At 45.0% G+C, this 144179-nt stretch overlaps 2 protein-coding genes, 2 long non-coding RNA genes and 1 other non-coding gene across 16 annotated transcripts; 3 read left to right on the plus strand and 2 right to left on the minus strand.

Annotated features, from left to right (window-relative positions):
* Positions 1-2310: 2310 nt before the first annotated feature.
* Cdc14b (cell division cycle 14B) lies at positions 2311-79052 on the minus strand. 7 transcript variants are annotated; one of them, XM_063227370.1, is made up of 15 exons: positions 78903-79052; positions 44767-44857; positions 43794-43869; positions 41420-41512; positions 34591-34667; positions 30762-30828; positions 28182-28244; positions 24180-24267; positions 23659-23889; positions 20197-20335; positions 19888-20050; positions 19043-19140; positions 9379-9495; positions 5884-5929; positions 2311-5520 (listed from the first exon to the last, which is right to left on the minus strand). In XM_063227370.1, the coding sequence occupies exons 1-15, from the start codon at positions 79033-79035 to the stop codon at positions 5470-5472; spliced, it is 1533 nt and encodes a 510-aa protein (XP_063083440.1). In that variant the 5' UTR covers positions 79036-79052; the 3' UTR covers positions 2311-5469. The 7 variants fall into 7 exon arrangements, 6 of the variants coding, with proteins under 6 accessions (XP_063083440.1, XP_063083439.1, XP_013006133.1 ...); XM_063227369.1 differs by having other exon boundaries at positions 5864-5929; XM_013150679.3 differs by lacking the exon at positions 78903-79052 and adding an exon at positions 45730-47081 and having other exon boundaries at positions 5864-5929.
* On the plus strand, positions 57988-58094 carry LOC111756323 (U6 spliceosomal RNA). The gene has a single exon (XR_002790815.1). It is a non-coding gene; the product is annotated as a U6 spliceosomal RNA (small nuclear RNA).
* Positions 79053-79244: 192 nt separating the features above from the next.
* Positions 79245-84383, plus strand: LOC134470870 (uncharacterized). The gene is made up of 2 exons (XR_010040066.1): positions 79245-79680; positions 82835-84383. It is a non-coding gene; the product is annotated as an uncharacterized LOC134470870 (long non-coding RNA).
* A 1353-nt stretch (positions 84384-85736) lies between these two features.
* Positions 85737-117421, minus strand: Prxl2c (peroxiredoxin like 2C). Of its 6 annotated transcripts, XM_063227376.1 has the most exons (5): positions 117081-117408; positions 114868-114921; positions 114607-114712; positions 102068-102199; positions 97471-99628 (listed from the first exon to the last, which is right to left on the minus strand). In XM_063227376.1, the coding sequence occupies exons 1-5, from the start codon at positions 117330-117332 to the stop codon at positions 99501-99503; spliced, it is 672 nt and encodes a 223-aa protein (XP_063083446.1). In that variant the 5' UTR covers positions 117333-117408; the 3' UTR covers positions 97471-99500. The 6 variants fall into 6 exon arrangements, with proteins under 6 accessions (XP_063083447.1, XP_063083446.1, XP_063083449.1 ...); XM_063227377.1 differs by lacking the exons at positions 97471-99628; positions 102068-102199 and adding an exon at positions 85737-88148 and having other exon boundaries at positions 117081-117420; XM_063227379.1 differs by lacking the exon at positions 102068-102199 and having other exon boundaries at positions 117081-117413.
* On the plus strand, positions 89668-103049 carry LOC134470869 (uncharacterized). Its single transcript, XR_010040065.1, has 3 exons — positions 89668-89780; positions 91529-91632; positions 102843-103049. It is a non-coding gene; the product is annotated as an uncharacterized LOC134470869 (long non-coding RNA).
* Positions 117422-144179: the final 26758 nt, after the last annotated feature.

Consider the following 144179-nt stretch of genomic DNA (forward strand, 5'->3'; position numbering starts at 1 on the left):
GGGAGGAGCAGTACCAGTCCTCTGAAGGAGGAAACAGAGGCACAGAGGGGCCAAGTCAAGGCCCAGATCACACAGAGTCGTGGGAAGAGCCAGGGTCTGGACCCTGTCTGAGCCCAGGTACATGCCAGGGCTGCCCAGGAGAAATGTGTGAAGGATTCCCACGTGGCCGGCCGGGCAGAAGATTCCAGGTCCTGGGAGGCTATGAGGGGGGCCGAGGACGTTTACAGAGAATTCCTCCCAATGCAGAGGGGCCACAGCACATGGGGGCCGCCGGGGATCCGGTGCTCCCAGCACGGCTCGCTCAGGAGTCCTCTGCCTCAAGTGACCCAGGGAGCTCGGGGGCAGACAAAGGACAGGGCTCGTGGGCATATTCCTGGGACATGTTCTTTTCAATCAGCTCAATCGCCAGCCAAGAAATCCAGAAGGGGCCTCGGACGCCCACGAACCCGCCCTGCCCCCCTCAGCTCTCAAGTCACCCTCAGGCTTCTCTTCCGGGGATTGGCGCCCCTGCCGGTCAGTCATGTATTGCTTGTCTTTTTAAAGCTGTTGGGTATTCCAGGCGCACGGGATTAGGTACCCAAAAATATCAGATTCCGAGGGGCCCCACAGGCTATGAAAGCAAGTCTCTGCCTCATGTGCAGAGATAATTTCCTAAAACCTAAGTGCACCGATGGCTATGCGGCCGACAGCAGTGGGGTTTAAGGACTCTGCTCATTAATTTTCAAACTAAGGCTGGGAGTCTTTTTGTCTCCATTTTCCTTCAGCTGACGCAGAGGGGATTAGGAGACTGCCCACGGGGAAGATGGGAAGGAGACAGCGTGGCTCCAGATGGGAGGATGGCAGGAGCCCGCAGGGCCACACACTCACTGCCTGGCTGCGAATCCCAGCCGCCAGGTTGGCCCCCTAGAGGACTCAGACTTTCCTGTGTCTGAGCCCCAGACACCCTGTACGGGACAGTGGACAGCGGACAGGATAGGGGACAGGAGACTGGCTGCTCCTTACAGCCACAGGGAACCAGGACAGGAGTCTGCAGGGGTAGGAGACAGACCTTGCAACGTATACCCTTGTGGAACTGCTGCTTGTCGAACTGGAGTACTCAGAATGTCTACATGTCAGACCAAGCTCCTTGAGGTCCTCGGAGCCTCCTGAGCCACAGACCAGGAGGCCAAGGATCAGCATGGAGGAGAGCGCTAGTCCCGGCCCTGCACACCAGGCAGCTGAGCACCCAGTCCAGGGCTGCAGCGCCCTGGGCAACGCTCCAGAGCCTCGCAGTGGTCCTAGCAGTCATGCTCTCACCCCTGTGCTGCTGCTGGGGGTACACAGCTGCAGTTCAGCTTGGTGCTCTAAAGCCACAGTAGGAGCTGCCTACAGATGAATGTAATTCACGCAACTAAGCCACACTTAGGGATGCGAAGTAAAATGTGAGCAGGATACACAGGGAGGGTAGGTACATTAATTTAGTTAACAGTCCCGCCTTCACCTCTGACCTGGATTTGTAAATTTACAAATGCAGAGGGCAACCAGTTTTCTGAACTCGTTTCCTGTGAACCAGCTAAATAACCAATTTCCTGTAAACCTCAGTCACCTGCTTAAAACAAGGCCTATATCTAAGGCCAAAAATAAAGGAGTCCAGGAGGCTGAGGCAGGATTGTGAACAAAAACAAAAACAAGAAACCCCCAAAAAACACCAAAGAAGGTACATTAGACTTTGTTCCTTTTGGGCAACTACAAAGTTTTTTTGGGGGGAGGGTTGAGATAAGATTTCATTATATAGCCCAGGCTGGCCTCCAGTTTGTGGGGATCCTCCTGCCTCAGCCTCCCAAGAGCAGGGGTTATAGGCATAGGACATTGTACCTGGCTTTATTATTTCCAATAAGCATTTTCTCTAAATTTTTCCTTTTGTCTTCGTTTATTCTTCAGTTCTGGGAGACAATAAACTTGGGTTGATATAAATTAACAGCTTCAGAGCAACATACAGGAGACCCTCGCTTCCTCACTCCTGTGCGCTCCACCAATTCCAAGGCCCAAACTCCAAGCCCTGTGCCTCAGACAGGTCTGGAACCGGAGTCAGGGCTGCAAAGAGGCGGTCGGGGGAAATGTGGCCCCGAGGGTAGGTGCTGACCCAAGCCTAATGCCCTTAGGAGATGAGGACACAGACACCAGGACAGGGGGCTGAGGCCATGCAGGGGCTCAGGGGACGGTGATCTCCTGCAGACCCCCCCGCCCCCAGTGTTGGTCTGTTAGAACTGAGAGGAAACCAACTGGTCCTGTGTCATGGTGTGCAGGTGTGTTAATAAAACCAGCCACAAGTCTGCTTAGTTAATACTTTTAATTATGATTGTAATTACAATTGCCACTATTCAGAATTTTATATAAAACCAGTTACAATACACAACATCTTCAAATGCAACAGTATGTATCAAACTACATATATATGCAAAGTTTACAGGCCATTATGAAGCTTTATCTTTAAAATACCTTCACGAAAATAAACATTCAACCAGTTCTCTCAGCTTTAAAAAAATGATTAGAAATATACACTTTAATAAAAAATCAAGACAATGATTGATCAAATACTGATTACTCAGTTATTGTAAAACTTTCAATAATCTGTACATGAATGCACATTAGATAAAAGTCTGCAAAGTATTAATATAAAACTGCAGTACTCTAACCCATGAACGAGTCTGCCATCGTTCCACCGGGTGATGGAGGAGGTAATGTCCTACACAGTATAGGCGAATCGTCCAGTCTATTCTAATCCGTCTGCAGTATTTCCACTCATCGACACGGGAAATACTCAGACTTAGGAGACAAGAGCAGCAACTAACCTCATCAGGGCATGTCAGTGGAATAGAACTAATTAAAAACAAAAGATGGCTTAAGGTGGTTGTTGATGAGTGCTCCTTTCTGGAGTACAGTAAAATTTTAAAAAAATATTATGAAGGGGAGGCAAACACCTAACAGGGCATCGGTCATTTGGCAGGGTTGGGGACTTCAAGCAAAGGGCAGCAGGATGGCGGCGCAGGACAGCCTCAGACCCAGACTAGGTTGAGCTCACCAGCCTCCAGGGGACACTTGGGGACATCGCTAAGACTCTCTTGGGCCAGAGCCAAGAGCAGACACCATTTCCAGGACGGGCAGGGAGCATGTGGGGCTGGGCTACGGGCCTCAAGTTTAGACCTAAAAACTGGGGAGGCAGCCATGTGGCACGGGCTAGCTCCCTCTGCAGGGACTCTGCCCCTTGCCGTGTCCTCGGTGTGACAGAGGCCCTCCACTCCCAGGGGTCCTGTTTGGCAGGCAGACCCGCCTCCCTTGGGCTCTGTGACTCTTGATGACCTGAACCCCCAGAAAGCCTCAAGGGCACCTATAAATATTCACTGCTAATTTTAATTCCACTGGAAGTGGTTTGGGTGGATTTTCAATGCTATTTAAGGCTCTTAAATCAAAGGAAGCTTGCCATTTGATGGGCACAGGATTCTATGGCAACAGGGTCGTGTGTATCCGGACGGAGCCAGACTCCAGCACGTGGGGTGCTCTGTGACTTTGGCCAACACTGAGGACTTCCCATCAGCCACCGAGGCCCCAGTAAGTCTAACCTTGTGCAACCCACCCGAAAAGCTGTCCTGCTCCGCCTGCTCCAGGGCACAGAGCTCCTCCTCAAACTCCGAGCTTTGCTAACTCCAGCAAGCTTGTCGGACACAAGGATCACTAACGAGAGCCCAGCAGTCACAATTCAGCTGGCAACTTGGGCAGCCAACCCAAGAAGGCAATTTATAAAACAACAACAAAAAAAATTACTGCAAGTAGCAGTGGCCAAAACCCCACATTGCCCACGTGCTGGGCAGCAGCAGACCCAGCAGGGGCTACATGTCCTTTCTCTGACTTGTGACAGAACCACGCCAGCAGCTGTGTGGTCCCTGTACCTACCTGGAGGAGGGGAGGGGCCGCAGGCTCTGAAGGGTGCCCTGAGATCCGGATTCTGTGCCCGGGCCCAGTATGAACACTTCCTTTCCTGGCATGGTGGCAAGTTATTCCCCAACCCACTCACTCCCGGGGACAGAAAACCCCTGTGTCCTGTGACTCAGCCCCATTATAAATGCTGGGCAAAGAGCTGACCTCACAAAACCACTCAGTGTCCTACTTCACCCCTGGGGCACAACACCGAGATGAGGAAACACTGTCTTCTGATTCCTTACTGGGTAAACAGACTTTAGTTTTGTTCCAACTGTAAAAGGGGTGGGGGAGCCTGGTCAGCAGGACCCGGGCCCTCCCATACATTCATCTGGTCTCGGGATGGCCCTTGTCCTCCACCACGCTCTGGTGCCCAGACAAGTACGTGGCAGACTTGGCTCCCGAGGGCACTGGACAGCAGGACCAAGGGACTTGCAGAGAACAGTCTTTAGTTATGGGCCCTGGTTTTTGTTTGGTGATTGCTTACGTCACAGCCCTGCTGTGCTTGGGGGGGGGGGAGAAGGCACGCTGCAGAGTTACGAGTTGGATTCCCTAACCAAAGGCAACGGTGATTCTTTAAGACAAACCGAAATCCAGAAGCGAGTCATCGTTACTGAAATCAGAGTGTATGAGTGGCCCTAGACGGATCATAAAAGAAAAAAAAATCCACAGTGTTACAAAGAACGATTCTAAAACAAGCATCAGCACTTCTGTTTTCAAAGCCTCCATTATTTGGATTGTGGTTTTGCAGGGTAAAAACTAACCGAGGGCACCTCCCCTTGGGAAGACAGATGGCCCAGTGACACGCAGCCTGGCTACCCTGTGAAGAGGAGAGGAGGATGTGGCAAGAATCTCCAACTCTGAAACCAGCGTCTCCCCTGGAGTCCTCTAAAGCTTCTTGTGGGCGGGCGCACCCAAGGGGTGCTGTCCAGCATGCGGCAGGGTCCCCAGCATCTCCGCAGGCTCGGTCCCTAAAGCACTCTTTGGTAGGAGACAAGCAGCTTGGGTACTTCACGGAGTAAACATGACAACAGTGTCACAGACTGCAGCACAGAGAGAGAAGGAAGCCAAGACCGCATCCGAGAACAGGCAGTGCCACGTCGGGGAGGCTGGTCTGTCTTTACAGATTTCCACGCAGGGACACAGGGCGAACAGGAAAATAAATACGCACAAGGACGCCTCCGTCAGATCCTCGGCTCTTCCGAAGGCCAGCAGCAGGCACAGCAGCCACCAGGGGGACACACGCGGGCCACCAAACTCTGGGCTCTCCGGATGGCAAGAGGGCCATGGTGTTTACACCTGAGACTAAGTTACAACGCAGTCTCCTGGAAGCTGGGGAGGAGCCCGCACCTGGCAGGCTGGGCTTCAGAGTCACCCCGCAGCCCCGGAGGGGCCATGACTCCACTAGATGCATTCTTGGGTGAAGCCGTTTCTTAGGCGGAAACATCTAAGGCTTTTGCAATTTCTTTTTTGTTCTTTAACTGCTAGGTCCTGTCCATCTGTCTTCGGTGTAGCTCACAGGTTTCTACTTAACGCAAAACTGTTTTGGTCCTTGAAATGGAGGGACTGAGGAGGAAAAATAAAACAAACAAAAAAAAGGGTTTTACCAGAAAGGCTTGACAGCGTCCCCGAGACAGTTATCACAGACAAGGAAGGCAACATAATACAGATACTGACATGCTGAGAAGTACATGTTTCGTGTAATTTTTTTGATGACAAAATTTTTGGAAGAAACAGTACAATATCAACCTTACGTAAAGTAAAGACGAACAGGAGAGGAAGGCAGAGCAGAAAAAGGTTCAATTCTGAAAAAATAAATAAATAAAAAGGAAGAAAAAAGAAATAGAAAAAGAAAGAAATAAAAATGAACCAAAGCAGGCGGGTAAGGGCAGCAGACCAAGCCAAGTACCATAACGCCCCCAAGGGCACCTGCTGCAAGGCTCGCCTTTTTCTTCTTCCCCGCTGCGGAGCCAGGCTGTGGGGAAGTGGAAAGGAGAAGGTAAGGAGGGTTACAGGGTTACCAGCATGCCTCAAAAGCCAGGATTCAGTCACAGAGAAAGCTCCTCCAGGCCCGCCCTTCCGCAGCAGGCCGAGCAGTCTGTGAGAGGCCGTCTCTGGGGGACCCCACTCTCACCCTCCCTTCCTTCTCCAGGGTGTCCTTGCAACTCAAAAGTAACTTTCAGAGAAAAACAGAAGCGGAGTCAAGAGTCAGGAAAACCACTTCCGCTGAGGAGGTGAGACGGAGGCGGCTGGCATGCACTGATCCTCCGAGCCCCAGAAGAAGACTGAGTATAAATCACTCAGGTCCGTCAGCAGAGACAAGTGGGAAAAGACCTGAAATTTCAAAGGGCCGTGAATTAGTATTTTAAAAGATCAGAGGGAATCAGCATTCAGGTAAAGAGAATACCTAGAGAAAACACGGGAGGACCCCTATGCTGACTAGAGACAACGCCAGCGACAAACAGGAGAGCCCGAGCGGTAGAGCATGCACCCAGACCTGCCCCTCAGAGGCTGGGACACAGGGACAGCTGTGACTACCGCGCTCTTTGCAGAACGGATGTTGGAAGTCAGAAGTGAGTGGAGCTCCTCCTGGCCTGGGAGGCAAAAAGAAGAGCCTGAGCCTCTCTCCCTCTGCAGTGTGAAATACTGGATGGGTGCTTAACACCCCAAAGCCACAGATAGGAGGTTGGTTTGACAACTGAGGAGAGCAATGGTCCCCAAACACGAAACTTGAAGTATGTGTCACTTGTACACAACAGATTTCTTAGGAAATGGGTTGAAATGATTTAAAAAGAAAAGACAAGACTGCCCCAAGTAAACAGCAGAGCCGCTGTGTGACATGGTCAGGACTGGTCCTAGAGAGCCCTTCACATGCCCCAATCCAAGAACAATGACCACTTGCCCCCTGGCTTAAGTCAACAGATTTGTTAATCCTTAAAAGAGAAAGTGCTGGTGGGTCTCAGGGGTGCCTCCTGCAACTGCAGAGGGAGGAAGAAGAGGGAGGTGCTGGAGCCAGGAATCTCCCCTGTGGACCTGAGAGGGAAGAGGCTGCACTGCCCCACATCAGCACTCAGGGCCTGGCCTCTGGCCACCTGTCACCCAGCCACAGTTTGGATGTAGCTTATGTCCAGGGGACACCGCTGGGAGAAACAGGCTGGAAGTTCTTTCCTGGCAGCAAATGTTTAGGGCACAATACTCCCCCCTTTTAGTACGTATGTGTGTGTAGGTATGTATGTGTGTGCGTATGTGCACCCACATGCAAGTCTCCAAAAGTTAAGAGTCTCCCAGTGAGCTGTCAAGATCAAAGGAGCCAATTCAGTGCCAACTCCAGGGGCAGGGAGGGGTGCCTGGTCTTCATCCCTGAAGCCTTGAAGGACAGAAGAAGACGGAGAGGACAGCCAACCTCCTGCACACTGGGTGTCAGCGAGACCGTGACTGGACCTGCAACAGAGGCCTCCCCTCCCTGGTGACTCACAGCCATGGCCTGGCTCCCGAGGGTCCTCACCCAGCAAGCGAGGCGGGAGCCCCGGGGTGGGCTTCGTCACCTTCCACCTTCCAGCCCAGACAGACCCGGTGCTAACGGGTGGGAAAATTCTTAAAGTTACAAGAAAATTTAGGAACCTCTCTCCCCAGAGGCACAATGGAGATCACTTAAAGACACAGCAAGCAAAGCTGGGTGGAAAGACCCAGGCGCGGCCAGCCTCCTCCCAGGACCAAGGTGAGGCCTGACTGGTTCAGTCTGGGCTCCTGGACTCTCACTTTGGAACTTAAAACGGTCCAGTCTCAAAGAGCAAATGGCTGGTGATACATGTGAGACCTAAATGTGATGAAGGCCTGAGTCCTTACACCTAGAGAGAGCGAGTCCCCTGGGAGCATAACGACACACACAAGAACCAGCGGAAGAGGTGACCTTCACAGTTTGAGCACTTGAAAGTATCAGTTAAAATACTCTATTTTCTGCCCTTTATGGTAGAAAAACTGGAAAACAGAGTGACCAGAAAAAAAAAAAAAATTCCCCAACTGTCCTAGAACCAGAAGAATGTTAGTATTATGTGGTACTTTTCGTTCATTTTATTTCTCTATGTATATAAAAATTTCTATGTCTGTAAACATTTATACTGCTCTACATTTCTCCCTACGTAGTGTAACTTGCATTTACAAAATCAGGCTAAGACCTCAGAACTTCGATGTGAAGATAGTTCTTTTTGCATATTTTCCAGGAACCTTGATGTAGGTCATGAAGTTTTTTTTAAAGCCTGACTCAGGCTGGAGGCGGCTCTGTGGTGTGTGTTTTCTTCCTGCATGCAAGATCCCAGGGGCCACCAAAAATAAAAAGTAAATAGAATCTCGGCTCCTTGAACACCCCTGGTCCACTCTCTATTTCTTGCAGTTATAAAATAACACTGATAACACATCTCAGTGCACCTGTAAATCTTTGGCCTCCTGTTAGTGTCACTCTTAATTTTCTTGTCAAGTGGAATCAGATAGTAAACTAGTTTGGATTTTGGATTTATTCCTAATGAAAAATTTAGGATCCTATAACCATGAGTCCAGCAATTTTCAAATACCCAGGCTGGGCACATCCCCTCCTCATCCGGGTCTAGTGATGCAGTAAAATTCCACGAGGACTTGGCAGTGAGGAAGGATGGAGGAGACTCCCCAGAACACTGAGAGGTGGCAGCTGTGGCCACGGCAGGGACTAATGCAGCACTGGGACACAGCACGCAGGGGAGTAGAGCAGTGAGGGTGACGGTCTCAGCCTGGCTCTGATCACCAGCAGGCACACCCTCCACTGCCTCGAGGGCAGGAACCCAGCGACCCATCCTGGCCTAAGTTGAGATAGATGCCTACAGACAACAGCAAGCCGCTGGCCTGGCCTCAGGCCCACTTTCCTGTTAGAGCCCATGCTTGGCAGAGGGTGTGGCGCGTGCTGGGACAGAGTAGGAGGCACACGAGACCTCCAGGTGAGATGCAGACAAGATAGATAGCAAGGGCCATGAGGTCAACAGGGACCCCAAAAGGGACCTGAGTCAGTGCATTTCCACACCATACTTAAGAGTGCAGCTGACCACACAACGACAAAGTATTCCGTACACAGACAGAAGCCATCCTCTAAGCCCGGACAGAAAGCCCTGGAAATTCTTAAAGTTACAAAAACAACATTCTCAATTTTTCCATGTCATGACCCAGAGACTACTGTGTTAAGAATTTCCTCTGAATAACAAAAGAAAACAAAAGCCTACATTCAAGTGGTCTGGATTTTCATAGATAATAAACACATAAAACACATCTGATTCATCATTTCCCACTGCGGGAATGCGCCTTTCTCCTATGTCCTTTTGAGTCTCCAGAAGTAGAGTCTGAAAGCCTAAGCTAGAAATTCGATTGCTGGAATTTTTCAGGAGAACAGGATTCTTTTCTCACCTTTTAAAACTGCTTTTCCTCGAAGCAGATCTGGTGGTTCTTTTAGTAATGCCTGCACTGCCAGAAAGCTTAGGTTCAGATGGTTTACAGCTCTGAACACTGGACTGAAGAATTACTCTGAAAACAGTTGGGAAAAAATAAGGTTAAAAGCACTGAAACAACTTTCAAATACTTGACAGAGAAAGGCATTTTTGCACCTCAGTGCAAATCGTTTTACTGTGAACTGACAGGATTTTCAATAAACACATTTGCAAAAAAAAAAAAAATTCAAAAACCGGAAACACACTGTTTTAAAATGAAGCATCTCATTTATCTTTGAAGGTACCAGGAAGCTTTACTTTTGGAAACAAGTGATCTGACATTATTAGCAAAATGCACTGAAGAAATCCATCAGGCAACCAAATCTGAAAAAGGACATTCAGATTTCTAGCCACACGAACAAGTCATCAGTAGAAAATTCTAGAAGCAACCAATAAACACAAATGTAGGAGCTAGCCACACAACATTCTCTGGTCAGAGCTGAATGTAATAACGCTAGGTCAACAATAACTATATACTGTATTTTAAATTTTTAAAGCACGTTCAAGCCAAAATTGTGTTTTTCCTGGATTGTGACGACTTGTTAAATGTTCAAGTGGCATTAAAATAGAAGTGAGATCACTTCAATGTTGTGAAACTTTCCTTAATTAAACTCTAAAAGTCCTCCTAGTGAGGTCAATCCAGGAGTCAGAAACGCCAGAGAGGACCAACACCCTCCTCTTTAAGTGGAGCGTGTTTGCTTTTGCCTCATTAAACTGTCACAGGAGAACAGTGGAACTCATCAAAAGGTAACTTATGGGTATCGACATTTGCTTATCTGAAGAGAAAATACAAACTAAAAAGGTGCTCTGCTCCCAGATTCCAACCCAAGGGCGACACAGCAGAAAGAGCCTGTGCAACCCTGGCTGGTCACCAGCAAAACCCAAGTTGTCAAACTAACCAGGGTCCTGACTAACCCTTCAGTGATTTCCCAAAGTCCTGCCATCGGAGCATTGCTCAAACTTCAGCAGTCAGTCTGTGGCTTCGGACCGGCTGTGGACTGGCTGGGGACACGAGGGTGGCCTCCAGCTCCTGCAGGGTTTTGAAGGCCTGAGAAACTAGTCTCGTGCTCATCTAATCCTGGATGCATCATCGGTTGATGCCGAGCCACTGCTGCAGGGGTCCATGGACCAATGCTCAGATTTAGGAACCCTGCTCCTGAGAGCAAGGATTTATTACTGAAAAGTTCTTCTGAAAAAACCATTTAAAAATTTAATAGACACAAAACTGCACATAGTTATGGGGTACAGGGAGACATTTCCATATACACACACAGCAGGGAACAATCAAGATTAGGGTGACTGAAATATTTATCATAATTACCATACTGGAAATTTCAAAATCCTCTCCTAGCTATTCTGAAATATGCAGCTATAAACCAATTATACTGCACTGGGCCAAAAGGCATTCAAAGCTGTTCTTCCTATGTAACTGCTAAAAATTCTTAATGGTTATATAAAGGGGGGGGGAAATATCTCTTCATATCTATCAAGGAGATGAATCTAGAATTCTGCATGAAGAAAAACTATTTAAAAAAAAAAATTTGCTGATACTTCCCCAGTGCCTTCTGAGGCACAGTGTTGCTTGAGATGTCTTTACAAACAGAGAAGATAAGGCTTTGCTGGCTTTTCAAACATAGGACACTTACTTTTCAAGTAACAAGGCCCTTAATGGCCTGAAGCATAGATTAATATTCACACCATAAAACCATTAATTAATACGAGGGAACAACAAAATCAATACACTGCTTGCTCAGGAAATCCAAGTCCAAATTCCTCGAGTTATTACTGCAAAGTTCACACCCCATTCAAAACAAAAAACCACTGCTCCATTTTTTTTTTTTTTTTGTCTTTTTCGTTTTTATTGGTACCAGGGATCGAACTCACGACTGCCTGCTTGCAAGGCAGGCGCTTATGCCGCTGAGCTAAATCCCCAGCCCCAACACCTCTGTTCTTCTCCACCTATTTATCCTGGCAACTTTCCTCAGGTGGAGCATCTTCACTCAATGCCTTGCTGATGTATTCCAGCTGGTGTTAAGTTGACCACCAGTTCTCCTTTTTTTTTTTTTTTTTTTTTTTGTCTTTTTCGTTTTTATCAGTACCAGGGATCGAACTCCAAGGCAGGCACTTATGCTGCTGAGCTAAATCCCCAGCCCCTGCTCCATTTTTTTTTTAACTTCTCTGTAAAATTAGTAGAAATGGAGGTGAAGCAATGTAATGAAACAGCAGCTAATTTCTGAGAAACTTTGACACTGAAGGAATGACATTAACTCAGGCTTATTGGCTGCCCTGAGAAGTCTCAGGTGTTCCTGGGTTTGTTCTGGTCACAGAGCGGGTGCCACGTCTGTTACTCATCAGTGACCCAAGTAGGGAGACCTGCAGCAGCTACACTGGATGTCTGCAGCAGTGACCTGAAAGTAATTGCAGCCAAGGCGAGTTTGCTGGCGGAGCAGAGGGGTCGTGGTCCCCCACTGCTTTCTCCCAGCAAATGTTCAGCATGTGTGTTTTTTTGCCGACATACCAGAGAAGTGAGAGGCCTGGAGTCTCACCTAGCAAGCTGCAAAATGCTCGGATGTCCAGTTCCAAAAGAAGACAGAGTGACTGTGCACCAGCGATATGGGCAGCACCAACCCAGAGCCCCCGGATGGACAGCCCGAGGTCCTGCATCCTCCAGAGGTCAACCTTCCTGAGGCTGATCAGGGCCAGGAGGAGTTGACAGCACCATCCAACCAGGCCTTGGTCCCTCCCCTGGCCCTAGAGATCAACAACACATGGGAGCCTAAGCGGCCTGCCCAATGACATATCAAGAGAGGTGGAGACTACAAAGATCACCCTGGGCACCAGCAGCGTAACTGCTGGAAGCCACCTGGTTGCAAAGGCAAAGGCAAGGGCCGATGTGGTGGCTGCACCTGTAATCCCGGCACTCGGGAGGCTGAAGTAGGAGTTTGAGGCCAGCCTGAGCTACACAGCGGGTTCAAGGCCAGCCTGAGCTACACAGCGGGTTCAAGGCCAGCCTGAGCTACACAGCAAGACCCTGTCTCAAAAAAAAAAAAAACCAGAACAAAGTCATAGAGAAGCTAAGCCTGATGTGGTGGCATGGACCAGACCACTAATCTCAGCATGCTAGGTGGGGTAAGGCGATAGGATGGAAATTTCAAGTCTTTCATGGGCAAATTAGTGTGACCTTGTCTGCAGAAAATACAACAGGGCTGGGGCTGTGGCTCAATGGCTTGGGCTCAATCCCAAGCACTGCAAAAAAAAAAAAAAAAAAAAAAAAAAAAGCAAACAATATTGTTCTTAAGTCTCAAAAAGTTACAGCAAACATTAGTAATAATAAAACACCAAGGTTATCAATCTTTAGAGAATACTGAAAAGAACAGCCTGACACAGACCACTACTAAACTTACTTTGGGATCCTACACAGATAAAGCCATTACCTCATTCAGATGGGGGCACACTCACCCACCAAGACTAAAACTACTACAACTAAAAGCAAGACTAGGGCTATAGATTATTGAGCAAGGTTAGTGATGTCACCCACATACCCTTGCTAACACCACCGGATCAATATTACTTTAAGTGGCTGCGTTTGTAACCGTGCTGGATGATCACAGTTTTGTCCCATGCTGTCCCACCTCGTGATTTTGCTCTGGAAACTTCCTCTGAGCAGTGAACTCACAGGAGGGTCACTCAGGATCCCTCCTGTCGCTCCCTTTCCTCAACAGATTTCCTACCATTAAAGAAAAATTAAAGCAAAAAATTCACTATGGGAATGCAGTGCATTTGTATAATTAGCAGTGACTCTACCCACTCAGAACACCTTTGCCATTTGGACAATAAGAGGAAACATAAATCTTTGCTGTGAATTATCTCAAGTCAGGATGGGAGAACCTGAAGGTTACTGAGGAAGCAAAGGAGAAAGAACTCAGAGATTAACTATATCATAATAAGCAAACGTGAATACGTAAGTTTGCTTAAAAATATTCATGAAAATATCACAAATAAGGATGCGATAAATGGTTCTGTTTAATTCTGAAGCGTGGAAACGGTTTCCTAAATCTGCGTTAGTCATCTGAAAACACCCACGGAGACAACAAATTACCAGAGTTGGTTGCAATGGAATTTTACTTGGAGAGATCCTAGAAGGAATTTCTGCATTCTTTTATAAATTCCGAGCCCAAGCTCGGACAAGAAAAGACAATTTTTTGGAAAGATCAGTGAGAGAAAAAGTTTCAGAAACTAAAGAATGCAGCAGCGCAGACCTGAGCCAAGTGGGCAGTGGGAAGGCACAGGGTCCCAGGGCGTCTGCCCCGCCATGGTTCTGGCCATGGCGCTCTGTGGAAGCTGCCAGCCACATCCTTTTGCAGGAGCCCCAAGGTCTCCGTTTCAAGGCAGAATGACGGGACAGAACACAAAGTGTCTACGCTGCCACATAAAGACATGCTGGCTATTTCTGGCAAAGGAGAAAAGTGGAGCCCAGAGACATCACCACAGGAGCAAGCAGGCCCTGTCTGGACCTTCTGCTCTGAGACTGCATGCCCTTCCCTGCCCTGGAGGAAGTGAAGCCAGGAGACAGCTCCACACACAGCACATGAAGACTCAGGAGAGAGCCACTGGGACACCAGAAACCAGGACACAAGTTTCACTGGACCTCCAGGCTACAGAACCGAACCTTTACTGAATATACCAGGTCCCTGGGAGAAAGCACACATTCAGGGTACAGAAAGCTGGAGGGAGGCTGAATAAACAGCTGGCAGACTGGAAGGAAGTCACCCCAGACGTCCCAAGCGAATTATACCCATTCCATAGGAAGAGAAACTGCTTCGAGGTCTTCATTTATAAATGGCTATTTCTAAATATGTTACAAGGCAGCACACGTACAAGCCAGGTGGTGTTATTTTTAATATCTCTGCTACGTACAAGGAAAAGAGAAGCCTCCCGCCTGCCACCATCCCATTTGCTGAAAAAAGAGGCAGAAAGAGGACCTGGGAAAATGGGCAAACCAACGAAGCCAGGAGAGCCAGCAAAGACAGGACATGCACGAGGACTTGTGGGGACACCGAGGCGAGATCGGGGGTGGGAGAGAAGGGAGCGGGACACTTACACAGCAGCTATCTGCCCAAGGGTCCTGATGGCTACTGTGCTCTGAACGCATCGAGACAGAAGAGCAGGGTGGGGAAGATGTAGTCACACACAATCCACCACATGGCCACGCTGCCCAGCGCAGAGGCCAGCACAGCGAGGGGGCATCTGGAGGGGTGAGGGGAAAGAAGAGATGTTCAGGTCGGGGAGCCGAGGTACATAACAACAAATAAATACATATGTCGAGCTGCCTGGGAGTTTCGGGTGCCGTAAAGGCCCCAGAAGGCAACCAGGGCGCAAGGCGGAGTGGGGAAAGGATGATGTTTTGCCATTTTTATATGTTGACCAAAACTGTTGTCTTCCGCTGCACTGGGCTTGACACTCAGGAACAAAAGTTTAGACTCAATCTTTTGTGAGATACCTGTACCGAATGAACTGTGTAATACTGAAACCAGTCACAGTTAAAATGTATAAATATGTACACATACACACACACACACACACACACTAAACTAAATTAAACTACAGGAGGGGAAAAAACCTAGACCATCTAAGGCAATCACAGGAGGCAGAATTATCAATGAACACAGAACCCTAACTCAAGCTCCCGTGTCAGCCGGTTTAGGGGAATTACACACTTGACCAACATGGTTAAAGATGCTCATGCAAGCTGGATGACAAGTGTCCCTCCGGGGGCACAATTTCTCCTTGGCCACCTCTGTCCTGTGATCCAGGTTGGCTCTGAGTTGCTTGCTTCTCCTTCCTGAGGGTTGGGTCCACCGGGAGGAAGGAATCCTCCTGGCAACCGGCAGGGCAGCAGCTCCTAGTCATATTGGTGACCAGACACACACGGTCCTAACGGGCATCTCCTGTGAGACGTGGGCTGTGCATGTCTGCTCTGGCTCTCTGGACTGAGCTATATGCAAGGTACCACAGCGAAGGCTGGATGATCCGCCCCAAATAACAGATTTACTAATGCATATTAAGCTACATAATTTTATATGAACATTGAACCAGGAAAGTCTAGGAATGCTAGCAAGTCTTTACTCACCCCAACCTGCACCTGCCGTCTCTGATTCAAGTTTTCTTAGAATGGAGTAAATGCCTGGCTGTCTGCACAGAAAGTTCCTGTTCCAGCACAGCACACAGGGTAGTACCCTTTAGTTTACACAGCTGCAGCGGAACCTTGTCTCCAGGGCAGGCTAAGCGGGACTCCCGGGGACCCAGGGTACGCATTACCCCCATCCCTCCCTCAGTACCATGAAGGCGAGGCTCCATGCTTCATGCATTAACGTCATTTAGTTCTAGCAAACCTGGAAAGCCGGGCAGCTCTGCTCCAATTCTAAATAGGCCCCATCAGTGTCAGCACAGACAGCAGGCCTGCCAGCAAGGCTGGAAGGTCAGGCCCAGGCCATGTGGCTGCACAGTGTACTGCCTCTAATAACTTCACTTCTCCTCCCCCAGTACAGGAAGGAGAGACCTGTCACTGGAATAGCGAAAGCAGCGAAACTTCCTCCTTAAAATCACTGAGACTGCCAGGCAGGTGTGGCGACACCCGTGACCCTGGTGCTCTGGGAGGCTGATGCAGGATGATCCCGGTCAGAGGCAGCTAAGCAACTTACTGAGATGCTGTCCTTGACAAGAAAAAGTCTGGGGCTGTAGCTCAGGGTGAAGGCGCTGGATTCCAACTCCAGTATCACCAAAGCTTGCTAATTTCTCATTAACGGTCTTTCTTGCAAGCGTTACCCTAAGACATAATACCAAAGCAAAACAATATCCCCGCAGTAATAAATGAATTAAAATGGGGAGAAGGATTCAAACCCTAGTCTTCTTGACCCCAGCTGCTGGGGCCTGTTATTTCTAAAACACCGACAAAAGGTATGGCAGAGAGAGAAAGGAAGCCTCCAGCTGGCTTCCTCTCCTAGGGCCAAAAGAGCCACACATTAGAGCCTTAAAAGAAAAAACACAGCAAACAGGGTTTGGGAGAGCAGAGGAGCTGTAACCAAGATGCTCTGAGGCCCAGAATGGCCTGGCTGTGCCTCTTTTTAAGACTCAGGCTCCTTATACCAACACATTAAATTACAATATTAGAAAAATTTAGCTGGGCGTGGTGGCATATGACTACATCCCAGCGCTCAGGAGGCCGAGGCAAGAAGATCTCTCCAAACTCAAGGCCAGCCTGAGCTACATGGCAAGATTCTGTCTCAAAATAACCAAGACAAAAAAAAAAAAAAAAAAAGTGATTTAAGATTACATTAAATTGGGACTGGGGATTTAGCTCAGTGGCATAAGGGCCTGCCTTGCAAGCGCAGGGTCAGGGTCATGAGTTCATTCCCTGGTACGGGTAAAAAAAAAAAAAAGATTACATTAAATAGGAACGGACAGCGGCCTCTTTTCTGTCCTTCCTTTTCTCTTTCTCGTTTTTTTTTTGTTTGCTTGTTATTGTTACTATCTTGTTTGGTTCTGAACTACAGTCAAGAACACACCTTTGTTACTTGTTTAAGGGTAACATGGGGCATAACTAGAAACTCAGTGACATGCAGGCCTGGTTCCTCCTCCTACACCATGGAATGAGGCCCTGCTGGGGCCTCCACCCCAGGAAACCTGCAGGGCAGGGGAGGGAAGGATCTGGGGCCATCAGCACAGAAATCCTACTCTTCATTTGCCTCCTTCTGCATTTTCACGAACCTCTCAGCAGAGACCTGAACTCTAGAAAACGCTCCTGAGGGCAGAGAAGACACTAAGGACCTTGGCTGGAAGGAAGAGTTTCGGACCCAGCGCGCTTCCCCTGCACCCTGCTTCTTAGCCTGAGCTCTGAACAGAGGGCAAAGACCTGGAAAGAAACAAACTGACTGTGCAGATTCCTATAATGAAAAATTGGGGCATGGTTCAAAGCAACCCACAAAACCGCTCATTTTGTAGGGACTGCAATTCAAGGGGTGGGTGGCCGCAGAGCCAGCAGTCTACTGGAAATCTACCAACTCTAAGTACAGCCCTCCACTTACAGAAGCTCCCCAAGGCCTCTAATGCAAGTCTAAGACAGGTGTGGCTGCAGGGCCTCCCCTGTCTTAGTGTCAGGAAGATTATTTTCTGAACCAAAAGAACCATTAATAAAAATGTTCATGAAAGTTTTAAATGGCCCTCAATGTTAAAATACACAATATTGTGAATCCAGACTTATACACAATATATTATACTAATGTGCCATTTGTAAAGGGGTCTTGTAAGTAGGATTCTTAAGGGCGCAGCAGACGCCTGCAGTCATAGAGTTCAGAGGAGGATACTGGGTTCTTTGCTCTGGTCCCTGGAGACACTTGAACCTCCCAGGCAGCCCCCAAGCCTGCGTGTAATTTTAACTCAGATCTCTGGTTCATGAGGACACTAATGAAGAATCTCTCCTAATTAAAAAGAAAGTCTGATTTCTGTCAACATAAATGTTTTGGATTGTCTCATCAGTTCCCCATCCCATACAATACTGTTTTTGTTTTTTTGTTTTTTGGTCAGAACTGGGAATCGAACCCTTGGCCTTCACACTAAGCTACTTCCCTGGCCCTTTTTAACCTGAGACAGGACGTCACTAAATTGCCTAGCTCGGACTTGAACTTGCAATAATGCTGCCTCTGAGATTAATGCTGCCAACTACCACCTGTGACTACAGAGTTTTCTCAATGAAAATGACCCATCTCCACCAGTGCCTTCCCCAGAAATACGCAGGGAGGGCTCCAAATGGCATGGGGAAGACCACGTGCCTACTCAGGAGAGCCCAGGACAAAGGTCCATGGTGTGTTTTGGTGATTCCGCACACCTCCCGCCACCCTGCACACCCCGTGTCTGTCTTTCTCTCTCACACACACACACATACACACACAAAACAAAGTGCATGTGGGGGTTTGCAGCTCTCAAGTTCCCCATCACTCCATGCTAGCTGTCTATCTGCTTTCTCTTCCATCTTTTCTCCCCAAATAAAACATTGTTTGTTATGAATGAACACACAGGAAAGTACACGTGGGCATGAGCCTGCTCGGTAACTACAGAATTCTTGTTCTGATGTTAATCCTTCCTTCAGAACTCGAGAATTACTCAAGGATATGCTTCTGAACACTGCATTCCTGCAGTCCCCAAACAGTGTCAGGACACGAAGCCACCAGGTCACAAGTGACGAAGGTCCACCTTATCAACAGATGACCTGTGAGGTGGCGGTGAGTCTGAAGGGCAACTCGGAACAAACCAGGGACCCTGAGACCTACGTCTGCGGTCACCCTCCTGGGGATGTCACAGCTGACTGTCCTAGCACTGCTCCTCCTGCCTATCCAGCTCCCGAGGTCCCACTAGAGGACCCGAGTAGACGCACAGCCCTGAGCTTCCTGGGCGAGCACCCCCTAGACCATAAGGGACACAATCGCCACGGGATGGTGTGACAGGCGGGCGGCCCTGGAAAAAAATGCACGGGAAGACAGGCTCGTGTATTAAACCAGACCAAGGAGCACAAGGGAAACCAGACTCACGCGAGGGGGATACCGTGCGCTTTGGATTGTCTTCTGCTTTTCAGGACTCGCAGTCTATCACCTTGCGTGATGCCAGTGACTTCGTCGTCATCACTGAACTGCGTAAGTAAAAAGACACGGAGCCAGTGACCCGGGCTCTGCTTCCCAGGGCGGGAGGCACAGCAGCTCCCGGGGCGCCATATCCGTAGGGCTGGGGCTTCCACCCCCTGGGAATCTGCCTCCCCCCTCCAAGTCACACGTCAGAGCCACCAGAGCGACCTGACCACCCTCTCCTTACCAAACGTAAGGCAATAAAGAAGAACAGTGGAATCTCAGCTTTGGAAATAGTCTTTTAAAAAAAAATCTCCCAGGCACCTTCCAGCCCCACTTCTCTTGATAGTGCTTCTCCCCACAGACTCGATCTGTGACAAGTTCTCTCTGTGAGAACTGCCAGATCCCAACTCAGCTGCCAGGGAATGACTACCTCCATCTACTGAGTCTGCTTCCAATTTTTGTTTGCCACTTGTGTTTAAGGAGTGGAACATTTAGTTTCCTGTACCTACAGCTTTGTTTTAACCCTTCTAAGTAAGCTTCGTAGAGAGTCGTGTTATTATTATTAACTTTTAAAGACAGGCTCTCACTATGCAGTTCAGGCTGACCTTGAGATCAATTTGTAGCCCAGGCTGGTCTTGAACTCTCAAGGATCCTCTTGACTCAGCCTCCCCAATGCTGGGATTACAGGCATGCATCACAACACCCAGCAAATGCTTTAGTATTTTGACCTAGTGTTTTCTCCATGCCCAACAAGGTTCTCAACAGCCTAAAGCAAGCACAGACCAGTGCGCCTGGTTGGGTGGTGCGATTACCGGTTCAGGCTCCTGCTTGTCCTCGTTTTCAACCCCGTTTATTGAAATGTCATCCACGCGTGAGAGGAGTTTGCAGAAGGCGGTGGCTCGGTGGGGCCCGTTCTCCCGGCCCCTTAGTTTTCGCCGAAAATAGTCGCCTTCCAGCCAGAGGCTTGCTTGTTTCCTAGAGCATTTAAGTGACAGCAAAACAGAGCTTTCTAGAGACAAAGTTACAAAACTTTTAGGTTTTTCCCAACTCGTGATCTGTCATTACCAGAAAATTCTGCTCCCTGTTCTTGGAGAGCGGTGCACGCCTCCCAGTCTACTCACATTACCAGGAACTGCTGCTGAGGCCCGATCACCGAGCCGGGCCGGCAGATTCGCACCCAGGCGATGCTCTCGGCAGCCGTCATCCGGTAGTGCTTCATGATGTAGCAGGCGATCAGGGTGCCGGTCCGACCAAGGCCAGCTAGGATGACAAACCAATTGGTGACACCTGGCCTCAAGGCTCTCCAGAGCTTTCTGGGCAACAGCTCCTGACTAGCAAGGATTACAGGCATGCACCACAGTGCCTGGCAAAGTTTTCCAATTTCTGACCACAGTGGCATGTCTCCAAAAGTAATTCAGAGAACCACAGGACAGCCACTGCCACCAAACCAGAGTCCAGCACTCAGGAGGCTGAGGCAGGAGGGTTGTTGCAAGTGCGAGGCTGGACTGGGCTACATAGTGAACTCAGGGCCAGCCTAAACTACATAGAGAGCTTGTCTCAAAAAAAAAAAAAAAAAAAAAAAAAAAAAAAAAAAAAAAAAAAAAAAAAAAAGGGGGAAAGAGAGGAGAAGGGCGTGGGCAAGTTAAGGAAGACAGAAGCCACCCCAGGAACCAGTCCTGCAGGCATCCTGACCTTTGACCGCCAACCTCCAGAGCTAAGAAAACTTGCTCAGTTACACAGGCCGTCATCCCATTAAGGCAATGTGAGTAAAACACTGACTTCCTAATGACCTCAATGGCCAGTGCACAGTCCCGTTCTCAGTCAGTCATGACTTTTCTTTTGAAAACCAGGGAAAGTGCTGTATCATAGAGAATTCTATTTCCAATTTTTTGAGCACCTTGCACAGCAGCTATACCGTTTTATATTCCCATCGGCAGTACACAGGTGTTCCAGTATCTCAGCATCCTCCGGCACTGCTTGGTTCTCTGTTTTATTTTGCTCAGTAAAAGCTACCACCCTACGGGGTGTGAAATGTTAGCTGTGAGTAGCTTTTCACTAAGACTGCTGATGCCACGTAACTGCAGTTGTCCATTTTATGCCAGCTCTGGAGTCTGGAGTTCTGCTTTTCAGGGTATATTTCCGGACTGATTTAACTTCCTTAGCTCTTACAGCCTATGCCAGTGGTGGTAAATCTGTGCCACATGCCATCACCGGTCCATGTAGACGCTCCAATTCATTATGACTCTGCTAGCAGATGTTATATTTGTAGAAATCTGTCCATTTTACTTGGCTGAAACAATATGTTGTCCTATGATAAATCATGATGATCTCTAATTGTCCTTTTGTTTGTGTAAACTGATTAATAAAGTCCCTTCATTTGTGATTTTAGTAATGTAAGGCTTTTCTTTTATCTTTCATGTAGTTCAAGGTTCAATCTTTTTTGAAGAAGTAACCCTGGGGTATTTTAATTCTCATACTGTTATCTCTATAACGTAACATTTGTAATAATGACAATATTTTACAAATTATCATATGTTACATAACACAGTACCAGCTTTATAACTTCCCATGCGTTTTCCTTTGCCAGAAATACTTCTTTCTTCACATGTTAAGTTACTTTTCTCTTGTTACTGAGATAAAATACCAAACACCCCAAGTTAAAGGGGGAGAGGTTTATTTATTTAGCTCAGTCTGTGGAGGTTTCAGGCCACAATCAGCTGGTTCCAAGGCAGGGTGGTGTGGCACAGAGGCAACAGCTCATGGCAACAAAGACAGCAAAAGCGGCAAGAGACAAAGAGAGAAGCCATTCTCTTTCTCTCCCTTAGATTGCACTTCAGCTGCTTGCCCTGGGACACCAGGTGTCCCATTCATACCCCTAATCCTAACGCTAGACGCATCAGAAACTCTAGATTCAGATGCCCCTGAAAACCTCCCCGTCCTCCATGAGGGCCTGACACAACTATAACATCTGGCTTGGGGGTCACCTGGACACAAACCATAACATCTGGCTTCCATGCCCTTTCATTTCTACCTAGGGCCTTTCAGCATTTCCTGTACTACAGGTCTACTAATAAAAACTGCCTTAGCATTTTGATTGTTTGTAAATGCCTTAATCTCCTCTATCGTACTGGGCTCTATCGTACTGGGCTATGCTCCAGCCCTTTTTATTTTTTATTTTGGGACAGGGTCCTGCTACGTCACTAAGATACCAGCTGGGCTTGAACTTGTGATTCTCCTGCTTCAGCTTCCCAGGGTCATGGATCACAAGTGAATGGTGCCACACCTAGTGCAGTTTTCCCTTACTTTTGACGGGGTTTTGCAGGCTAACTTCTTCCCCACCCATAGCATGTCGCCTGTATCAGCTCAGCGCGCAGGTCTCAGCCGCTTCTGAGGAGCAATGTGCCAACAATCCTCATGCATCTCTGTAAGCTGTTTCTCCCCTTGTCACTGGGTTTAAACAGTGTGCATAATCGGCATCTTCATGTGAGTTTCTGAGTTTGCCGTGTTTAGAGGTTGTTCAACTTCTTGGACATTTATATTCATGTCTTTCATTAAATTTCAGAAGCGTCCAAATAATCTCTGCTCTTTTCTTTCACTTGTGCAATTCCCTAAATCCACAGTTTGCTTAACTGTATCCCGAAGGTCTCTTAAGTTCTATTCACATTTCTGCATTCTTTTTTGTTTCTGTTCCTCAGACTTAAGTTTTTAATAGTTCTGTCTTTATAACCACTGATTTGTCTGTCTACATCTACCTCTAAATTGTTCAGTAAATTTTATTGTATATTTGCTTTGCAGAATTCCTTTTTAGTTTCCTTTTATTTTTGTATCATTTAAAATTCATATTTCCATTTTGTTCACACATTATTTTCTTGACTTCTTCCACATTTTTACTCTGAACTTCAATAATGCTTTGCAAATAAATCTACCATCTGGTTTTTCTCAAGGATGGTTTCTACTGATGATTTTTCCCTTTGAGTAGGCTACTTTCACATTTCTTTGCTTCCTTATAAGTTTTCAGTGAAGACCAGTCATTTGCTTTAATTCTGGAGGTCAGAGTTGGCTGAGTTTTTTTCCCCTTGCTATCATACTGTTCTTCATAATAACTATACTCCTTATTAACTTATTATCTAACAGGATAAATGTTAAATCCTAGGACATTGTACAGTGTATTACTGCAAAATGATTTATTCATTTGAAAACTGTTTACCAAGTGCCAGGCTTATAAGTTATAACAGTAGAAAACATGGCAGCTTGTGAGGACACAGTTTCCATGGAGACAAGCTCTACTGGATCTACTCTACATCCTGATGATGCCAGAACTCATTGCACAACACCCAGACACAACAGGCACACAGAAGATACAGTACTTAGTGAACACATGACTGTATTTTCAACCTAATAAACCTTTCTAAAGTCCTTTATAAAATAATTCACTATACACTTCCTCTGGATTTGGGATTTTTAAAGCATCTTTAAAAAAACTAAAGGCAGCACTGTGTGTCCTGGTGCACAATCTCAATGAGCAGGAGAGTCCTGCTATTCACTCACACACGGACCCCCTCTGGCTGGCCCCAGAAACCTACCTTTACAATGCACAGCGACGGCACCCTCAGCACTCTCGCAGATATTCAGGAACTCTCTGACAATGGCGTCCGTCGGGGTGCTACCATCCGCAAAGAAAAGATCATGATGCTCGAAACCAGCATCCGTAAAGCGTTTAGCATCATACATCCTTTTATTCAGGCGAATAACAGTAGTAATGTTGTGACTCTTAAAATACGGGATGTAAGTCTCCGGAGAATGCTGGTGATAACCTACGTGAAAAATGCACCAGATCTTTAAAATGCAGAAATAAAAACAGTGGGGCTTCACCTGTTACAGGGCAGACATGGTATCTGGACTGAGTGTTTCAATACCAATTTTACTATGACTGTAAAAAGCAAAAAGTTAAAATCCAGGCAGAAGTGTATATAAGTGTGTATAAGTGAATGCATATGCTTAAAAAATAAGAATTTAAGTCAAACTTACTTTAACCTTTTTGAAAGAAAATACAGAATGAGTCCTCTCAATAACAAAACTGCATTGGTCCCACAGTTTTACATACCACTTTCAAGTCTGGATCTTGAATGGGGTCCACAGAAGGCAAGAAATTGGTCTGGTATTATCCAATTTAAATCTCCATTTTCTGCTTTCTGAAGAGGAAGACCAGCAAAATTCATTTTTGGACTGAATTTCCTCTCTAACACCCTCATTAATACTAAAGTCTCTGATGAACTTCCAATTTATTTGTTTTTGCATATTAACAGTATATTAATGACCATAACACAAAAATCAGTTAGTTCTCCTTGCTCTGAATACACCCCTGGAAGTGTTGGCTTCTCCTAGGCCTAGTTACCTTGTTCTCATGGTGTTTCTTGCCAGGGTAATCACAGTCCTTGAAAAACAGAGCTGCTGGTGCCGTGAAAATAAACTGTGTACTTAGTGGTTATTGCATCTGAAGTACTTTGGTTATTTTGCCTTGAATAAATTCTTTCCATAGAAAATTAATTCCTACAGAAAGCAAAGTTTTCCAGTATAAGGAGTCTAGAAACTCCTGTTTTCTTGAATAACTAAGTCTTTTCTTACGTGGAATTTTGACTCTGGATAAATGGGAGGGGGGGTACAGACACCTAGCTTCCTAGATTCTCAGTGTCTTGCTATTCATAGAGGGACATCTTTCCATCATTTCCCTGTTTAATAAGGCTAGTCAAATGCATCAGAAAATTCAAAATGATAAGATCAGAGGGTATTTGCACATGCATATGCACACACATGCGCGTGCACATGAACACACACACACAACCCACCTAAATACAACCGACACTAAAACATTACTTCTTAAGACAAAGTTCCTTGGAATGAGTCACTGTTTTAATTTTTATCACTTAACTATAATGCATACTTAATAGTAATTGAGAGACAGCGTTTTCTGAGGTAGATAAGACTTTTAAGAAAGAATTACAGGAAGATACTTGAGAGTGAAGGAAGATAGAACTAGTGACGATTAAACCAAAAAGAGCTGGGCACAGTAGTACAGGCCTGTAATCCCAGCACTCCAGGTGGCTAAAGGCAGGAGGGTTACAAGTTCAAACTCAACCTGCGCAACTTAACAAAATTCCATCTCAAAATGTTTTTAGGGAGTGGGGGTAAAACTCAGTGCAAGCACCCTGGTTTAATCTCTAGTCCCACCAAAAAAAGGGGACAAATTACCCTGGCAATTGGTGTGTGCTTATATGTGAACCTAAAAAATAAGAAAGAGTGTCTTGAATATCTATCTACAAAGAGCCAAGCAGGTGATTTAGAACCTATTTGTTAAATTATTCACAACACGAGGAGCTGTGAGCTGGGTTCTACAACAAGTGGTCTAGGCAGGAGCGGGCAGAAATGCTGCCAGGTGATCTGATTTTTAAGTGAAACCAGGACTTCGGAGTTCTTAAGCCACCTGTAATTAGATGTGGAAACAACTAGCTTTCATTCAGATACTGGCACTGTAGGCTGCTGAGATGCATCCTATTCAGAGGTGCTGAAACAGGAAAAATAAAAGGCAGATGGAATCACTGTAAGATATGAACCTCTAAAATTCGGAAACACACTAGACAGATTTAACAGAACCACAGATCCCTGGAGTCTGTAACCGTGTCTGTGGGGGTGACATCCAGACACTGCAGCCCCAGTTCCTGGCAGCAAGAAGAAAGCCCATTTAGTGCCTGCACAGCTCCTCAGTACATGTAAGCCATCACCGTGCTTTAAAGGCAGCTGATGTTCTTAGCATTTTGCTTACAAAACAGAGAAAATCCATTATAATCCTTTTATATGCATAATGTTCCATTTTTATAACGGCATATAACAATGGAACACATGAAAAATTTTTCTCTTCAGACTCTTTTTTTTGTCTTTTTCCTTTTTATCGGTACCAGGGATCGAACTCACGACTGCCTGCTTGCAAGGCAGGCACTTATGCCGCTGAGCTAAATCCCCAGCCCCTCTCTTCAGACTCTTGATGCTTGAATTTTTCTAGGGAGCATCTAGGAATTCCATGTAAAAATTCGCAAAACTGCAACCTTTGGCATAAATAGGTAAAATACTTAATTTTACAGAAACATGCTCAAGAAAGGGTGTCAATGACTGAGTTAAAGCCAACAGTGTAAGGTGGCAGTTAAATGTACTTTAGAATAGACTGCTACTACAGAAAGGACAGCGTGGGTATGTCCTAGCAAAGCCTAGCTGTGTGTTAACAGCTGTCATACATCCTTAAACTACAGTATTCACCCAAGGAATTGGTAAAACAGCTTGAGAAGTTTTCAATAATCGCTACTTTGGGGACTGTGAAAAGGTTCCTGAGTTCTCAGGATGCAGCCATGCGGACGGCTGTCTGGGAAACTCCCTTCCACTACTGGGAGAAACACGCTCGAAGTCAGCAGAACACAAAGCCAAGCACCTGGAGGTTTCTTGCCTGCAAGAGGCTTACCATCGCTCAGCATCCATTTGGAGGATGGGCCTTGGACTTAGAGTGTCTCCTTCTGACAAATGCATGTCAGCCTGGTGAGGCTGAGTAAAGAGGATGGCAATTCAAGCCCAGCCTGGGCCACTTAGACCCGGTCTCCAAATAAAAGGCTTTAAAGGAGCTTATATGGAGCTCAGTGCCACGGTCGGAGTTTGATTCCCAGCACCACCACCACCGCCATCAGAATTAGTTAAAATGCACGTGACCTCTAAGATGCTTGCCTTATTTTGTTCCGAAAGTCTCACGGGACCCTCAGCCCAGGACTCCAGCCCTAAATTAGGCACTGCCGGAGGATCCCACACCCTTCCTGCAGAAGACAGGCTGTCCAGGCATCAGCACACGGTTTGGGTCCGGGAAGTGAGGGGCATTCACAGGTCTTCTGCTGGAGTGAGATTCCCTTTCCTGTGGTGGTTTCTTTCCACTGTGGTAGATGAAAGCTGTGGAAGTCACCTCTACCACGGGTGGACAGGGAATAGCCTGAGGGCAAAACTAGCCTCACTGGGATGGCGACACACTGACAGCCCACCTGCTCCTGGATTTTATAGTCTGGAACATGGTATGATTTTCCCTCTTTACAATATATTTGAACATATGGCCCAGAAGTGAGCATCTGTGTAACGATCACTCATGTTATTGTACCCTTCTATAAACTTCATTTCAATGTGCAAAATTCATCAATACTAAACAAAACAAAAGCAAAACATACACTAGGCCTGAGGAATGGGGCCAAAGGTAAAAAGACTGCGAGTATTTTACTCCAGGCACATTAAACTGCTTTTGAGAACAAGATTATCACTTCAGTTAGCAAAAGTTACAGAGTAAAAAAATGTGGTGTGACAGTTTGGATCTTAACTGTTCGCTCAAAGCTCCTGGGCTGTAGTGTTCACAGGTTGGGCCCTCAGGAGGTGACCAGGGCCTCTGACCCCATCGATGGGTCACCCCACTTAGGAATGGATTCTTCCCAGGTCAGTACAAAGGGCTGGGAAGCTCAGGAGCTGGTGCTTGGCCCTCAGCGAAAGAAAGCAGGTGAGTGTGGGAATGCCCTTCCAGAGTGTTCCTCTGTCTTTGCTCCCTCCTCCTTTCTCTCTGCTTCCTCACCAAGAAGAGGGGGGCAGCAGTGTTGCCCCACCATTCAGACGGGGCTCACCATGGTGGGCCGAGCTGAGCACTGACCAAAGCTTTTGAAATTGTGAACCGAAAGAAAAGAAATCTTGCCATCTTGTAAGCTGTTTGTCAAGTATTTGGTCACAGTGAGGAAGGCTACATAACACATAGGGAAATTTCGATCGAATTATACTTTCAGTTACACAATGAGTAAGTTTTGGAGATTCAACGTATAGCCTGTCCACCTGAAATCTGCTGCAGAGACCTAAATATTCTCAGCAAATACACAGGAAACTAGGTGAGGTCACGGACGTGTGCGTCACCTTGGCTGTGGCGAACATTTTAGGAGGCAGCTGTCCATTGAACATGACTCTGTGTACCTTAGATGTAGACAACACTTGTCAACAGTTTTACCCCAACTGTGCCGGACAGATAGAATCATTATCCTTGAAAACTTACTTCGTAGTGTTCATATTCATCAAGGTTAAAGGTGTTGAAGTTAAAGAAGCCGTACTGCATTGCCTGAAATCCAAAAGAAAGCTTGTGAGGAGAAAGACACGAGTAAGGACACGATTCCCTCATGATAAGCACCAGACGGTACCTGGCAAAGCACCACTACATTTAGGTGACTTTCCAGTTAGCGGTTTCAAAGGAAGTCAGGCTGCATGCTTCCCATGCTTCTGTTATCTCATTATAGAACATTATCTAGTGAAATGTCACTTTAAATTTTCAGTTACCAGTATCTTACTCATGCAGACTATAATAATCATGACATCACAGGAATCCTACTAACTTATTAGATCAACACTGCCCACAGCACAAGACAGAGAGACTAGGGTTCGAATATAACGCAGCCTCCAATGCTCTCTAAATATAAGTAATACTGAGGAAAGAAACCATGGGCTGCTAATTTAGCTCAGCTCAAGCCCACAACACCTTAACCCACAAATTCTTCTGAACAGTCATACGGATAAGAGATCAATGTGACACAATGCTAAAATTGAAATTTCTGAGAAAAAAAACAAAACCACTACTCTTTCCCATAAGAAAATAAATTTTTAGGGGCTGGGGATTTAGCTCAGCGACATAAGCAACTACTTTGCAAGTGCATGGTTGTGAGTTCGATCCCTAGTACTGGTTTAAAAAAAAAAAAGAAAATAAATTTTCTGTCCTATCCTGTGGCCTCATCACTAAGCAAAATAAGCAGAGCGTCTGGTTTGGTTTTCAGACAAGGATGAATTAAGAGCGGGCGGCCTTCGGGCTGAGTCCCTGGGCCATCCAGGACAGAAGCCCAGATTCTCCATCAATGAGGGACTGCCGGTGCCAAGGTCTCCTAAAGCCTTTTTTTTTTTTTTTTGTCTTTTTTCTTTTTATCGGTACCGGGGATTGAACTCACGACTGCCTGCTTGCAAGGCAGGCGCTTATGCCGCTGCGCTAAATCCCCAGCCCAAGCCTGTTTTAACATTTATACCCCAAAACATGCATGTAACCTGGGATGGCTGAATACCATCTACACTGCCCTCGTTTTATAAATACATTTATTGTCGTTTCCACTTCTCTGTGGGGAACACAGTCCGAGATCACTCAGGGATGCTCACAATCACAGACAGCATGGAGTATGTACCTGGGTTTTTCCTGTACACTTAGGCACAGAGAGAGTAACGACAACCAGCACAAAAATAGAATGTTTACAACAGTCGAGTGTACTAAAAGTTATTTAAAATTTATGAGTTTTATTTTTAGAATTTTCCATTTAACATTTCTGTACTGAAGCCGATGGCAGAAAATGAAATCAGGATGGAGGACTATATATATTTAAGTAACAATTTCACGACCAGATCTACAATCAATTTCCTTTCCTTAGTGTCATCTTCCATGACGTTTGCACCAGCAACGTCCCCAACAGAGTGAGACTTCTAACACAGTTCAGGGCCGCACATAGCTGGGCAGAGGAGTCCCAGCCTTCACAAGGCCCTGGCTTCCATCCCCAACCTCAGAATAAACAAGTTTACAAGGAATTCCCATTTCTCTCTGAATTTCATAAGCTGATCCTACTAGAAACCATCCTAAAATTAAGATACAATCACACTGATAAATGCAGTAACATCTGAAATCTGCCATAAATGAAAAAATGTTCCCACTGAAACGCAGAAGCCATTAACCCTTGACTAAAACTAAACAGAGTATAAAAATACGGTCCTGACCTATCACACTAGAGACACATGGGGGAGCGGCTTCTGTGCTGTTGGCGCTGGAAGGAAATCCAGGGCCTCTACCGCCAAACTGCACCCCTGGCCCTGAGTGTGGCTTTGACAAAGCAGCGATCCACTCAGCTCTGTGCAGAAGCTATCCAGCTCCCTAAATTCTTCTGTCAAACTAGAAATTAAAGGCTTCAAGCCAGGCATAGTGGCTCACACCTGTAATCCCAGCACTCAAGAGGCTGAGGCAGGAGGATCGTTGCGAGTTCGAGACCAGCCTGGGCTACAAAATGAGCTCCAGGCCAGCCTGAACTGCATAGAGAGACCATCTCAAAAAAGACAATAAATAGATAAATGAAATTGAAGGCTTCAGCAAACTAAATCTGTGTTTCACTGGAAACCAGTAACGCATTTATTACTTTTTAAAAAAATTACGATATTCTCAAAACTCATTCTAAATCATTAAAATCATCAATCCAGTTACCTAACTGATTCTGACTGTCCCCTCACTCTTTCAGATCTTCTTGGTTGGGGTTTTCTGGGCAGTGCTGAAGAGGGGACCCAGGCCAGGCACATGCTCTACCAGTGAGCTATATCCCTGCCCCGGCCCCTGCTGTTCCCTGGCTGTCCCCCAACTCAGGCTGAGCCACCTGGAAACTCAGAATACACTGCGTCCCACTCTGGTACCCCAAGCTAACGTCAATTAGAAAACGGGACACCCCTAAATTGCGCGCATTGTGGGAGCAGTTCTAACAGGCAGCTCCCTGGGGAGTCAGCCTGGACACCCCAATTCTTCCTCAGCTCTCTAGCACCACAACGAGTGCACCCCAGAGTTACTTACCTTCTTCACCGCGTGAAAACAGTCGAGCAGTGTAAGATAGAAACTGCAACTCCCGTAGGCGGCATCTCTGAAATTCCAAGAGCATTGAAACATAGGTAACACAGTGAATTTTCCGTAGCACACTACCCTCCAAACAGAGCTGATCAGAATGAAAACCACACTTGCACCTGATTGCTCAGATGATTTCTCTGGGTCTCATCTGGCTCTGAAAACTCAGCCTCCATTTCTATTTAGCTGACCAATAGAATCTACTCCTGCCCCAAGAGCAGGGTGTTTGAATTTGTTCTTTAAACTGGAAAACGCTGTACCACACTGTGGCCAGGAAAGTGTGCTTGTTGATGATGTATAAATCTGTAATGTGTCTAGGCGTGCACATGTATGTACCTATCACCATCTAAGGAGAGGAAAAATTTGGAAATGAAGGTAGCATGTGAGCTACCAGATGCATGGTCACCAAGCATTCTGCTCCTTTCATTATGCTGGGACCTTTAACGATTTTTTTTTTTTTGGTACCAGGGACTGAACTCATGACCTTATACTTGCCAGGCAAGTGCTTATGCCACTGAGCTAAATCCCTGGCCCAGGACCTTTTACAATTTAATTGTTAACTTTTCTCTGCTTAAGGGACAGGAAGGCCACAGGATAAAGCCATCTACTACCACTGTGCCCCTGAGAAAGTGGCTTAACTGGTTGGCAGGCAGTTCCACCCGAACACTGCATCTATACCCACAGTCACCTCACTGCAAATCTCTATCAGGGAAAGTTCTATCGAGAAAAATAAGATTTCCCGGCAGCTCTGAACCCGTACTTCAGCCTTGGTGAGGGGAAACACTTTGCTATTAACACTACTTAGAAGACTTGGAAAAATAGATGAGACTACTACTTAGAAACTATAGAATAAGGCCCAACACTGGTTTAAAAAACAGCGGCTTCCAAATCTTGGAAATAACCAAGATTCCCATCAGTCGCAGAGTAGATGAAAAAGATGTGGTATTTTTATACTCAGCTATAAAAAGGATGATCTTGAGGCCTTTTTCATAGGTAAGACAACTTGAGGCTATCCTCATTAGTGAAATAAACAAGAATCGTATTTATAAATATCGCATTGTGTCTCTAGTGTAAAAAGTAGTATGAAATGTAGGAGTAATAAAACCCAAAATGTGTAATTGCTATTGTAAAAAAGAGAGGAAAAGTACTCTATAGACAACTACTTCTAAGAGGACAATATGTAACTATCAACTAGTGATTTCTACTGTGTATGTTTTTTTGAAATTATGTATTATTTCTATCCTTTTTTTGTTTTGTTTTTTTCTTAAAAAAAAAAAAAAATAGCACTTCCATAGCTTGGACCCAAGCTGCAGTGAAATGGAGCTGGGGATTTAGCTCCACAGCATAAGTGCCTGCCTTGCAAGCACAAGGTTGTGAGTTCAATCCTTGGTACAAAAAAAAAAAAAAAAAAACCAAAAAGAACCACCCTGATACATGCCGTGAACAGTATACTGTTGAATCAAAAAAACAGGTTGAAACCCGGATGCCTGTCACATATGGCCAAGCCTCACAGGCACTGAAGTCTTTAAAACAGGCAGCTCCCGGCTCTCCAAGATGCATGCCGAAACGAAAAAGTGGGGTCTCTCGGGGTGATGGGGTGCTCTGCATACCTGCATGTGGAGCTGCTGATTCACAGCAAGACCTTACACTATGCTATACTGTTACATAAACCTCAAGGCATGTATAAATAACAAATGTCAGCGAGGGCTACAAACTGTTTCAAGTGTGCTGATGTGCAGGGTGTAATCCACTTCTCAGAGAGATTTTCATTCCCATTTGTACTCAAACAGACCAAAGTCCCACTACCAGGTTCAAATTTATAGAGGATAACAGAACTGAAGCAGAGCTTAGACTTACACCCTGTCGGTCTGATGTGAACAAGGAAGCTATCAGCAATCACACTATGTCCCAAGAAAATACACAACCCACAATAATGCAGTAATCTTACTTTTTGTAAATAAAACTGAAATGCTAGAAAAAAATGGAAGGGGGGGGAAACATAAGCTATGAGCCCCAAGTTTTTCATTATTTGATTACATAGAGCAAAAATTACTGTATTACTATGAACACCTCTAAAAGCTAATTTTCAATCTCTGTATTTCATTACAAAATGGTGACAAAAAGCTCACAGACCACTCTCTAAGAAACACTGCTTTAGATAAATCCGATATCTGACAGAGGGAATTTCACGAAGCTGGAACACCTTTGAACTGAGCTTCTGGCTGGTGCTCCTGGGAGCAGAAGTAACCAGCTTCTTGTGCCAGATGTCACTAACTTTTAAACACAAGACATTTACCCTGTTCCTTAGCACTTGTATTTAAATGAACACAAAACATTTTCCATGCCAACAGTGGCTCACAGGCCCTTAGTCTGGGAGAAATGTGTGACCGTGCTCCCATTCCAGACCCTGCAGAGGAGACACCAGGGGGACGGTGACTAGGAAAGGTTACATTATAGGGAGCAAACAAAATGGTCACTGTATATCAAGAGGTGACCAACGGCTGGGGCTCAGACCCTTCAAGTGTCTCTCCCAGTGGAAATACAGATACTACTCTATCTCCATCTCTCCACTTAGCTCAGGTAACAGAATTCCTAAGAGCACAGAAAGAACCAGAAAGACAGAGATGGCCATGCTACTGGGCTCAAATCAATTCTAATTCGCTCCATCTCTGTCATGCAGACTTATTTAGAGTATGTGACTGACTTCTTGCAGGCGTTCCCAACACGTCTCTTCTGTGGAATGAGTACAGTTATTTCAGAAGAAGATTCTCCTGATCATTAGGGAAACTTTTTCAAAGGGCGGGGACTCGTAATGCTATGTTTTTAAAGGTAAGGCTGGATCTTCCAAATCTGACACTCAGGGTATATGCAGCAATTCTAAAATAACTTCTCTGGCAGTGGAAGAACAGTGAAGTAATTAAGTAGCATGAAATAATTACAAAACTATGCAGAGTAAAATTACTTCACACATTTATTGCCCATTCATCACCACAGGAGCTCTGATTCTAGGACTACATATTTCTTTTCTTTTCTTTTTTACAAGGCAACAACTGTTTATTACACTAGCAGGCTGATGGAAATCTCAGTTCCCAATTGGCAGCACTGAGGCAGTTTCGGGTTCAATTTAAACACAGTTTGCAAGCAGGAAGTACAAGGCATTACATGGGTTACACAGACTGAATTAATTATGACTACATATTTCAATGAACACATAGAGAAACTGTTAGAATCTGATTTAAAGGGAAAAACCCACATTATCTTTTTTTCAAAATTCCTTCAGGATAACCACCCCGTAAGTGTAGGATGAGGAAGCCCCACACCTATGGACAGGTACCAACTCCCACCTCGTGACTCTACTGCTCCAAGGGCTTGCCGGGAAGGGCTTCCTTATTAGCAGCTCTCCAACTACCTCTGCATGTTGAGCTCTGATTACTGGGAAAATTTACAGCTTAACTTTTTAGGAGCCAAATTCCTCAGAGGCAGCTCCAGGATTCTCTTACCTGCCTGCAAAACTCACTTTTCATCAGCAACAGTGGTTCTCGGCCAGCGGGGAGGGGTCTGTGCATTTGGGGCCCTGGAGTAGGGGTGGGGGTGGTACTGGGATCCATAAGCAGAGGGCACAGCTGCTGCTGAACACCCTCTAGACCAGCCGCAGCAGTGCCTCTGTCGAGAACCCTGGGTCTGCACATCACACACCAACCACAGGGCGTCTTCCAGAAATAGCCATAAAGAGATTCTGGCAAGGGTCTGTCTCATCCATCCCAGCGTCCTCAATATTTACCTGAAAGGAATATAGGATGTATCTCCAAAGATTAATATTCCATACGCTTCTTCCGGAGTTCTCCCCAAATATATAACCTGCATTTACAAAGAGAAGAGAAAAATGCAATTTACCCCTAAATGCAGAATGCAGTTACTGTAAAACCAGCCTCGTACGATCAGTGTAACTGAGTTCTCCGCTTTCCACTGGTGTAAGATAAGTCAAATATTAAATAACTATGGGTTAGACTTGGAACACAATTCAATTCGGAGAATGTAATTTTTTCCTGGGAGGGAAACCTAAAGTCCTAGTGATGAACTTTTTAAAAGCTGTAATTTTAAAAACTCATTATGGGGGGCTGGGGATTTAGCTCAGCGGCATAAGCGCCTGCCTTGCAAGCAGGCAGTCATGAGTTCAATCCCTGGTACCAATAAAAATGAAAAAGACCAAAAAAAAAAAAAAATGCACTATGAAATGACTGTACCTAAATATAAGGCATAATGGGAGGAAATTTATAGATTGAGGCTAAATCTATTTATATAACCATCCAAGAAATATTTGGCTAGCAATCTATAATTTTCTTTTAAGTCTACTCATCTTCCTGATTCAAAAGTCCATCCCAAGTGAAATTATTCTAAGTGTGTCACTTAGGAAAAACTGCCTTAAGTCATTTCTAGGTCAACATAAATTCTCCGATTAATAATCGCCAAACCAAAATACTTTCCTAATTTATCACTATGCTCCTAGCAATTCATCATCTAAACTGTTCCCAAATTCTTTTGGTATATTTTCAGGGGAAGCCACCTACACAGAATGCCCACTTGAATTCCACAGAACTACCTGGAACCAGGAGACAACACATGACAACTGAGATTTTACAGCCCTGAGAGTCAGCTTCAGGACAGCTCCGAAGAATCCAACCTCCTGCTATCTTCACCCTTGCCAAGCTGTTCCCACAGTGGACGCCAGAGTGCGGAAAAGAGTGTTGCGGTGCTGGTGAGGACAGAGTGTGGCTGCCAAGGCCAGCACCCAAGGACACCTCGTCCCTCAGTGAGGATCCCTCCACAAGCTCCCTGCGGTGTGGGGTGCTCGCTCATACAGCCTGCACAGTGAACACCAAGTCTCTCTGCCAGCACGGACTTGCTAATGAGCTGTGCCTCCGTGGAGGGGACCCTCCAGATAGAGAAGTGCAGCCTGGGAGACACCCAGACCCAGAGTCCCCCAAGTGAAGCCCTTCCCAGACACCTGGGCAGGCAGCGGGAGTGGGGGTGACTGCTACTGCGAGCTGTGGGTAGGGGCTGCAGAGATGCAGCTCCGCACGCACTGGTGAGCCCCGCTCCTTTCTGGAAGATTGAGGAATCTCTTGGGGGAACACAGCAATTTCCTGGAAAGAATGAACTATCGTGGAGGATACCTGACAACTCAGTAGCATTTTTCAAAGCTTTTTTTTTTTTTTTCTTTTCTTTCTTTTTCTGAATAAAACCATAGCCAACCAGGTGTGGTACAACATGCCTGTAGTCCTAGCTACTCAGGAAGCCGAGGGAGGGGATCACCTGTACCCAGGAGTTCAGCGCTTTCTACGCAACACAGTAAGACCCCATTTCTCTTTTATAAAGAAAATGGGGAGAACTGTGGTCAGCATGGTAGGGTCTGACTACATGTTTTAGGCTGGCTTTGCACTCACTATACAGCCACACTGGCCTCAAACTCCACCTGCCTCAGCCTCATGAGTGCTGGGATTATAGGCGTGCGCCACCTCACCCGGTCATTGCCCTGCCTGCCCCTGATTACTTCTGGCCGTGGGGTAAAAACCTGTGTTTCAACACCAAGAAGATGCTCAACTAATGGGAGACAGATGTCATGAGGGGCTCAACCAAGTTTAGCATTTGATCCAGACTTCAAATAATAATTCAGTTAGACATGTTTCGTATTTCTATTCTTACACTCAATGATTTGAAGCTTTAGCTACATAGAGTCGGCCACAGTCTAAAAACCAAACATTATAATGGCCACCCTACACCAGCTAAGAACGACCAAGGGCATTTAAATCCCAACCACAAACACAGTTGCCGGAGAAACCAATAAACTATTTTCAAATATTCTTCTTGGAAAAATGTCACAATGTTTACAGCATTTAAAATTCCTGTAACTATTTTCACATGTCAGCCAGATGACAGTTTTTCTTATGCCAAGAATTTGATTAATCTTTAAAAAACAACAACAAAATCACTCTCCAGATTAACACAGAATGTTAAAAAATCAATACAAGTTCATAACCAGGCACTAAAATGAAAAAGGTCAACAGGGTAAAAAAATACACAGCATAAACAATTTTACATTAAAAAAAAGGAAATAACTTCCACAGCTCTTACACAAAAACTGGAAAGAAAAAAAATCACAAATGATTTTTTAAAAATAATCCAATTAGGGGCTGGGGACTTAGCGCAGCGGCATAAGCGCCTGCCTTGCAAGCAGGCAGTCGTGAGTTCGACTCCCGGTACCGATAAAAAGGAAAAAGACAAAAAAAAAAAAAAAAAAAAGAAGAAGAAGAATCCAATTGTCCTACATTTTACTAGCTTAAAATTTTCAAACTTTTTATTTACCTATACATATAGTAGGCTGGCACAATAATCTTAAATGCAGACAAAAGGACACTGGAAATGTGGAACAGCAGGCCTATCCATCAGCACACAGCTGTCAGCCGCCTGGCTGCTGTTTGCCTCACTTTCACCAGCACCAGGCGAGGGAGGGTCCTTAGGCAACCACTGGTTTACCCTCTGCTTATTTTTCAAAATAATAATAGTAAGTGAACTGTCTTAGAGATGGGGCATGTTCAAAGACAAACCACAAGTCTTGATTTTCTAAAAAGCGAGCGAGCTCCTAATGGTGACACACAGTGAGGGGGACCTGGGACCATTTACCAGTACTACATGAGGTACACAAACCGGCAGCTGCACTGTCCAAACCACAGTGTGAATGCTCATCCAAGATCCCTGGACTTGTTACTGATGCAGGAGGGCCTCCTGCTCTTGCTCTTCCGCTCCTTCCCTGCAAGCATTAGGGGTGGCGGAAGAAAGGTCAGTCCAGCCCACTGAGCAACTCTGCTGAGAGAACAGCTGCCTCCTCCTGGGCCCAGTCTGACTGCAGGTGGCAGCTACAATTTACAGTACCTGGCCGTTGTTTGCCTGCCTTTCACCAACATCCTGGTGGGGTACTGAGGCAGCTGCTGGTACCCGGCAGAGAGGTTGTTCTCAAACTGGATTCTGACCCACAGCCTCCAGGCCCCATGCACGTTGATCTATCCCCCTCCCACACCCGGCTTGGCCCCTCCCCCTGCAGCCAGTCTAAAACCTAGCACTGACTACTCTGATGATTAAATTGTTTAAAAACTGGACCACAGGTTCAGAAGATCACCGTTCAATAATAAATGAAATCCCTGAGCTCTTGTAACTGTTGAGGCAACCTCAAACTCAAGGCAATTTAGGATTCTATTCACAGACTGCTGAGTTAATACATTCTTAAAACTTAATTAGTATCATAACTGTTCATATAAGTGTTTACAAGGTCAACTGAGTGTTAAAGGATATCAAAAAGCTGCTTGAAATTTTTTAAAGGTGGTAAATTTGGACCAGGGAACTTACATGCTACTACAATTAGCTCTATCAAAATACTCTACTGAACACTATAGGAAGCAAAGTTTGCAAGCCATATACCAACAGTTCGCTTGTGTCAAGCATTTCACATTCAGAATACTTTGCATTTATTTTGCACACACAAAAAATGTTAGAAACCAAGACACATCTCCGAAGAGCTGAATAGTGTGTCCCCAGGAAAACATAAAGTATTGTGACCATTAAATGCGACCAATGTCAAAAACCAGTATGATCAAATGGTAACTATGCTATCTATCCATCTACCTGTCTACCTACCTTCCTATCATTGTTTTCTTTTAAGGGGAAAGGTGTGCTTAGCTCAGTCTGTGTATGTTTCATATCGGCCGGCTCCAAGGCAGGGAGGCGCATGGCAGAGAGGCAACAGTTCATGGTGACAGAAGACAACAAAGGTAAGAAGACAGAGCAGGAGCATGAGAGAGCGTTTTTTCTATTATTATTTGAAAGTATTAAAAAGTAGTACGAAGGAACTGGGCATGGTGGCTCGTGCCTATACTAGCACTTGGGAGGCTGAGGCAGGAAGATTGATGCAAGTTAAGAGGCCAGCCTGGGCTACACAGTGAGATCCCGTCTCAAAAAAACAAAAATAAAACCACCAAAAAAAAAAAAAAAAAAGAGGAAGAATCAGGAAAAAAGGAGTAAGATTCAGTGAATATTTAATTTGTACCAGATCCTAAAATAAAATTCAAAGCCAGCCCAGTCCGCAACTAACCCAGTCAACTCTACCCAGTGTATAATAGCCCCTTTCAAATAATTTCTTACTCTTTCCTCCTCCTTTTTTGCAGTGCTGAGGATCAAACCAGGACTGGCTTTGGGCATAAGCAAGCTGTGTATTAACAAGCCAGCTCCATTACAGTACGCACATACACAAGCTTTTCAAACACAAAATGATAGCTATTTCTAAAATGAATTACTGTATTTTAATTATAGTTTTAGGAAGCTGTTTATTAAAATAAGTTCATATGATTGATATGCTATATTTGTTTTAAAATTCTTTATTTTTAAATCAATGCAGTTCTTCCTTTTAATGACTATCATAACAACAACAACACCAAGAAAAGCTCCTTCTACCATATTTGTCAATGCAAATGCAGTTTATGTGCACCATGAGCTTGGCTGACCAAAGGATCACAGTGGCCCCTTTCCAGAGGGGGACTGGTTCCAGAACCTCCCCCAGACTAAAGTCCTTTGTAGAAAAGGGCATGGCATTTGTACACAGCCCACACACATCCACCAGTATAATTTAAATAATCTCTAAATTACTTACAATTCGACAATGCAAATGCCATGTAAAGAATTATACTGCAAAGGAAAGGAAGTCTACACACATGTTCCCAACAGATGCAATTAAAGCAAGTATTTTCCATCTGTAGCTGTCTGAGTACACATATATGGAACCCTTGGATCTAGAAAGACAACTACTGTAATTCATTTTTTAATCCCACTCATAAACAATGTCCGCTAGTGAGCAGATTCTCAGCATCCCTAATGCTAGTGAGATACTGAAAATAGAAAACTGTTGCACATTTTAAAATGCTGAGCAAATGTGCACAAAATCCTTGTTTAGATGATTTCACAACAGCTTATAAAATCCTTTGTTTTGAGCTACTATACCAGCGCTACTTTGAAAACACAATTAAAGGGAAATGACCCATCTGTTCCCGTCAGTAGGTAATTTTGTTTCGGGGTAACCAAGGAGCCCAGTCCTATGAAGGAAAGCTCACCTTCCTCAAAAGAAAACCAGATAAGTAAACGATGTAAGAAACAACTGGGAAAAATTATAACAAAACCCTAATAAAACTGCATTGTTTAGAGGATAATGAAAAGGAAAGGAAGTCTACACACATGCAGACTTTCTCAGTGATGGGGACACTGAGAAAGGTATCTCCGATGACTTCGTCCTTATGCAAAGGTCACTGGTGAACAAACACAAAGTGAGACGGTCACAGCATCACTCTGAATTGAAACCCAAGGGACCACAGGGCTTCCCAGCTCCGGCATCAGCAGCTTGACATCATCATGTGGGGTGTGTGACTGGAGTGTGAATGGTGGGTTAAAAACACCAGTGAATGGTTGACAGGAGACTGCACACACACAGTGTCAACACTGTATTGAGCTGTTTCAGTCAGACAGAGAAAACCTCCAAATCTCGCTAATAGTCACCCCCTCACCAAGTAAGAGAGCAGCCGCATTTCATAAAATTGGGCATACACCCTTTTGTTGAAGAAAAACTCATTGATCTTTAAAGCCCCTCAGTCTTTTCCCAGGGGTATAAAACACTTTTACCTTGACTCTGATCTGTTACGAAACACTCAGAATTTAGACAGCTACAATGATAAAGTCATTTCTGAACTATATGCAAGAAAAGAATTTTAGAAGGTGGGAGCAGCATGACATAGCCAGGCAGCAAGTTAAAGGGGAGAAAAAACTTGGCTAAAAACCTCCAAAACTAATCTTTTTAATTTTTACTATTATTCTTACTTCAAATCTAGATGAATGAATAACTGTCGCACTTCCAGTGGGATGGGAATGTTACAAACATCCCAGATAATGGACGAAGAAGATGAGAGGAGAGGCTTCCTCCGCCCACAGGGGTCTCCTGCTCTAAGTGCAGTGGTCAACTCGAAAAACAACAGCTGCAGGGGGCTCTTCCTGGGTCACCCTCTTTTTTTCTTTTTTGGTACTGGCAATCAATCGAACTCAGGACCTTAGGCTTGCCAGGCAGCTGGTTATGCCACTGAGCTATATCCCCCAGGCCCTTTGGGATCACTTCGTTGCAACATAAAATTTAACCATAAAAAGGAAGTCAGGGGCTGAGGCAGTATAGTTTAGTGGGTGCATTCAACCCCCAGCACCACGTAAGAAGCAAACAAACAAACAAAAAACCACCAAAGGCCTTTCAATATGACTTAACCAATAAATGAAATTCTTCAAGAATTAAGATGTAGTATCTAGAGCTACAAATCCTCTATGATGAATGTGATCATTATGCATGAAAGAGTATTAATAAAAAGTGGGAAAAAATTTAGAAAGAAAAAAGAGAGATCCTTCAGTCCTGTGTAGACAGTGGCTGTCCCAAAGCGTACTTCCAATGACCTAACAGGAACCCGAGGAATGGAACCCATCCTCTCCTGCCACAGCTGTGCTCCCGGGATCAGAGGGGAGCGCACCACACTCACCATGTAGCATCCAATAAGGAAAGCAGCATTGGCTTGTTTTCGTTGATCGCAGCCAGTAAAATGAATAATTTTCTTCCTCATCATTGTAATGGACTGCATAAAAATAAAGAGTTGTTAGTATTACCTCACAATAAATAAGCATTCACGTTCACAAGAGCTTTGAAAAGAGCAATGTTGATACCCCAAAATACCAGGTACCTTCCCGCGAAGACATTTTGAAATTAGAATGCACATAAATGCAAGGGGGAGAAGGGAATGTGATCTGAACAGGTATATCCTTTTCTTTTTTAAACAGGGTCTCATTGTGCAGTTCAGGCTGACTTTGTAGCCCAGGCTGGTCTGGAACTGGTAATGATCCTCTTGCCTCAGCCTCCTAAGAGCTGGGATTACAGGCGTATGCCACCATGCCCAGCTCAAAGGATAATACATCTTGAAAGATAGGTGCCTGGGTCATTTCCAAGAGGTGCGGAGGGTCTGTGGAAGCCACAGCTGTGAGTTCACAGGTTGACCACCCGCCCTCGGGATGCCAGCCCCCCACAGAGCTCTCCTGCAAACTGTCAGCCTCATCTTTGACATCTAAATTTGGTGATGGGGAAAGGAAGGGTGGGTGGCTCGAGCCTATGACAGGACAGAAGAAACCCACAACTGCCTCTGCTGCTGGCAGGTGACATAAGAGGCTGAAAACAGAGTTTGGAGAAACCTTTTCTTTCCTGATTGCTTTGTAGATTGTCTACTCCAAAAACACAACATTAAAACGCAGATGTACCCAGGGTGAGAGTACAAATCTGTAATCCCAGTGCTGTGAGAAGATGGGACAGGACTCAAAGTTGGAACCCAGCCTGGGCAACTGGGTGACTTAGTGAGACCCTGTCTCAAAATAATAACAAAGAAGGGTTAGGAGTGTAGCTCAGCAGGAAGGCCCTGGCTTTAACCCCTAGCACTTCAGAATGAAGGAGGGAGGGAGGACAGAGTGAGGGAGGAGGAAAGAAAGGTCTAGATAGGCAGACATGCTTTACTCAGGATGGACATTAAAGTTGTTCTAGTAAATTATTAAAGAGAGTACTGCTGACCCAAAAGGTCAAAGTCCACGGATTGGAGCAGAGGTGGGGGTGGGGCTCTCAACTTTAAAACAAAAGAAACAGGTCATACAAGATGTATTTTCGGCTTACCATCCTGTGGGAATAAAACCAGCAGCTGCTGCTAACAAATGGAAAAGTGGGTGGGCACTGATCTGCCACTCTTCGAATTTTACTTTGGAAGAAGGAAAAAGCTCCACCTCTGTATAAATTTGTGGTTTGATGAATATGGTTTGCTGAGCAAGGGGGGAAAATCTCTTTTACTCAAAAAGTTTTCATTAAGGTAAATTTAGAAATTCTAAATAAAAATGAATTTCATTTCTTTGGGTAGTGGTCTGGTAGGTGACGCACTAAATATATTTTGTTTTTAAAAGCACCTGCTCCCAAATGCAGTTACTTCCTCCTCCACAGTTCATAACGATTTACCTGGGCATGCCAGGGACTAGTGTGCAAAACATTTTTCCTGTGCTTGACCAGTAAGTCAAAACTTAAAAGAAAAAAAAAAATCAAGATCATGGGGTCACTTCAGACCAACAAAAATGTACTTTTCTAACTTGCAGGGATAACAGCTTTTAGGAATATGCTGATGGTGCTTTCTTGCTCCCTGATCATAGATATAAGGGGTTAAAGTTAAGGGTGACAGTGCTGAGGGAATCTCAGGGGAGGTGGAAGAGGGGCTAGTCCTCCTCTACAGCTGGTGGGCCCTGCCCTATCACAAACAGGCAGAATGAGCAAGGCATACAGTAGGGGAAACTTTCTCATTTAGTTTTACTTCCATTCAGTCAGACAGTGTGGTATTTGCTGAACCAACCAGTCTCCACTCTGACTTTTCAAGTATTTAAACATTACTAACCCACCCACAGTCAGATAACATCAAAACTCTAGAAAACAAATACACGTGGCCAGGTGTGGGGTGCACACCTGTAATCCCGGCACCTGGAAGGCTGAAGCAGGATTGTTAGGAGTCTAGACCAACCTGGGATACAGAGTGACCTCAAGGGTAGCCTGAATTGCATAGTGAGACTCTGTCTCAAAAACAACAAGAAGAACAAAAATACACACACTACTTTGTAACACACACAGGTCCTAAACATCACTGAAGTAAAAAAAAAAAAACAACAAACCAGACTTCCATTATTTTCAACATACCCTAAAAAAGTCATTTTCAGCAAGAAACTATTGTTCAAAGACTGTTTAAGTAACCTTTTATAAAAAAAGATAGGTCTTCCTTCCTTTTCACCCCCAAATTGAACTAACAATAATTACTAAAGCCAAATCTTAGGTAAAAAAGACTTTACCTTTAGTTTCTTATTTATCTTGCAACAATATCTGTAAACCATTGCCAGGTTGAGCGGTCCAAAATCTGCGTAGAAGCTTTAAAATAAAAAAATAGAAATATCTATATTCCAGACATTCATGCCCTTTTTTTGGTCTATGAAATTAAATAAATGACAAGAAAGCATTCACCAAACCTAATTAACTGGGGTCACATAGTTCAACGGTACTGTCTTAGTACAACAAATATTCTAGTACCCACACTATTTCTACAAGCACTGGATGGGCCAGGGCTCTTGTTTGGCTTTCAATCCCCAGCACCATGGGAAAACAAAAAAAACCCAAAAATGCACCAAGGGATACACCCTAAACCTAACCTCAACTAACATGAAAATAGCTTTCAAATTAAGAAATCTGATCCTCCACAGATTGTTCACTGGCAATGCCTCTAGTTTACTTACTCCATGTTTATAGCACATTGCAGTGTAAACCACTGAATATAAAATCTGAACTTTTAAAATAGTCAAGTGCTCCCGGGTGTGCATACACATCTATAATTCCAGGTACTGGAGAGGCCAGGGTGGGAGGAGGCTAAATTTGAGGCCTAGGTACCTGCAACCTAGTACCTGTCTGAAAATACAATTTAAGAAGGGTTAGGGAGCCAGGGATTTAATTCAGTGGCATAAGCACCTGCCTGGCAAGGGCAAATTTGATTCTTGGTACACCCCCAAAAAAGAAGGGTTAGGGATGTCGCTCAGTGGAGAGCCCTGGACTCCTAGGCTAGAGGCCCTTTGTTCAACACCTCCCCACAGCAACAAAAAAGTAGGAAAGTTGGTTTATTTTCACCCCACATCTCCAATCTATTTTATTACCACAGCTTTTAGAAAATTCCTTCAATAAGTAAGCAAGCAACCAATCAACCAACCGATTTATAATTTCCCAAAGCTACCCTATTTGTAAAAGTATCTTTACAAGTCTTTAAAAAGCAGTACTTACTTCTCATACTCAAGTTCATTATCTATGCTGAAATAATGTTCATTTGACGCACTCTTTGGTCTGCTGTAGAGAATGGCAAAACAAAGGCGATCTGAAATGGAAAAACGGCAATGTTCCTTCCTTAAGTTATTAATTTAACAAGTTTCCTACAGCATGACGTGACCAACTCTTCACATCAAGCAAAGTTTTATTTTTTTTCCACCAACTTTCAAACCCTAGGCACGACAACAGACAATTTCAAAATATTCGGACTCTTTCCGCGGAGAATAAGCAGTGTTTTAACAGGAGAAATTGCCTTGAGCAGTTAAGTTTTATCGTGGCAGGTGACATTTCACGTAGTGACATGGTTTGATATTTTTGTTTGTTTGTTTTTGAAGACAGCGTCTCCCTGAGCAGCTCAGCCTGCGCAGAACTTGCTACACAGCCCGGACCAGCCTGGAGCTGACAGCGATCAACACCCCCCTCAAGACGCGGGCCACCACGCCCCGCACGGGACTAGGTTTCTGGGGCAGCCTCTCATCACAAAATGCGAGCTCCCCTGTACTAAGAAGTTTCAGTAAAGCGCAGTCTGTTTGATGCTGTGAGCCATTCACCTTCCGGCCAGCTTCCTGATGAAGTTGTTTGTTTCTTTTTTTAAGAATGCTTTCAAAACTGCTTCAAAATTAGTTTGCAGCCACAAAACACAACAAACCAAACCATATGTTTTCCCAACTGTTCCGAGAATCCCCAGTTTCTGTTTAACTCGAGTTTCCTGTGCATCTCGCAGACACATTGATCCTGGGGCAGCACCCCCTCCCCAGAGCGCGCCGCTCCTACCAGGTCAGGCTGCAGGGCCCCGCGTGCGCTCCCCACCTCGGGGTTCCCCGGGGTGTGGGTCATCAGAGAGGGGGTGCCAGGCTCCTCCCTCCTCCTCCTCCTCCTCCTCCTCCTCCTCCTCCTCCTCCCGGGGGAGGCCGCACTCACCCGGGATCACCTCGGTTACTCGCGCACCCCCATGCGGCCCCGGCTGGGGACCCCGGCGCATCCCGGACCGCCAGGGCGAGCAGCGCCACACCCTGAGCACAGACGCCGGAGAGGGGATCGCCCCCGCCTGTCTGCTGCTCCCTGCAATCTGCAAGTCCCCACGGGTAGGCGGCCAGGAGCCGCGGGCCTCCCCAAAAGGGCGTCGTGGTCACGCGCGATGGGGCGGGTGTAAGGCACAGCGCAGACCAAGCTGGCCCTCGCCGCCAGCGAGCGCCCTCCACACCCACGGGCCCACGTCATGGTCACACTTTCCGCTGCCATCCCTCGAACGAGGAAGTCAAGCTGGATAGCAGAGCGCCGGGATACAGCTCAGTGGCACAGCACCTGCCTGGCAAGTACAAGGTCCTGAGTTACATTCCCGGTACCAAAACAAAGAAGTAAGATTGACAGCATAGTAACTGCAAGTACATCTAACACCCCGCTGGGACGACTTCCCTCTCCATCCCCTCCGCAGTTTCCATAGAAGCATTCACTTGGATAGTCCACGCTTTTTCCTGAGACTTTTCCTGAAAGTAAGAGCACAGCAGCAGCAGCTCTGCACCCGGGATGACGCTCTGGGCACAGGGCCCGCGTTCCCACAGAATGACAGCCGCACCCCCTGGGCCTTACTCCCCAGTTCCCGACTTCAGATGCTAAAAAACAACGACAAAAACCAACTAATACTTTCTTAGTACCGCCCCTGGGGAGTTTCCAATTGACAGACAATCCAAGTTGCAGACAATCGGCTGCTCAATTGATACACATTTTAAATGCCTTTTGTGTCCAGGCAGAAGATAAACGGGAAGTATTTTAAATTCATCCCAAGAAGATGCCCAAATTCAATTCTATGTTACTGTAAAAATAATAAATGCACATTTATTGGAACAATGAGCTGTTTTCCCCCTATCCTGACAAAACTCAAGACTCCAGAAACACACTGAGTTGTACCACCATTTACACGCATGGATTTAAAACATACACATAGCCACATGTGGTGGCACACACCTGTAAGTCCAGCACTCTGGAGGCTGAGGCAGGAGGATCGTTGAAAGTTCAAGATCAGCCTGGGCTACATTAGTGAGCTCAAGGCCAGCCTGAACCACACAGTGAGACCCTGTCTCAAAAAGACAAAAAATAAAAATAAAACGTACACATATAGGACGGGCTGCACATGCGATTGTATCACAAGTCTCTGCAGAGACACAAGAGGCTGGTAGGCAGCAGCGTCACCTTAACAGGAAAACTGTCTGGAATACAGGAAACTAGTGTTCGAGATCTTCCAAGAGAACCTGAGCAAGAGAGATGTGTGCCCTTTCATAGCTTCTGAATTCTTTACCATGTATGACCTATTCAAAATAACATTTTGAAAATAAACCTGCACCCTAACCATTTTTCCCAAAGCTAGTTTTTCACCAAGGTTACAAAGCGCCATGTGAGGCAACCTAGCAAATACCCGCCTTGCATATGCTTCAGCTGAGCAGTGGCTGGTAACTTCAGGTTTCCCAACATTCTAGGCTTTGTTCACTATGGTCTGTGATGGTGCTAGGAAGCGATGGGTCTCTACTCTTGAGCCACCCCACAGCCCTTCCAGAGCGTCCCCTTCCCATCTTTTATTACTCAGAGAGCATCATCTTTTACCCAGCCTCTGACTCTGTGCTCGTGCCATCAACACCTTCACCACGATTTTCTGCTCTTTGTAGGCAAAGCAGCACCTTGATCGGGTGAGACACGCGCCTGGCACACAGCAGCCCCGAGGGCCCCGCTGACTGCTTCCTCGGCTTAGAGGATCCATGAGAACTATGTTAGGCAGCACCATGCAGGCCCCTCGATGCCTACTTGGTTTTGTGAGAGGGTGTGTGGTAGGAGAGCCAGGCCAGTGTGTCAAGCACTGGTCCATTGTGAAAGCCAGGTCAACTACTACTGCCCCAGAGTGTTAAAAAACAAAACAAAACAAAACAAAACAAAACAAAACAAAAAAACCCTGAATTTTAAACTAGGAAAACAGTGAGTCAGATGTGGGAAGATATTTTCCTTCCAGAGTCCAAACCTGAAGCTCAACTTCCTAAGCACAGGACACAACCAGGGCGGCTCCACTTGAATACAGAACAATTGCTTCAGCATTAGTTAAGCCAAACCCTGTCTCCCTGTACTGGTGTGTCCAGAGGGGGATGGCTGAGGTACTGACGTGTAATCCTTGAAGCCGGTGACAGTTTCCTGTCTTCTCTCCTTGCATGTGTTCCCTGTAAAGGGTTGAGTCCAGCGGGATGGCAGAGCCACATAGCTCCCTCTAGCAAAATCAACTTGGTTCAAGTCACAGGTAAGAGACAATGACTTCCCAGGGCACAAAAAGTTTTTGCGTGCCAGAAACTCAAACAGCAGCCTCCTACACCATTCAGGTGGTGGGGCTGCTGTACCACAGAGGAGGGCCGACAGGCTCCAGGGCAAGGCAGTCACTCACTCACCCTTGATGCTGGCAGACAGGACAGTCACTGGCTGCTTGCAAAAGTCAATTCCACTTGCTTGCAGCTTGAAATGTGCAAACGGAAACACAGCCAGGTGTTTCCACCTTTATCTGCTTATGTACCCTTACTTTGTTTCCTAAGGGACTGGTCAAGGACCAAAGGAGAAGATGAGAAGAGCCCCATCTGGGGGAGCCAGCCTGGCCACCCCCTTAACGACCCAAAGTTTCTGCTCCCTCCCTACTCACTGGTATTTCTCAATAATTTATAAATGATTTGGAAAGGGAGATTTTAAAGATTTTGTTTGTGTCTACTGTGTTATCTTTACACTACAACTGTTAAGGACAGGAGCAGTTCTTCCCATACTTTTAAGACCATTTAATGGACAATCAGCACCTGGGGAAATGATTATTCTAGCTGCTGGTACATTATTTTAGAGAATTCACTGTTTCTTTTTAAAACAAATGTCACACATCTTATGACTTATTAATTTCACTGCCAGGTTCATATACAACACATTCACACACATATACACCAAGAAAGGTACAGAAATGTTCACAGAATCCTGATTTCTAACAACAAAAAACAAAGCAATGCATATTTCCAGAGCAAAATGAAAACCTGAGATGCTTTCATTCCAGGATCTATTTATTACAAAGCCAGGAAAACAAGCACTCGGGACCACACACAGTATCGGGATGAACCCAATGCAGATTTCCAGAGCAAAATGAAAACCTGAGATGCTTTCATTCCAGGATCTATTTATTACAAAGCCAGGAAAACAAGCACTCGGGACCACACATAGTATCGGGATGCACCACACAGAGTTTTGGTTAAAGCTGGAATCAGAGGGGCTGGGGATTTAGTTCAGTGGCATAAACGCCTGCCTTGCAAGTAGGCAGTCATGGGTTCGATCCCCGGTACCAATAAAAAGGAAAAAGACAAAAAAAAAAAAAAAAAAAAGATGGAATCATACTGTAGTGTGATTTTACTGACAGAGTTTCTAAAGACTTCCAGCAATGAAATCAGAGCAGTGTGTGCTCTGAGAAATTGGTAGGCAAGAGAGGACCAGAAGACTTACAAACTGTCCCTGGAGCTGCACACCTGGTCAATATACATGATTACATGTATATCTCATAAAATATGTATGTCTCATAAAACAAGTAACTCTTCATTTAGCACTGGCTGGGGTGGCCCACACCTGTGATCCCAAGTGCGTTTAGCCTCCCAAGGGTGTAGGATTGAGTTCAAGGCCAACCTTGGCTACAACAGTAAGCTCAAGGCCAGTCTGGACTACACAGTGAGACCCTGTCTCAAAACAAATATGAAAACAAAATTGCTGTTATGTTACACTCATATACATGTAAGAGTAATGAGTGTGTATGTATTTCCCACCAGCCTGGCTTTCCAGAGCAGCAGCTTTTATGTAAGTAGTGATGGAGACGCATCATGAGCATGAAAACCTTTTTATTACTTTCCAGGGCTACTATGATAGGAGTGGTACACAGCTCATCCTAACTCACAGAATTTAAGACTCAGACACAGAGGGCTGGGTGTGTAGCTGGGAGGCAACAGCAGACCCTTGGTTTAACACCCACACACAAAGTACGTGGACACAAGATGCAAACACTATAAACACTGCAAAAAAAGGGGGAGGGGTTGATAAAGTTGGGTATAGGGCTGGGGATGTGGCTCATTGGTAGAGCTCTTGCCTTGTATGCACAAGGCCCTGAATTTGATCCCCAGCATTATGGGAAGAAAAGAAAAAGTACAGTTGGGTAGATCGGGGACAGATGCTGTAATTGGTACCTTTAATAAGCAGGAAGTCCCACTGTAGAAGGGACTTGGCAGCTTCTCTGTCACGCCTCTGAAAGTTTTATTGAAGTACTGAATGCTGGAGCTGGGAATGGTAATGTATGCCTGCAATCCCAGGACTTGGGAAGCTGAAGCAAAGATCACTGGGAGTTTGCGGCCAGCCTGGGCTACATAGTAAACTCAGGGTCGGCCTGAACTACACGGTGTGAGACTGTCTCAAAAAAACAAACAAAACCAGAAAAAAGCAACAACAAAAAATACTGAATGTCAAAGTTTTTAGTTTGTTTTTTAAGGAAAGATCTCACTTTGTAATTCAGGCTTGCCTTGAACTCTTGGCAATCCTCCTGTCTCAGCTTCCTGAGTGCCAGTGTTACAAGCATGCACCAGCACACCCAACTGAAAAAAAAAAAGCTTTATTGGTAAAATCGGTGGCTTGTTGGTGAACATAATGACTGTTACAGATGAGGCTTCACTGACATCTGTGGTGGCCAATATACTGTCGATTGTCAAAATACAAATGCTCTACACTTTTAAATCATTACCTCTTCCTCAGTGTTGTGACACCTGTAATCCCAGCTATAAAGAAGGCTGAGGCAGCAGGATCACTTGAGCCTTGAAGTTGAAGCCCAGAAAACACAGGGCCCAGTTTCAAATCCAAAAAACACATAATCTAAAGCTCTTTACTTAGCGAGTGTTGGAGACCTAAACCTGATCAACTAACCTGGCCCCCTTGACATCCAGCCACTGACCCTGAGGCTTCCTGGTGCCCTGCTGCCAACCATGGAGACTAAAGGGCTTCCTGTACCCGAAACAGCTTCTGCCTCAATGAGCTTTTCCTGTAAAGAGGACAAGACAGCTTAGGCTACAGGACAAGGCAGTATGGGGTTTGTAACTGGGTTGCTAAAAACTATGAAATACATGCCAGCTGTGTGAAAGCAGGCTTCCTGAGATAAGACAGGCTCGCATGGCCGCCTGGCAGTGAGGTTGTGGGGTGCACTGAAACCCCACCTGCCTCAAAAGTGCTTTTGGAGGGTACAGTTTTCTATCAACAAGTCAGGCCACTATGCATCAGGATGTCACCAAGAGTGATGTGGGATATGGTGTCACTAACACATCCCAAAACATCTGGGCCCAGTTAGGACACTCACCCTGCACAGGAAGTCCCAGAGAAGAAAGCAAGCAGCCGCTTCCCGCAGACAGGTAGTATTCTGGGATCCCAAGCCATGAACTTTGATCATTCTCGTTTATTCTGGCTAAATAAGCATTTCAAAGGGGGAAGTGAGAGGTCCATGTCTCACTTCTGGGTACTGAGCAGCGCAGTTAATGAGCATCGTGCATATGTAGACCTTATCAGAGGCCAGCTCTTGTTCATAACTCTTTATATCTGGCAAGACTTCAAGGCTCTGCAGTCTTTGGGACACATCACAACTCGGTGCCACCAGTCACATTAATAAGTAATTTTCCTTCAGAAAAAAATCAGGGAGATTTATGAAGTATTATCATTCCAGTTTAACTATAGTGGTCTCCACTGCACACACTCATGACATGGAGTAATATGTGTTAAATTTTTAAAAAACTGAAACCAGGACAAAAGACTTGAAGATATTTCACTAAAGAAGGTAAGAGAAATGGCCTGTAATTCCAGCACTCAGGAGGCTGAGGCCAGAGGATCATTGCAAGTTTGAGATCATCCTGGATGACAAAGTGAGCTTGGGACCAGCCAGAACTGCATAGGAGACCCCACCTCAAAAAGAGAGAGAGGAAAAAGAGAGTATGGCCTACAAGTACAAGAGAAAAAGATATGCAAATTAAACCCACACAGTAAAACAGCACTCCACACCCCCTGAAGGGGCTAACATCAGAATGCCAAGGCCCATTGTTGGAGGAGACTGTGGTAACCAGAACCCTCTTACGTTATGAAGGGGGGTGGAAGAGGGCAATCAGATTCAAAAAGGTGGACTCAAGCACTGCTGCATGAGAAAACAGCCAGGAAGTTCCTCAAAACACGGGAAATGGACCTGTGGGATATGGAAATGTGACTGTGCTTGCAATCTGCAACCAGTCTGGGGAATTTAGAAAATAAAAAATAAAATGGGCTGGAATTATCTCTATAGATACCTATAGATACATCGATATACATATACATACAGTTATATAGAGACATATTGCTCAGTGCAAAGACCCTGGGTTCAATCCTAATACTCCCACACAAACAAAATGTAGCAATTGAATTACCACATGACCCAGTAACCCCACTCTCGGTCCATATCCGAAGAAAACATAAACAACAGCCAAGACAGGGACTCCTCCTGTGCTTCCAGCCCTGAGGGAATGGACAGAACAAATGTTGTATGTACGTGTGATGGAATATTACTCAGCCATGAACCGACACCCTGTCATTTGCAGCAACCTGAATGAAATGCTCCATAAGTCTGGCACAGAAAATTGATCTCAAAGGACAGACAACAGAAGAAAGGCTACTGAAGCCTACGAAGGGTGTCGTTGACAGTTCATGAATACAGAATGGTTAAAGGGCACAGGCTGTAGTTCCATGCAAAGAATAACTTATAACATTTTATAGCACAGCAGACTCACCATGATTGGCAACGAACTGCTGTTTTAAAGTAGCTAACAGACGATGTTGAATGTTCTCATCATAAAAAGTGAGGAATGTCTGAGATGACAGCTAAGGCAATTACACCGTCTAATCATCACACATTTGACAGCTGTACTAAAATGTCGCCCTATGCCTTGTAAATCTGCACAATGACTGTGTCCATTAAAAATAGAAATACAACTTTTAAAAGACACTGGAGAGCTTAGTGTTTACTTTTTGTGTTTTGTTTCTGAGACAAGGTCTTACTATGTAGTTCAGGCTGGCTGTGAGCTCACTAGTTATCCCACACCAACCTTGAACATGTGGCAATCGTTCTGTCTCAGCTTCTGGAGTGCTAGGTTTACAGAGGTGCATCACCAGGCCTAAGTTTGGCTTCTTTTTGTCTTTTTGAGACAGGTTCTCTCTATGCAGTTCAGGCTGGCCTTGAGCTCACTTTGTAGCGCAGGCTCGTCTCGATCCTCCTGCCTCAGTATCCAGAGTGCTGGGATCACAGGTGTGCACCACCATGCCAGACTAAATTTAGCATTAAAAAAAAACTATCACAAATATTTTCCCTAGGGCCCATCTCTTTTGCCCTTAAGTACAGACCTAAGAGAAATTACAAGGTATGTCCGCCAGGGAATTAGCTCAGTAGCATAAGTGCCTGCCTGGCAAGTGTAAGGCTGTGAGTTCCATCTCCAGTACCAAAAAAAAAAAAAAAAAAAAAGTCTAACAAAAGGACTTTTATACAAGCCAGGTGGAGTGGTGCATGTGCATAATCCCAGCATTCAACAGGCTGAGGTAGGAAGTTTGCAAGTTCAAACACAGCTTGAGAAATTTAGCACGATCCTGTTTCAAAATAAAAATGAAAGAGGCAGCCAAGGACAATGGTGCACACCTGTAACCCCAGCACTTAGGAGGCTGAGGCAGGATCGCTGTGAGTTTGAGGCCAGCCTGGACTACACAAGGCCTTGACTCAAAATAACTGAACATCCAGGAATTCTGCTTAGGACTAACCACACCTGAAATTTCCTTTTGGGGAGGATAGAAGGGTGGATTTCAAAAGCAATTCTAATCTCAAATGCTTTGTTCAGTTTCTAAAAGCAACTCTTGTATTTGCCAGGCACCCTTGATTGTTTAAAATGCAATCACAACCACTTGTGGCCACACATTCTGGTAACCCTAGCTACTTGGGAGGCTGAGGCAGGAAGATCACACAAAGTAATTCTACCTTTAATTTTTTTAAGAACTTCCATACTATTGATTTCCAATGGTGATTACAATAAAGTCCCACCAAGAGCTTCAAGGGTTCCTTTCTCTCCTTACTGTCACCATCACTGTATCCTGGGTTTGGTTTTGGTTTTGGGCAGTAGTTACCCTAGCAGAAGGTGGTTTAATTTGCATTTCCCAAATGATTAGCAATGTTGAGCATCTTTTCATATGCTTGTTGGTCATTTGTTTTATTCTTTAGGAAAACATCTGTTCACATCTTTATAAAGTCCAACTTCAGTCTTTTGTATGTAGACACCAACGTTTCTCATTATCCTATTGCCACAGATCATGTGGCCAAATGTAAGGGTTTATTTCTGGCTCTCTGTTCTACCCTGGGTGTCTTAGTTACTTTATCCTCGTCACTGAGACAAAATACCTGATGCCCAAGTTGGGAAACGAAAGGTTTATTTCTTACAGTTTTTGGAGGTTTCAGTCCACAGTCAGCTGGCTCCCAGGCAGGTGGGCATGGCTGGGCCACCATGAAAGGTGACTGCAACCAGCAAGCCCGAACCAGCAAAGAGCAAAACACACCTTCTTCCTGCCATTACATCACATCCTGGCTTCATCCCTTTGTGGGTGGAACACTGACACCATCAATCCAAGCACTAGACCATGAACGAATAACAAATGCACAATTCAAATTCATGAGGCCTGGGGGACATAAACCATGACACTGGGTCTGTACATCCAGTACAATGTTGTTTTGATTACTGTAGCTTTGTAATGTGGTTTGAATCAGAAGTATGAACCCTCAGACTTTTGTTTCAAGTTTCAACTTTCACAAAATTGTTTGCCCTGTTCATTGTCTTTTAAGTTTCCATATGAATTTTAAGAGGTATTTTTTTTCCACTTCCACAAAAAATGTAAGATTTCGATCGACTGCATTGAATCTGTGGATCACTTTAGGTCATCAGAACATTTAATGATACTGCTTTTCAGGGATGAGTACAGAAGCTCATTTGCCAGAGTCTTTACTCTCTTTCAGCAACACAAAGCTGTAATAAATTTCCAAATGGTAACTCTGCTACTCAAGCAAATTTCTATTCAATTCTTGAACCAAGAAATTTATACACTGTGCTGATCTACACATTAGAAAAGTAAGGATGAGCTAAATAAGGATATTAAGCCTCACTTACAAGGGGCTAAATTAAACCAAAACACTGGAAAATACCAAAGCAGTCAACCCCTAAGCATCCCTAAAATTTGACAAAAAGCAAAGCCATGCAGCAGTCATCCACAATGGAAGGGAGGTTTTGAGACAGTTACAGATCTCTCAGTCTGTTGTAATTCCCAAACAACAAGCAGCCACTCTCATCTCCCAGGCTCTGGGAGACATGGGGGAGACTGGTAAATTGTGCCTCATGGAATTCTGGGAGGCCGAGCACGGCGCTGGATCTGAAAAGGACCCAGTGTCCCTCCAATACCGACTTCAGTGGTCTTCTTCCAAGTCCGACTGAACTTCCTGCTTTGCCCATGCACTCTAGCGTCTCCCCAATCAGCTGTCAATACGTCACTCTGCCCTCCCCTTTAAGCTCCACCCCCTGTAAACTTAAAAACCCCACAGTTTTTTGTTTTTTGGTTTTTTTTGTCTCAGAGGGACCCTGCACTGTTTTGCAGTCTTCCTGTCCCCGCAATAAAAGCCTTTTTCCTTTTCTTCCTTTGTTTCTCTACTCCGCCAAAACCTCCTAACAGACAAAGAGAAATAACACTCATGTTTTCCCTAACAGATCAATTAACTGTTTGGAAAATGGTCAATCCACGGAGAGCGATGGTGCACACCTGTAATCCCAGCACTTGGGTGCTTGGGCTAAGTAGAGAGTTCAAGGCCAGCCTGTTCTACAACAGTGAGATCCTGCCTCAAAACACACTCACATACAAGGTTAATCTAGGGGTTGGGGGTATAGCTCAGCAGCATACCTGCCTGGCGGTGCAAGGTCCAGAGTGCAAGTCTCGATACCACAAACAAAACCAAAACCAAAAGGTTAATCTAAAAAAGTAGAGGGGAAAAACACTCCTATTTTTCTTATTACAAAGACGGAAAACAAAATAAGTTTGGTGAATAATGTGAAAGAGAGCTATGAAATTTTAAGTTTTTATTCTTTTGGTATCAGGCATTGAACTCAGGACCCTTAGCCCGCCAGGCAGTTGCTTATGCTGCTGAGCCAAATCCCCAGTTTTTGAGGGACCTAAAAGAGCAAACAAAGACATGCTAGCTGTCTATACTAGAAGGCTCATCTTCATTCATGATTTTTTTTCTTCCTCGGTTTATTTATGTAAGATTTTTGTTTGCAGAAAGCACAAGTTGATCCTCAAGTTCATTTCGCAAAATCAGTAAAAACAAGACAGCGAGAGGTTGGAGGTCAGCTCAGTGTCTGTGTGGAGGGGGGCGGGCATTCTCCACACACACCAGGCCCTGAGTTTCACCTCCAGCACCAAAAATAAAGATCACTGAGGTGGTGCCTACTGCCACCAGAAACTATCAGACAAAAATACATGAAAAAGCTGGGGATGTAGTTCGGTAGCATAGCTTCTGCAACGCCAGTGCCACAAAATTCAGTGTTCTTGACCTGACAGACACACACAGTATAAGAGAAGCCAAAATCGATCAGGCACATTTGGGAGGTGATACATCTGAAAACATAAATCAAGTGGCCCCATGACCCCACAGCAGAGGACATTCTAAATGGAGGAAAAAATGCAATTATTAAAAGGAAAACAAAACCTGTAACTGCTGGCAAGGCAGAATGACAGGTGTGGGAGACAACTCTAGTGACTCCCTTGAATGCAGAACAATGGCTGTGACTTTGATTACTGGGAGACATTTTTTATACTGATATGTAGAGAGCTGGCTATGGCATTTCCTTTTCTCCTCAATTGGCTCTAAGCATTGCAAATAAAGCTAGTGGAGATGCTGGTATGTAATCTCTATAGCCATCAGACAGTCTCCTGTTTCTTCCTATAGTGCTCTCCCACACAGCACAATGTTAGAGCCAGTCAGCTCCGGATTATCAACTGGGTAAGAGCCTCACAGTAAAGAGGCCATGACTCCTCAGGGTACAAGAGTTTACATATCACAAACCAAAGCCACAGCCTCCCAAAACAATTCTGTTGCTACCTTAGATTATATAAATTGACCTTGTGCATATCTCTTCCTCTCACCTGCCAGCCAGCTCAAATTCCTGCCATCCTCACTGTCATTCATACCTGAGCCACCCCATTCTTCAGAAGATTAATTCTGGAAGAGGCACAGGATCAGGGCCTTTGTCCACACACCCTCACAGGTGGAGGTAGGACCCCTTGGAACATGTCTTGGTATCTTTACTCTTGCTGTGGGTTGCACTGGAGGTGGTAGGTTGGAATTAACTTGCTGGGATTCCAATGACATCTCAATGGGATTACAAATACAACTTTTTGGATGGTGAGGGAAACTAGAAAGAGGATTATAATACTTGGATGACTGTACACAGAATTTGGGTTTACAATAACATCACATTTGTGTTCCTTCTGGAAAGATTTTTTTTAAAAAGACCAAATACATGTTTTTTAAAGACTCTAGATACCAAGCAATGGACAACAGTGACTCCTGAGCCACGGAGAAAAATACGGCACTGTACAGAGGGTAAACTGAGGCAGAACCTGGCAGGATCTCTGCACCAAGGAGATGGAGCTGTGACCACAGAAACCATGGCAGTAAGAGCTTAAAGGGCACAGTGTCAAAGAAAGCTGCACAAAGGACTCCAGACAGCCGCAAAGGGTCCTGTGCGGAGAGAGCCACTGGAAACGATCACAGCAAACAATTCATGATAGGCGAGCAGGGCTTCCATTACGTAAGGACTCCTCACTCTGGGAGGCTGAGGCAGGAAGAATAGCAGACATGAGCTTGGCCTGGGTCACTCAGCAAGATAGCAAGACCTATCCCTAACTAAAACACCCAGGGGTGTTCTGGTGCCCTAGCTCAGTGTCAAGGAACTGGGTTTTACACACACAACTCTCCAGCGCTCTCTCTCTCTAGGTGCTGCTCAGGAAGGTCTCGCCTTAATAATGAATAATTATTAAGGCTTAACAAAACACTGACCCGTGCTTGCTTCGGCAGCACATATACTAAAATTGGAACGATACAGAGAAGATTAGCATGGCCCCTGCGCAAGGATGACACACAAATTCGTAAAGCATTCCATATTTTTTCAGCTTGAGACCATACTCATAAGTGAAATAAATCAAACTCACATGTATAAATACCGAATAGTTTCCCTAGTGTAAGAAATGATAAGAATACTTAGAAGTATGTGGTAATCATGATTCCCAATCATGTTGGTTTGAAGCCATATGTTTTCACTCATTAACCGCAATGGTTTTAACCTGGGTTGTTCGATTTTAGTATCTATGATAGCACAAATAGCTATTTTGAAGAAAGCAACACAACATAAAAGCTAGTGCTGATTTAATATCGTCTTGTTTTAAAGTCCCATCAAGCCGTAGTACATCTGTTTCCACTGGTTTTAACATGTTGTATCTTACTATATTTCACTATATGCTATAGTATAAACAAAACTCTTTATAGGCTAAGAGATAATATAGAAACCATTGTTTGTTTTCTATTAGCAGGTTCTAAATACCCTGTAATTCTTGCATTCTCTTGAAAGGCTTCATACTGTCTAGATACGCTTGATATTATAGCACACGAAGTTACACTCAAATAATTTAAGGAAAGAGGCACTATAGTGACTACTATTATGTTAGATTATCTGGTGGTGAAACAATGATGCTTGAATTGCTCGGTTCTGCCCTGCATTGTTCTATTACAATATCCTCTCTTATCTCAATCTTCCCCCTATTTTTAAATTAATCTATTTTCTCTCATTTTTTTAATTAAGGGAAAACTAAATTAAAGAATAATGGGACATATTATAGTAACTTTTTTGTTGTCCTATTAACCTGATTTGAACCCCAGTATTGCTCTCCCCATCTTGTTCTGTCTGATTATTATATATTCTATTTTGTTTGATAGTATCAAGTTTGAGGGTATAGGCAATCACTTTGAAGGCAATAAGATATACTATGATGCCCAATATGGATTGACTATCATCCTTTTTTTTTTTTTTTTTTTTTGAAGTCCTGTAAGGTCCTCAGTGTAGATTTTATTGGTTTTGTTCCATATTGTTTTGATCAATTCTATTACACCTGATGATATAGACAACTCAATCTGAAAATAGCAAGAGGCACAATGGTTAACCACTTTTGATCATCTGCTATTCTATTTTTGCATCACGTGCCATGCCCACCCTTCTGTTCTAACTGACTCTGTTTTGCTCAGTCACATTTGTTTTTAATTCTCTTCAAAAAAGTAGTAAGAACCGTGAGAGTAATAAAACCCTAAAAGTCTAATTGTTACTGTAAAAAAGAGAGGAAAGTAAGGTGGACTAAGGGATATAACCGCAGGTATGTTCGAGTGTAGGACGGAAAACCATATAACTGAGCTTTGGTTGGATCATTGAACGGAACTGTCTCCAATTCCACTGTATGAATGTTCACTTTATATGCTTGAATTTAGTGATATGGACAACTGTTTCTGGGAAGATAATGTGTAGCCTGTTAACTGGTGAGTTTGTACTGTATATATTTTTTTCTAGAAATACTGTATTATTTTTACCCTTTTACTGCATTGTTTTTTTCATGTCCTTTTTTTTTTTCTTCTCTCTTTAAATAAAAAAACAAAATAAAACAAAAGACTGACCCAGGTCAGAACTAACCCAGCTCCCCCAAACCATAAACACAAGGCCTGAGAGCATCCAGTTGCTTCTGGGGAATTTAATTGTATCCCTGAACAGAGCTCAAGATGATCTGTACATAACGAAACGTGTAGTACCCACAAAAGTGAAACTTGGCGTGGACTCAGAGATTGCCAGGCACACAGAGACAGAAAAGGATTTTGACTCAGCACGTGAAGAAACAACCCAATCAAACCCAGCACTGATGTGCAAGGTGAATTTAGCAAAAACAAACAAATCAGCAAAAGCCACTGGATGTTCATATGCCTCTTATTCAGTGTGTTGGCTGAGATTAGAGGCGGAACTCTGGCCTGTGAGCACTCACAGCACTGTTGGCCAGAATCATCTCAAAGTGGCCCTGAAGAATGAGTCAGAATTAGCTGAAACCACGTGTGCAGGCACACACAGCTGCAGACCCTTTGCACCACTGAAGGGGGCCTCCAAGGAGGCTTCCTGTTTCAAATTAAGAGCCTCCCAAAAATTTACAAGGCCTGCTAAAAGTGCAGAGTCATCCTGACCATCCCTTTAGGGAACCCAGGCTCCCTCAAGGCTGGGTCACACTAGCTCTGTTTCCCTCTAGAGTGCAGCTACCCAACAGGAGGCAGGTACCACTGCCCACCCGTGGGTGGTGTGGTCAGATCAGCAAGCTTCCTGCCAGAACACTACCAGCCAGTCCCCCCCCTCCACACACACACACCCCAGCCACCGGATCCTGGCTTTGTGGGCTTCTGCAGATGCCTCTTTGGGTTATGCCCAGGGTCTTCCTGATCTGCAGCAAGTCACAACCTCCCAGTCTGTAGATGAACTGATCTGCAAATCGTGAAATACACTTCGGCCGTAGCAAGGAAACCACGGCCGTGTCCACTTACATGATGACCATCAAAAGTATTTTGCCGCAAAAAGAAAGCAGTCACAAGAGCATATGGTTGGGTTTCTGTGAAACATCCCAAACAGGAAATCTGCAATGACAGAAAGATGAGCCTGGGGCTGGCATGGGGGCGACAGGAATGCAGTTCAGTAACTGCTACTGGGCACAAGGCCTTTGGGGGGAAACCTATAATCACATTATGACACAAGGTATACAATTACGCAAATACTATTTGTAAAAAAAAAACAAAACAAAAAACAAAACAAAACAAAACACTTGTAATAGGATTTAAAACCTCAAAGCTCATATTTAAACACTCCAAAAACATACTATTAAAAACTATGAAAACTGAACACACCTGTAATCCTAATATTCGGGAGGCTGAAACAGGAGGATCGATTCGAGTTTGAGGCCAGCCTAAGGTACAAAAATTACACAGAGATCTTATCTCAATAAAACTAAGGGCTGGGGAAATAGCTTAGTGTAAAGGACCTGAGTTTAATCTACAGAGGTCTTACAGAGAGAAAAAAAAAAGTCAATTGAGAATTCAATACACTGGGGGCTGGGGATTTAGCTCAGCGGCATAAGCACCTGCCTTGCAAGCAGGCGGTCGAGAGTTCGATCCCCAGTACTGATAAAAAGATTAAAAAAAAAAAGAGAATTCAATACACTAAGCAAAACTCTTTCAAAAATGAAGCATAATGCAAACATTTTTAAATACTCAAAGGTACAAGTGTTTCTCACCAGCAGAGCAGTTCTGTGAACAACTGTAAAAGGACATCCTCCAGCTAGAAGGAAAGGAAATCTGGATCTACACCAAAGAATAAAGGGCACTGGAAATGTTAGCTACAAATGATAAATACGTGTAAGATTTATCATTATTTAAATTCCTTTAAGTTAAGGGAAGTAATTTTGGGTGTATCACTGTGTTATTGAGTGTGTGATATACGTGAAAGTAAAATCCATGAAAACAATAGTAAGGCCAGGTCAGAAAAAGTGGGAAAAAATATATAAATCTTTAATAACTTTATGGAGTACAACTGTGACTCAAAATTCAAAAGCTGTAAGAAAAAGATTAGCATATTGCTATCAACTACAGGGCAAAAAACACATCACTACCACAAGTAGACGCAAGTCAAACATCAAATAAAGAAATATACTTGTGATTCACCAAGCAAATAATGATTTTTCCTAACGCTGAAAAAGCCTAATGCATAAAAATTGGAAATAGCCAATTGACACTTAGAAAAATGATCATAAGATACAGCCAGTTTCAGAAAGTCAATCTATACTCATAGGAAATACATGAATGAAAACTACTGTATGAACTTTCATCTAACCAGTTGGCAAAGATCTAAGTTTAGTATGTTGAATTTATAAAGAAATATAAATTCTCTCAAACTGGTTATGGTGCACAGGCCTGTAATCCCAGCACTCAGAAGGCTGAGGCAGGAGGACTGTCAAGAGTTCAAGGTTGGCCTGAACTACACAGTGAGATCAAGTCTGTCTGGAGACAAAGAAAGTGATACATATTACTAGTGGTCATACAGATGGCACAGCTGGGACTGTGACCCATTCCCTTCACCTGAACTTCAGCAACCCTAGGACCAACACACGTTCCCCCACCACCACTTTTCTGGTACTGCAGATCCAACATAGGACCTCAGGCTTGGCAGGCAGGCACTTATGCCACTGAGCTGAATCCCTGGCCCTGCTCCCCCTTTCTTAAGTCCCACTACCAAGGAACAGAGAGATAAGAAAAAAAGATCCAAAACAAAAAGAATGAAAAGAAAAGAAAAACAAAGATCCCTGGAATATTCCAGAAAGTCTCAAACCAAGATTACACAGGCAGGGATGCATGCGGTACCTACCCATGTGACGGGCAATCGCCTTCTTTCACGTGGAGTTCAAGGTTCTGCATCTCATACATCCAATTATAACACTGAGTTACGGGAAAGGACACGCAGAGCAGACACAGCTGACCTGACTCAGCACCCCGCCAATCAGGAGTATTCCTGAGGATCCTTGGGAAGCACTCTGGGCCCTGCACCAACATTTTAAATTCTTTTGGTGGAGGACAGGTACTGGTACTCAAACTCAGGACCTTATGCTTGGCAGGCAGGTGCTCTGCCACGGAGCTAAATCCCTGGCTATATGTTAAATTCTTAAATCCGACCGTTAGACTGTCAGCGCTCCTCCCCTTTTCCGCCCACTCTGGGCATACCTGTACCTACCTAAGTGCACTTCCTTACCCCTTGCTGCCTTTTCCTTACCATTGTGTGCCGCCTCCAATTCTTCGTTCTCTGCACACAAGAACCTAGAAACTCACCCAGGACCCCATCACCCACAGGAAAAGTAGGGTATTGGTATAACGTCCTTCAAAATTAACAATACAGGCAGGTACCTCAAACTACAAGTGCCCCCAGGACTCAGTCCCATATCTCCTTTATGTATGTGTAATGATGTTTGTATCAAGTTATTCGGCAATTATTTTTACAGACAGCTGCAGATTGAAAGCAATCCAAGTGAAAATCAATAAGGGTTTGATTATAAAGCAAAACTATGATCCCATTAAAATGAAATGCTCAATGAAGTTGAAAGCTCTCCAAGATATATCATAGTTCATCAGTTCTAAAATATACGTATTTTCCCATTTGAACATTCTGAAATCTTATGATCAGTGACCTACAAATCATAACTAGAAACCTGTTTGTTTCCTTCAGAGTACTTAAAATCACAGTTGTACACTGCTGTATTTTAGAGTCGATATCAGATGAGAACAGCAAGTGCAGGATCGTGTAGAATCAATATGGTACCCAACATGCACAGTGGCACACACCTACAATCCCAGTGCTCAGGAGGCAGGAGGATTCTTGCAAGTTCAAGATCAGCCTGGGCTACAAAAGTGAGTTCAAGGCCAACCTGAACTGCATAATGAAACCCTGTCTCAGACCAAAGGGGGGGGGGGGACCTTTATAGTTCAAGAGGCATATTTAATGCAATGTCTACTAACAACAAAAAAAAAGCATGAATGAAAAATCTAAGGAAATACAGGAATTTATTTAACAGTTCACATCCAAGGTTGTCTTCTTAGTTGTGAAAGATGAACTATGTTAATGCAAGGCATTAAAGGTGGGACTGAGTGTGGTACACAGCCCTGCAGACCCATTTGGGAAGCTGAGGCAGGATGCCAGTTTGAGGCCAGCTTGGACTGCATAGTGAGTTCAAGGCCAGCCTGAACAGCCTACTGAGACCTTGTCTCACACCCCCGACATCTCAAAACACGTAAAAATGCAAACCCAGTGCTACACACCTACAATCACAGTTACTTCAGAAACTGAGGCAAGGAGATCACAAGTTCAAGGCCTCCCTGGGGAACACAGTGAGATCTTATTTCAAAAAAAGGCCTAGGAATGTAACTCAGTGGCAAGGAACTGGGTGCAACACCCCCCCCACCCCAATTTTTAAAATTCTAGAGGGAAAGATGAACAACTAAAATCTGTAGAAAATAAAAGGAGTGCAAAGAACTGAATGGATACAGGGAGAGAGGGCCAATGCAGGACTCTTCCCTTGCACCTGTGTGGTGAAGTGTATGAATTTACCTATCCAAAACATCAGTATAAAAAAATGACTCAGGGGCTTAAGGACACGGGGATGTTAAACAGAGCCTGTATTTACAAACTCGAGCCTGTAGGAGGAACACATGACTTGACTAAGGAAGGGATCCAGGACGCCCCCCTAAAATTCTCTACCAAGTTTTATGCAAGTGAATTTACATACATCTTTCTCTGGAGAGGCTCCTTAGGGAACACTGTGCTTCTGGTACAACGGAATCAATGATATGATTCCAATAGTGTGCGTGCAGAAAGGTAAAGACCTAATCGTATTTACATTCCTTATCTTGGGGATATAAAAACATTTGTCTATAGGGATAACGATGTGTGTAAATATCCACCGAGGAGCTGGGAAGCTGAGCGTGGTAGCCATTAATGCTGCTGCCAAGTATTTCTGGTTCCCTGCCTAACCGGTCCATTCCAGTCCCTTCCCTGCAGGCTGAGACCATCTCATGAACACTGGCCCGAGAGCTACGATCAAGGCCTTTATCCTGTGGAGCACAGGAACCAGAAATATAGAGGTCCCTGAGCAATTAATAAGTCCCTGCTGCCTCACCCCCACCCCCAGAATTAAAATTTGAAGCTCCGCCCATCTGGGAGGCTTTTTGTTATGCCAGCATAACCAAGTCTAAACTAAACTGATCAACTTCCCACCCAATAGGATGGCTGATCATTTTTCCTCTCAACTCTCAAGTGCTGTTTTTAAAAAAGAAACTGAAGCTCCGGGTCACCCAGGCCTGGACCCGGATCTTTGCATCAGACGCTGACTGCAGAGGTTGTTAAAATTCTGTCTCAGCCCGAAGCAGCTTGAAGCCATCATGATTAAGTCTCCCTGTCTCCTCCGGTTCCAATTCCGGCTGAGGCCGTGCAGAAAAGCAGGCTGCGGAAGAGCAGGAGTAAAAGGGGGGTGGGGTGGGGGCGGCTGCCCCGACTAGGCTGTGCACACGGTTGGGGGTTTAATTCCCCAGGTTATAGATAGAACTGGTACATTTTTCTTGGCATTGTAGAGCATGGAAGGCAAGAAAAAACAAAGAAAACGGCCTTTACTGAGGGCACGAGAGGGCTGCAGATGAGTGCAGGGGCCCAAGGCAAAGAAGCAGGGTGGGCCTTTATGTGGTTTGACAGAGGGTGGAGTTTGAGGGGGCGGGCAGAGTGACGTATTGACAGCTGATTGGGTAGACACTGGCGCACACGCAAAACGCCACACGCGCAGCCGAAAGTTCAATTTCAGGCTTGGAAGAAGGCGGAAATCAGCACTGCTGGGCTTGCAGTTTTCTATGGACAGAACACACCAGCTTAGAGAGGGCCCAGAAAGTCCCTATGATGGCATTAGGGGCTTAGTAAGGACAGAAGGAGCTGGCTTCCCGGCTTGCTGAATGTGATGCCTTTCCACCGTTATAACCCAGCAAAAAGGCCCTCGTCACATGCCAAATGGATGCCAGCGCCGTGCTCCTGAATTTCCATGTGTCCAGAACCACAAGTCAAATAAATTGCTCTTCTTTATAGAGCACCTGGTCTCGGGTATTCTGTTACAGCACAGATAGTGGACTGGGATACATATCTTAGCTCTCTGGACAGATGAAAGGTTAGTGAGAAAGACCAATTCTAAAGTAGCAAAACAGGAAGCCAGGTAACAGCAGTGTGTCTCAGTCTGTATGTCTTACTCTTGTATCTTTTGACTTGGGGACATGCATTAACTATGCGAAGTTAAACACAGTAAAGCTGGTGTGGTGGTGCACATCTGTAATCCCAGCACTCAAGAGGCTGAGGCCTCAAATTCGAGGGCAGCCTAAATTATGCGGTCAGAGTTCAAAGTCTTCCTGAACTGCATGGTGAGACTCTGTCTCAAAAAACCAAAGTAAATATACAAATAAATAAAATGAAAAACTTAAAAAAAAGGGCAAGCTTAGGTGAAGGGGTCTAGAGGATCACCTGGTGGTCACCTCTGAAGGACATCTGGGCTGAGTATGTAGCACAGTGGCAGAGTAACTGCATGCTGGGCTCAACCCCCAGCACCACACTCAACACACACTTTCATTCTCTCTCTCTCTCTCTCTCTCTCTCTCTCTCTCTCTCTCTCTCTATATATATATATATATATATATATATATCACACACACACACACACACACACACACACACACACACACACACACAGAAAGCCTTAGAAGGTCCCTGGGTGGACCATGTCTTAAACCCAGAATCGTGAATGCATCTCAAGTGAAGGAGCAGATGTAAAGTGGCAGGGAAGGAGATCACCAACACTACTCATCCCAGTAAACTCAGCTGGGTGACTCTCAAATAAGTTACTTATTTGGGGGTAGGGGTGCTCTCCGTGGCACTGCAGCTCAGTGATACCACACACAATTTGCTTGGCACCCAGGAAGTCCAGAGTTACAGGTTTGAGCCTCAGCACTAGGAAAAAGAAAGCCAAGGAAAAAAAGATTTTTTTTTATTATTATGAATGTTACTGGTACTATTTTAGGGGTACATTTTTGCCACACATAATGATCACACTCATTATAGGGAGTGTGCACTTGTACATAATATACCTTAATTTTTCTCCTGTTTACCTCCTTTCCCTTCAATCTTCTTCCTCTCACCATTTACAAAACTTTGTTTCTATTGTTTTCCTTCCATAAAGATTGATTTTTTTTCTAATGCTTCCAAAGTCAAAGGCTTTCATTACTGAATCTTGATCCCGACCCCTGAAGAAGGGTTCAGCATGGTTACATTACATTGCATCTTTTCTAGGATTAGCAGTGTGAGTTATTGCTCCCTTGCACTAAGAAAATGGACTAAAATTATTCTTTCCAACAAAGGAGAAACAAAAGGTACGAAGCACTGCTTTAGTGATGGTGGGGAAGCAACTAAAAATAAACCTTGGGAAAACAGCCCTTAGTTATACCCCATCCAGGAACCTGTGATTTCCCAGCATGTAATTCTTTGGGCAAGCACAGCATAGAGGATAAAATTCCTGGGCGTTAAACAGCGGGAGCGGATTATCCTACAACAGTCCCCAAAGTGCCAAGTACTTTTCCTCCCGCCTTGTTAGAAACCCAGGGCCCCTGGGTGCTTGACTCTGCCCACACACATTCTCTGCTTAGCTGCACAGAAGATGATCCACATTCACAAGCTGGAAATCGCCACCATTGTAATTCTTCAGGACGCTGATGACACAATGGCCCTTCAAGCCTGCTAGCAGCAGTGATGTTTGTAAAGCTGTTCGTGAAAATCAAACTGCTTCCAAGTTCTTAATTGCATCCTGATTTTTATTGTTTCCTTAAACACTTCCTTCAAGGTAGCCTCCTCAAGCTGGCCATTTGAGCATCCAACCCAGCACTCTCCTATTGGGTCTAACACACCCGCCACCCTGGCACAGCCCTGGCACATGACTGCCTTTGGGCACATCAGCTGTCCCCAGGGGACCCACCCCAAACCCTCAGTGTTAAGGGTATAGCACAGTGGGGGCTGGGGATTTAGCTCAGCGGCATAAGCACCTGCCTTGAAAGTATGTGGTCCCGAGTTCGATGCCCAGTACCGATAAAAAAGACCAAAAAAAAAGGTATAGCGCAGTGGCAGAGCGTTTGTCTAGCATCCTCAGAGGCCCTGGGTTCTGCAGGGCATGGCGACAGACGCCTGTAATCATAGCGTTTGGGAGACTGAGGCAGGAGGATCACCGCAGACCAGCCTGAACTACATAGTGAGACTCTGTCTCGAGAAAACCAAGACAAAATCAAAGCCCTGGATTCTGCCCTAGAAACACACACTCTTTCTCTCTCTCTCTCTCTCTCTCTCTCTCTCTCTCTCTCTCTCACACACACACACACACACACACACACACTCCTACCAGAACAAAAGGCAGTGACAACACCACACTGGACTAAAGTAATGGTTGAGAACCCACTAAGAATGTCATATTAGCTTCCATTATAGCACACGTCTTTATTTTGGAAATTCCCCAAACTGTCCCACTAAGTAAAAACTTCCTTAAGAGCTGTCATCATCCACCTCCAGCATAGATGGGAGGAAAAAAGAAAAGAAAAGGAAAAAAATGTAAAAAGGAAGCTGGAAGCGAGTGTCTTCTGAATCCACAAATTTAAACTCTGAAAAGGCATTTGATCAAACCACCTGAACAACCCCTCGTCCATAAATAAAGGATGTGTGGAGGTCCATCTTCCGTTTCCTGCCCTCTCCAGGAAAAGACTTCATTAAGTACTTATTGCATTTCGAAGTGAAGCTGTGATTTTGTTCAGATTAGCCATCATTTCACCATGCTTGCTCAAGGTCCTGTAAAAGCACTGTGGGACAGCTCTGGGGACACAAGAAGAGGCTGTGTCTGGAGCCTGTCCCCACACCCAGCGGCACCCCACCCCCACCCCCCTTGCTACCGCAGGACGGGCACTGCTGTGCCCAGCAGAGAGCAGGCTTGGGCTGTGGCACAGTGAGGAATGCTGGAATGTAGAGATTTATGCATTCCTGGGCAGTTCCTGTTAGTTCCAGGGGTGGCACCAAGAAAAGCTTTAAAACCCCTCCAATGTGCTGGGGACGAGCTCAGGGGTGTAGTGCTTGCCCAGTAGCCCTGAGGCCTGAGTTCCATCACGAGTACCAACACCCTCCAGAAGCCTAGAACCCAGCTCAACCTCCTGTGCCAGAATACCATTGAAGAGGCACTGAATTTTCAGAACTTGTGTGTGTGTGTGTGTGTGTGCGCGCGCGTGCGTATGTGTGTGAGACAAGGTCTCCCCTTTGCAGTTCAGACTGGCCTTAAGCTCACTTTATAGCCCAGGCTGGTCTCGAATCCACAAGGATCCTCCTACCTCAGCCTCCTGAGTGCTAGGATTACAGGCATGCACCATCACTCTCTCTCTCTCTCTCTCTCTCTCTCTCTCTCTCTCTCTCTCTCTCTCACACTCTCTCTCACACACACACACACACACACACACACACACACGCTTCAGAATGAGAGACATTTTACTCTGGAGGCCCTCTGCGCAACATGGGATGGGGGAGGGGGAAGGGGAAGCACCCATGTGTCACGGTCACATCCCCCGCCAGAGACCCGCAGTTAGGTCTGAAATCTCCATTGCAATTCTTGTAGCAACCACTGCAATGATGAGGCCATAAAATGCAGTCACAGGTGTATCGTGCTTGAGTCAGTACAGTTCAAAATTAGAATCTATTAACCATGGAGTTAGAACCCTAGCACCAGCTGTGTTAGGCAGCTACATCAAAGCTTTTTGGCATCATGCTGTCAAAAAGAAGACACTAAGAGGCTTCCATTTCATACAGAGGAGCTTCTAACAAGCTATATAATGACAGCATTAAAAAATAAATTCTGAGGGCAATTTTTATTTGTGTGTGTTCTGGAGACAGGGTTTCACTAGGTAGTGCAGGCTGGCCTTGAACTGACTATGTACCTGGCAGGCCTCAAACTTGTGGTAATACTCCTGCCTCAGCCTCCAGTGCTGCCATTATAGGCATGTGCCACTGCCACCACTGCCATCACCATCACCTCACCCAGCTCTCTAACAGCAGTTTGTGAACAGCTCTCAAAGAGTTAAGACCATTAATTTAAATTCTGTTCTACATTCGTGTCAAAGCACTTGTTCCTCGTACCCATAAAGAATGTGAAAATTGAAATGCTTTTTGGTTGAAGTCACGCATACCAAACCCAATTCCTGAAATATTTAGCAATCTTAATCTGTAGGGCCTTCAATTTCAGCAGGAATACTCAATTCAAAAACGTTTCTACATATATAATTACAGCAATCTTTATATGCACATCTTTATATACATTTATGCGTGTAATTACATCTTACCAGGAATAAACAAGAAATCTCATTTTAAACCACCTCCTTTGGGATACCCTGAGATTAGATAACAAATTAATTGCAACGCAGACCTTTCACTTTGGTTCTTAGCACAGATGGCTTTTGGTTAAGTCACTAACTAGATGGTTCACTCTATTAAAATAAAACTTTTCCTTCGTTTCTTTCAAAATCAAGCTGTGCATGAATGAACACAGGAGAAGAGACAACAAAACAAAGATCATTTTTACCAAACATTGGGGGAAAAAAACTTTAACTTTGTGTTGGGATGTTCAGGTGATTTTTCCAACATGAAATTCAAGCTGACACTTTCCGGGAAGGGAAGAAAGCATGGGTGATTGTTTCCTGATGGCTTCCTCCTGTCTGCATTGAGATGCTAAGTGAAGAGTCCATTCCTGCTGTTTGGGGAAGGGGCAGCTGTAAACCTGACAGCCCCCCACCAATCTCCTTCTTTTCCTGCTGACCCAATTCGTCCCTCAAAGTAGTTGCTCAATAAATACTGGTTGAATAAACATATTAATTCCACCAAGCAATTCACAACTGCGTATACATGAACAAGACGCAGAGCGTGAGTCAGCTGAGATGGTCCCGAAAAGAAGGGCTTAGCAAAACTTCAGAGTGTGCAGTGAGGTAGCAGCTTTATGGATTGGGGATAAAACAATCAATGTTATAAATGGCCCAGCAGTGCCAAGAAGGTAATTTTACTTTCAAATGAGAACTTGAAGGAACAACAAATACCATCCATGTCGGGAACAAGATGTTTTTCTTTTGTGAAAAAGTACACTGCTGACAAAATTTTAACAGTAGAAAAGTGAGCTGTCCGGAGCAACTATTTTGAAGATAACAATATGCAATATAACCACCACTGTTAAGTTCCTATCATCTTGTTGAAATCCTGTATTGCTATTGTCTGTTGTCATTTTGCTTTTGTTGCTTTTTAATGGTTACTGTGCTTCTTGATTTTAACACCAAGTACATTAGAAAAGAAAGTTATGAAATACCCTCATATCTTTCCTTAATTAGACAAATAAGACAGAATAAAACCAAAAATAAATAGAAGCAAATAATAAAGGTCAGAAAACACAATCCCTCATCAAAATGCCAACACCATTTTTGATGAAAATTAACATTTTGATTCTTACATTTCTGTAGAAATACCAAAGACTCAAAATTCTCTAAACAACTTTGATAAAGGGAACAAAATTAGAGCTCCAACCCTCGCCAGTCCCACAGCTTATCACAGAGTTATACCAATCATGCCAAAACGGCATTGAGACCAAGACAGACAAACCACCAAGGTACCAATATGAAGTCCCAAAATAGACACCCATATGACGGACAACTGATTTCTGGGAAAGATGCAAAAGCAATTAAGTGGGGGCTGGGGATTTAGCTCAGTGGTATAAGCGCCTGCCTTGCAAGGAGGCAGTCCTGAGTTCGATCCCTGGTACCGATAAAAACGAAAAAGACAAAAAAAAAAAAAAAAAAAAAAAGCAATTAAGTGGAGAAAGAATTCTATCATCAATAAATATACTGGAACAACTGGATGTCCACAGGCAAAAAACCCAAACCCACATCAAAAATTTCTTAGGACATCCAAAAGTCAGCTCAAAATGGCTTACAGTGGATACAGTAAAGGCCAGTGTGACCGAGTCCTTGCTTTTGCTGAGTCATTCTCTCTGGGACAAAAAGATGAGGACGAGGTGTAGAAGGGAAGGCAGAACCTAGAGAGGTGTTCAGTGAAGGGAGACATTGAATCTGCTTCTGAACGGGCCATGTACATGACGAGGAGGCCATGCTGCTGCTTTTTTTTTTTTAACTAAATCAACTATGTTTATATACATTTACATACACATATACATGTTTTTTTCAGCTTGTCACACTAATGAAATACAATACTTAAACATGTATGTCTTTATTTTACTATATAAGTATGTTCTCAGGGCACAAACAGTTACCTATAAAAGTGTCCAGTTTATCATTCTTTATGGCTGAGTAGTATTCTATTGTAGAGAAATACCACATCTTTTTTTATCCATGCCTCATCCATTGGCATTTAGGTTGTTTCCAAGATCTGGCTATTATAAACATGGGTGCACATATATCACCATGGTATATCTTCAGTTCTTTTGGGAAGATACCCAGAAGGGGAATAGCTGGGTCAAATGGGACCTCTAATCCTAGGTTTTTGAGGAATCTCCTCACTGATTTCCACAGTGGTTGCACCAGTCCGCATTCCCACCAACAGTGGAGAATGGTTCCCCCCCCCCCCAGCATCTGCTATTGGTGGATTTCATAATACTAACCATTCGGTCTGGGATGAGGTGGAATCTCAGGGTTGCTCTAATTTGCATCTCTCGAATGACCAGTGCTGTCAATACAACTTTTCATATAAAGACAAATTTTAACTTTGCTCACAAACACATCAAAGGCACTTACAGTGATATAAAACTGAACCTGCCAACTGCAACTAAATGCGACAAGGGAATAGCAGGGGACGGAACCAAGAACTACAACCAACATGGAATTCTGCAGTGCAAAACCACCAGGGAGAAGAACTGCACAGCCGTCAAGGGTCTGAAGACCTTTAGTAGAGCAAAATCCATGGAATGCTATAGAAAGACAGAGAGAGAGAGACAGACAGAGAGAGAGAAAGAGAGAGACAGAGAGAGAGAGAAGGGCGGAAAACTTTCCAATGAACCAGATTCCAGGTGAGATGTACAACTCTAGTTCAACATCCTGGAATCCAGGAAGCTTAGGACCAATTTTATTTTGGGAAATGTTTTCTACAGCAATCCCTGCCCACCACTGGACATTCATGTTTCTTGTAAAAGGAGAAATTAAATGACTAACTGTGGAAGCCAAAAACCAAGATTGAAGGAAACACTGCTGTGTTGCTTAGCTCCTGCTGAACCAGCATCTATGGCTCTGACTCAGTTTCTTCCTTTTCATCCACACGGAGTCCTGTACCCACTCCCCTTCCTCATAAAGGTGCATCTCAGCCAGAGGAGACCTCATGTCAGGAAGCTGAGGCAGGAGGATCACCATGAGCTTAAGGCCCATCTGGGCAACACAGTGAGTTCAAGCCAACCTGCACTACAGATACAGAATCAGACATTGTCTCTGAATTTTCTTTTAACAAAGGAGACCCAGCTTTGAGATGTTCAGATGAACAAGATCTCCATATTTTTCATTTCTACTTATGGATTATTATTCTAGGGCAAAAGACCTTAAGCGATTTACCTACGCAAAGAATTCTGTAGCTAGAATGGGAAGGAGGGAAATAAAAACCTGCTTATTAAAATTAATTTTTCTCAGTGCAGTAAAATCTAGGTTCAAAGATACAATTTACTTACAATAACTGAAGCGTCTGCCTTTGTTGAGTATTGGGAAAGGTCTTGGAAAAAGCAATGGGCATTAGAAACAGAAAGCCCTGCCTGCCAGGAGCAAGCAGCACCCAGCATCAAATTTTGCTGCCTTGAATGAACAGACCTGGCAGGGGAGAGAGCTCAGCAGCAGCAGCACAGTGCCTGCCTGACAAGCACAAGGTCCCGAGTTTGATTCTCAGTACAAAAAAAGGGTGGGGAAGGGGATATAGTTCAGTGGCACAAGTGCCTTCCGAGCAAGCTCCAGGTAGTGAGTCTTATCAGGTACCAAAAAAACAAACAAAAAACCTCGGGGACAAGACCAGGGCACAGTTAGGAAAAACTTGCCTCCATAGCTGGGTGAGCCCTTGGGACACTGTGGCAGAGGATGGCTGTGAGCCTAAGGCCATCATAGGCAAACAGTGGGTTCAGGCCGGCCTGGCCTACATGGCGAGACCTGGTCTCACCCTCTGCATGTCTGTTCTCCGTTCTCCTCTACCTGTGGCTTCCTCGGAGCAGTTACATCTTTAACCAGAGCTGATCCCCTCCACTTGGCTGCCTTCACACCAGGGCAGCCTGCAAGCCCTGCAAGCCTTCCTGAGAACAGAAACAGAAGCAAGAACGAAACCGCTGCCTGCTTCACTCCCCTCCTGCGAGCTCCCCAGGCGGCGCCAGGCCTGCACCGGGAGGGAGCCGGCTGCCTCCGGCCACGCTGACTCACGCAGCCCGGTGCAGCGACGCGGATGGGGAAATGTGCGCTGTGGGCTCGGAAAAAGCCTGGACCGGCCCGGCGGTGCATCCCGCTGCTGTCACCCCGGGAGCGAGCTGGGAAGAATGCTCGGCACATACATCCCCTTCACCCCATTTTCACGGCCCATCTCACCAAATGACACTGGGGCTGCAAAAGGTCGCTGCTTGTCACCGAGCTGGTCAGCCCTGGGCAAGCACGGCTTCTTTCCCCAGCTCCCCGCCGACCTCGCTCGCTAGCCTGTCAGCCTCCCTGAAGCAGCTCTGGGAAACTCAGCAAATTCTGTCTCCCCAAAGATCCCCCTACCCCATGGCCTAGTCCCTAAAGTCCCTCAGGGCCTCCAGGGAAGCAGAGAGCTTCCCAACACTGCTCAGCTTTACCCTTCCAAGTATTCTTAATTATGCATTTGTTGGATGAATGACACATCTGGAAAAAGGGGCTGTAAAGTCAATCTAGAAAACACAATGAGCTCAGCAGGACCTGAATTGTTTTTGTTTTGTTCATTTGTGCAGATTCTCTAAGTAATTATTCATCCCTTTGGGGCAGGGGAGATAGCTCAGCAGTCCCAAGTCTTGAGTTTGACTCCTGGTACCAAAAAAAAAATTATTCATCCCTTTAAATTCAACTTTACACGCAGGCTGATGGTGTATCCTCATAAGCCCAGTACTCCAGGAGGCTGAGGCAGGAGGACTGCAAATTCAAATACAGCCCTGGCAATGCAATAACTTAACAAGAGGCCATCTCAACATAAAAAATTAAAAAAAAAAAAAAAAAAGAGGTAAAGCATACAGCTCAAAGTAAAGGTCTTGGGGTTCCATCCCCAGAACCAGAAACAAAAATTTATACTTCACAGATACTAGGCTATTTGCTAAAGTAGCACAGGACTAACTAGCAGATGTTGTATAAGCCATGTATGTAACAACTTTGTGAAGCAGCTTCAGCTGGTGGGAGAATAACAGTCACCAGCTCTCTGGGAGGCTGAGGCAGGAGGATCCAAAGCTTAAGCCCAGCATGGATAACTCAGCGATTTAGCAAAAACCTTGCTTCAAAATAAAAAGCAAAAAAAGAGACTAGGGACAAAGTGACATTTGAAGGCCCATCAAAGAAACCATAGGTTTGGACACCTCACTCATCTCTGGGCCTTGGGGTCCTTATCAGGAAAAAAGGAGGATTGTTTTATCTCCAAATGACCTTTTGACATTCTTGGTTAGTGGTTTGGGTTTTTTTTTTTTTTAAAAAAACAGGGCCTCACTATGTACCTTCAAACTGGCCTTGAGCTCAAAGCAATCCACTTGCTTCAGCCCACTGAGTGTTGGGATTATAGGCCTGAGGTCCCACGCCCAGCCCAGCTCAAAGTTCTTTGAAACACACAGACACTCAGGTCCTATCAGATTTCCAAAGACTATCAGAATTTTCAAGAAATGTCATTTGTCCACACTCGTGTCTTCTTTTCATCCTAAAAATCCACAGTATGGTTGCAGTCCAGCTCTCTGTGGACTGACAGGAGGTCAGATGTAGCCAGCAAAATGTGTCCCCCACTCAAGGCAAGGAGCAATTACAATCTTCACTGACTGGTAACTCTGGGCATGAAACTGGCTCCAGCGCAGCCCGATCACCCGTCTCCCCTCCAGCTCCCTGGGAAGCCCCAGGAACAGGACTTAAAGCAGGTAAATAACACAAAGCTACAGCAGTGAAGGTAGGAAAAATTAACCAAGCACGCAAATCACCAAAACACGGGGCCAAGAGTACAGCTTGCCGGCATGGCACCTGTTTGGCAAGCGTGGGGTCCTGGGTTCAACTCCTGATTCCAGAAAGAAAAAAAAAACCCATAAATTCATATACATAAATTATGCAGTAATTTAAATATGCAGAAGTAAGTTACAGGTGTGGCTGGGGATTTAGCTCAGTGGCATACGCACCTGCCTGGTAAGTACAAGGTTGTGAGTTCCTTCTGATACCACCACCACCAAAAAAAAAGTTACAGGCAAGAAGGCAAATGCACTCCACATACTTTGATGAGCTTCAACTTCCGGAACTCTAATCTAGCACAACATGACACTTGACAAAAAATAAATTTCTTTTTCTCCTTGACTCAGTAACTCTATGCAACAGCGTTCCCTTTCTATCCAGAAAACTATACTTCTATCACAGCAAACCATGAATATGTATGAGTATTTTACACAGTAAGCATTCAATAAATACTTCTTGAATTAATGAATAAATTTACCCTGTCTAATGATGTCTGCTGTGAATTTTAAAGATCCTAAAGAGGAAGCAGAGGACAGTGCTGTATCTGACTGATTGCACTTGGTAAGAATCCAACATACCATCAATTACCAGTGCTTTAAAATGCCCATCTTGACCTTGACTAGTTTCTGCCATAGAATTATTTATTGTTACAAACACTACTTGAAAGCTGAATCAAGGAGCCAGGTGTGGTGGCATACTCCTGTAATCCCAGCACTCTGGAGGCTGAGGCAGGAGAATCACTTCCAGTTGGTGGTCAAGTCTCTTCTACATAGTGAGGAAGTTCAAGGTCAGCCTGAACTGCATGGCGAGAACCTGTGTCAAAACAACAACACAGAACCAAACCATTTCAGCCCCTTGGTAAGAACTATGAGCGACCAGGCTGATACGCAAATGAAACCTCAATTAGAGTGGAAACATTAAGCAATACTGAACATATACCAAAGGATCACCAAAAGAAAAATAGGTGTGAAACAACTACACACACAAGACGGCCTGAGATCTACAGGAATTCAATTTACAGATTTAACAAGCTGCTATGAAAAGGTCGAGAGCCAAACCAGGCATGGTGCCAGGAAAAGAGGGCTGAGCATGTAACAGTGTGAAGGTCCTGGGTGCATGGTCCAATATCACCAAAAAATAAATACAACAAAACATGGAGTTACCACGTGATCCAACTGAAAACAATACACGAGCAAAAACTCACAGCATTGTTCTTCACATCCCAAAGCCTAATGTCGTACTGATGGACGGATAATTCCATACATCCTCCTGCATGGTCACACACATAACACTAAGGCCTCTGCAGCCACTTGAAATACGACTAGCAAACTCTCAGACCCTCACTTACTTATTACTAACAAAATAAATTTCGATTCAGCCAAAGAACATAATACCTTGCAGCCTGTGAGGAAAGAGCTGTAGGGATGGCGCAGATTTCTAGAAACTCAGAACATGCATAAAGAATCCAAGAAGAAAAAATGACTAAGAAGGGAAACAGTATTAATACAGGGCTGATCAACAAAAGTATTTAAACCTGAAAAATGTATTACATTTTTCAGTCACATGGGGCCGGGGATATACAGCTCAGTAGCCTAACCACCTGCTAGGCAAGTACAAGGTCCTGAATTTGATTCCTGATACCATTAAAAAAAGCAAAAGGCACATTGCCCTCAGTACCCCTCTAGGTCCTCCCCATTACTTCGAATACACTCATCCCATCCTTCTTGCCACTTGCTGCAGCAGTTGGAAATCTTTTCATGTCTTTACAAGTTTATAATGAACAAAAATTAAGGAGTCAATGGTTGGGGGCTTGGGATTTAGCCCAGTGGCAGAGGTGCCTGCTGGGCAAGAACGAGATTATAAGTTGAATTCTCATATCATAAAAAATAAATAAATAAAAAGAAATCAATGGTTTTGAGGAAAGCAAGTTGGGAAGGCAGGACCAGTGGTCTATTGCTAAGCACAAGGCCTCAAAGCCTTCCCCACAAGACTAATAAAAGTTAAAAGTAATCTGAACTCTACAGCCAGTTACTTTGTTCTGTGTATTATCACCCTAAAACTCACGTGTTTTAACGGCATTTTTCCAAGTAACCAAGACTATCACTGAAGGACACCTGGAGAAACTGACCACAACCCTTAGTCACTCAGAGCTACCGTATCTTGGGTCTGGTACCTTCCACTACCCGCCCTTGTAACCTAACAGCACTTTTATATTATTTATGATTTTATATTAACTTAAAATGAACCTTGGTTTCCAGGCTGCCTATCAATCTGACATACACTTCCTACTGCACTTTTGTGTTTGCCTAAATATTTGCTTAATGAATGTTCTCACCTTCAGCTTAACTGGCTTATCAAAGGGTAAAGGCAGGGGCGGGAAACTTGTTTATAAAAACCTCACAAGTAGCCAGGCGCGACAATGTGCGCCTGTAATCCCAGCATTCTGGGAGACTGAGGCAGGGGGATCCCAAATCCAAACACAGCCTGGCCAATTTAATGAGCCTCTCTCAAGAGAAAATGAAAAAAAGAAGAGGGCAAAAAAGAAAAGAAAATGAAAATGAAATCACGCCGAGGTTGCCAGGATCCAGCACACTGCGAATCCCTTGATCCCGGGAGCCGGTCCAGCGGTTCCACCGCGCACCAGCGCACACCAATCGCTCAGCCGATGCCCTCGCCCCTCCCGACAGACCCGTAGCTGCACGCCTGGGCTTCCCCGGTCTCCTCGGCGGCAGGACTCGCGCACTCGGGCACCATCACCACAGGCTGCCGTCCCGCGAGCTCGGCCGGCCCGTTTTCCACAAAGTGACAACTCTGGGCGGGCGGCACGCCGGCTGACTGGAGCGGACGCCTCCGACGCGACACCCCCGTGCCTTGGGGAGCACCGGGGAGGGGCCCGGGGCCTGGTGGGCGAGGAGGTGTCGGCGCGGCGGCGGGGGGAGCGGAATGGCTGGGAGATCGGTCCGGGGTATCCGGCAGCGCGCCGCCCGCAGGCGCTGGCCGGGCCCGCGCCTGGAAAGGTGACCCCGGCGGCCGGGGGGAGGGGGCTCACCGGTGACGTCCAGGTACAGGTTTTCGCGGGGCTCCGCGCGGCGGCTCCTCTTCCCTGCGCGCGCGGCCGCCGAGCAGCGCAGCGAGCAAGGGGGCGCGGCCCATCCCGGCCGCCGCTCGCCCTTCCGCTTCATGGAGGCGGCCGCGGCGCGTCAGGGTGTCGCCACCATGGCCCGCGCTAGCCCCGCACACGCACAACGACGACGCCCCCGCCCCCAAGGCCAAGGGCGCCGCTGCTGCGGGCTGAGCCGCGCGGACCAGCTCTTCGCGTCGCGGAGCCCGGGACCCCAGGACAAGGCTCCGCGGCGCTTCATTCACAAAAAAAGGCCCGCGGCCCTCCCCGGGGCCCGCCGCCCGGCGCTCCTGATTGGCCTGCACTGTGTGACGTCACTGGCACGGGGCCTCGCCACAGGCAGGTATGCAGTGACGCCATAAAGAAATCGGAGCGCCTCGGCCAATCCGCGGCGAAGTGTGCGGGCGAACCCCCACCCCCGGCCGACCCCACCCCCGTCTCCCGGGCGACCGCCCAGAGCCTGGGTTCCCAACTTCCAGATCTGCGAGCTCTGCCGGCGGTTCTCTGCCAAGGTCCTGCCAAGTTGGGTTCTCCGTGGTATTCGCGCCAAGCGAGAGACCCTCCAGGGCTGCCGGCGTGCGAAGGAGCACTGGCTGGTGCGATCGTGAAACCGTACAGAGACAGAGCTGATCTCAGATTTTAGCACCGCGCAAATCTGCTGCGCCAGGTTCCCCAACCTGCAGACCGACTCACAGGGCTCTTGAAGGTACCGCTTAGAGGCCCTCACCTCGAGTCCAGTTCCCCGCTTAACTGCGATCTCATGCATCGGTACTGTGTACAGCTAGGACGTCCGCGGGTGTGATTGTACCAAGGGACACGTCTAGTCCTGGAAGTTCTGTCTTACGAAGTGTATGCCTTTCTTTTTGTATTGGGTTAAAGTAACATTTGATCTTTCTGGAATTTTAACCACAACTGTCATTTTGAAGAGGCTTTAAACAGATCCTATGGTAGCGTCTTTTTAAAAGGGCTAGAAAACCGCAAAGGCAGTCTTTATTTAGGGTGCGTGTTCCCAAATCTGCTGGATGGTCCCAGTTTTCACTGGCACTTAGACGCCTTACGCTGCAGTGCTGAGGTTCCCTCCGGCCTTCGGGAGAGGGGAATTTGAGTCCGTCCCCTAGGAAGCCTATCGGAAATGCAAATCTTCCTGACTTCCTTGGGGAGGGGCAGCTTGAATTTCTATTGTTGTGGACTTTCCCTTTAAACGCTGCTGAATGTGTCTGGAGCGGGCTGCCCCCTCACTCCCTCAGTCCGGAACTACTAATCCCAAATCCCAGAGGGCTTTTGCTTAAATTTGCGACTGTACTGTGTTCGTGTTCGATCTTCCCTTGTTTCCCTGAAGGAGGTCAGGGAAGGCCTTAAATTAAAAACTGCATATGAGTCTGTAGGGGCAGCAAAACACTGGAAAACTTGGAATGTGTGGGGGAGCTGTGTAGGTGAGACTCAGTGACCTTGGGTCGTAAGTGCTTTGACCGAAAGGAGGCCCTTATTGCTGCTTTGCGAGGCCACCCAGCACCCTAGAACTACAAAACTACAAGTATCCTGGGACATTCCGTTTTTTGAGAATGACTTGCTTAAATGTCACCCTGTAAGTGCCAGGTTCACTGACATCAGTTCATATTCTTTCATCTTTAGTATTTGGAAGGTGCTGGGGATTTAGCTCAACACATAAGTGTCTGCCTAGCAAATGCTAGGTTGTGAGTTTTATCTCCAGTACCAGAAAAAAAGTGTTTGGACTGGTAATTCTAACAGAATCTATGATTTAAATAAAAGAAAAAAATTCATAAATAATAATACCATTAAGTATTTTTATATTGCTAGGTGTGGCTGTGCATGCCTATAATCGTAGCACTCAGAAGACTGAGGCAGAAACATCATGTGAGTTAGAGGCCAGTCTAGGCCACATAGTAAGTTTCAGGTCAGCCTGAATTACAGATAGGGACTCTGTCTCAAAAACAAACAAAACCAAAAAAACTTTTTTTCATATTTTGCAAATGTATAGTTTTACAGTTTTTCTTCAGGTAATGGTCATTAAGAAATAAGATAAATATACTTTGTAATTATGCAGCATATCTTCCTTTTTTGGAAACATCCTACATGCTAAGTATACATGTTAAATTTATGCTTGATTTTGGCTTGGTTTTTTGAGATAGGTCTTGCTATGTAGTTTAGGCTGACCTTGAAATCACTAGATAGCCCAGGCTGGCCTGGAATTCACATCAATCTGCTTGTCTCAGCCTCCCAAGTGCCAGGACTACTTGGCCCTCATGTTAAAGTTTTAAACCTTCTTTATACTTTGTTTTTAGGTCACTTTTCAATAGTGGCAGAAAAGTGCTACGTATTTTTTAGCTGATATGTTTTTGTGGGTGACTTATCTTTTGAAAAGGTTCTCTCTATGTAGTCCAGACTGGTCTTGACCTCTATGTGGCCTTCTTGCCTCAGCCTCCTAAAGGTTCGGATTATAGGGACACATCACCATACCCTGCTCTGTGGGGTGCTTCTTTTGAACAATTTGACTGTCCTCTTCAGTAACTTGACATCTAGGATCTGAGAATTTGACCACAGAAAGTATGCTTTAGATTGCTTACTGGAATGATTTCTAACTTAATATTTCACCATGGATAATAAAATTCAGAGCTTGGAAAGCACCTAGACAATCACTGGTTTGAGACTGTCATTTTCATTGGGGGGTACCATTGGATAGCACATACTAGCCAAGCTCGAGTGAGAACCAAACACACTCCAGGTTGTCTACCCCTGAGCTGCCTGGGTTTAGAGAACACATGTATCTGCTTGTGATTCTAACATCATAAGCAAGGGTGAGCGTGCTGGCACACACCTGTAATCCCCACATTTGGGATCATCAATTGTTCAAGGCCAGCCTGGAGTAAATGGCGAGACCTTGTCACACACACATAAAGAAAAGAAAAGAAGAAAATGAAAACTTACAGGCAGCACCCTGAACAAGCTAAAGAAAAACAAAAAAGGAAAAAAGAGCACAGAAACACACTCAGCTCCAAGAATGAGGGGTTAGCACCGTTGTTCTCAGGGGAGAGCTCCTGACATCCGATGACCTCCAGAGTTGGATGAGATTTTTCTGAGTGCTGGGATTACAGGTGTGTAACACCACACACCAGACTTGGAGATTAAGTCTTTTTTTTTTTTTTTTTTTTTTTTTGTCTTTTTCGTTTTTATCAGTACCAGGGATTGAACTCACGACCCCACACTTGCAAGGTAGGCGCTTATGCTACTGAGCTAAATCCCCAGCCCCCAGGAGACCCAGTCTTTAACATACAGGGGCATACTGGACTGTCTTGGTTTTTTTTTTTTTTTTTTTTTTTGTCTTTTTCCTTTTGATCGGTACCAGGGATCGAACTCAACGACTGCATGCTTGCAAGACAGGTGCTTATGCCGCTGAGCTAAATCCCCAGGCCCAAAAGTTTTTTTTTTTTTTTTTTTTTGACTGGACTGTCTTCTGATGGGATGGCTGTGAGTGCTCCTCCAGTCTGGATGCACCACGTGGGGCGCCCACACCCTCCCTTTTTTTACCGCTGGAAATTGAAGCCAGGCGCTCCACACTGAGCACCTCCCCAGCACTTTTTAGTTTTCATTTTCATTTTCAGATAGGGTGTGTTGCTAAATCATTAAGTCGCCCAGGCTAGCCTCTAATGAACTTGCAACCCTTGTGCCTCAGCCTCCCAGAGTGTGGGGTGATGGGTGTGTACTACTACACCACCACGGCCAGCTGGTCCCCACCCTGACTGTCCTGTCCACTGTGAGGTCCTCACCTGAGTCCCACAGTCTCTGGTATCATGCTCTTGAACCCCAAACTGTCACCTCAGTAAACCTATTTTCTTTATCAGGTATCCAACCTTATGTTCGAGCAACATAAGAAAAGGGACCAAGCACTGGCCAGAGGGCCAGGAGGACAGAGTCCAGCCTCAGCTCAGCCCGCCCCAGGTGGTCCTGCCCTGCCCCCTCTCTGATCCCTGTGTCAGCTTGGGAAATAGATCTCCAGCTCTCTCCTCAGGACACTGGGACTTGGCTGTTCTCTCATGGATTCTTCAGCACTGCCTAGGATCCAAGCGGTGTCTCTTTGCCTTGGGCTCCGGCTGCCGGGCCAGCACTGCTGTTCTCCCACTGGGCTGGAAGACAGTGGGATGGCCGCTTTTGCAGTCATCAGCTCAGGTCATTGGATCCTTCGAAGGTGAGAACAGCTGCCTTTACCCTCACTGTGCATGGTCCCCCTGCTGGGGGTCAGAGGACAAGAATGACATCCTTGGCTGGCCTCCCTGCCTCCCCACCAAGGAGAGGAGCATCATCAGTTTCAGGTCTCTTCTGCAGTTCTGCAAGTATAAAAGCTATTTATTCTTTATCTCCTGAGGTGCTGGGGGAGAAAAGGCTTTGCAAAGACTCTTCTGGCTTTGGAAAAGAACGAGGTACCGATTCCAAAGCACGGGGGTGATTTCTCTTTTCCTAACAAACGTCTCCAGGTACGAAGCGGGCCCAGCTTCCCCTGCATCTCCCCAGGAAAAGGCAGGTAGGGAGGACAGAGGCTCGGCTGGAGCGGGCTGGCTCCTCCACAGCAGTAATTTCCTTTCTCCAGTTTTGAAAGCAGAGTCAAGTGATTAGCCCAGAGTGAGGAGATATGGGAAGGAAAACCCAGAAGGCTGGGATGGCCTGTAATACAGGCAATCTGTTTCTGGAAATCGTCAGCCAGAGGTAGTTGTCATTGAACAGTGTGTGTGTAAAGAAGAGCAATTATGCTTGCAATTATGTTTACATGTTAGCTTCATTAGTTTGTGCATCATTACACATTATATTTTAAAGACATAAATATAATTTAAGTACAAGATGTTGCTCAATGGTATAGCACTTGCCTAGCAATGAGTATGAGGCCCTGAGTTTGACCTCCAGTATAAAAAAAATTAAAAATAATACAAAGGCTGGACTCCATTAAAGAATGGTGTTCTCAAGAAAGAAAAATTTCAGTAGGTTTTTTAAAAAGTATTTCAGCCATCTAAGCATATACCTACAATACTAGCTACTCAGGAGGCTGAAGTGGGAGAATTTCAAATTCAAGCAAAAGCCTGGGCCATTTAGCAAGATTGGTTCAAAATAAGGTTTATAAAGTGGTGGCTTATAGCTCAGGACAGAGCACTTTCCCAGCATGCCTGAATTTCTGGGTTAAATTTCCATTACTAAAAACAAGACAAAAACCTATACCCCTGCCTTGTATCTACCTCCCAATATAACATTAAAACACATTTAGGAAAATCGAAGTGAAGAATTTGAAAACTAGATTTTCTTTAGCCAGCATGCCTGACTCCTGGACCCTGCTGCCCAGTAAACTTTCCAAATGACAAACCTAACTGTATCATTTTATTAATTAAAATGCTTTCCCCAGTGAAAGAGCATCTGCCTGATTTTCTCTTCTGTATCATTCTATGTATTTTTTTCTTTTGGGGTACCAAGGTTTGAACCATTCTATGTATGTTAGAGTGACCCTTATTTCCTCTCTGTCTGTCTTTCTGTCTCTGTCTGTCTCTGTCTCTGTCTAACACGGTCTCACTAAATCTCTAAACTGCCTAGGCTGGGCTCAAGCTCATGCCCCTCCTACCTCAGCTTTGAAGAGTCCTGAGATTATAGGCATGTGCCACCCTGCCAAGCTTGTGCTTTTTTGGGGCTGCTTCAGTTTGAAAATTTTCACACCTAAAGAAGAATTCAAATGAGGGTTGGGGATTTAGCTCAGCGGCATAAGTGCCTGCCTTGCAAGCATGTGGTTGTGAGTTCAATCCCCAGTACCGACAAAAAAAAAAAGAAGTATTCATTTGGGGAGAAAAGTTTAATTTCTGAACCATCTGGCAATATGCTGCCAGGATCAGGACCTGTAGCTCCTGAGAACAGTACCACACTCTTGTGTAACTACAATGTCATTGTCAAATGCAGGGCATGAGGGGTGTGGAGGTATACTCCACCACTGTAATCCCAGTACTGTTGGAAGCTGAGGCAGGAGGATCGCAAGTCTGAGCTCCACCTGGCCAATGGAAGACATAAGACCCTCTAAAATAAAAAACAAAAAGGGCTAGGGATGTAGCTTAGCATGAACTGTGTTCAATCCCCAGTTAGCCCCCCCCCCCACACACATACACACTCAGAAAACACATCACTACAGTATGACTTAGTCTTTCTTCATGTCTCACTAAATGTCCTAAAGATGTTTTCCCCCTTATTCTGGGAAGCAGTCCTGAAGTTCCCCAGGACCAGCCTTGGGATGTGGGCTGCCACAGAACAGCCCTGTGTATTAGCCTGCCAGGCCCACGCTGGCATTGATTCTGTTGTGGGCGATTCATTAACCGTGAGCTGCGGCTCTCCATGCAGGGTCTGCCAGGTGCAGCCTCTGCCAAACTACCATTTTTCTCTTTGAAATGAATCATTTGTGGGAAGACATTTTAGGACCATAAGCAATGGCACACTGATTTGGTACACGACGATTCAGAGTCAGTTGTTGCTATGAGTGAGAACTGTGGTATCTTTCTGACTCTTTTCTACATTATTCTGTGAAAAGAAGAGCTGTCTCTCTTCTTTTATGTAGGTAGATACGTATGTAGGTGGACAGGTGGAAAGATTAAGGATTACTTAATTACTGTTCTGCACAATAGATTACCATCCCTTACTGTCATTTATGTTTTGGGATGCTCAACTTGTCCCAGATTTGAGTAGGGTGCAGCAGCAAGCAAAAACACCCAAACAACACCCAGGACATGGAGGCAGGTGTATTTGTTTATTTGCATTGACAGGCACTGATTGGGACTATTTCCAAAATATTGGGCCCTCATCTCTGGTGGTCTCGGGCTTATATGGGATGAGCAAGCAGGAAGCACAGTGGGAGAATGGCTGTTCAGTTCAGGGCTGGTTTACACAATGTGTATCATAGTGACCAGCCGTTTCTAAGAAACAGAAGCAACTGGAACTGGAGCAGGAGCTATCACTTGGGCAATTAAGAAGCTGAAGAATACTGTCCGGGGTACATTTCATGTTACATTCCCTCCCCTACTCCTTTTAGTTTTCTCAGCAAATCTTTGCTGGGCATATTACACCTGGTCTTCTGAGACAAGGCTTAACCAGAAGCAGTGACCTTAGTTAGGGTTGTCAGTGATCCCAGGCTGGGCCCGAGCCAAGCTCCCCAAGATTACCTTATTACACAGTTTTTTCTTAAATTGTTTTTAGAAAGAGATATAATTTAGGCCTGTCTGTTCTGTAACATTACCCTGGCAAGGCAGTGAGGGAGTAAATGTGATCTCAGAGCAAATTTTGGTCAAGTGTTTCATTGTTCTATTCTCTTGGAGCAACCATCCATAGAGTTTGAGGCAAAAACCACAGCTAGCAGGGGAGTGGAAGCAAGAACTGGGGTGTGTAGCCTGAAAAGACACAGGAATTGGGGGGAACCGATGTCCTCAGGCTTCAGCTGCTCAGCATCCAGAAGGACCAGAGCAGGTCTCTTAAGTGCACCTCAGAGGAGCTGTCCAGGTAGATTTCTCAGTGAACCTAGGGCTGGATTTCTGAAACTTGCAGAGGTAGTTACTATGCACCAGGATTATATACATGTGAGTTATGAGCTGTTTTTAAACTTTTCCTGGCCTGAGTGCTGTATGTGGCTTTTATTTAACCTGGTTTTTGAGTCACCTCTGCTGCAGACACAGGCCCTTTGCCATGGCCAGGGATCAGGGCTAGGCCATATTCAGGGGTGATTTTTTACAGCAGCACTCTACAAACTTTTATTGTCTTCGCAGTTCAGGGAGAGAATAAGAGGTCAGGGCTGGTGGTGCAGACGCTGAAGCCCGCGCTGGCTGCAGGGGAACAGGTGCCAGTGCAGTGGCTTGAGCTTGCAGGACATATGGTGGGGTCTGGTGGCTGGGGTGGATGTTCCAGTCAATCTGATCCCCAGAGGGGACTTAGGCCGTTGGACTGGATTATTTTGTGTCATTGGTGGAGGTTTCCACACAGCAGCAGGCAGCGCTTTGCTGCAGATCACCCCTGCAGGAGAGTTTTGGCCAGAATAGCTTTGTCCAAGGTGACCACAGCATATCTAGCCCTTCAGACTTCATTCCTCACAGAGCTACTTCCATCTGGGAAGAGGGTACACTCAGCATTGGCGGCGGCAGTGGGGCTGGTGGTCTGTTTTTTAGAACAGTTTACCCCAGTGCAGCATGTGGATGTGGCACCTGGACAGCTGGGTCTTGGTTTAAGGTGAGTTGTCAGCTTTCTTGATCAGAAAGACAGTGGCTGTTAGAGCATAGAGGGGACGGGGGGAAGCAGCTGTTAGCCACTGGACCCAAGTATTTGCACAGTTAGGCCACTGGGCACTCTAGGGTTGACAGTCTGAGTAAACATCATTGTTTTTGAACTCCAGGATCCAGATTTCATAGAAGCTGGCAGCTCCAAGAAATTTGTAGTTTTTTTTTGTTGTTGTTGTTTTGGTAACCAGTTCCTGCCACATATTTCAGCAGAGCTTTTGTGTCTTGTGTCTTTCCAGCAGGCAGCTTGGAAGTATCATTAACCAGAAGCGCTTTTTATTTTATTTTATTTTTTGTCTTTTTGAGACAGGGTCTCACTATGCAGTTCAGGCTGGCTTTGAGCTCACTTTGTAGCCCAGGCTGGTCTCGAACTCGCAATGATTCTCTTGCCTCAGCCTCCCGAGTGCTGCGATTACAGGCGTGAGCCACCACGCCCGGCCTCAGAAGTGCTTTTTAAAGGGAAGTTTTTGAACCTCTGGGAGGTTGAGTCCAGGTCAATTGTGGGAGTGGGGGTGGAGGTGGGGGATGGTGGTAGCTGACAGGGGCCAATCAAAGGCAGAGGAGGCATTTTTCGGTCCAGGCAGGTGTACCAGCCAGCTGCAGGTGGCAGAAGACCGAGGTAACATATATTGGGAGTAACTGGCAGCACTGGCAGCTCAGAGACCTTGGACTGGCTTTCCAGGTCGGACAGGTTTATTTTGGCAGTCTGCCAGCCTACGCCCACTCCTCAGGGGGCTGCCCCTACCCTTCCTTCTGCCCTGGAAGTCTGAGCTCCCTGCAGTGCCACACTCCTGTCCACGCCAGCTTTCTTCCTGCTCGGCCTCTTCCCAGGTCCCCAAGCCGCCTCTGCTGTGTGTCTGATTCCCACTTCTTCCTGTGACTATTTGAACATTAGTACACGGGTGAGCTCGCCCTTCTGGTGCCCACCCTGAACATGCCCAGGCAGCCCCTTCTTCCTCCCTTTCAGATGGCACAAAAGTAACCTCTGTTGCTGTTTTGTTTTTTGAGGTGCCAGGGATGAACTCAGGGTCTTGAACATATTAGGTGAGCTCCTTACTGCTAAGCTAATCACTGGCCCTCATGGTTTTGATTTATATTTTCCCCAACACCTGCATGATTGAGCCTATTTTCTGGAGAACACTACTCTTGTGGATAATATGAGAACTATAAATACTACCAAATAATATAGAGAGGTTTGTACTGCATGACAATTTAGGGTTTTTATTACTTTTAAAGATAACTAAGGCCAGTCCTGGTGGCACATCCTCCCAGTACTTGGGAGGCTGAGGCAGGAGGCTTGCCACAAATTTAAAGCTAGCCTGGACTATGTAGTGCGTTCAAGTCCAGCCTAAACTACGTAGTGAAACCTTGTCTCAAATAAACAAAACCCATGGGGCTGGGGATTTAGCTCAGTGGCATAAACGTCTGCCTTGCAAGCAGGCAGTCGTGAGTTCGATCCCTGGTATCGATAAAAACAAAAAAGACCAACCTCCCCCAAAAGTAATTGTATTTAATAGGTAACATATGCACATAGTTCAAATTTTAGAGAGTATGAGGAAATATACAGAAATATAAAGAATTATCCCATTAATATCCCTGCATTACCCAGGTACCTTCTTTATAAACAACATTTGCAGTTTTTTATATATCCATATGTAGTTTATTCATATGCTGCTGAGCTACATCACCAGCCTTTCTCAATTTTTTTTTTTTTTGAGATAGTGTCTTACTATGTAGTTCAGGCTGGCCTTGAACTCATCATGTAGCCCAGAATGGCCTGAAACTTGCAGCAACCCTCCTGCCTCAGCCTCCCAAGTGCTGCGATTACAGGTGTGCACCACCATGCCAGGTTGGTTCTCAATATATTTTTGAAGGTATTTGGTTTTGCTTGGTTTTCCTCTTGGGTGGCAAACAGAATTAATTCACAGAAAGTTTCCATACTTGCTAACACAGATAAGAACAACAAAATATGAAAATCTGGTCTTTCAGTCTAGAACCTTGCACTGGGAAACCTACTGGCTTATGCAAAAAGAGGTATGAATGCTGGCATCCAAGTCATGGTGCGTCTCCACTGGAAATATGAAACTATTATTTATTTACATTAAGGCAGGAAATACAAGTGACATTAAATAATAGTGGATAACAAGGATTTCTAGAGAAACCTTAAAAAGATTCTGATACTTAACTATTTTTTAAATAGTATCTAAGGAAATTGGCATAATATTTAAAATAATTTTCTAAAAACAAGTTTTACTTGCACAGAGCTGTGATCAAATACCTCATCTTGATGATTAAGGTTAATTCATCTGGATCTCTGTGAGCTGCTTTTAAAGCTTCAGATGCAAAGCTCCTTCCTATGCAAACCCTCCAGTGACCCTGACCCTCTGTGACTCTCTTCCAGCCACAGTGTGTTTCCAGCTGAGGAACATTCACGGCTGTACTAACAAGGCTCACTCTGTTGGTTTATGAAGAGTCGGACTTAGGAACAATTCTCCTTTAACGGAACTCGTGTGTGAGTAGAGGACTTACTGTACCCCGAGCCAGACTGCACCATGTAAAGAGCTTTTTGCACTTTATTCTCCTCCTTTGTTGTTAGCTACTTTGATTTTTCTTCCAATCCCCTCCAAGTATGTGCTAAGTGATTAAAGGCTGATATTCTGCTGTATCTCTTCTTTAAATCTCTCATGTACCTAGAACGTAATGGCACTGAGAACCCCCTTTCCCCTGATTATCCAGACCCTGTCACCCCCAAGACAGCAGATCCCTACAAGGATGCCACTGGGTCTTTCTAGGTGGGAAGGGACATACAGCCTAGTAGAACTATAGATTCTCAAAAAGTAAGACATGAACCACTTATTACGACTTGAACACATGCTGTAGGGCTGGGGATGTGGCTCAGCAGTAGAGCTTGCCTTGCATGTACAGGCCAGCCCTGGGTTTGACTCCAAGCACCAAGATAAAACATGCTGTAGTACTGGTTTTGTGATGCATACAGACACATCCACACAGAGACACAAACGTATACATAGATGTGAACACATACATGACATATACACCTAATTTTCAAAAGTACCGTACACCATCTAAGAATAAAAGATACGAAGATGACACAAGAGGTACTCATTCTCTTAGTTACTTGTCACTGGCACAAAATACCTGACACTCCCAAGTTAAAGGAGGAAAGGTTTATTTTGGCTCAAGTTTGTAGAGGTTTCAGTCCATAGCCAGCTGGCTCTGAAGCAGAGTAGCATGGCACAGGGGCATGGCAGAGGGGCATCATAGAGGATGAACAGTCCATGGCAGAGCAGACAGGAAACAGCAAGCAACAAACCTTCCTTTCCCTTTTATCCATCCATGCTACAAGCCTTTTGGATGTGCCACCCACACCCAGGGTGGGCCTTCCCATCACCCACAACCAAAACCCATCAGTGGACTAATTTAGTTTTTGCACGTTTAATCTAATAGCACACACCCATGATCCAGTCACTTTCAAAGGCCCCACCTTAGAAGCACATGAGGCTCTGAGAGGACATCGAGATATAAATCATAACACCCATATACCCACTGCTTCCATTTATGTGAAATGCTGCCAGCTGAGCCAAAGCCTGTGGCTGGCCTATACTACCCTGATCACACACACCTTTGCCTAGGAAGAAACACTGAGTCCCTGAGTTTGCTAGGATCATTACCTTTCATTTCTTTAAACCCATAGCACAAGCCAGGTATGCTAGTGCATGCCTGTAACCCCAACACTGCAAAGGCTGAGGCAGGAGGATCACCATGAGTTCAAGGCCAGCCTGGACTACATAGAAAGACCTTGTTTAAAAAAGCAAGAACAAAACTAAATAACCCCCTGCAGTATATATGTAGAGATGCCTGACCAATTCATAATTTTTTTGGTGTGTGTCTTTTTTGTTTTTACCGGTACCGGGGATCGCACTCACGACTGCCTGCTTACAAGGCAGGCACTTATGCCGCTGAGCTAAATTCCCAGCCCCTTCAATTCATATTTTTTAAAACTATACAAATAACATGGACTTTACATAAATGTTGTAGTAAATTTTTTGGGGGGATCATGATTGAGGTTCAGCCTCTGTGGTTGTTTCCATTGGTGTATATTTGACTTAACTGCTGATATGCATTGCAGTTTGCTCCCCACTGTTCTGGCGGTGGGTAGCTCCAGTTTGTAACTATGATAAGCAGTGTCACTGTTGACATTCTTCCACAATTCATCTGGTTTGTATTTTATTTATTTTGCAGTGTTGGCAATTGAACTCGGGGCCATCATGAATGCCAGGCGAATGTCCAGCCCTGAGTGACGTGGCTGGCTCATTTAGGACGACTCTGGAGCTGTGTGTGACCAGGTATGGCAAGAGTGCTCTCATCTCCGGATTGTATCTGCAGGTGTCACATTGGGGTCCCCTGGGCTCTCCACCTTCCATATGCATTACTGTCATGCTTTTGGTTATGGCCAGATTCATGAATATAGACTAGCATCTCACTTTGTTTTTATTTATTGAAGTTATTCTTTTACCCAACATTGGAAAGTTTTTTGTTGTTGTTTTCTTTTTTCTTCTTTGTTTTATTTTTTGAGACAGAGCCTTGCTATATAGACCAGGTTGGCCTTGAACTTGGAGCAACTATCCTGCCTCAGCTTCCCCAATGCTAGGATTATGAGTGTATCATCCATCCTACCCAGCAGGAGAGGTTGATTTACTGTTGTTGTTGTTTCTTTTTTGTTTTTTAAACTATGAATTGGGGGTTGTATAGTAAGTAATTTGACCTCACCCAACTTCTCAGAGATAATTGGTCTCTGAGCCTTGGAGCTTCTCCTTTTGGAGAGGCATCTTGTATGTGTGTGTGTGTGTGTGTGTGTGTGTGTGTGTGTGTATACCAGGCACTGAACTCAGGACCTCGTACTTGCCAAGTAGACACTGCACCACTGAGCTGTATCCTCAGACCCTGGAAAGGCATTTGTTTGCTCGGGGGTTTGATGCCAGACAGACCAGCTGTATGACTGGTGGCATAATGCACAGTGGCAGCTTTTGGTCACCTAGTGTCATGGACCCTGCTAAGCCAGGTCAGCCACATCAGTGCAGGCCATGGAGCCCCCAAAGGAGCATAGACACCAAGGCCTGGGGACAGTGACCTGGCTGACGATACCCCACCAGTACACTCCGTCCAAAACTCTTGAGACCAGCAGGATTGTGGATTTCAGATTTTTCCCCCCAGATTTTGAAATATTGGCAGGCAGATAAGGAGACAGGTTGGGAACAGGGCTCAAGCTTATGGGGCACCTAACACCCAGAGCCAGAGGTTATGTTACAGGTCTTCAGTCTGCCTGTGTTTGAACCGGACAGGGCTGGAATTCTCCCCAGGGAGTCCCATCAGGCAGAGCCCAGAATTTCAGGTTTCAGCCTTCTGCTTTAGGGATGTGCATGACCTGTGTCACCACACTTCTTGGCTGGGAAAGGAATGCTGTCCTGACCTCAGGGCAGGGACCATGGTGCCTCTGCATCTGGCCCTATCTGGATTCTGCCCTGCTTTGTCCTTTGGCTCATTTTTAATCTTTTAAGGATTTCTGAAAGGCCTGTTTATTTTAACCTTTCCCCTAAGATAGGCTGTAATTGCTAGCGTAACTGCTCTGAGTTCTGCAGTTCTTCTGTTGGATGCTCCAACCTCAAGTGGTCCTGCAAACCCCAGCATTGAGGCTCGCTGAGGGATGAGCGGATCCTGGGCCCTGCCCCTCCTAACCATGCAGAGTGGAAGCTTTCTTGCTCTTAGCCTTTTGCTTGTGTTAGTTTAAAACAACTGATTTGAGAAGTCCTGATGTACTCTTTTTGGTCTTTTGAGACAGGGTCTCATTATGCAGTTCAGGCTGGCCTTGAGCTCACTTTGTAGCCCAGGCTGGTCTTGAACTCACAACGATCCTCCTGCCTCAGCCTCCCGAGTACTGGGATTACAAGTGTGTGCCACCGTGCCTGGTTTATTTTCACAGTTTATATATAGTTGGAAGTATCTTTTGGAAATTTGGTAGCACTCTTGTGTAAAACCCTCCTGATTTAGTGTTCTCTCTTTTTTTTGAGACAGGGTCTTACTGTATAGTTCGGACTGGTCTTGAACTATGTAGCCCAGGCCAGTTTCCAATTCTTGGGTCATTTTCCTGCCTCAGCCTCCCAAGTGCTGGGATTACAGGTATGTAATCCCATCACGCCCAGGCCCTAGTGCTTATGACACAATTCTCAAGCTCCAATTCAATTTTAAAAGGGGGCTGGGGATTTAGTTTAGCAGGCAGAAGCACCTGCCTGGCAAGCGCTAGGTCATGTTTTTTTTATCGGTACCAGGGATCGAACTCATGAGCACTCCTTGCAAGGCAGGTGCTTATGCCGCTGAGCTAAATCCCCAGCCCCCTAGGTCATGAGTTTGATTCCTGGTACTTAAAAAAAAAAGACAGATAAACTCAATTTTTAAAATGGTGAGGATATAGCTATCTATTCTATTCCTTAAGATTTTGAAAGTTGCTTTTAAAATAAAATATATTGATCTTATCTAAATTTTCAAATTTATTAGCATAGCTAGGTGTAGTGGTGCACATCTGTATTCCTAGCACTTGGGAGGCCAAGGCAGGAGGATCACAGTGAGTTTAGGGCCAGCCTGGGTTACATGATTGAGTTCAGGGCCAGTCTGGGCAACACAGCGAGCCCCTGTCTAAGAAAAGAAAAAAATTCTTCGCCTAGGATTGTTGGAATGTGCTCTTCCCAGGTAGGTAATTGCTGAGAAGTCTTCAGTTTCCTAACTGATCATTCCTCGAAGCCTTCTCTCGCTCCTCTTTCATCAGCTTTGCCGCAGGGCTGTCTATTTTATGATGAAGAGAAATTACATTTAGCAGCGCTCAGCAGGGCTCAGCTGAGATGATCCAGTTTTGCTGGCAGCACAAAAGCATGGTAGGCAGAGCCGGGGGACCCGCGCCTCCTCTCTATCGCGGACACAGGCACTGGCGCAGGACGCTACCATTTAGCTGCTGCATCTGGTGCGACTCTTGTGTCCTGGTCCTCCAGATTCCCAGGGCTGTCTTTGGGCCGGGGCACGCGAAGCACCATAGTGGCGCCTTTCTTCTGCAGCTCTTCCTGGGCCCCTGGGCTGCAGAAAGGTGGGTGCTTGGCGGCTGCTATTTGGAGCTGGGGTCGCCTCTCAGGTCTGTCTTCCAGCACTCCGGGAAAGGAAGAAGCTCCTCCTCCCACCTCTCCAAGCCCTGGCACCCTCTAGGCAGAAGGCGCCTGCTTATTAGCCTGCTTTGGCTTTCTGGCCTTCTATTTATACAACAGTTAGCTTTATTTTTTCTGTCTTCTTAACTTTCCGCACCTACACTGCAGGAATATTTGACCACTGAACTGCATCCCTGTGTTTTTAAATTATGGATTTTGCTGCTTTAAAATTTCTTAAAAGTGCAACACTTTAAGCACATGCCTATATCCCTGTACCAAGGGAGGCTGAGGCAGGAGGATCAAAAATTTAAGTTCTGCATGGGAAATCTAGGGCAACCGTGTTTCAAAATGTAACAAAGTGGAGTGGGGTGGGGATGTAGCTGGGTGGTACTGGTTTGATCCCCAGCACTGCAAATGTAAATAAATAAAATAAATCGGAGCACACTGCCCTTTAAACTTTAGTGCCCCCCACCATTGGTATTTGAGGGTCTGAATTTACATTAACACACTGCTTTTGAAGCACTGCACAAGTACTGTCATCTTTGATTCTAATCCATAATAGCTACCACAATTTCTACTCTCGTATCAGTTTTCCATGTCTTTCCAATTCTTAATTTCCACTGGCACAATAACGAGACACATTTATTGATAATCTGAGATACACATAATATGTAACAATCCTAATGGTGTTGGCTTTAAATTTAAAAAAAAGAGGCCAAAGATTTAGCTCAGTGGCACAAGCACCTGCCTGGCTAGCAAGCACAAAGTTGTGAGTTTGATCACCCATACCAAAAAAAAAAAAAAAAAAAAAAGAAAAAAGAAAAAAAGGAACCAACCAACAAACAAAAAATGAGTAGGAGAAACTATAAAATCCTCTGAGAGTAGCAAATCTATAATATGATTCTGTGGCTGGAGAAACTTGGTTCCACAGACTTCAGCTGATAATTAGTAAAATGATTACTGATGATACTCCATGAGAATTTTTTTTTTTTTTTGTCTTTTTCGTTTTTATAGGTACCAGGGATCGAACTCACAACTGCCGCTTGCAAGGCAGGCGCTTATGCCGCTGAGCTAAATCCCCAGCCCCTATCCATGAGAATTTATAAAGCAAATTTGTACATTTTTTCACGTTAAGAAGATAACTTTTCTCTTCCTACTGGGCTCAGTTCCCATGAACTTAGACAACTGATAAACCAAGGGAAAGAATTGCCTGTGGATGCTTTTGACTTTGTAAAACCACAGGTCATTTTATCCCTTTCCTGTTTCTATTTCTTTGCTTTCTCGTGCAGAATTGACGTCCTTCCTGTTAAAAACAGCTCCATCAAAACATTCTTCCCATCACATCCTGAAATGAACGGTACTGAGTAATTAATTTTGATTCTTTTTTTTTTTTTTTTTTTTTTTTAAATTTTGATTCTTTTTGAGCTGTCAGTGATCTGTCTGTTTCTTCCTGAAGAGCTAACTCAATGCCTTCTTATTTGTAAGGTTTCCTTTTCTTTTTTTTCTTCCTCGAGACAGTGTCTCACTATGTTGTTTAGCCTGAACTTAAACTCACTGTGTAGCCCAGACAGGCCTTGACCTCGTAGTGACCCTCCTGCCTCAGCCTCCCGAATGCTGGGATTACAGGCGTGCACCACTATCTGCGGTTTATTCTCAACCGTATCATCAGCTAAGTTTCAAAAGTTAGTTTTCACATACCATTCAAAAATATACATCGAAGAAAAATTTTTTTCCTGTACAGGGGATTGAATCCAGGGTGCTGAGCTGTGCCCCCAGCACATTTTATGAGACAGGGTTTCCCTAAGTTATCCTGCCTCGGCCTTCTGAGTGAGCAGGGTTCCCTGTGAGGCCCACTATGCCTGGCCTGCTGTTCCACTTCTGAAAGAATGAAGTTCCCGAGGTTTTGTTGAGACTCTAAACCGGATGGAAAATTAGGGCTTGCTAGCTCTTTTAGGAGCAGAGTTATCTGGTTTTCTATTTCAAGCTCCTGATGATCTTGACATAAAAAGGGCATCCCTGCCTCCAAAGTTTCCTGCTAACCAAAGCTAGGACAGGAATAGGTACTACTTTGCTTTAATATGCACGTCAGAAAACTTGGACTTTAAAATGAATGGAATTTACAAGCTCTTTAAAAGAAAAACTATTCTTTGCAGAATATGTGTGTATACTGTCTGAAACTGAAGATCTTTAACCATCTTCTGGAACATTCATCTTCCTTTTTTGTCTGCAGGGCTGGGGCCTTGCACATACGAGACAAGCACTGAACCACAGAGCTTCATGCCCAGCTCTGGACCTCTCATCTTAAAGCAACTATTCTTTTGCTGTTGTTTATTTTTCAGAAACAGGGTGTTGCATGTAGCCCAGGCTGGCCTCGAACTCCCAGTGATCCTCCTCATTCAGCCTCCCAGATGCTGGGATCACAGGCATGAACCGTCTCACCTGGCTTGAAAACAGCCATTAATTCTGACGCACATGGTGGTGCTTGTTTAGAAAGTGTTTCGAGGTTTCCTATGGTCACTGTTACCACCTCGGCGCCCGTGGCGGATGGTAATGTGAACAAACACTTGCAGGGTACTAACTCATCATGAATTTTCTCACAGAACAAAAACTAGAGTATTTGATTTTTAAATTTTAAAAAGAAACACTTTGGTGACAGTGTGCCTGGGACCCAGGGGCTCATGCACTCTAGGCAAGCGCTGTACCACAAAGCTACAGCTCCAGTCCCTCAAACAGGAACAGGAGAATCAATTCTTTTTTTTTTGGGGGGGGGGTCCCTGTGGCTGAAAACATGCAACTTGCCACCCTCTGGCTTCTGACCCTTCTTGCTTTGCTTTTTTGCAGTCTCACTATATTGTCCAGAGTGGTCTCAAATTCTGGGGCTCAGTGGTGTAGGTCAATATGTACATACATTTTACTATAAGCTTGATTCAGCAATTATAAGTCTAAAAGCAAAGGGATCTCCATCATCAGCCTTTATTAAAAAATTGCACAAAATAATTTAAAATTTATGAGAAAGTTTATTAAAAACTGGATTGTTCATGTGTACAGGTATGAAATACATTAAAATATCGGGATACATTAAATACATATTTTGTGACCGCATGCTTTATACAAAAGTATTATACATTCAAAGAAGTATTATGTTTGCCAGTAATGACCAATTTTGATTTTGCTGTACTTTCTCAGTTTTCTAAGACACTTCCCAACAAACACATTAAGGCTGCAGAAAATAAGATAACAGACATCTAGATAAGAGCACTTTAGGCGTGAGAAATAAGTTGTCTAGGGACAGCATACATTTAAGTTTCAAAGTCTCAAAAACTGAAACAATTCTTACAGATAAATTTTTTTTTTTGTACCAGGAATCAAACTCACAACCTTGTGCCAGCCATTAGGTGCTTACACCCCTGAGCTAAATCCCTGGCCAAAATTTCCTTTCTAAAAGCATGACAATTTATCATTTTTTTTTTTTGTCTTTTTTTCATTTTTATCAGTACCAGGGATCGAACTCACGACTGCCTGCTTGCAAGGCAGGCACTTATGCCGCTGAGCTAAATCCCCAGCCCTAATTTATCATTTTTTGTTCTCCCTTTTCTGGTACCAGGAACTGAACCTAAGGCCTTGTGCTAAACTGAGCTATATCCCCAGCCATGTAATTTTTTCTGTTTTAAATATAGTGCAAGGGATGCTCCAGACCTTGCTGGACTTTAAATACTTGTTTTTGTGGTATTAGTGACTGAATCCCGGGCCTTTGCACTGAGCTACATATCTCTAACCACTGTAAAATTTTGAGACAGGGTCTCATTACGTGGCTAAATTGCCCAGGCTGGGCTCAAACTGTACTCCTCCTGCCTTAGCTTCTCTAGGTGCTGGGATGACAGGCATGCAACACTACACTGAACATATTTTAAAAGTCCGAAGCAGGAGCTGGGAATATAGCAAGTATTTCTCTTAATCTCCTTCTCCCCACCAAAAATACCTAGGGGGATGGGTAGCAGGCACACGGTGACCAGGTTCTTTGGTTTTTGGGCTGTATTAGGATAGGAACATGTGGTTCTACACAATGCGCATCTCTGCAGAGGTTTTGTGCAGGCAGATGCTCATCCTAGAATGTTTAAAGATCTTTCCTGGCCAAAGATAATCAGTTACACTCATTAGAGAATAAAAAATACAGAGAAGTCTGGCCAACAACACCACCTGTAATCATCCCATACAGACATGCACCTTACTGGCAATATTCTAGTGTTTATTTTCTAGTGTTTATATACATGGTATAAGATGGTTACACTGACTACAATTTTTTTTTTTTTAACTTTTTAACGGTACCAGGGATCGAACTCATGACCGCCTGCTTGCAAGGCAGGTGCTTATGCTGCTGAGCTAAATCCCCAGCCCCCACTGATTACAATTTGACGTAATTGTTTTCTGTTTTGCAACAAGATCTGACTTGGTAGTGCAGGCTGGCGTTGAAACTTCCAATCAGCCTGCTGAGTGCTGGGTTGCAAGTGTGTGCCCCCACAGCCACCTGAGACACTTTTTTTTTTTATTGAATTAAGCAGTGTTTAGTTCTTTCCTTTCCCTCTGTATATTCCGTCAATATGTACTGAAAATGTTTCTGAAATGGGCTCTCACTGTTGCACAGGCTGGCCTCAGACTCCTGGGTTCCCTTGAGATTTTTCCGTATCAGCCCCCCAAGCAGCCCGGACCACAGGCAGAAGAATCACTGTGCCTGCTTTCTGTTTATATGTCTGAATTCCCCAGAACACCTTTATTAATGCTACTCAGAATTTAATGACCTTTAATGTTTTCATTTGTATATTTGTATGTAGTTATCTTAGAGGTGGTGGAAGTTTAAATATGTCTCTCATTTTGGGTAAAGATGCCTCTCAGCTAGCAATCAACGGGCACGGATGCTTTGTGTCCTTAGCCCTCTTCAAGGCAGGCTGAGCCCCATCACCCTGCGCACCTCCCAACTGGGACTCAGCCCATCTCTGTGGCCAGCTGGGAGGGGCAGGGCCAGCAGGTGGTTACACATGGATAACTGAGGGTCCGCTTGTGAAGTCCACGTGGGGAATGCCTACGAGCTGTAACACAGAGTTTATGGGTTTGTGATCCAACCTGTTCCTGTCGCGATGTATAAAGTGGATACTGTTCCCTAGAAGAGAATAAGAACCACGGGCTGAGGCCTGTTGGTTTAAGTATTATTTAGGAGTTTTATGGCTTACTACAATCGGATGCTTTTCACCTTTTAATTAGCTACAGGGGAAAATTAACTACCTGGGGTACATTATATTCTCTATAATGCTACAATAATTTTTAATTATGGCAATAGAGCATGACAAGGGTTATGATTAAATAAAAATGATACTTAATGTTTAATGAGAACCAAAAGGAAAGAGTCTTAAAAATTATAACTTTGTTAGATTTTATTAAATATAGTTAAATAAAATGTTCTGTCAGGTAGAGAACAGGATTAAATATATATAATGAAACATTTCAGAATATACTCCCAAATACTGAGTTAACAGGCTGCTTTATAGGCACAGCGCCGAAGAGTTCCCAATTAAGGCGTAACGGTAATCAGTTACCACATGCTTAGAAGTCCACAATCCCGTCCTCTGCTGAAAGAAATCAGACTTCCTCGTCTAGGTTTCGTTTACTTTCTTGTACTTGGAACTGGCGCTGTTCTAATGTACACAGGAAAGTAGCCCAGTTCCAGCATCACTCTGGAGACGGACCCCAGGATTCAGCTTTATGTTGTAAACCGGCTTCTTATTAGCTAAGGAGTAACGGACAGGACCACGAGCACCAGAGACCCATGCAGTACATGGTGCTCCCTCTTCCCCAGAGCCAGGGCAGACATACTTCCCCGGTGCGGTGCAGGAGACGCACCATGTCCCCACCCGTGTGCCTGCTGTCACACACAGGGGACTCACGCCAAGTGCCTTTTATTCTCTCATCACTGGAAGTGCGGGCATGTGACTTAGACACTGTGAGGGGCTGGAAAAGGAACCTGTCCAGGTCTGAGAGTGGAAATTAACCCTGAAAGCACCGCTGGGGCTTCGGGGCAGCTCGGGGCAGAGCTCTCACCTAGCACATGAGGCGCCAGGCCGGGAGTTGGCTCAGCGGCACAGCACCTGCCTGGCAAGCATGAGGTCGTGAGTTCGACTGAGACCCCTTGCCCCCAAAAAGGGGGATAAAAAAGCGCAAAACAAAACAAAAACCCAAAAAACAAAACTAACCTCTGTTCCCAACCCTCTCCCCCTCCCTGGCAAATGGCTCAGTGACATTCTGGGCAAATTTAAGAGGCTCAGTCTCATAAAACAGGACTTTTTTTTTTGTGCTTGGGATTTTTTGGTGCTTGGGATTAAACCCAGGAAGCACATGGTCTGCTACTATCTACCCCTGGCTCGAAAGGACTTCTTTTAAATTAACTGGTTTTAAGTTCATGAGGGAGACGGAAAGGAAGCTTTATTGTTCCAGCTGCACAAAACCAAAAAGTGTGAGATAGTACTCAGCCAAAATTAAAATCTTCCTTTTAAAAATGTGGAATTAAACTGGGCATGGTGATACACTCCTGTAATCCCAGCACTCATGAGGCTGAGGCAGGAGAATCATTTCGAGTTCAAGACCAGCCTGGGCTACAAAGTGAGCTCAAGGCCAGCCTGAACTGCACAAAGAAACCTTGTCTCAAAAAGACAAAAATAAATAAATAGCAATTATTAAATGGTAGTTTTATAACTCCTAAAAGGTATACTTATTAATGTGGGCAATTTTAGTTATTTTCATGGGCTTTTTTGTTTTGTTTTTGAGACAAGTCTTTTTCTTTTTCTTTTTGGTATTGGGGAATGAAACTCACAACTTCATGCTTGCAAGGCAGGCTCTTATGCTGCTGAATTAAATCCCCAGCAAGACAAGAGCCTTGTTATGTAGTCAGACTGGCCTTGAACTCATGATGTAGCCCAGGCTGGCCTGCAACTTGCAGTTATTCTCCTGCCTCAGCCTCCTGAGTGCTGGGATTACAGGTGTGTGCCTCCAGGCCTGCCCATAATGTGGACCATTTTATTTTATTTTATTTTATTTTTTTTGGCTTTTTCGTTTTTATCGGTACCAGGAATTGAACTCATGACTACCTGCTTGCAAGGCAGGCGCTTATGCCACTGAGCTAAATCCCCAGCTCCCAATGTGGACCATTTTAAAAGAGGAGAGAAATTAGCTTATGACAAATGATTCAGGCTTTCTGATACTGCCCACAATTTAACATGGTGGAGATTCAGCTTTTGACATTGTGAGTGTGGAGCCAAAGAAACCTTGGGTGGCCCCAAATGACCAGTACACAAAGCTGTGCAAAATACAAAGCCTCTGGTGATTCTTAATGAAAGCACCGCTGCTCTCACCAAGCAGGCCGTCTGGCTCTGTTGGGACCCTGACCACATGCATTCTCCCATGGGGCTACCTGGACTCTCACAACAGCAGCAGGCCGCCATGACTGCTGGGCCAAGCTGCCCGCTTTCACAGGTGTCTGCTTTCCGGGGAGAACATGTGGCCCTTGCCCTGTAACACAGCCTGGCTCAACCTGGGCTCTGAGGCTCACCTGGACCCAAAATGAGGGTTCCGCCTTGCTGAGCTGGGTCTCCTTGGAAATCAAAGAGAGGGCCGGTCACCGCCCGCCACAGGCTCTGCAGGCTGCCCGAGAGGAGATTTGACTTGACGTGGGGACTCTGTCCTAAAACATGGAGAACCATCTTTAGGTGGGCACCTTTCTGACCGCGAGAGGGTCAGAAGATGTTGGTAGGTCCATAAAGCATTCTTTCTCTCATGTGACTGCTTAAATTACTTTCTACCTTTCACTTAAAAATAATTTCCATGCTTCCAAGCCTGGTTTCTGAACCTTTCACTGCTGACGTTTTGGCCTGGATGATTCTTTCCCCTGGGCAGCCAGTGTGGGGCGAGGACGTCTCTGCCCGACAGCCTGGTCAGAAACACTGGGCCCAGAGTACATAGTGAAATGACAGCACAGGTGCAGAGCTGGGTTGGAGAGGGCTTGACTGTGGTGCACAAGGCCCTAGGCTCCAACGGTAGCATAGAAAACTAAAGATGGGGGGGGCGCATGTGAGCGTGAGTACAGGAGGGAGAAGGAAGGCAGGCAGGCAGGCAGGCAGGGAGGGAGGGACAGAGGCAGGAGAACCCTTGGTGTTAAGTAAGGAAGCTCCTGCTGTGATCCCCTACTCCCCTCCAGGCTCTTCCCAGCTAAAGGGGGTGCATGCCTTGTCAAGGTACCTTGTGAAAGAAGCCATTAAATGCCAGCCAAACCCTGGCAGTGCTCTGCTCTGTGGCCCACAGCCCAGCCTCTGCCGCTTGCCTTGCAGGCAGGAAAGGTGTGTGACTGCACTTGGACAGAAGGCTGCCCAGGAGCAACTCTGCTGTTCCCTGTGCGGCCTTGAAGACAGGACAGAAGGTGTCTGAGCCCAGGGACTGCTGCCTGCAGGACTGGTACCCCAGGGAACCGGCTGACTTCCGGAAACTCCGAGGAAGTACTCTGGCTGCTCTTCTCCCAATACAGTCAGTCACAGACACAGATGCCCCAGGCCACGTGGTATCTCCCCTTACTTCTGCTCCTGGGTGCCGGGTAACTGTTTCCATTCCCTCTGAACAGAGGACCAGGCTCTTTATTATCCCTGTCAGGAACTCTTCTGTCATCTGTCTTCTGCATCTTGCTTTTAGCTTCCCACTATGGTCTCTCCTACTGTATTCACATGGCACAGACCTGTGTGTCACCTCTGGCCCCAGATGCAAGGGAGCCCTTCTCTGTAGTTAGACCACTGGGTGTCCTGGAACTCAATGGACACAGTGTCATGTCCCACGGGTCAAGGGTTCAGTCCAGACTGTCCCTACTCCTGCTTAGACGGCAGTCACAAGCCTCAGACTGTGTACCCAATTCCCACCACTGCCTCCTGGGGGGTAACTGGGGTTCACTGAGTGACTCTCAGAGTGCAGGAAAATGCTATGTTCCCAGTTTATTATGAGGACATTACGAAGTGTAGAGATGAAAAGATGTGTGGGCCTAGGCTGAGGGGAAGGTGACAGAGTTTCTACTGCTCTCTGGGTTTGCCTGCCAGAACCTTGCCCCTCCGTTTGTGCAGAACCGTGATTGAGCAGAGATGCCTGGAAACGTGGCTGGGCACAGAGCCTGTGACCCGGGGCGGGCCCAGTGCAGCTGCCAGGTGCACAACCTCTTTCCGGCCAGCACAGACCACAGACTGCCAGGGATGGCAGGTCAGAGGTCGCCTTCACAGCCACTCTGAAACAAAAAGGCCGGGGGAGAAAAGCTCTGGTTTCCAAGCCTGCCTTGGGAAAGGGCCAGGAGCCAGGAAGAAAATGAGTCAATTGATCTGTTCATCTCACAGCATCACAGCGCGATGGTCCTTCCTTTCCTCCACCTTTTTTTTCTTTTTTAATGTGCAGCCCTTGGGATTGAACCCAGGGACTGAACCCCTTGCACTGAGCCAGCTCCCCAGGCTTTTACGTTTGTTCTGATTCCTGAGACGGGGTCTCGCTGAGCCAGAGTTGCCCTCGCCCTGCCTTGCACGTACCGCCTCGCCAGCTCTGCTTGGTTTCTCAATCTGCTTCCCTCCTTCCCCAGCCCTTCGTCTTCTTACACTGATATATGGCGGGCATTCACCTGACCACAAAACAAACAGAGGCTTTATAACTTACGAGAGATGACTAACAGATTAAATATTGCTGCTTTAAAGGGTTTTGTATCTAGAATAAATGCTTAGAAATCTGGATCACTGTCTTATGTCTGAAAAGGTTAGCTAATAACCCAGAAATCTTAGAAATTCAACCAACAGAGATGCTGTGGCCTAGAACTGAATGGTCTTTGTTGTTAAGCACAATCTCATTTTGCCACAATTTTTTTGGTACCAGGGATCGAACTCGTGACCTCATGCTCACCAGGCAGGACCTCATGCTCCCTAGCCCTGATTTTGCCAATTTGAATTCAGTCCTTGTATGTAAAACGTTTTAGATTTGTACAAACCAATCAGTTCCTCCCATTTAACAGCTTATTTTTTGCCTCTATAAAAATGGTATCATCAATTAGGACTATAATTATGTATTTTAGTGCCTTAATTTTCAAATAAGACAGATGTATGCTTTATGCAGTATAGCAAGGAACTTTTAAAATAAAACAGTATTTTATGAAAATCTAATCTTCTGGGCTGGGGACTTAGCTCGGTGACATAAGCACTTGCCCACCTGGCAAGTACAAGGTCATGAGTTTGATCTCTGGTACTAAAAAAACAAAACAAAACAAAACCTAATCTTTTCCATTGTCATTCCATTTCACTTTAACATATAAAGTAAAAAAAGTATGATGTAATTATAAAGTTATGTGTAGTATACATAATCCATCTTATCCTCAAATAACATATGTAAGATTATAAAGTACTTACATAATTATATATATATATATATATATATATATTTTACAAATACACAGATATATATTTTACTTAAATATAACATTTAAATTAGAGGAGTTTAAAGGATTTAAATAACCCTCATAATTACATGCATTCATCTGGTTTAGAATTTACCTAGTTTTTTTTCTTTTTTTGGTACCGGGGATCAAACTCATGACCTCGCGCTTGCCAAGCTGGCACTTGTGCCGCTGAGCTAAACCTCTGGCCCTAGAATTTACTTGTTTTATTTGCAATTCCATAGCTTTACAGTGGCAATTGACAAGACAGGCGTTACTAAAGGGCAGCTCACAGTTTAAAAGAAACAGACTCCCACATGTGTGGAGATGGTCACAGCACAGGCAACCAGTGTGCCAAGAAGGTTCGAGATCAGTACTGCTAAAACATCCTGTGCTAGAGAAAGACAGAGAAAGGGACAGGGAGAGGGACTGATTCTGTGCACACACGAGTCCATCGTTGGGGTTAATAAAGGGTGTGCTCCTTTCTCTACAAAGGCCAGCCAGCAGAGGGGCGGGGGCAACCCATTCCGCCTGTCTCCACTGGAGGTGTCCTTGCTTCTGTCCAGAATCAGGAAGGAGCTGGAGAAATGCAGCACAACACAGAGGAAACGAGGGATCCCCTCCAGGGAGGGGATCCATCCTGGCTGACACAAGGCAGGCCTGGAGAGGGCCGGTAGTGCCAGGGAGAAATAATAGACTGGGCCAGCAGCTTGAGTCCCAGGAAAAGCCCAGAGCTGTCCTTGCAGACTGCAAACACAGTGTGGGGTTTCACTTGGAAAGCAGCTCCTTAAGTAAGGCAGGCTGGAGCTGGAGAAGAAACCCAGGGCGGTGTCTGTCCTATCTGAGAGTGTAACTAGAAGCCCTTTTGGGGGGGCAGTTAATGTGTAGCAGGAGGCACAGAACCCCTACAGAACCACCAGTGAGTGAGACAGAAATGGCCATGAGACAGCTGTGAGAGGCCACGGCCAGACACAACCCCTGAGAGGCTGAAGCTCAGGGTGGGAAGGGCCCGGGGGTGCTGAGCTGAGCTGAGCTGAGAAGCTGAAATGGTTGCATGTGGTTTTCAGAGGTGCCTGGGTCCACGGTTTACAAGCTCCACAAGGGGAAAGGAAGCTGGGAGTGCCCAGAGTGACTAGAGTGCTAGGGAGGACACCAGTGGTCAACCATGCGCAGGTGATGGGGGGAGGGGCACACACTTGCAAAAACCTGGGCAGAACTTCAGTCTTAGTAGTGCCTCCCTGCCCACTGCCCATGCAGTCTCTGATGGTCTCCAATACTGCAGACCCTGGAAAGAAACCACGCACTCAAAAACCCAACAGAACTGTTTTCGGACTCGTTTCTTTTTTCTCCATTGGTTTTGGGTTTTTGAGAAAGGCTTTTGCTTTTTGAGAAAGGCTTTCTCTTTGTACTCCAGGCTGGCCTTGAACTCACTATGTAGTCTAGATTGGCCTGAAATTTGTGATGATCTTTCTGCCTCAACCTCCTGAGTGCTGGGATTATAGGTGTGTGCTACCATGCCTAGTCCTGTTCTGGGATTTTTTCCTCCTTTGCTGATTTTGCTGATTTTTCTTTATTCTGCTACCTTTATCTTTTTTGATATAGGGTCTCACTATGTAGTTCAGGCTAGCTTTGAACTCATTTTATAGGTCAGGCCTGCTTTGATCTTGAGATGATCCTCCTGCCTCAGCCTCCCAAGTGTTGGGATTACAGGTGTTCGTCACCATGCCCAGCCCTTTCTGCTACTTTTATTCTACTAATTTCCCTTTACTCCTAATAGAATCCTTTGTCTCACCTATCTCTCCTCTTTTTCACCTTCCTTTTATTTTTCTTTCTTTCTTTCTCTTTCCTTCTTTCTTTCTTTCTTTTTTGTCTTTTTCCTTTTTATCGGTACTGGGGATCGAACTCACGACTGACTGACTGCTTGCAAGGCAGGAGCTTATGCCACTGAGCTAAATCCCAGCCCCGCTTCCTTTTATTTGTCAAATTTTACTTTTTTCATTTTTCTTTCTTTCCTACACTCGCACCTTCAGTACTATTACTACTAGGTTTTACTCATATTTATTTAGTTGACTCTGTGCTATTACTGTACAATTCTTTTCCACTGCTAATCGTGGTATTGTCTTACTTTTCTCTCACTGCTGAGACAACGTATCCAACACTCAAAGTTAAAGGGAGAAAAGGTTTATTTAGTCTGTAGAGGTTTTAGCCCACAATTGGTTGGCTCCAAGGCAGGGTGGCACATTGCAGAGAGCAACAGTGGTGGAAGACAATAAAAGCAACAAGAGAGAAAGGGGCAAGTGTCTTTCCATGCCTTATATTGCACCAATCAAATCAGCAACTGATCAGCAATCACCCATCCTTAACCCTAGCACCCTTATCTCAGCATTGCACTAGGAATCAAAATCACACCCTCTAGATTTGGCCACCTCTGAAAAGGCTGGCCCCCATGACTGCATGGGGCTTTGCAGGGACATCTAGATATAAACCTTAACATTCCATCTCTCACCTCCAAATACTTGCACACATCCCTTTATGCAAAAAGCATTTAGTCCATCTCCAAGAGTTGCCAAAGCCCTAACACTTTCACCATTTCTGAAAAGTTCAAACCCCAATCACCTCCCAGATTTAAAGCAAACTTAACTGCGAACCCCCGTACAAATGAAAACAAGTTAAACACTTCCAGTATTCAATCACATAAGACAGACATTTCCATTTCTAAAGTTACAAATAGGGGGATACAAAGGAATGGGTCAAAGCAAGTCCAAAATACAGCAGGGCAAACAGAAAGTCCTGCAGTTCCATGTGCAGCCCAGGAAATCTGTGCTAAGACAACTGCAAAGGGCTTGGGTGGCTCTATCTCCATGGCACTTCTGGTGGCTGCAGTTCCATGGTTTCTCACTTGGGCCAGCTCTGCTCCCGCTTTGCAGTTTTCCTCAGATGACCCACATTCCTGGCTTCTGATGTCTCCACCAAAGCTGCACCTTTGGTGCGTACTCACAGTTTCCCACACTGCCCTATCACAGGCACACTGCATGGCCTCCCAGGCCTTCTTCTGAAATCTGCATGGAAGCCTTTCTGACTCCATAGCTCATTTTGTATGGACAACCAGCACCTCAGGATGGTGCCAAGTCGGCTGTCGGCAGGAGCAGCAGCCATGCTTGGCTCTCTCTTGGCTGTGGAGGTCAAATGACTGGTCTGCTGAGTACTCTGAACCCAATTCTGAGGAACAAATTCTCTAGGTTGCTGCCATTCTGGGACTCGGTGCCCTGGGATTCTCTTCTTAAAGCAAAGTCTTTCACTTTGCAATTTTGAGGCCACAAAATGGAGTCTGTTTCTTGTGATGCCCTCAGGCCATCTTTTCTATTCGCCTGTTCCTTCTCAGCAATCAAGATCTCCTCTAGTCTATTTTTGCAGTCCACAGCTTTATTGGAGCTTCTTTTCTGGTCAAACTCACAATGTTTTAAAACCATTTTGTTGGGCTCTTTGCTCTTGCTTCTCAACACAGCCTCCCACAGTAGCCATAACCACAGCCCTAACATTAGACTGCCTTCAAATTTCTTCTGCAAGATTAATGAATCCACCACCCTTAATCCTAGTCTCAAAGTCCTGGCACAATCAAAATGCAGTCAAACTTTCTGCTAATCGATAACACCATCATATGATGTCTAACAACCAATGCGGTTCTTCTCAGCAGAAACTTCCTGAGCCTGGTCTTTACCTGGCAGGCTTTGTATCAACTTCCGGGTCTTGAGCTCTGATCAGACTCTTTCATATAGTACAACCTATGGTGTTCCAGTTCTACTTTATAAGGCTCTTAAGCCACTTGGCCAGGGAATGTCACAGCAATGACCCCCACTCCTGGTACTAAATTCTGTCTCAGTTTTCTCTCGTTGCCAAGACAAAATATCTGATATCCAAATTAAAGGGGGAAAGATTTAGCTCACACTTGTAACAGTTTCAGTCTACAACTAGCTGGCTCCAAGGCAGGGTGGCACATGACTGAGGGGCAATGGTTCCTGGTAGTGGAAGGCAGTAAAGCAACAAGGAGTCTAACACTGTCTTCCTGCTCCTTTAATCCTTTTTTAAAAATTCATTTTAGCCAAGAGTGAAAAAAAAGAGAAGAAGAAGAAGAAGAAGAAGAAGAAGAAGAAGAAGAAGAAGAAGAAGAGGAGGAGGAGGAGGAGGAGGAGCAGGAGGAAGAGAAGGAGGAGGAGGTGGATGAGGAGGAGGAGGAAGAAGAAGAGGAGGAGAACAAAATTTTAAGACACATCAATCAGGGGGCAATAATATATTGTGCATTGTCATCCCCAAATCATTCCCCCAGAGCACAAGACATCTTCTGCTTTATCTTATACAGACCACTGGGATTAGAGCAGTGCTAAACCAATCAGTGGATGGATTTAGTAAGCATACACCCCAACTCAGTGAATCTAAGAGCTGGTTCTTCCAAATAAACAAAATAGACCAACTCTTAACCAATCTTACTATAAAAAGGAAAGAAAAGACTTATATCAATGCAGTTAGAAATGAAAAATAAAAAATCACAATGGAACTGCCAAAACCCAGGAGACATAATAAATACTATGAATGCCTGTAAACTGGACAACCCAGACATGATGGCACATATCTATAATCATAGCACTCAGGGGACTGAGGTAGGAGGACTTCTGTGAGTTCAAGGCCAGCCTGGGCTACACAATGAGTTCAAGGTCAGCCTGAACTGTATAGCAAGAATCTATCTCAAAACATAAATACACAATTCAAAAGAAGTAGATAGGGGCTGGGGACATAGGTCAGAGACAGAAGTACCTGCCTGGCAAGCACAAGGTCCTGAGTTTGATTCCTGATACAAAAATAAAAAAAACAAACCAAACCAAAAAAATCTCAAAAGAAATGGATAGATTACTAGATACATATCAATTATCAAAATGAACAATAAGACATAAAAACACTGAATACTCCCAACAGCCAAGGATAATGAACCAGTAATAAAAATCCCTACCAATTTAGAAAAGCCCAGAACCTGACAGATTTACTGCTGACTTCTACAACTTCAGTAATGCCAATACTCCTCAAAGTCTTTAATGAAACTGAAAGGGAAGGAATACTCCCAAAGTCATTCCTGGAAGCAAGTAGTACCTTGATAACAAAACCAGACAAAAACCCAACTTAAAAAAAAAAAAAAAAAAAAAAAAAAAAAAAAAAAAAACCACATGCAATCTCTTTAATGAACACAGATGTAGAAATTCTCAACAAGATTCTGACAAACAGGAAATCACAAAAAGATCATACAGCATGACCCAATAGGCTTCATTCTAGGGATACAAGGATGTTTCAGCACACACAAATCAATAAATATAATACATCACAAACAGAAACAAGGATCAAAATCATATGATCATCTCAAGAGATGAAGAAAAAGCCTTTGACAAAATCCAACATGCATTTTTTATAAAAACCCTGAAGAAAATAGAAAGGACCTTATCTCAATCTAATAAAAGTCATTTATGATCACCCTACTGCCACCACCATATTAAATAGGAAAAACCTGAAAGCTTTCCCTCTGAAATCAGTAACAAGACAAGGAGATTCACTATCACTGCCACTGTCTGATTTAGTACCTAAAACCTCAACCAAGGGAGTGAAGCAAGAGAAACAAGTAAAAGGGATACATACAAGAAAGGAAGAAGTCTAATTAGTAACTGCAGATGACATGGTCTTTTACATGGAAGATCCAGAAAATTCCAACAAAAAACTGCTAGAGTTCATAACCAAGTCTAGCTATGTAGCTGGATACAAAACATGATGGCTGATTGTGTCAACTTGAGAAGTTTCATTATGAGACGCCTAACACAATCATCTCAGCAATTCCATACCCTAAGGGAAATGAGGAAGGACCAAGCTGTTCCTGTGTTTTTGGAGGAGCTCTAGTCTTTGCCTTCACTTTGGACGTCATCTCCCGGCTGCCAGTGTAGACTTCTCAGCCTCCACCACGGAGCCATCAGCCTCCTGACACAGACGCAAGGGGACACTGCAGTCAGTGAGTACCAGTCCTCAGACCGAACCCTTCAGCTTCCAGTGTGTGCACAGACTTTCTGCACTCTTCCCATCCGACTCTGTGGGTGGCCACTGTGAGCCAGTCTGTCAGTTCTGCATTTATATACCTTGTGCTATCTCTGTTTCTCTAGTAAACACCGACTGACATACAGAGGCAACACATGAAAATCAATAGCATTCCTGTACGGCAGTGATGAATTCACTGAGAAAGAACAAGGCCATTCACAGTAGCACCAAGAAGATGAAAAACTTAGGAATCAACCTAAGAAAGTGACAGACCCTTACAATGAAACCTACAGAGCTCTGAAAAAGGTGGCTGAAGACATCAGAAAATGGAAAGATGTTCCCTGTTCCTGGATGGGAACCATACCCTCAAAGTGGCTACATTTTTAAAACTAATATATAGTTCTAACACAACCCTATTCAAAGCTGAATCAAATTACAAGCAGTACTCTTCACAGAATTAGAGAAAACAATACTTAAATTCATATGAAATTAGAGGACACCTAGAATAGCAAAAGCAATTCTGGGCCCTAAGAGCAAAGCAGGAGATATCACAATCCCAAATTTCAAGTTACATTATAAAGCTACAGTGATTGGGGGCTGGGGACTTAGCTCAGCGGCATAAGCACCTGCCTTAAAAGCAGGCAGTCGTGAGTTCGATCCCTGGTACCGATAAAAACGAAAAAGACAAAAAAAAAAAAAAAAAAAAAAAAGAAAGCTACAGTGATTAAAAAAAAAACACGGCACTGGTAAAAACAAAACAAAAAACAAAAAAAAACCCAGACATGTGGGCCAGGGATTTAACTCAGCAGCATAGGCACCAGTTTGGCAAGTGTGAGGTTGTCACTCTGACGGGGGTGGGGGTGGTGGTGGGTGGTGGTGGGTGGGGTGGGGGGAGGACACGACCCCCAGACATGTGGATCAATAAAACAGAATACAGGATGAAGAACAACCTCAGGCACATTTAGTCACATCTTTGACAAACAGATCTAAAACATATGCTTGAGGAAGAGCTGCTTGAGCAACTGGTGCTAGGACAACTGACTTATCTAACATGTAGAGGACTGAAGCCAGACCCATATCCTTCACCATATAGTAAATTAAAACCAAAAGAATAAAAAACCTAAGTATTAAAATGGAAACAATTGGATAAAATAGACGTAACTCTTGAGGGCATAGGCATAGGCAAGAATTTTCTGAACATAACACCATTTAGAAAACAAGTGACATCAAGAATCAGCAAATAGGGTTCATAGGACCATATCAAGTTAAAAAGCTACTGCAAAGGAAAACAACCAACAGAATGAGGAAACAACCTACAGAATGGGAAAAATTTTTATCAGCTACACCTTGCACAGAGGACTAACATCTAGAATATATATAGAACAAAGAAATGAAAAGCTCTCAAAATAAAGGCCCAACTAAAAAATGTGCAAATGAAATGAACAGACATTCTCAGAAAAAGTACTAATGGCCGATACATTAAAAAACGTTCAGCTTCTCTGGCCATTAAATAGAGATAAACACAATACTAAGACTCCATCTCACTCCAGAAAGAATGGCCATCATCTTGGAGATCAAATAACAACAAATGCAGGTGAGACTATAGGAAAAAAGAACATTTCTGTATTGTTGGTAGAAATGTCAACTAGCACAGCCACTACAGAAATCAGAATGGAAATTCCTCCAAAAATCAGAAGTGGAGTGCTATCCAGCCCACCTCTTTGCCTTGTTGGTTTCTGCTCTCAGAAGAGTTAAAAGACATCATATTACAATAATGCACGTGTACCCATGCTTCTGTAGTTAAATCCTGAAATGGGCCTACATGTCTATCAACTGGTAAATGGACAAAAATGAAAGTATTTATACATAGTAAGAGCACTACTTCACTATAAAGGATAAATTTGAATCATTTGTAGGAAAATAATGCACTTTGAGACCATAATGCTAAGTGAAATAAATTGGACACAGAAGCTTAAATATCGCATGTTTTCTCTTATATGAGAAACTCAAAAGCATACATAATGAGTGAAATAAAAGCCAGATAACAGGGAGACAAGATTTTTTTGCAAATGGGAAGAGTGCCAAGAGACGGAGGTAGAGGGAATGGAGGGAGAGGAAGGGGGTGTAAAAAGAACTACAAGGTGTTACATACATGTGCCAACTCCTCATGATGAATGGAATTATTATACACACCAAATATGTCCTAATAAAAATAAAATTTCATAAAAAACCCCAAATTTTTCCTAACTAAACACACATAAACAGTTCACATAAAGTTTACCAGCCATCTCTTTGGTTTTGGTTTTCTTTGGCAGTACTGGGAGATCAAAGCCAGGGCCTCACACATGCTCTAACACTGCTCACACATGCTCTAACACTGAGTTGCAACCCCCAGCCCTTTTGATAATTTTACTTTGAAGGCCGGGTGTGGTGGTGCACACCTATCATCCTAGCACTTGGGAGGCTGAGGTAGGAGGATTGCCAAGACTTTGAGGCCAGTGTGGGCTACACAGTGAGTTCAGGGCCAGTCTAAACTACAGTGAGATGCTGTCTCAAACCCAAAATGTTTACTTTAAGACAACATCTTGTTATATACCTCAAGCTGGCTTTAAATTTTTGATTCTCCTGCCTCAGTCTCCTCAGTAGCTGGGATCACAGGTGTGGAACATCACACCTGCCAGCCTAAGAAACTGTAGTCACAAAGAACTTTGGTAAAGGCAGGGAGTATGGACAACATAAAGAGGGTAGGCATCAACTTTTCAGCTGACTACATAATGGTATCTGATCCCCTTTTGTTCAATAATACACAGGACAAGGTGCCTCTGAAGTGCAAAGAGAAAGCAATCCCGTCTGCTTGAAGAGCTACTAACAGCCTCTTTGAGTTGGGTTTCAAAGGCTATGTACAATTTCATCCATTAACCAGGGTGTAGTGGTGCAGGCCTGGAAACCCAGCACTCTGGGTGGCTGAGGCAGGAGGATTGCAAGGTGGAGTTCAGCTTGGGCAACTTAGAGACTTAACCAGACCCTCAAAAAGAGGGAAGGACGTAGGGCAGGGAGGGAGGGTGAGTTGGCAATGTAGTTCAGTACTATGGCCCTAGGTTCAATCCCTGTACATGCCCTGCGCCCCCAAAACCCAACTGAGCCAATTTTCTCACTTCCACCCTGGGGCAAACACTGTAATATATTCTAAAGCTTTTTCATTACACACGTATACACACTCACACGTAGTAAGCATGCATGTTTATAAGAAGTTTGTTTTCAAAATTGAATCATACACAAAACACCGTTCTGCAACATGACCTTTTTTTGGTACCAGAGATTGAATTTACAACCTTGCGTTTGCCAAGGAGGCACTTACACTGCTGAGCTAAATCCCGGGTCCTGCAACTTGACTTTTTTCTTTTACAGTTACTTTTCTGGCAGCTTTCTATGTCTTCACACCCTGAAAAATGAATCTTCTGGAGAGTGGTAGATCTGGACTACTTACTAGAATCGTAAGACAGCCTGAAACTGTTGCTTGCTCCCACATGCACACCTATGAAAAAATAAACCATCACCCTCCATATCTGAGATGTGTTGTATCTTACCTGATGAGGAAATTTCTTCGCCTCTTTTCATTCCCAGCCTTTTATAAATTTCTCTCTCAGGATCAACATAGATTTCGTGGCAATATCCAGTCAGCTTGCAGAATGGCTGAAGAAAGGACAGTTGGAACATTTATAAGAACAAATCAAAAGAGCAATGATAGCTACCGTCAGCCCATGTGGCCTATTTTCAATGGTTCAAATAATGAACTTTTCTATATTAAACAGATTTGACCTGTCAGAGCCCCATTTCTAAATATTTACCTCAATATGATGGTAGGATGATTGTCCAATCACTATAAGGGTGATGTTCGCTTCCTTTGGGAAAAAAAAAAAGTACATAGGCATTATTACAAATTACATTTTACAGGACTTCCCCTAATCTGACTCTCATTTTATTCTAACGCCACCTAGAGGATCCTAGAAGAATGGAATGAACAGCAAACAGGAATCAAAGTTTCCTAAAATGTTTGATTCATTGGATTGTTTTTTTTTTTTTTTTATTTTTGGTCTTTTTCGTCGTTCTTATCGGTACCAGGGATCGAACTCACGACTGCCTGCTTGGAAAGCAGGCGCTTATGCTGCTGCGCTAAATCCCCAGCCCGAATTCATTGTATTCTTTTCCTAAGTAAAAAGTGCTAACTCTTAAACATAAGAACTGAATCTGCAAAACTACTAGAAAAAAACATAAAGCTCTGTGTTTTTTTGTTTGGGTAATGATTTTTTGGACGTGACCCCAGAAACACAGGCAACAGAAACAAATTTGACCAGTGAAATTGCATCAAAAAAAAAAAGGAAAATTGCATCAAAAGAAAACAATAGAATCAACAGGCAACTCCCAGGCTGGGCCGGGAAGAAATACCTCCAAAATGGATGTCTAGTAAGAGTCTAAACTCCCAAAGCTGTAAGGCCTCAACTTTACAGCAAGAAAACAAATAATCTGACTTAAAAAGTAGGCTAGCAATGTGCATCAGTGAAACAGCACTTGCCTGTCATGCATGGGGTCCTGGGTTTAATCCCCAGCACTGCAAAAACAAAAATAAAAGCAAAACAAAAACAATCCCCTCCTGAAAGGCTGGAATAATTATTTCTCAAAAAACATACAAACAGCCAACCAGTCATCAAGGAAATGCAAATCAGACACTGAGATACTGCCTCACATCCTTTGTGAGGGCTATTAATAAAAAAATGTTAGGAAGAGGAGAAAGGAAACCTCTGCACACTGTAGGTGGTAATGTCAGTACTGTTGAAATGAAAACAGTGTGTAAAAAACGTTACTACCACGTGACCTAGCAGTGATTTCATTTCTTTCCCACTAGGGAAGGAACTGAAATTAATCTGTCAAAGAAATATCTATACTCCCCTATTCACTGCTGCACTACTCACACTAGACAGGATATGGAAGTAGAAATCTAGCGTCCATCAAGGGCTCAATGGATAAAGAAAATATTGTATCACAACGGAATAGCAGTCAGCTATGAAAGAAGGAAATTTTTATTCAATTTGTGACAACATGGAGGACGTTAATGCTAAGTGAAATAAGCCAGGCCCAGCAAGATGAGTAGCACACAATCTCACTTATTCAGTAAATGGAATCAAAAAGTAGGGAATACGGTTGACACCAGGAGAGAGGTAAAAGGGTGAACGAAGGGTGTAAGTTTCTGGGTAGACAGGAAGAAAACGTTTTAGAAATCTGTGGCCCAGCAAGTTGATAATAGTTAATAATGTTTGGATACTTTAATTGTGCTAACAGATTTTAAATGTTCTTTTAAAACACATACATAAAAACTAAAAAGGAAAGGCTACTTTATTAGATCATTTTATTGTTTCACACCCTAACTGGTAAGATCTGCACAAGGTAGACTTGAGTTTTATCTAGGAAGACCATGCCTTCACTCAAAGTCTCCCAGGGGTGCAGCTCAGGAGTTAGGTGGGGCTCCGGGTTCGAGTTCCAGAACAGAAAAATAAACCCAATACAGTAAAACAAAAAGCTCTTCCAGAGGCTGAGAATATAATTGAACGGTACAGCTCCTGCCTAGCAAGCATGAGGTTATGAGTTTGATTTCCGGTACAAAAAAAAAGGGAAACCGAGGCACAAGAAAGGAAAGCCTAATGAAAAATATACCTTGGCACTTTACGGCATATTATTGCGTTTGTTTTCCAGCGAACAACTATATGGAGGAAGTTAACACAAAACAAGCAGAGTACTAACATTCGCAGCATTTGTTTTTCGGCATTACTATTTGACGTTTGAGAGCAGACAGATTACCAGGCAACAGCAAAGTATCGAAGTTATTATCATCAGTACTTTTTTTTTTCTTTTTTGGTGCTGAAGACAGCACTGCGCCACATCCTCGGGGCCCTTTTTCTGTACAGGCAGCGACCCGCCTCCTGCCTCAGTTTCCCAGGAACTACTCGCTCAGAGACAGGAAGGATCGAGGAGGTCAGGACGGAACCAGGGTGCCCCGCGCACTTGCCTCCAGGGCGCTCCTGGGAACCTTGGCCAGGTCTTCCACGTACTCCTTGCAGGCGTAGCAGAGGAAATGCCGCACGAGCACCACCATGGCGCGGCGCTCCCGGAACAGCGCCCCGAACGGCACCCGCCGCCCGCGCGCGTCCAGCACTGGAAGCTCGGCCACGCCCGCCGCCAGAGGCAGCCCTTCGGGGGCGGCCGGGACCGAGCCGGGGACAGCGCCTCCGCGGACCTGCCGCGTGACGGGCGCCGCCATCCCAACCCGAGCGTGGGGCTCCTGGGCAGTTGGGGCCGGCAGCCCAAGGCCGGACGCACGCACGCACGCACGAACCAGAACGACGGAGAGTCGCAGAGGGCGGTGGCGCGCGGGGCGGGGCTCGGGTAGGGGCGGAGCTTGAGTCAGGGCGGGGCGGTCCGGGGGCGGGGCGAGCCTCAGGACTCAGGATTCCGGCAGCATTCAGCCTCAAAGCCTGCAGCGCTGACTTGCAGTGCCGGAGTCTCCTTTAAACGTGCATAAAATATTGAGGCAATTTTACCGTGGACGTTTCTTTATCCACCACCTAGGTGCTGTCCTTAACGTTTACTCTAGCATGTTATCCCATGTTCACAATTACATGTCTTCTGACTTCCTCATCTGCCATCCATGTCCCTACTGAGATATAAAACATTTTCACCACTTGAGAAAATTCTCACAATATTACATTTGTTTCGTTTTATTTTTCGAGACAGGGTCTCGCTGTGTAGTCAGGCTGGCCTTGAATTTACTGTGTAACTAGGCGGCTTCAAACTCACAGGAATCATCTTGTCTCAGCCTCCCAAGTGCTGGGATTACAGATATGTGCCTCCATGTCTGGCGCTGCTTTTGACCAGTGCATGTGATGAATGTATCCTAGAAGCATTGCAGGAGTCCATGTTTTATTTTGAAAACGTTTCTTTTTTTTTTTTTTTTTTTTTTTAATCAGTACCTGGGATTGAACTCACAACTGCCTGATTGCAAAGCAGGTGCTTAGGCCTCTGAGCTAAATCACCAGCCCCTGAAAATGTTTCTAAGGCTATTTATCAGACCCTTCAAGTGAGATCATCCACCAGTGAAGAGGGGAGTCTATAGTGGTGTGTGCATGTTTGTGTGCTTGTTTCAGTGCTGGGGATTGAACTCAGAGCCTTTGCACTGAACTACATTTTCAGCCCTTTTTGGTTTTGCTAAATTGTCCAGACTGACTTTGAACTTGTGATTCGCCTACCTCAGCCTTCCAGAGTGCAGGGATTATGGGTGTCTGCCACCACACATGGTTCAGGATTAGATTGTTTTAATTTTGCTCTGCTGGAGATTGAACTCAGGAGCTTCTGCATGCTAGTTAGCTGCTCCTCCATTGAACCACAACCCCATACACTACTTTTGCATTAGTTTTGTAGAAATCCCACACTTTCCCACAATTTCTCCTGGGGCAGACAGGCAGGCAGGCAACCACAGAGACAACTGAGTCTTGATCTGCTGACCTCGCACCTCAGAAAACCTGCATTTCAGAACCTGAGCACTAGGAGGGCAGCCCGGGAGATAAAGGCTTGTTTTCTGTCTTTGCCTTTATCTTGCTCTTGCTCCACAGCTACCAGAGGAGGCAGAGGTGTGGAGATTCCAGTGAGGCTGTGTACCCAGCTGTGTACTCAGGAGCATGCCCCTGTGACCACCTTGTAGCAACCTTCCGGTGGGAACTGTACCTAATCTCACGCTGCTGTCAGGCGGACTCCTGATGCCTGACTGCTACCATTCATCCACCCACCTGCCTGCCTCAGCCCCCAGCATCCGACTCCCAGTGCAGACACTACATGCCCTAGGCCTGGCACCACCCTGCAGGTTCCTGGTGAGCCAGATCCATCCCTGTGCCTGCCATGCAGCCTGTGCCCACCTGCAGCTGGTGGAGCTGTTTCTTACCCTCTGTGGACTATAGGTATCTTGGGCAACCCAGAAAAGTCATCATCCAATGAGATGAATCTGTATCTTCTCAAGAGAGACCTGAAATCCCAGCACTCAGGAGGCTGAGGCAGGAGGGTCACAAGTTCCGGTGCCATCCCGAACTATACAACAAGTAGTTGAACAAAGAAAAAAAAAATCTCAAGTAGGGGGAACTGAGGAAAGAGAAAGGGGTTCCTGAGGCTCAGTCCTGAAGTCATTTTTATGCAGCCACGATGAGAAATCACTTCACACTTACTTAGAATGGCTATTATAAACTGAGACACAACCTTGGTAAGGCTGTTAATACCCTGGAACCTGTGCATACTGTTGGTGGAAGGTACTTCCTCTATGATTAGTTGTTTGCAAACTTTTTATGTCGACTTCTTTGTATCTTGTAACATTGTGGGAATTTATTAGGTGTAAAATATCTTTTTTTTAAAAGCTGGGGGTTTAGCTCAGTGGCATAACTGCCTGCTTGGCAAACTTGAGGTTGTGAGTTCAATCCCCAGTACCAAAAAAAGGGTTTTTTTTTAAAAAAATAGAGTCTTAGGGTTTTCTACATTTAAGATTATGTTGGCTGCAGAGACAATGTTATTTTTTTCTTTCTGATTTGAAAGTCATTCACTCGTCTTCTTATTTTCTTGCCTACTTGCTCTGGCTAGAACTATGTTGAAATATGAGTGAACATCTGTATCTAGTTTCTGATTTTAGTGCAAAAGTCTTCAGTTTTTCAACCTTACATTTTTAAAAATATTTTCAGTGCTGGGGATTGAACCTAGTTCCTCATACATGCCAGGGAAGTGATCTACTACTAGGCCAAGGAGGTCTAGAGAGAGTTCCTGTTTCATTGTCCCCTGACCACTAGTGGGCATTATTAATGAAGAGGACTTAAAATGCTGACCAGGAGCCAGTATTTATGTTATTTAAATCTTTATGTTATTTATCTCTTTCTCTCTTTCAGTCTTTTTGAGATATAGTTTCACTATGCAGCTCAGGCTGGCCTTGAACTCACTTTGTAGTCCTGGTTGGCCTCAAACTCACAGCAATCCTCCTACCTCAGCATCCTGGGTGCTGGGATTACAGGCATGTGTTATACTAAGATGCTGAAAAATTAAAATAATTGATTACAAGATAATTAACAAAAATAGTTACTTAAAAGGATAGTTATTAGCAATATTGTCATTCTGTACTGAGCTCGTTACCCTAGTAACCAAGTACCAACCACATAGTTATAAATTAGTTGACTGCATAGTTTTGCTGTTCTGTAATGCGCCACCCCCCCCCACCTTAGTAACCAGTTTGCTGTGTCAACTTTTGTTCCCCTTGTAAGAGACAAATGATGCTGTGTCAACCATTGTTCCCTCTATGAGACACAAATGTTCCTGGAATTGGCAGACCAAGGGCTATGAATTGGCTAACCACCCACTATGAAACGCCTCTTACCTCAAGCAAAGGGGAACAAAGGCCCACCTTGTTTCTGTTTCTCATCGCTATGTACTTAATGATCAATGAGCTAATCATAAATGAACTATAAAAATCAGTCAAAACTTTAACTCAGTTGCACAGCTTTGCAAACTCCATCTGCTCTGTGTCGCTGGGCCAGCTAAAATAAAAGTGTTTCTTTTAAAAAAGATATCTTGCCCCATTTATCATCTCGGGGGTCTTGCCCCATTTTTCATCATGGGGCCTTGTTCTTGTTTTTTTTTTGGTGGGTTACAGCAGCATGCGCCACCAAAAACTTCTCATTCTTTTTTTTTTTTTTTTTTGTCTTTTTCCTTTTTATCGGTACCAGTGATCGAACTCATGAAAACTTCTCATTCTTTTTTTTTTTTTTTTTGTCTAACTTCTCATTCTTTATGAGGCTGGTGTGGGCCTTAAATTGATGTGTTTCCATGTACTCTCTACAGCTCCTCAATTTCAGATATCAAGGCAAGGAGATGGTGTGTTTGGATCAAAGACCCTTTGCTAGGGATCTCAGTACCAAAGCCCCTGGTTGATAGGAAGCCTCTTGAATATTAGAAGAGAGCGTTGACAGGAGGCGCTTTGTCAGCTGTGACCAAGCTTATTTTTTTATTTTTTTGGTCTTTTTCCTTTTTATTGGTACTGGGGATTGAACTCACGACTGCCTACTTGCAAGGCAGGCACTTATGCTGCTGAGCTAAATCCCCAGCCCCCACCAAGCTTATTATAATCCCATTGTTTTAGTTAAGCAGAAACTGATGTGCAGATAAGAGGTTGACATTCTGACAGCTCTAATTTATCACAAACACCAATGTGTGACTGCTCTCAGCATTATCTTTCATGGGGAGTAGATTATTTCATTTTAAATATGAAGAGTAGCATAAGCACCTGCCTGGCAAGTGCAAGGTCCTGAGTTCAATTTCCAGTATCAAACACAAAAACAAAAACTAAAACAAAATACAAATATGTAGAGACTACACTATGTGTAGAGTTGCCAGTGTTTTGGAGTTCAATAACAAAAAATTCTAGATATGGTTGGTGCTGATGTTTGCATTACAGAATGTACTTGGTATCACTGAACTATGCACCTGAAATAGTTAAGCTGCTAAATTTTATGCAATGTACCTTTTACCCCAGGGAAAGCCAAAATGTCTGTCTGCAGAGAAAGTCTTTCCCAGTGAGAATAAAAGGCTGCTGCTGCCATGATGGAAACAACGCAGCCTAACCTGCCCCAGGTGACGGGCTGCTCGACCTGGAAATGCATCCTGGCTGGGCCTAAGTGTCCACCTCTGCTTCTGGCAATTGGGATTCAGCAGTGACTGTAGCCCTGGTGGCCTTGGTGAGTGAAGCCTGTGTCACTGACCCCATGCGGCACACCCATCCCTGCTGCAGGCCAGATGGTACTGAGGAAGAACGCCACCTGGAGTCCTCTTAAAGGATCACACTGTCCACTGATTCTTTTTTGCAGGGAGCAGGGGTACAGGGGATCAAACTTAGGACTGCAGGCTTGCAAGGCAGGGGCTTATGCTGCTGAGCTAAATCCCCTGCCCTGTCCACTGATTCTTAACGTCCTCCTCTGCTGAGATCACGCTTTGGTGAACACTCACATAGGATACAGATATTCCCACCTTTTCCACCCACTTAAAGAGACGGGTCCACTTACCTTTCACCTAGATTTCCTGGCCACCCATTACTAAACCATGTTCATTCTAGGCCCCTGACTGGTGTTGACCCATTTGTGTATAACCCAGCCACTCCAAGATGAGATGCTAGGTCTGTTTTTTTAAATTTTTTTTTAAGCAATCATTAGACGTTAATCAGATCTTTAAAAATACCTTCCCAGCAGCACCTGTATTGGAGTTCAAACAAATGATGAATGCCATAGCTTAATCAGGTGGACAGACACATAGATTGACCCTTATGAACTAGGCATGAACCATCTAATATACATCACAATGAAAGTGGTTACATTAATTTGAACACATGATTTGAGATGTACAGGTACCATCTTCCTATGATGAATACATTCATTATGCACCACAAACATGTACTGATAGAACAGAATTTTAAAAATAAAAGCTGGGCCTGGTGGTGCACACAGCATTTGGGAGGTGGAGGCAGGAGGATCCTTGCGAATTTAAGACTAGCCTGGGCGATAAAGTGAGCTCAAGGCCAGCCTGAACTGCATAGTGAAATCCTTTCTCAAAAATGAACAAATAAAATAGAACTTATGCATTGTTATTTTTAGAGCAAATGTGGTACATTCATCATGTACTGACATAGAACGATCTCCAAGACACACATTTAGTAAAAAAGCAAGTATCAGGACAATGCATAAAATATGATTCAATTTAAATCAAATAAAGAATGTTGGAAGCCCTTGAAGCTGGAAATTGACCACACCCGTTGGGAGCCAGTGCGGGTGTGTGTGTGTGTGTGTGTGTGTGTGTGTGTGTGTGTGAACAAAGACCACCTGGGGCAAGCTGCAGAAGCAAGTGACTCCAGGCCTCCAAAACCTCAGGCCCTTAGATTGCCTAGGTATATTACTAGGCCACAGGGTGTCCTGTGACATGAAGTTGCTAAATATATAAAGAAAACTCCCTACGGTGAGGGGCAGTTTCTTTCCTCCCATCAGGAGAGAGGGCACCTGACCTCAGGTTTGTCTCTTTTCCTTATTTTCTCATCTTTATGTGGTATCCCCCCCCCCACAACATCGAGAGCCAATGTAAACATAGGTAAAGATATATTGCTAAGATGCATAGAAAACAAACAGAGGTGCCCATTCTAGGCACGGCAGGAATGAGCTGACTAACTGTTCCGGGTGCTTACAAGCTACCTGAGAATTTATGCAGAAGAGTGTGTCTAGACAAAACTTCTCAACAGAAAAGTGACGAGAAAGAGAGCAAGGAAGTGGGACCACAGAGGACAGCTGCTTCCTTAGACGGTCCCTAAGATGCTGATTGACCTAAGGGGCTGCTTCTTCCCCACCCACTTTCCAGATTCAGGCTGTGTAAGTGGGCACGTGAACTCATGGGACCTGTGAGGAGACGTGTTCTGTGTTGCATGGGATCACAGCAATCAAGCCAGGGGAGACAGCAAAGCACACAGGAAGGGTCCGTGGGGGACAAAAAGGGCCTCGTGCTGTGCAGTCTTTGGTTCCAGGTCATGACTGCACCAGGCCACATGTTGGCCTCTGGGTTCTTAGTAACCTGTGAGTTCTGGTAATGTATTTTCCTCTTGGACTTCAGTGTCTGCGCTACCCTGCTCCCTGTAACCCAAACTACCTAACTAAAACTGTAGAAATTATACTGATACACGTGTTGGTCACTTTGGCCACCCAGAGTTAATTTCCAGCTTATTTCTGTTATTATCAATGCTTATTAATTTTATAAAATATTGGATTGCAAGGAGTATCACTGTAGAGATAATTCTCCCTAGGACCTAGAGCCAAGCTCTTCTTCCTCTAGACACCTGCATGGGTTTGGACAAAGTGAAAGACACCACCTACCCTGGCTGCTATTGACAACAAATAATGGAAATAGCTCAAGAGGAAAATCAAATCTAATACTGTAGGAATTTATGTGAATTACTCCAGCAGGCCGGAAAAATGAATTAGAATTACTATTTCATATGTCAGAGTAGTTTATTAAACGAGAAGATAGAACGCCAATCTGGGAAAGAACTATGATTGAAAACTGACAGGTAGGAGCTGGGCGTGGTGGTGCTCGCCTGTATTCCCAGCAGTTGGGAGGCTGAGGCAGGAGGACTGTTGTGGGCTACAGGCCAGCCTGGACTCCATAGTGAGACTTTGTCTAAAAAAAAACCCAAAGTCAAAAGCAAAGCAAATTCAAAACTGACAGGTATTTTACTAATAATTTCACTGGTAAAGTCATCAGAAGTATACACCAGATGGCATGTTGTACACATAGGATCAAAACATATTGTGAATATTTAAATTTTTGGAAACTATAGTACAGGCACGTTGCCTTCTCCCTTGTGCTTAGAACACATGTATTGCACAGCTCTGGCCACTTTCTCAGGTGAGCCAGGGTCCTCTAGTCTGCACACGGACTGATTCCCAGCAGTGGGCCTGCTGTCTTTAAGGGGGCAACAGTAAGAACTTCCAGGTTGCTTGGTGTCTTTGGTGAGCACAGCCCCAGCACCAGATGCCTCTCTGTGGTAAAGTGTAAACTGAAAGGGAAAACACTGACATATAAATCACATTCAGTGGGTAGCTGGAACCTCATTTCTTTTCCCTTCTTTTGGAAGACTTCAGTGAACCCCGTGCACCCTCCCACTTACCCCCCATTGAAGAGGCTTTGGAGTACAGTGGGGAAACCAGAGCTCAGAGAGGCAGAACAGCGCCCCTGGTGGTCAGCACTGCAGGACCATGGCCTTGCAGAGCCCAGCAGGATTAGCAGTTAGCACAGCCCTTACCTGAAAGCCTACAGAGGCTCTGGGTCAGGATAGTAGGGCCCGGCAGAGAACAAGCCTTCTGTTTCTGAGTAAGTAAGATTCTGACAGCCTGGGTAAACCTGTCCAATCTCTGACGATGCAGAGTTGAGCAAACCAGCACAGGAATCTCACGGTGGTTATCACCGTCCTCGGGCCTAGGAACAGACTGGCCAGCGGGACACACAGACCTCACCGCTGTGCTCCACCCACAGAGGCCTGTCCTCGGCTGCTGACCAGGACGCTGCCCGAGGGTTTGGCCTCTGCTCAGGAGCGGCCCCTCCAACCCCCTTGACTGCTGGGACCCAGGACTCCCAGGCCCCAGAGGCCTGCAGTTGCGGGGCCCTGTGGCCTGTGGTCACCTCTCTCCCACACGAGCTGAGCTCAGGCCATGTGGGACTCCAGGCTCTACCTGCCAGAGCCCTCAGGGCCTGGGTCCCTGCTCAGGGGCCTTCCATGCTGCTTTTGGGCCTCAGTGCCCATCTCTCGGTGAGCTTCTCTCTGGAACTCTCTGCAAACCCTGAAAGCTTCCATCCCAGTCATTTCAGCATCACTGCCACCTCCTCACACACTGTGCACCTCTCTGACTTGCTTTCTCTTTTCACTAACATAAGACACTTTGGGGGCCTTTTCATGTAGTGAGCCTAAGACAGAACCCAGCACACAATGGACAAACATTAGGTTTGTGCTGAGTGAACAGACCCATCCTGTCAAATCCGGTCTCCCTTCCCTCTCCTTCTCTCTAGCCGGGTTAGGGGCTCAGAGGTGGTGCGGCTCAGTGGTGAGCCTGGCTTAGCACACAGGAGGACAAGGCTGCAGCCTGGAAGCCGCAAGCCGAGCAAGGCCCTGTGTCCTGCAAGGCCAGGCCTTGCCCAGGCTCAGAGAGCCTGGTTCTGCCTGTCAGCTCTGCATCTACCAGCTGAGCATGTGGGGAACAGACAAACTGTTCATGCTTTGCCTGTCTGTGCTTTCCAGCTGAGAAACTAGACTAATAAAGAATTTTATTTACTTACTCATTTTTCAGTACTCGGGATTGAACGCAGGGCCATTGCACATTGGAGCTAACACATTGAGATGCAGTCTTGAAGGGTGCACTGAACTAAAAGTCTATCTTCAAACATTATTTTGAAGGAAATTTAAATTATATTTGGGTGAAATGGGTTTTTCTTTCAAGTTAAGGTTAATAAAAAATTTCTGAAGATTTTGGATGATAAAACAGACTACTCAGTGCTGTATTTGGCCTAGGACCTCGCTCTTCTGAGAGAGTCTAAGTATGGGATAAAAGCAGGGAAAGGACCAGGTGTGGGTGGTGCATACCTGTGATCCCAGCACTTGGGAAGCTGAGGCAGGAGTATCGCCTGAGAGGTCAAGGCAAGCCTCAGCTGTATAGCACCGTAGCTCAGCTGTGTCAAGTGCATTCACATTGTCATAAAACAGATCTCTGGAAATTTTTATCTTGCAAATCTAAACTCTATGCTCATTAAGCAAAACTCCCCTTTCCCCTTTCCCAGAAACCACTGGCAACCTCTTTCCTATTTTCTCTCTCTATACATTTGACTCCATTTGATTGCTCACATAAGAAGAATCACAATATTTCTGTCAGTAATTGGCTTATTTCACTTAGCATAGTATCAAGGTTCATCTAGGTTGTAACATAGGACAGGATTTCCTTCCCAGGTAAGGCTGAATAGTATCCCACAGTATGATTACTATCCTTTAATGGGCATTTGCTTTACCTCTGTTTTTTGGCTCTTTTGAATGTTTTTGCTCAGAATATGAATGAACAAATAAATATCTTTTATAGATCCAGTTTCAATCTTTTTAAAGAAGTAGATACAGAAGTGAGATTTGTAGATCAAATGGTAGTTCTATTTTTAATTTTAAAGGACATTTTAGTGTGTGCCATGGTGGTTACGTCATTTTACCCACCATGAATGAGGCTTCTGATTTCCCCATACCCTTGCCAATACTTATTACAGATTGTTTCTCACCTATCAAATTAATTTACTGAAGCCCTAATTCCTTGTGTGATGATATATGTGTATATATGTATTTATTTATTTTAGTTTATTGAGACAGGGTCTTTCTATGTACTCCAGGATGGCCTTAGACATGCAGCAAGCCTTCTGGCTCAGTCTCCTGAATGCTGGGATTGCATGTGTGCACCACCATGCTCAGCTCTCAGTGATTGAGTTTTGATATGAGTCTGTAATCAACTGAATTATTATGGCCTCAAAGCAGTCTAACTTCTCTGCTAATGTCACCCTGTATTTGCAGCTGCTCCTCAATGCTAGCATCACAGCCTCAGCCCTACCTCTGGTCATCAGGCATCAGATTTTCAAAAGGACTGAGCAGATTAAATCTCTGTCTCACACAATGTTCATGGTAGGGTTTACACTTCTGGCTGGACATGGTGGTGCACACATGTAATCCCAGCATTGTGAGATACTGATGGAGGAGGATTGCAAGTTTGAGCCCAAATTGTGCATCTTTACAACATAACAATATTCCTTTTCAAAATAAAAATATAAAAGCTGAGAACAGGGATATGGCTCAGTGTGAAAGTCCTGGGCTCAGTCACTAGTTATATATAGTATGTCATATCTGGAATGTCATCATTTTCACATGAAGTTCAGTTAATTTTTTGATTTAAAAATTTATAATATATAGAATGTATATATATTATATATGTATATATATTACTCACACATTCATGCATATTTTTCCTTGTCTTGACTTTCAAACTGAAGAAAGTTTTTTCTCAGCAATGTCGGACCTGGGTTTTTCTACAGGAAGATCAGAGGGCAACTTATAGCTACCCATTTCTATTCATGACCAGTGTGATGGCTAATCTTGATTGTCATTTCAGTCTTGGGTAACTCCCAGGAGATTAGTAAACCACATTTTTGCTGTGACTGGGTGGGTTATGAGGCTGTGACCTTGGGACTGTATCAAGCCCCTGGCCCCTTCCTCTCAGGCTCTTGGTTCTGTGACCTGAGTGACATCGGTTGAGCAGTTTTCCTCTGCCATGCTTCTACTGTGATGTTGCTCTTGGAGCCAGCCAAACAAAGAGGGAAACCTTTGAAACTGTGTCACAATAAACCTTTTCTCTTCATGTTCTCCAGTAATGAAAAGGTGTCTAATATGGCCAGAAGTCACAAACTATATTTGAGCTTATTTGATTGTACATACATCTGGGATCTAGGACTATAAGAAAAGACAACTTTTCCACAATGCAATTCTTACATTACTGGTCTAGAAAAAAACAAAGCCTATTGGAATGTATAAAGTCATAATTATTAGTTAAGGTGACAAGCAGAATAAACCACTCTGACATCCAGAAATAAAGGTCCTGAAGGACCAGGGGTTTAGCTCAGCAGCATAAGCACCTGCCTGGCAAGTACAAGGTTGTGAGTTCGACCCCTGGTACAAAATAAAACCAAAAACCAAAAACCAAAAAAACAAAACAATGGTCCTGTGACACTGTGTGGTCCTTGATGAACAGGGGTTTTCTCATAAGGGAGTTCCAAGTAAGGTTGCTATTCTGGAGAAGGCACGGGTCCCAGCAATGCACACTTGAAAAACACATCAGAATTATTTCCTAGGCAATGATGTACACATAGCAATCACTGGATCCCTTGATTTCTGGGTACTCCACAGCCAGCTTGAACAGAGGGTTGTAGGGTGAATGAGGGAAATGAAACAAGTTTTACTGATGAGGAACTGAAGTAAGGAGATATCAAAACCACTGTGTTGCACACCGGGGATACAGCTCAGTGGCATAAGCGCCTGCCTGGCAAGCGCAAGGTTGTGACTTCAATCCTCGGTTCCAAAAAAAAAAAAAAAAAAAACCAAAAAGAAACAAACACAAAACACCACTGGGTTGGGAGTCTGAGAAAAATTTAAAAGTTCGGTGCAGTCACACAGCAGTGTCATTTTCACTGCATTAGCTGAAGGGTATTGAAAGTCTCCTCTACCCACTTGAGCTCTTCATGGACTGTCTCTCTCACTCCCACTCTGTCCAGTCCTGCTGCCTCTGGCTCCTCCCCGCAGAATGCTGGACATCAACACTCCAGCCCTGTTTACTTTCAAATCTTACCCTGCTGTCCTTGGACACCAAGTGAGTCTTCGCTGAAGACAGATCCCTCTCTGGGCTCCACCCCTTACTACTGTCCTGGTACAGCTGTGCATGCCTTTGGTGATAGAAGCCTGGAGGGTCAGGGACATGTTATCTAACTACCTGACACCCCTTAAGACAGTTGGGAATTTGAATTTGTCACTTCCCTGGGTATAGGTGGTTGAGCTGATGTCAAGAAAAGCATGTGCAGGGCTTCACCAGGGACATCTCTCCACTGTGACAGAGGGAAAGTCCATGTCAGGCTGAGAGCTCTCAGGGGAGGGGACACTCCTCATGACCCTCAGGAGGATGTATTTCATGTGTGTATGTATGATTTGCTTTTTTGGTACCAGGGATCAAACTCACGACCTTGCACTTGCCAGGTAGGCGCCGTCCTGCTGAGCTATATCCCTGGTGCAGAAGGATGGAAAAATACAATGTTTTGGGGGAAAGGATGGGAGGAGATTGATCTCTAGAAAGGAACTGGAGTCACTTCAACAGGGTGAAGTGAGGTGGTGCCAGGGTGGAAACAAGGACATTTCTAAGGGGAAATACTGAATCCTGAGTTCTTTTTCCAAGCATCTGGGACTTGGGTGTCCTACTTCTCTGAGGTGTTTGACTCGAGTTTCCTGGATCTTAGGAGGGCAGTGGAGAGAAGTGACCATAGACAGAAAAGTGCTCACTGGGACTCCCCCTGCCCCACTGTGCAGGGAAATCTCCTCTTGGGAACAAGGCTGGAGGTTACTAAGCTGCCACAGTCCAGAGCCCCCAAGCACCGTCTCACCGAGGAGGCTTCTCCTGCAGTGCGGGTTGCATCTTGTCCTGGACAGCCGGGAACTCCCAACTCCTTAGGGTGTGGACTTCCCTGAGTGATTCTGAAATGTCACCTTTCCCATCACAACAGGCCTTCGCAGGTTCTTCGTCTTGTCCACTGTCAGTGTGGACCCTCAGCCCTTCCTTTCACTGTTGACAGCAATACTTCCCATCTTCCTGGCTCAGGCTTCATGCGCAGGAAGCACATGAGCAGTGGTGTTGGTTTCCTATAGTAGGCTTTTTTTAATTTTAAAAATTTATTTAGGCCAGGGACTTAGCTCAGCAGCATAAGCGCCTGCCTGGCAAGCGCAAGGTTGTCAGTTCAATCCCCAGTACCACACACACACACAAAAAGATTAAAAATTTATTTATATTTATTTTTTCCTATTGGTTTTTTCAGATGGAAGTGTGATGATTATATATTCCACTTTACCATACAGTATGTCATTAAAATATGTAGCCTCAATGGTCAAGATTTAAAATACTTATTATATTTAGCGCTTCACCTATATAATCTAAAATGAATCTGGTACGTTTATTTATTTATTTGTTATGCTGTTATAGCTGTCCACAGAAGCCTGGAATACCTGGGACACCTCTTCCCTCACCCTCCCATGTGGACAGAATTACAAACCTGGCTGAATCTGGCATTTCATTCTTTTTTTCTTTCTTTCTTTCTTTTTTTTTTTTTTTTTTTTTTTTTTTTTGGTATCAAGAATCAAACCCACAACCTTGCCTTTGCCAGGCAGGCGCTATGCCACTGAGCCATATCCCAAGTCCTGAATCTGGCATTTCTAATGCAACTGTATGTGAGTGACAAGTATAATCTCTACTGCTCTCCTGGGCTAACACTTCTGCATTCATTCTAAGGCACCAGCAGTTCTCCTATTATTATTTTTGTAACCTTAGAAGTGATATCAACATAATTATTGCAGGATAAATCATTCTGTTCATGAAAATTAATCTTTGAATATGTCAGCACTGTTCCACTTGTGATCAAGCATGAAGATCTTTGATGACTTAGTGGGGACTGGTATCAATGTCTGATACAAGGTTCTTGTTTGTAGAAAACATAAAACTCTCAAGACTCATTACCAACAATGACAGCACTCTAGATAGAAAATGGACAAGCAGACTTGAGATACATTTTATTAAAAAGCACATATGCTTGTTAAATAAAGCATGAAAAGATGCATAACGTCAATATTCATTAACATAATGCAAATTAAGAGCCCAATGAAAATTGCCAGACATTGATTTCTTGGCTAGATAAAGAGTGACAGTACTAAATTCTGGTGAGGATGACAAAAAACTGGGTCTGTCCCTTACTTCTGGTGTGAGCACACTCTGAAAAATTGTTTGAATTCACTACTACCCAAATATCAAAGCCAGACAAACTTACTGTAAGAATAAAAAACTACTATCAATATACATTATAGATAATGATGCAAACCTACTTAACACTTACTTAATAAAATAGTTTCAAACTGAATGCCTAGCACCATGATCAAGGAAACCCTGTTCCTGAAATGCAATCATCAATTAACATAGGAAAATGAATCAGTGTAATACACCAGATTAACAGAAGAAAGGGAAAAAGCATGCTCCATCTCGATTGTACACAAATGTGTTTGACAACACTTATGGTAAAGTTTCATGATAAAGGACTTCCCTAAACTAAATTCCTAATCCTGTCATCACCATACACTATGTAAAAATACTCTTACCACGTAAACACTCTAACAAGACTCCAGGGAATCACACACATGCTGTCCAACTTACACATCCCAGATACACTACCCTTATCTCTCAACCCACATTTACATCAATTTATCCTACAGTCTCACACAGAAGCACATGTCACACACTCACACCACTGCGATGGACACTCAGCCAAATCATTTCCTCCACATATCACACTCATCATGTTACATGCATCCAGATGCCTACATATATATTAATACAACACACCCACAGATATAAATGGACACACAGCCATATATGCCCAAATACAAGCAAACACGAGCCATTGTTTTTTCAGAGGGAGACATGGCACTACAGGGCTTTCATATTCTACCCTTCCTTTAAAACATTTGGGACCAGGCCTGTCAGGAAGCCGTTAAGCTGTCTAGGCTAGCCTAAAACTTGTGATCCTCTGGCTTCAGCCTCAAAGAGTGCTGGGATTACAGGTGTGCATCTCCACACTCAGCTCACAAAGTCAGTCTACAAAAACTAACACAGAATCATTAACTAAAGTATTTCACAACCCCAAATAAACTCTGAAACACAAATACAAACCTACCACCTCACTGTTCTCAAAATCCTCTGCATAAGTCACATAGCCAGATTGTCACCCTAATCCATAAGCATACATAGAACTCTTCTACCATGAATACAAAGACATAACAAAATAATAAAATGCATGATAGTACATCTTTTCAAATGTATCCACAAAAACTCACAGTATCTCACAATTCATTAAAATATACAGAACCATCCCACCCCAATTCTCTCTCTCTCTCTCTCTCTCTCTCTCTCTCTCTCTCACACACACACACACACACACACACACACACACAACCTCCTTATATATACACACATGTATACCCAAAATAAACTCCAAGGCCACAGGTTACTCCAGATCAACTCCCCACCCACTATTCTGTAATACAGGAAAAGTCCCCCACACTTTCAGTTACGCCTTGTAGCTGGATGTCTCCTCAATGCTGCTGGCACCCATGTGTGTGGCTGCTGGGAGGTGCATGGAGCACAGGTTTGTGATACTGGGATTAAGGATATGTGGTACTGGGTTAGTCCACTAATTAGCACAGTTTTGGGGGTGCTGGCTTGTAGCCTGACTGGAATAACAGGGAAAGCAAAAGGAGGCAAGCTCCCTGCCTCTTGCTGACCATGCCACGGACTGTTTCTCCTCTGTCATGCCGCTCTGCCCTGGAGGCAGCCGACTATGGACTGAAACCTCCACAAACAGAGAAGAGCTAAAATAAACAGTCTGTCTGTCTATCTCTTTTTGAGATGGGCCTATTCCCAAACTCATGATGATCTTCTTCCCTCAGCCTACCAAGGGCTGGGTTTCTAGGTATGCAGCAACATGCCCAGTTTCTCCTTTCATTTGCAGGTATTGGATATTTTGTTCCATCAAATGAGACAGTAACTAAGACACTTTCCCAGTCCAAAAACTGTATTTTGGTTTATCAAAATGTGGGAAACCAAAGGCTTCAAGAAGAGCAAACCAGGATGACCAGGAGCTGGTGAGACATGCAGGGAGAGGGTCTGAGACTGGCTCTGACTGGGACCCACTGTAACCCACTGTAACTAGGACGGTGGTCCAAAAAGGCCTCTTATTCAAGCCGAGGTCCTGGAGCTGAGAGACTGGCAAAAAAGGGGGCCAAGACGAGCCCCACACTACAACTTTGATGTGTTACAGATTCATTAAAGCTCAAAGTACACTTTCCCTCTTAAGACACACATATCCATCTCGCCACTCCTAAAGTTTAAAATATGTTTACAATAACATAAAAGCTATAAAACACCTAAGCAGAAAACTGACAAAAGGCATGAAAGATTATAAACCTGAAACGAAAAACAGAATAATATTACAGAGCAGTATTTACTGTGTTCACAGTTCAGAAGATGAGATGTTACCACCACAACCCTCCCCTTCATCACCCATGGATTCATCCAATCTAAGCCAAACTCCATGGGGCTTCCCAAGAGAAATGATGGGACAATCCTACCTCTTCTCTTTGACACAAGGTTTCACTATGTGGTTCAGGTTGGCCTCACACTGGTAGATATCCTTCTACCTCAGCCTTTTGAGTGCTAGGATTACAATGTGTGCCACCATGCTCAGCTCATGGTATCTTTTCTGTAGAAAATAAATTGAAATTGATTTAACTACTTTTGAATAAGGATTATATCACATTACTCATGAAATGTAAATCAGCTGTTTTAAGCAAGTTAGAGCTACATGTAATACTAGCTAGGAATTCTGGCAGCAATAAGTTAAAAACTAAAAGCTAAGCTGGACTTGGTGGCACACACCTGTAATTCCAGCACTCTATGAGGCTGAGGCAATAGGGATGCAAATTTGAGCCAATCCTGGGCAACACAGTCACTTAGCAAGGCCCGGTTATAATAGAAAAATTTACAAAACAAATAGGAATATAGTTCCATACCACACCCACTGCCACAAGAAATCTGAGCTGAAACCAGGAGAAGAAAACTGTGGCTAGGACGGAACTGCTACAATACACACGTGTGTGCACACACAGGTTAACCTACACATACGGATTTCCTAGCTGGGTCACTGACAGGGACTCAAAGCTATTACAAATCCACTAGTGATGAGCACCTCGAGACCATTTTCCAACACAGTGAGACAGGGAGCCTGCCTAGAAGGGCTCATTCTAGGGTTGCAACAAGGAACATTCAAGATGACCTCGGGGCATGTTAAAGCCCCACAAAGCAGGATAAGTGCTCACAACACAAACTGAAGGGAATGTCAAACGATACAAACACTAACAGAGATAGCTCCTATTGGCAGGAAAATGGCACAACCTGAGTAACAATGCCTTCTGTGCCTAAGACTGACTACAAATAAGGCAAAAATATTAAAGAGGAAACATAAAAATTAAAATAAAAATACAGCCGAGTTTCAAAACAGGCTAGCAGGACAGTAACAATAATGACTACATTACATACTGTTATCTTCATCGTAGTTACTCAGAGCACAAGATATAGGCATGAAATCTCTTTAGAACAATATTAACAAAAACCTTACTTTTCAATGAACTAAGAAAAACTAGCTTACTTTTGGCCTTTACCTATATAGTCTGGGTCTCTCTTACAACACAAACCATGATGTTTTTAAGCTTGTGTGTTTGATTTCTTTCTCTTAATGTTACCGTCTCAAAGTATCACTGAGAAAGACAATTCAATCCTTAAATTCCATGAATAAGGAACAAAAGTCTGCTCTCTGTCTTTTGAACTATCTAATTTGTGTTCCATGGTAGAGAAGAAAATGATCCAAAGAGGAAAACTCCCAATGTGTACCAAGGAAGCCATGACATAAATCACAGAGAAAGAACCTCTCCCTGTGGTTCTTGCTAATCATCTCTGCTGTCAAAGAGCTTCTGCTGAATGGGAAAAAACGGAGCCAAAGTCAGGTGACTATATACAGCCTATTCCTCACAAAGTAAGGCAGCTGACCTGGGTGCAAACTACAGCTTTACAAAACAGGTGCAGAGAATGGAGGGAGATGTGGGGCAGTCAGCATCAGAGCTGTGAAGACCCCAAGCCCGGGGCACAGGAGCTGGTGGCCCATAACACAATTCACCGGGACACAGAACAACGAGTTCATGAAGGCCATGGACAGAGTACTGGACCAGAACCATGAGAAGTGTTCATGAATGACAGCAATGATGGGAAATCACCCAAGTCAGGACGCCAGCATCCGGAAGATCTTGGTGGGAGGAGTCGGGGAAGTCGCGTGCCAGCAATTGCTGTAAAACACTATTAACATATTAAAAAATAAAATCATAAAGAATGCTATAATTTAAAGCATAAAACCACATATATATATATTTGTATATATATATATATATATATATCTGTAAAACTCAATATGCATAGAAAAGACTTTAAAGAATGTGACCAACATGCGAATGATGTGGGTATTGCTGAATTTTTATTTCCCTTATGTGCTTCTACATTTTCTATTGCATACTTTTCCTATTTTGCTATTATTTCATTGCTCCTCACGTGACTAAAGAAAACTTACAAAGTCAGTTTAACAACACCTTTACTATTATTTATTGAAATCATTTATTTTTTTGTAAGCAGCAATGGAATTCAGCACCTCACGCTTACCAGCCAGGCACACTGACACTGAGCTCTATCCCCGGACCTAAACAATACCTTTATAGACACATGGTGGCTCAGCTGTCTGCAGCTATCTGAGAAAAGTGCATCTTCTAGTAAAGAGGTGTGGTGCTTCACATGCACAATGGGTAAGAGACTCTGACCTTAAACTAGACCTAAGAGCATCCATTCATTGAATAAAGTACAAATCACACATAACACACCGGGCAAAGGGCTGCATATGTGTCTTGGTGTTCGAGTCCTTGATAGCAGGGTCAATAACTGCGAAAACTGCCACAGCAAACGAACAAACAACAGCAACAGCAAAAAGATGCCACATGTAAATATTCACCTAAAAGAATGAGGGGATTAGGCCAAAAGGAGGATGAAACTACTGTTTGGTCTCAGTTACTACACTAGGACCAAAAGCCCAGACCAAAGCAGATGCTGGGTGCTGGGATGGAAAATGAGACTTCCAAGGGGCCGGTTTCTGAATATCAGTAGTTTCAAAGAAGCCCAGTCAGAAGGAGCCCACAGACCTCAAGTCTGGAAAATGCTGTCTCAACCCTGGAAGGAAACTAACTCTGAGAGGGCAAAACTGCACGGGCCCAGGTTTCTGCCCTTCTCAGCGGGTTCCACCTGCAGAACTGCCCTCCCCCACGCCGCCCACCTCTCCCACTCAGCTCACCCAGCACCTCTCCCAACCCCAGATGGGAGGAGGCCAGATTCACTACCTTCTGAGGAAAGCCAGTGAGACTCTGAAACTGACTTTGCGCGAATTCTGTTTAGACCAATGGTCAAAAAGTACCCCAGGAGAGCTGCCTTTCTACATGATCATGACGAACACAGGCCACCACACTTGAGGTAGGACAAAGGTCAATTCCATTCGTGACCTAACGGCATGGCGTGGTAAAGCTGCTGGGATTTTACCGGATCATTTTTTTTCACCTATTGGTACCTGCTACAGTGTTACATTCAAAGATTAACAGGAATAAAAGTTCAGTTTTCAAGGGAGTACAATTCCATATTTTAAGGAATCTGTGTTCACGCTACATTTAAAGATACATCTGACAACTGCTTTTAGTATCTGACAAAAACTGAATATGTGCGCTGAGTCATTTGCATACATCTCAAAAACTCATTTAAAATGGAGTACACACTGTTGAGGGTGCCAAAACGGGGCGCACTTAGGAGGCAAAAATTTTTGCACGTGAAGAGCAGCTTGTAAGCTTATTGTTACAAGGTGTGGCCTTAAAAGGCGTTTTGGAACATAAAAATTAAAAACTCCGATATCCATTATTAACCGTAACCGCATGTACTCAGATAACTTTCCTTTTCTGTATGGATATACGGCCTAGATTTTACATCCGCGGCATGCTCGCACTGCTCCTTCTGTAACGGCATCAAAAAATGTCAACTGCGCGCGGAAGACTCTGCCCGAGGACGTGGTCAGTTAGACCAGGCAGCGCGCGTCCTCCTCACGGGTCAGCACCATAGCGACAGAGAACACAGCTGTGAGGCCTCAGGAGGTGTCCTTTCTGCTGCGGGATCCTCAGTCTCACCAGCTGTCATTTGTCGCCGCTTGGCTGCCAGAGCCTTTGAGCTCAGTTTCTGTCCCCTGCGGGAACTCTTGGAGTGTTGTGTGTCTGACTTCTGTGTGAGTAGCTTGCACCCTAAGCTACCAGCTGCCTGGCCCTCTCGGCCCGCCCTCCTCCGGAGGGGAACGGGCAGGCCAGAGACTCCAGCATGAGCTCGGGAGCTGGAGGAGGAGTCAGACAAGAAATCAGACCAGGAGGAGGAGGAAGAGGAGGAGGAGGAGGTCTGGGAGGAGTCGATGGAGGAGGATTTGGTGGCAGAATGGGTGAAGCGAATGCAGGAGGAGGCATCACGGGATCTGGAGTGGGAGGAGGAGTTGGAGGAGGAAGGAGAGACACAGTTGGAGTCCGATTCAGCAGAGGATTCAGCAGAGTCCGAAGAGGAGGAGGAGGAAGGGGAGGAGGAGTGACAGGAGTAGGTGGAGGTGCAGGAGGAGGAGGAGATGCAGAAAGAGGAGGGAGAGAAAGACTAGGCAGAAGAGGAGGAGGAAGGGGACAAGGTGGAGGCTACCACAGAGATGGTTGTGGCTGTGTACACCTAGGCTGCCCCGGCTGCCAGGACCGGACAGGGGCCCGTGCAGGAGGAGTCTCAGGCCCTGGGCTCCTGGGTGGAGGAAAGATCCGCCAGCGACTCTGCCATCAGGGGCCCCTCAAGCCTTACCAGCAGGGGCCAGCGCAGTGCCACCGCCTGCTGAGCGACCTCGCCCAGTCTTTGCAGCATCTCATGCCACGGTGGCTCCCCACATACTTCAGGAAGGACCAAGACAACCCGAGCTGCTGCACGGACACACGCGAGGAGCCACTCGGGTCAGAAACCAGCCATGACCGGCCCATGGGTGTAGACCCGGGAAGCTCTAAAGTCAATGACGCGCTCGGCTCTCCTGAGCCAGCAGTCGGTGAAACAGAAGCGCCTCACACACCCAACACAGCAGCTTCAGATACACCGCCAATGGGCAGCTGTGCAGAAGGGAGAGCGCCTCCCTCTCAAGACAGGAACATCGCAGCCTCTAGCTGTGTTGCCAGAGCCCCTGATAAAGAGGGTGCTGATTCACACAGCCCCCCACTGCCACCTCTGGGGACTCTCCAGGCCGAATGCGCTCATTCTGTCTGCCAGCACAGCAGTGCCACCTCAGAAGCAGCTCCCATGCTAGGTGGCTGTGGAAACCTGTCCACTTCCCTTCCCCATTTCCCCAACCGTAAAACAGGTCAGCTCAGACAGTCTCCTTTCCCTCCTGGAAATACACCGCGTGGGGCAGCAGCTGCTCTGAGGCTGTCTGCACTGCGAAATGCACCTTATCTGGTGCCAGTCACAAAGATGCGACCCAGGACACGCCAGGCGCCGGCTGACCATGTAACCAGCTTAGCAGCTCACACGATACTGGAATACCTTGAGACAGCAAGTTCTTTTGGAGATGTGGAGACAATTCCCCCCATTTTTTTCATCTCTTGATTCTCCTGTAGGCGGTGGGGTAGATATCACAGTTACGCAGGCCACAACCACACAGGGGAACTCTGCCTATCTCCCTGCTCACAAGCCCATGGCCCCAGAGCCAGTTTCTACAGGAACAAAAAGTCCTGTTTCCTTCAAACCACCTCTGACCCCATCTAGCGAATTAATGGAGACTGGTCAAAGAATGGACAAACAGCACAGCACTGGAAATGAAACACATGTGACACCCAGACACAACAGACAACCCGAAAGTGGCTTTGCACGCCCATATTTCAGTACCCCTGCAGCCGATGGTTCATCTTCTGGAGGAGGAGGTACAGGTGCTAACAGGAGACCACAGGTTACTCCTAAACCCCCAGAGCAGGAAGCAGAAGTACGAGTGGCACCAACACTCTCTGTGCCAATCACCAACTCCTCAGTGCCTGCCAGCAATCTTTGCTCTGCTGACATCATGGCTTCTCCACCATCCATGAGTTCCTCTCAAGCACCAGCAAACAAGGCACAAAGGACCTGTCCAAGCACAACAGGCACTCCCGAGTCTCGATTTTCATATCCGAGCATAGGATCTACAGAGGCAGGTGCGCAACCTCCATCACTTACTCCATTTACACTTAGCGAGCCTCCTGGAAAAACAGAACTTCTGGGCTCCCGCAGGGCTGTGGAACCAAGTCTAAGGGCTTATACTCAAGTCATCACTGCAGGGAACAGAACCAGCTGGAAGAGGCAAAATGAAGACCTGCAGAGCCTGTCAATACTCGCAAAAGTCCTGAATGCCGGAAGCCCTGGAGACGTTCAGAAAAGCCCTGCAGGTCTCCCATGCCCACGGGGAGACACGCCTGCTGCCCAGCCTGCCACATCGGGGTCAGCAGTTTATACAAACCCACCAAGCCGTACCCTTGCTTCTAGTGGAATGAGGTGCGAGAAATGTGTACAAGCTGGGTCATTCTGGAAGTGTGATCGATGTCTGTTCCAGAGCAATGGGAAAAGTGCTAAACACACCAGAATTGGGAAACTGAGAAAAATTTGCAAAGCAACTCTGCCTGCATGGGGAACAGGCTCTGGAGACGAACTGAAGTCAGCAAGAAAAACTTGGGACTGTGACACCTGTTTAGTTCAGAACCAATCTGGGGCCAGTAGATGTGTGGCTTGTGACACACTGACACCTGGAAGTATTGTGAAGCCAGTCCTCAGGCGGACAGCGGATTCAGAAAGTGCTTTCACTACAACCACTTAATTTTCCCGCAGCACTGTGAGCTCTGGTACCTTTCGATCCATCAGGAGGGAAATTCAAAAGGCCTGTGGCATCATGGCAGTGTCCACTTCGCTGTGTTTCTAACAGCGCAGAAGACAACAAATCCGTGTCCTGTATGACAGACAGCTCAATTAGTGCAGTCCCTGCTTCGAGCAGCAGCCCTGTGCCTGCCCTCTACCATGTGGAGACTGCTTAGGGCTGGACAGCTCAGAAGGCCTGAGGGACAGGCCACAGGGTGGGCCACTCTACGATAGGTTTGGGCCATCAGACTGGATTGCACTGGATTGCAGTGGCCCCATTCTTCAAATCTCGTGACTCTTCATTTTCTTTTGGGCTTTCTCAGGCCGAACAAACTAGAAATTTTAAACTGGGAGATCAGAGAAGACTCAAAGGAAGTGTATCATCTGACTTTGGGTCTATACAGGGTCTTTTGGGTCTAAAACCTGGTGGTTAACTTAATACCAGCTGCATTAAGTCAGCAGGGTGCTGAGTGTAAATGGCCCACTGAGCACTCCTGCCAGCATGAGAAGATGGCAGAGAGGAAGGGTGTAGCATTGGGAGTTTTATGTGTTGATATCTGGAGCTGTTGGTTCTCCTGAAGGAGCCCCCATGCTGGCTCCCATCATTAACTGGAGTCTTATCATCAGAGGAGCTCAGGACCTTGCTGCTGAGAATGGCTGTGGCACTTTTCACAGGAACCCTGGTCCTTTCTTTGAGCATCAGTTCTTGGCTCCAGTGTAGAAGTCTCACGCCATGAACAGATCCTTCAACCTGCTGGCACAGACTTTCTAGCTACCTCTGCTGACCTTTTGGCATTCCAAGTGCAAATTCGTGAAACACACTTGTATAAGTCATTGCTTTGTGCTCTAGGCCTCCAGTTGGACTCGTGGGAGGAACTGTCATGGGCTCTATGTTTTCACCTGGACTCATGCAGGACACTGTTGTGGGACCCAGGCCCTTGGCTGGATTCTTTAAGTCTTTAGAGTTGTGGACAGGGTACCCGCACGTTTTTGTCTTTATCTCTGGGTGGCCATCCTAAAAAATACTATAAGTTCTGTGCCATGTATGAAATAGTTCTACTTGCAACCCCTGGCTACAACAAAATATTATGAGTAAACAATTTCAAATTTGCAAGCCACCTGAATATTTTACATTAGGAGTGTCACCTCATTCTACCTGTGAAGGAGTTTGAAAATGCAGTAACAATGATACCACTTTTAACTCTAGGCTTTCTTTTGGGCAGAGAAACAGGAACAGTTAACAAAGTGCACTATAGTAGGCAACTGGTAACACCCAGCTTAACTGAATCAGCATGGTGCTGTGTGTGGAGACCGGCCTGAGGACTGTTTCCAACAGCATGAACAGGAGAACTGGAGAGCAAGCAGTGATGCTGCCGTTTTCCCTGGAGGAAACCGTCTCACTGGTTTTGCTCACATGTATTACAATCTATATACTGAATATTGTAAACCACGTATTGTAATGCCTTCTCTAGTCTTCCTCACAATACAGAAAGTTATCTTTTGATTGCACCAAAACAGTATTTGAATCCTGACAAGTTAATTACAGTCTAGCATCTCCAATGCAACCCATGGTGAGAGGGAAGACATCAAGATACCAATCCAAGTGAGGACACACAGATGAAGGCCTTGATCCAAGGACTCTTACAGAATCTATTAGCTGGTGAAGAAGGTGTGTGATGGGGAGGATGGTGAGAACTACATGAGTACCTTGTGCTGGCTATGCAGGTGGGGAGAAAATCGTCTTTGTAATATGCATGAAGAATGATATGCAGAAAGACCAGTCTGCATAACTTGACTGGGATACCTCATGAATGAATTGAGGAGGCTGTTCCTTTGGTTTCTGATATGTAAACTTTTGTGCTCTGGGTATTCATAGCCTCTTACTTTGAGGCTCCTATCCAGTCAACATTCCTGGAGCTGAGTGGCTCTGCCTTCCTGCTGTGCTGCAATCTTTTACACAGAGCACTATGTGAGGAAACAGGAAACTGTCGGATTGCCCTCTTGAATTCCACAGCAGTACCTCAGCTAGCCTTATGAGCATCACTTACACCCAAGTGAAGAGAGAAGGGAAGAGCACGGCCTGCTCTGTACATATCAGCAAGTAAGATGCCCTTTAACTGATGTTGCAGCAACTGCTCTGCATTCAAGGGGAGTCACTCAAGCTATCTCCTGCAATATGAACTGAGCTGTTCTCATCCTCAGAGGAGCTCAGGACCTGTCACCCAAGATGCCTGAGAGTCACTTGCGGGGAGCTCTGCTGCTTACTGTGAGTGTTGCTTCCTGGCTGTGAAGTCCTGTTGTGTCGTCATGTTGTCCTGTTGATGCCCTGGAGAAGCTTGTCATGCTGGCTTTCCTGATATGAACCTGACTGTTCTCACTGTCAAAGGACCCTGGGACCTTACTGTTGCTGAAGATGGCTGCAGGTTTCTCAGGGGAGTGCTGGTCCTTACTTTGTTGCTTCCTGGCTCCAGTGCAGATCCCTCAGCACGCTGGCACAGACCTTCACCCTGCTGGTGCAGGCTTTCTAGCTTTGCCCATTGACCTTTGGGCCTTCCCAGTGCAGTCCCTTGATATGGACTCCATGAGAAATCGCTGTGCGCTCCAGTCCTCCAGCTGGACATGAGGAGGTCACTGGCAAGGGATCCAGGCTCTCAGCTGGATTCTTTGGGTCTCTCAGGTGTACAGTGATCTCCCACACTCTTTGGTATTTGACTCTTGGGTGAATATTATAAAAGTATTGTATCCATTTTGTGTCCTGCATTTAATTATTTCCCTTACAAATCCTGTAACATGGAATGTAGCTTCTCAAGCATAAACTTGCGTCACGGCTGATGGAGTTGCAGCAAAGCCTGTTTTCAGTTTTCTGAGTAACAATAATTCCTCTGGTAAAAGCACACAGCCCACTTCAGCTGCTGGTGCCATAACTGGTTATGTGTCCTCCTCCTGCACTGTGCCTGTGGCTGCTTTTGTGTCTGGACAGGCCAGCAAGCCTGTGAGCAGCTCTCCCCTGCAATGCCCTGCTCAATCCAGTGTTTCTCAGTCTTTACCCTTCTCTCAGGATGGCACAAGAGCAGCCACATCCAGCACAGCTACAACCATGGTGGCATCTGTCTTTGAATCAGGCCCCAGCAGTGAGACTACTGCACCCTCGGCTTTCAGCCTGGGAGTGACACCCGCTTTTAGCATGCAGGTCCCTCCCTTGCACATGCTATTGGGTGATCAGCGCCATCTTCCAGGCCACTGTTTACTGCTAACCAGACCATTCCACTTGGAATATATTAAGGAGCCAGTCAGCCTATGTCCTGTGCTCTGGATCTCCGTTATCCTCATGGGATTGTTTTCTGGTGGTTCTCAGGCCGCACCACCTACTCCGGCACCATGTCCAGCAGGAGTTAGCCGCTTGTGTTTGGACAATGGCCTAATCAGTCTGCACCTGGCTCAGGAATATCGATGATTCCATTTCACTCCCCTAGTTTGACATCAGCACTACAAATCTCTTCTTTTTTTTTTTTTTTTCTTTTTTTTGTCTTTTTCTTTTTTAATCGGTATTGGGGATTGAACTCATGACTGCCTGCTTGCAAGGCAGGCAGTTACACCGCTGAGCTAAATCCCCAGCCCCTAGTACCACAAATCTCAACATCACAATAAATAATCCATCAGGAGCAGTCATATCTGAGGCCAGTCTTAGCATACTTCTAGCCTTGGCTCAACCTTCTGCCTGGTAAGCGTTGTATTTACCCAGTCCACAGCAGCAGCAGTTAGAGTGGGGTCGGAAAGCAAAGACGTGTCCTCTTCTTCTGGATCTTATTCGTGGTCACAAGGTAAATACCACTGGGAAGGACAGAAAATAAAGGCCACTGTGATATGATACACAAGAGTTTGAACAGAACCAGTGCTCTTTGTTCAGATACTGGGCTGTAGCATAGGCCAGGCTTGTCTCAAATCTGATGTCCATAAGCTTAATGTAGATAACGCCCCCCACACACTCACACAGAACATTTCTTGAAATAAACACCTTCCTGTCTCTCGAAGTTCATTTAAACACACACACACACACACACACACAAACACACACATACACAGAGGGAGGGAGAGACAGAGAAAGAGCCTAA

Source organism: Cavia porcellus, unplaced genomic scaffold (genome assembly GCF_034190915.1).
Source record: "Cavia porcellus strain 051 isolate PalLab524CR breed Dunkin Hartley unplaced genomic scaffold, mCavPor4.1 scaffold_17, whole genome shotgun sequence".
NCBI classification, from domain to species: Eukaryota; Metazoa; Chordata; class Mammalia; order Rodentia; family Caviidae; genus Cavia; species Cavia porcellus.

What these genes read in the sequence shown, in the direction of transcription:
- Prxl2c (XM_063227375.1), bottom strand. Translation starts at nt 117,332, where the DNA reads ATGGCGGCGCCCGTCACGCGGCAGGTCCGCGGAGGCGCTGTCCCCGGC. An exon ending in CATCCTACCATCATATTGAG is followed by an intron (nt 114,713 to 114,867) that starts GTAAATATTTAG and finishes TCCTTTCTTCAG; the next exon opens with CCATTCTGCAAGCTGACTGG. An exon ending in CGAAGAAATTTCCTCATCAG is followed by an intron (nt 104,156 to 114,606) that starts GTAAGATACAAC and finishes TTTTGTGGTCAG; the next exon opens with GTGAATGCCCGCCATATATC.
- Cdc14b (XM_063227369.1), bottom strand. Translation starts at nt 79,035, where the DNA reads ATGAAGCGGAAGGGCGAGCGGCGGCCGGGATGGGCCGCGCCCCCTTGC. An exon ending in CCTGTACCTGGACGTCACCG is followed by an intron (nt 44,858 to 78,902) that starts GTGAGCCCCCTC and finishes TTTCCATTTCAG; the next exon opens with ATCGCCTTTGTTTTGCCATT. An exon ending in ATGAATATGAACACTACGAA is followed by an intron (nt 24,268 to 28,181) that starts GTAAGTTTTCAA and finishes CTTCCTCTTCAG; the next exon opens with AAAGCAGAAAATGGAGATTT.